A 114,373-nucleotide genomic window follows, 5' to 3' on the forward strand; every position below is an offset into this window, starting at 1 on the left:
GGATTTTCATAATGCATTTTTTTTTTTTTTTGGTGCATTGTGCTCTGCATTCTGATTCGCTAAAAACTCACTCCCGCTTCTTGTATCAAAACATGCTACGAATTGTGCTATCATTTTGTCGTCTCGTGCAGTTATGTTTACGTACATCGCTTAGCAACCATGGTGCGAATGGCCACTGAACTTAAGCGAGTAGCTGAGGAATGGGACCCTTTGATGAGCCGTTCATTACAGTTCTCCAACGTAATCGATGGTGGCATGTCGGTGTACAAGGATCTTTTTGCAAAGAAGAAAAAAGAGCGACAACAGCTGCCTATCACTATGTTCTTCTCCCGAACAAACACACCTGCACCGCGGGCTTCAGAAGAAGAGAACACTGCAGAGCGCAGTCAGGATGCAGCGGCCCAGTCTGAAGAGCAGTGAAACGGCCTACACGTGAGTCACTGTATTTGTATACATGTAATAGTTGCTAATTGTAAAAAAAAAAAAAAAAAAATCTATTTCGCGGATTTCACTTATCGCGGGTCATTTTCGGAACGTAACCCCCGCGATAAACGAGGGATTACTGTAAACCACTGACAGTGTTGCCAGCAAAGCACCGCCACACATCACACCTCCTCCTCCATGCTTCACAGTGAGAACCACACATGTAGAGATCATCCGTTCACCTACTCTGCATCTCACAAAGACACAGCTGTTGCAACCAAAAATCTCAAATTTGGACTCATCAGACAAAAGGACAGATTTCCACCAGTCTAATGTCCATTGCTCGTGTTCCTTGGCCCAAGCAAGTCTCTTCTTCTTATTTGTGTCCTTTAGTAGTGGTTTCGTTGCAGCAATTCGACCATGAAGGCCTGATTCACACAGTCTCGTCTGAACAGTTGATGTTGAGATGTGTCTGTTACATGAACTCTGTGAAGCATTTATTTGGGCTGCAATTTCTGAGGCTGGTAACTCTAATGAACTTATCCTCTGCAGTAGAGTTAACTCTGGGCCTTCCTTTCCTGTGGCGGTCCTCAGCAGAGGTGTCATCAAGGCAAAGGGTGGCTACATTGAAGAATCTCAAATATAACATTTATTTTGATTTGTTTAACACTTTTTTTGTTTACTACATGATTCCGTATGTGTTATTTCATAGTTTTGATGTCTTCACTATTATTCTACAATTTAGAAAATAGTAAAAAAATAAAGAAAAACCCCGGAATGAGTAGGTGTGTACTGTACTGGTACTGTACTTTCATACGGTACTATAAGGATGGTTAACATTTTGAGATGATGTGAAATGCAACAGCAATGATATTAAAAATAAAGTCATTGTTTTTTTCATAATATTGACATTGTGTTATATAATTGAATATGATGTATGTGATGATGTATATGAGATGTCATATAAATTCTGTGGGCTTTTTGGTAGCAGAGCCAGTCAAATAAGGGTGCAGGCTGGTGTTTCTAAGTCGTAATATTTCATTGTCTGCATTCTACGATAAATCCATATTATCCCTTTGAAGAATATACAGAGGATCAATGGATATTTTCAGAGTACAGAATCTGTCAAATGAAAGACCATGAATCACAATCCTTTGGACCAGTAAATCCCCCCACACGCAAACGCACACACACACACACACACACACACGCAAACACACACACACACACACACACACACACACACACACACACACACACACACACACGCAAACACACACACACACACACACACACACACACACACACACACACACACACACACACACACACACACACACACACACACACACACACACACACACACAGACACACACACAGACAGACAGACAGACAGACAGACAGACAGAGATATCAATAACATCACTCCTAAATGGCGGTGTCTTGACAGTCTTGTCTTTTTACCTGTTCTACCCTCTTCCACTCTTCCTTCCGTCTTCCACTCCTTCCTTCTTATGCAGATTGTCTCTGAGTCAGGGGCTCTGCCTGGATCTACCAGGGGCTCTGGACTGGATCTACCAGGGGCTCTACCTGGATCTACCAGGGGCTCTGCCTGGATCTACCAGTGGCTCTGCCTGGATCTACCAGGGGCTCTGGACTGGATCCACCAGGGGCTCTGGACTGGATCCACCAGGGGCTCTGGACTGGATCTACCAGGGGCTCTGCCTGGATCTACCAGGGGCTCTGCCTGGATCCACCAGGGGCTCTGCCTGGATCCACCAGGGGCTCTTGCCTGGATCTACCAGGGGCTCTGCCTGGATCCACCAAGGGCTCTTGCCTGGATCCACCAGGGGCTCTGCCTGGATATACCAGGGGCTCTAGGGGCTCTTGCCTGGATCCACCAGGGGCTCTAGGGGCTCTTGCCTGGATCCACCAGGGGCTCTAGGGGCTCTTGCCTGGATCCACCAGGGGCTCTAGGGGCTCTTGCCTGGATCTACCAGGGGCTCTGACTGGATCCACCAGGGGCTCTTGCCTGGATCCACCAGGGGCTCTGCCTGGATCTACCAGGGGCTCTGCCTGGATCTACCAGGGGCTCTGCCTGGATCTACCAGGGGCTCTTGCCTGGATCCACCAGGGGCTCTGCCTGGATCCACCAGGGGCTCTGCCTGGATCCACCAGGGGCTCTGCCTGGATCCACCAGGGGCTCTGCCTGGATCCACCAGGGGCTCTTGCCTGGATCTACCAGGGGCTCTGGAGTAATAGTGACCAGTAGCATGATAAATAGATACTAATGGTAATCAATAATCAATGAACAGCAGCGTAGTGGTAGTAATGAATCAAATCAATAGTCATTATAGCAGCAGCGTAGCTGTGAGAGGTAGCAGTAGTTGTGAGTAATTTAACAGTGACTAATGCCGTTTGGAAAGCCACCACACCAATCCTTCCTGCCACCCACGTGTTGAGGGTTTGGAGGAGGGCAGAAGCGTGGGGGCCAGCAGTAGAAGCCCTGTAGATCACACTGTTTGCTCACTCAGACACTCAGCAGTCATGGTCCTGATTACGAAGGGGATTATCCACATTTGCTGTTGAGGAAATGCTACTGACCACAATGGAAACACCCACTGAGTTTATTTTAGTAAGAGGTGTCTTTGCAAATGTATGCTAATTCAATTGAGATAAGGGTCAACAGAAATGCAAATCATTCCATGATAGCAAAGAGATAACTATTTTTTTTAGAAAGTCCTGTTGGTGGAATTAGCTACCATGACCTGATGCAAAATGATATGAACCACTTATTGTTATGAAGGTTTTTCCAGTGATGTTTTCAGAACCCCTTCTGCATACATTAAAGACCCTTACACTGTAGTCATCAGACCACTTTTCTTCTGGGGACAAAAGCGTGGCAGTAGAATCTCTAGATTAGTGACTATCTTAGAAGAACCTGATCTGAACTGAATCACATACCATAAATGTTTTGTCATTTTTTTTTTCTTTAGCATTTTATTGAGATATTCAACTCAACAACACTACTGTAGTTAAATAAATACATGTATACAATTAAATGTAGAAATATAAAAGGCAATTAAATAACAACAATTCAACAACAATTAAAAATAAATAATTTCAAATGTAATTTAAATAGCAATTTCTATAATATATACCCTTAGGGCCTCCCGAGTGGGCAGCGGTCTAAGGCACTGCATCTCAGTGCTAGAGGCGTCACTACAGGCACCCTGGTTCGATTCCAGGCTGTATCACAACCGTCTGTGATTGGGAGTCCACATTTGGCGGAGCACAATTAGCTCGGTGTCGTCTGGGTTAGGGGAGGGTTTGGCCGGGGTAGGCCGTCATTGTAAATAAGAGTTTGTTCTAAACTGACTTGCCTAGTTAAATAAAGTTTCATAATAAATAATAAATACAGACAACAATTCAAGTATAATTAACTAAAACATAATGATAAATATATTAATAAAATAGAAATAAATAATGAATTCAGAAACAATTAGAAATTACATTGACTTCTCAATATGAGACATTTGACCGATGTAGCGGCACATTCACAATGCTTAAATACACTGAATCATACTGTATGTCAGAATTCCTTCAGATAGTAGAATATACATATATTATATATATATATATATATATCTATATATATATATATATATATATCTATATATAGTGTGGGTTGGTTTATGTGCTGTGGATGGTAGTTCAACATTCGCATCATAGAAATTTACTGTCATGGTAACACCATGGCAACACATTTGTTATACAATAAACCCCAAGTATATATAAATAAACTGCTACAGTTTAGATAGATTGGTATAATTTCTCTAGCCTGGTTCCAGATCTGCTTGTGCTCTTGCCTACATCATACTGTCATGGAAGCCAATGTTTTACATGGCAAGAAGTAGCATGAGGGCACAAACAGACTGGTACCCAGGCTATAATTCCTAATCTTTGACAGAAGAGCAAAGAAAAGAAATAATGCATTGGCTTTAACACGAAACAACACAATGCTTTAACCTCAGTCAACGTCAGTAGATGAAACGGCCCTGACTCCTATCAGGTAACCTTCCATTATCCTCTTCTTCTGCATGGATTTAGCTGTCCACTCCCTCCAACTGTATGAACCTTTCACTCACACTGAGGCTACGCCCAAAATGGCACCCTATTCCCTATATAGTGCACTACTTTAGACCAGAGCCCTATTCCCTATATAGTGCACTACTTTAGACCAGAGCCCTATTCCCTATATAGTGCACTACTTTAGACCAGAGCCCTATTACCTATATAGTGCACTACTTTAGACCAGGGCCCTATTCCCTATATAGTGCACTACTTTAGACCAGAGCCCTATTCCCTATATAGTGCACTACTTTAGACCAGAGCCCTATTCCCTATATAGTGCACTACTTTAGACCAGAGCCCTATTCCCTATATAGTGCACTACTTTAGACCAGAGCCCTATTCCCTATATAGTGCACTCGTAGTTAAAGTATAGGGCAAAGGGTGGCATTTGGGACGTAGCATTCCTCTCTATCGTCAGCCATTGTTATCTGTCTCACAAGGCGAACACGCCAAAAAAGTTCTTCCCATCACCATTCTCCAGTTGGGGCAGAAGCCTGGTCTCGATGTCTGTCCGGAGCATATCTCCCTTCTCCAGGCTGAACACTGCTCCCATGTACACGGCATTATACCACATTCCTTCGCTCTCCTCGCTGTTGGAAGACTTCTTACACACGGTGCGTACAGAGCTGAGCAGCGTCTGGTACTTCTTGCTGTCATTGTTGCCGTAGCTTGGGGACCAGCGCTTGACCATGTTACTCAGGTGAACCATCTTCTGGTTGTTAGGGTGCTTGGGGTCTGCCTTGCAGCTGACGTGAAAAGATACCTGGCTATAGACAAAGTATAGGCCCTGCTGGGGGATCACAATCTCGTTGTTGTTGAGTTTAAGACTCCCCTGTGAGAATCCCTGGCCTACGTCTTCTGTCCACTCCACTGTGGTCTTGTATTTTCCACTGCAGTTGTATTCACCTGGGAGAAAAGAGAGAGAGAGAGAGAGGTTAACATGGGAAATAAATACATGCATGTAACACTTGTATGTGATTTCCGTTGGGGTTCTTTGTACTTTTAATTTGTTTTTAATTGGTACAAATCATTTTAACCCCCAAAAATAAATAAAATCAGAGTGGTTGGACATGAATATAATTGCCTGTAGATATTGCAGGAGCACCACCACACACCATCTCTATTGAGGCAAGCTGTAAATGAGCAGGTTCAAAAAGAGATGAAAGGTTTTTGTCTTGACTTACACCGTGTGTCAAACGGGCTTGATTCAGCTTCTAATCCCATTTCAAAGTCAAGGGTCAAGTGTGCATTTCAATTTGCATAGACCACATTTACATTGCATATATCCGGATTATTCACCAGACGAGTTCATTCCAGTTCTACAGTGCTGTTAAAAATGACTCTAATAGCGCATCCTGTCAGGTAACCTTCCCTCATCCAAATAGCACCCTATTCCTTACATATAGGCTCTGGTCAAACTAGTGCACTATATAGGGAATAGGGTTCCATAGGGCTCTGGTCAAACTAGTGCACTATATAGGGAATAGGGTTCCATAGGGCTCTGGTCAAACTAGTGCACTATATAGGGAATAGGGTGCCATAGGGCCCTGGTCAAACTAGTGCACTATATAGGGAATAGGGTTCCATAGGGCTCTGGTCAAACTAGTGCACTATATAGGGAATAGGGTTCCACTTTGGAAGCAGACATTGTATACATTACTGTAAAATGTTATTTTACCTTCTAAATGAATGGCAGTCTTTCTGTTTCCAGAGAGTTGTCTCAATGTATGCTGAAGTTCTGAAGAGGGAAGAAGACAGAGATTTAGAAAACTGACATACACTTCTGAGGATGAATTCTCTCACGTTAAACTCCATATAATGCCGTACTGCTGCGAGAGTCTCTGAGGATGAATTCTCTCACGTTAAACTCTATATAATTCCATACTGCTGCGAGAGTCTCTGAGGATGAATTCTCTCACGTTAAACTCCATATAATTCCGTACTGCTGCGAGAGTTTATCTTACACATTTAGGTTTTTGTCTCAAATGGCATTCTATATTCCCTATATAGTGGACTACTTTTGACCAGGGCCGATAGGGCTCCCGTCATAAGTAGTGCACTGTAACAGGAAGAGGATGCTATTTTAGAATACTTCCTTTGTCAAGGGAGCAGCAGTATATATTCAATATTATAACACCATTACTACCAGCAGTATATATTCAATATTATAACACCCTTACTAGCAGCAGTATATATTCAATATTATAACACCATTACTAGCAGCAGTAGAAGGAGCAGCAGTATATATTCAATATTATAACACCATTACTAGCAGCAGTAGAAGGAGTAGCAGTATATATTTCATATTATAACACCATTACTACCATCAGTATATATTCAATATTATAACACCATTACTACCAGCAGTAGAACACACAGAACCTGACAGAAGAAAAGGAAACCAACTCACCACCAACTTCCTCGACGTGATCTTGTTTCTGAGTTAGAGGAAAAGAGACATGGAGAAAAATCCAAAAGTTAGTCCTGTGATCGGTTTCACATTGACGCTACACCGGAGATATACAGAGATTTACAGAGATTCATGGTGATAGATATATATATATATATATATATATATATATATATATATATATATATATATATATACATCACTCTGCTGCAATCACCTTCCATCGTATATATATATATATATATACACATAGATATGTAGACATATAGATATGTAGATAAATAGATATGTAGATATATAGACTATATAGATATATAGATATAAAGTGATATACAGAAGGTAAGTAAAAGTACATGTAAATTTACAGAGATATACAGTAGTTTCAATCAGGATCTAAGTTCAACTTCAAAGTTTATTTATCAAATTGCTGATGGAACACACTTGATATCAGCTCATCAAAAAATAACCCAGTTCCCTTATCGATTTAACTAGCCATTATGCCACTAATAATTAATGATAAGATAAAATTGCCTGTATGTTCTTACCTTGGCGGGCCAGGTAATGAAAAGCGCAGCTGAGACACACAGTGCAAGGGCCAGCAGGGCACCACACAGCCTCCGCCGGTGTGTGGACTTGTCCCGTACCAGGGTCACGGTCGTTGTTGGGTACACAGGGCCACTCTCCACGTCTACCATCACTCTGCTGCAATCACCTTCCATCGTATAGTTGAAAGCTTCCGTCAAAGTCCTTAGTATCCAAGAGAAGCCTGGAGATCCAATGTCAATCAAGCTCTTTGCGATAGGTACACAAGTTTGTAAACTTAGAATAACTTCAGTAGCTAAACTCCCACGGTGGTATTAGAGGTTGACTGTGTTTTGAAGGTAGTAGGTAGTGACAGGCCTGCTGATTGATTGACTAATACTCCCAGTGCTGCTGTTATATACATCTAGCTGCCAAGGGAAACTCCAGTGATGTCACTCAGTGGAGGCTAGCAAGGGAACAGAATTATGGAGGAGGAGGAGGAGGCATGGGTAATGGCTGGAGGGACCTGTGTTTTTTTCACAATTGAGAAAGGTATTGAAACCCACACACAGGAAGATGAGCTGCTGTATGCAACAGTTGATGGATACCCTAATAAACAAAATTAAATGAAACACCTGACCACTTACACACACACACACACACACACACACAGACACAGACACAGACACAGACACAGACACAGACACACAGACACACAGACACACAGACACACAGACACACAGACACACAGACACACAGACACACACACACACACACACACACACACACACACACACACACACACACACACACACACACACACACACACACACACACACACACACACACACACACACACACACACACACACACACACACACACCCCTGTCTCACTCTCTCCCTCTCTCTCACTTCATCTTTACTCTGTTCCTTAATCAACTTTACTTTCGTCTCTACGGGATTTTTTGTTGTTGTTGAGTTTCTTTCTTTCTTGGCCTTTAAATGTTCTGCTTTTCACTCAACTTATTTGCTATATATCGACGTGTTTTCTACTTTTGCATGTCCATTAGTATCATCACTGGTGGCTGGTTTGAAGGACAGAGGAGTCTATTGGGCGACAAGACGACGTTGTGGTATAATTTTACTTCCCGTAAAGGGGATAGCAGTTAGTATGATGCTGTTTTTTATCTGAAGGATAAAAGTAAATGTTGTGCATTTATGTTCATGGTAAAGCGACATCATCACTGCTATGCTAAAGCACACTTGTACGTTAAAGTTACATTGGCACTATACATTCTCACAAACAAACATCCTCATTTGCCAAATATGGGCCCAAAGAGATGTGTCATGGCTGCTATCTGTAATGGTATAACTGACACTTCTTTCCTTCCATCTCTTTAAAATAGGCCAAGCATACAGGGAGGGAGGGGGGGCCAAGCATACAGGGAGGGAGGGGGGGCCAAGCATACAGGGAGGGAGGGGGGGAGTACCCCATCTTCCCCCCCCCCTCTCTAATTCCTTCCATCTCTTTAAAATAGGCCAAGCATACAGGGAGGGAGGGGGGGAGTACCCCATCTCCCCCCCCCTCTCTAAATATTTCAGCCTCTTATTTTCCCAAAGTTAATTTCCCCATTGCATTAATGCAAACGTATGCAATGCGTTGAGAGATACTTATTGTTAATGTAATAGTGCAACAATGTGTTATGTGTACCTTTGTATAGGGGAAACATAAGTAATAAAAAGTATTAAGAAATGTAGCTTTACTATGATAAAACACAATCGTTGACCATTCAGTAGGATGTACGGAGTCCATATTTGGTCGGCAGGTAGCCTAGTGGTTAGAGCGTTGGGCCAGTAACCAGCAGGTAGCCTAGTGGTTAGAGCGTTGGGCCAGTAACCAGCAGGTAGCCTAGTAGTTAGAGCGTTGGGCTAGTAACCCAAAAAGGTTGCTGGATCGAATCCCCGAGATGACAAGGTAAAAATGTGTGGTTCTGCCCCTGAACAAAGCAGTTAACCCACTGTTCCCCGGTAGGCCGCCATTATAAATAAGAATTTTTTCCTAACTGACTAGTTAAATAAAGGTAAAATAAACATACATAAAAAAAGTGGTGGAAAAAGTACTCAACTGTCTTGAGTAAAAATACAAATTAAAAGTAAATACTATACATCACATTCCAAATCAGAAGACACCATTTTCTTTATTTTTTAAACGTATGGACAGCAAGGGGCACACTCCAACACTCAGACATCATTTACAAATGCAGTGTTTTATGTTCAGTGAGTCCAACATATCAGAGGCAGTAGGGATGACAACGCATTATATTGATAGATGTGTGAATTGCACCATATTGCTGTCCTGCCTGAGCATTCTAAATGTAACGAGTACTTCTGAGCGTTACGGAAAATGCATGGTGTAAAAAGTACAGATTTTCTTTAGGAATGTAGTGGAGTAAACGTACAAGTTGTCAAAAATATAAATAGTAAATCAAAGAAGCCCCACCCCCCCAAAAAAGTACTTCAAAGTATTTTATACTTAGTTACTTTATACCACTGCATATCATTTGAGCGGCACGCACCACAAGCAAAATCATTGTAATTTCACTTTGCCTGTAAGAACCATGAGCACGGCGGGCACAGTCTGACTAGGCTTCGTTGTTTCGCAATCTCTTACGCGTAGCCTTCTATCAGCCTACCGAAGGGTGTACCTTTGCAGAAACCTGCATGTCCGGTAGCTCGCGGGCTGTCAATTAGTAGCTTGCAACTAGATACTGAGAAATATTCTGTAGGCCTAATATTGCATCATTAAATCTATGAAATAATTTTTCTCCCCAAACTGTTAACAAGCATTCAACACCATTCTGCATTTTTGCCATATATTTTCCGAAGATTAATCGGTTAAATCATATTGTTAAAAAATATTTTCATTCAGTTACAAAAGTAACAGTCCTGGCTGTTCCTTATATGAGAGCGTAACGTAGCCGCTTCGCTTCGCAACGCAGCCAAGCTGTGTCTGTATGTGTCTCTGTGCAAAAATAAAAACGACAGGATATTTGTACCTCGATAAAACAGCTCTGCTTTGCTCGGTAAGTACTATCGGCCAAATAAGGCATTTCTACTCTCATTTTATCAAAAATGTATGCTGCTGAGTCAAGTTAATAATAAGTAAATAAAAACGTTGACACAAATGTTTGCGATGAAGGGGCACGGTCAAGTAGTGCGCTTGCTGAGACTACACTTTTGTTATTCCTCATACTTTTCATGATTAGTCTGTTTCTTCATGATTTGTTGTCAAATATGCAGAAACTTTTTTATAGTCGCCTAGTCCTGTAACTGCAGTCTACAGATTTGTCCAAATCCAAAACGTTTTTCTTTTCTTCTCATATCTTAAAAAGACAAGATTCTCAAGGCAACAGTCAAATGATTTTTGTTCAAACTGTGTGATTTTTAAGAACCAAAACGCAAATACATTATGCATGCAGACAGTGCTGTTCTTTGTTTCCATTAACCAAGGCCTACACAATAACAACATATGCAGGCTGTAGCCTATATGAGTAGCTTGCAAAAAAAGGTTTTAGTATGAAGTAACTCTTATGAAAGACAAGGTTGAAGACCTCTGCCCAAACTTCAAATATAACCCATATTACCAGAGCTACATTTTATTATTTTAATTGCAGAGTTTGGGCTGTAATTTATGGATATATATCAATCAATCAATCAAGTTTATTTTATATAACCCTTCGTACATCAGCTAATATCTCGAAGTGCTGTACAGAAACCCAGCCTAAAACCCCAAACAGCAAGCAATGCAGGTGTAGAAGCACGGTAGCTAGGAAAAACTCCCTAGAAAGGCCAAAACCTAGGAAGAAACCTAGAGAGGAACCAGGCTATGAGGGGTGGCCAGTCCTCTTCTGGCTGTGCCGGGTGGAGATTATAACAGGACATGGCCAAGATGTTCAAAATGTTCATAAATGACAAGCATGGTCAAATAATAATCAGGAATAAATGTCAGTTGGCTTTTCATATACACTGCTCAAAAAAATAAAGGGAACACTTAAACAACACAATGCAACTCCAAGTCAATCACACTTCTGTGAAATCAAACTGTCCACTTAGGAAGCAACACTGACATTTGTGGCCTGCTGGAGGTCATTTTGCAGGGCGCTGGCAGTGCACCTCCTTGCACAAAGGCGGAGGTAGCGGTCCTGCTGCTGGGTTGTTGCCCTCCTACGGCCTCCTCCACGTCTCCTGATGTACTGGCCTGTCTCCTGGTAGCGCCTCCATGCTCTGGACACTACGCTGACAGACACAGCAAACCTTTTTGCCACAGTTCGCATTGATGTGCCATCCTGGATGAACTGCACTACCTGAGCCACTTGTGTGGGTTGTAGACTCCGTCTCATGCTACCACTAGAGTGAGAGCACCGCCAGCATTCAAAAGTGTATATAGTGTATATATATAGCAGTGTATATATATAGCTTTCCCCCCCAAAAATGCTAATTTCATAATGATAATTATAAATTAATAAATTAATACGTATGCAATGTTGTTTTTATATGAACATAATCTGTGACCAAATTGAAATGCAAAACTCCAGTTGACAGTTCTAGTTCAATGTCCTACCAGATAACACTGCCATACTGAGAAAGAAAATTGTTAAAAGATAAATAAAATTCACATTTGTAATTGTACTACTTTACTGTGATTGCATTATTTGTGACAAAAAAAAAAAAAAAAAACTTAGTTTGCAATTTAATAATGCTTTTTCCTTAACCTACAAGTACACAATTTAAATTCTTATTGGGTAAAACAATATTATTCCTTCCATTTTCAATGATGTTTCTTCATTGTTGTCATGCGTTTATCCTGGCCACATTCTTAACAGTTTGGCCTGTCAATCGATCACTGTAGGTGGGGTTTTAAGGGAATGGGGCACGATGTTTATGAGTCAGAGGTTTGGTAGGGTTTCAGACCTGTCTATTTGTTATTGGGGGTGTGATTTTCAAGGAAGGGAGTAGATTAGTAATCTAGTCATCAAAACATGTTTTCTATATAATTTATTGTGGCAAAGGTAAGACAGATTGTTGTGTTCTGTTCATAAATATTGATTCCGCCTGTTAAGAAACGGTTCAGAATTGCAGGAAAACTTAATATCTTAATTAATGATGTTACATATAGAGAGGGAGGTTATGTCACGTTGCTTTGTAGATAAATCAAACAGAATACAGCTCTCTTCTCACAGACAGAGAGGTCCATCCTACATTTTTTATACAGACTACAATGACGAGTCTTAAAATTGTCCCCGGTGATAAAACGTACAGCTGAATGGTCGACTGTGTCCAAGGGTTTTAAAACAGAGGTTGCCGCGTGTACGGTAACAACATCACCAAAATCCAATACAGGGAGAAGTGTTGTTTGAACAATCTTTCTCCTATTTTTAATACTAATGTGTGATTTATTTCGATATGAAAATACAATCTTGGATCTTAACTTTCTTAGTCAGATTTTTATATGCGTTACGAAGGACTTCCAGTTTACGACGGACAACTTTCATCAATCCAGACACCTAGGTACTTATATTGAGAAACAAGCTTCATTTGGGCTCCATTTATAAAACGCAAATATGCAGGTCCTCAGGGTCAACATTTCGTGACCTAGAGAACAGCATGGGCTTGGTTTTACTTGTACAAAACATTCATTTAAGATCTGTAAGGGATTTCTGAATTGAATCAAAGTTATGCTGAAGTCCACGAATGGCCTTCTGCACTGAGGTGGTACAGGAATACAAAACTGTATCATCTGCATCGACATGAATGGTACAAGTATTAACAGTGTTTCCTATGTCATTAATATACAAGGTGAACAATAATGGACCCAAAATCAAACCCTGAGGAACACCTTTTTAAATCTCAAGAAATTCAGATTTAACCCCATCTATCAAGATGGCCTGAGTTCTGTCGCTAAGATAATTCTAAAACCCATAAACAGGCTGTATATCCCAGGCCTACTCTTGATAATTTCTTCAGCAAAACAGAATGATCAACAGTGCATAATGCCTTTGACAGGTCAATGAATAAGGCAGCACATTAACCAAGGATTCAAGAATCTTAGCTAAACAAGGTAGTCTTTCTTAACTGACTTGCCTAGTTAAATAAATAAAAATTGAAATGCAATCCAGGTGACTTTATCATGAAACTGGTTGAGAGAATGCCAAGAGTGTGCAAAGCTGTCATCAAGCTGTTATCGCCCCGATAGTTGTCAAGATCATTTGTATCCCCACCCTTATGGAGTGGTAGCACATATGTAGATGTCCATGCTTTTGGAATAATTCCTGATAACAATGTTATAATTAATAACAAAAATTTGGGCTACGGAGCCAGCAATAAGGGGTGCTGCACACGTAAGCAGACCAGGCTCCAAATGATCAGCCCCTGTGGAATTTTTATTTTAGCAAAGCATCCAGGACTTCTTTATCTGTGAATTTCCAAAAAAGGAAACTCCTGCCTAGCATGTTCAGTATCGTTCAACAGAGTTTCACCGTCTACATACAAACTACTTTTTTTTCTCTCCAAGAGCTGCCTTTGAAATACATTCAAATATCAAGCCCGCAGAGATATAATGGTGATTAAATGCATTAATGATATCCATTTTGTCAGTAATAGGACCAGAATCTAAATGAATGTCTTGGGGGTAGAGAAGAGGAGACGTAACCCTTCACTGATGTAACAGCTTTACCGACATGTAGCTGGGTTCCCTGTACATTCACATATATCAATGGACGAACATATATTTTTTAACACATTCACTCAGTCTGTGTGGATGTTACCGATTCACCAATAATATCCCTAAGTGGAGTTAGTGTCTGACTAGCCTCTGAAGCCCAGATTTCTCACACGAGGCGAGGTTGGGAAGTAGGTGATGTCATGAACATTAGTTAACAACTCCAGAGCCACGTGGGAGTATATTTGTATCCAGTGTACTGTACGACATGTTGACATTCCAGGGATTTGCCTGAACGGCTATTTATAGCGCTTCCTTAGTATCAGCGGCAGGATATTTGAATAGATTAATACTAATAATGAAAGGGACAACATTATGTCACACACATTATGGAAACAAATAACAAACAAACATCCCATATAAATCCCAGAACTACAATCTAAACAGAAACTAATATTCATTTACATGAGTCATTCATTCAACGGGCTAAATAAAATGAGACTGTTTGATCACATCAACAACCAAAAGAAGCTGATAGACCACACAAAGTGAACAATTTAGTAAACAGACACTCAACAGATAAGTATTTATTAAAGTATGGGCTGTGTGGATCAACAGAGTTAAGAGCCCTAGAAAACACATTAAAGCTTTGTAATTACAGCACTTCCTGTCAAGGTGCAATACACCTGATGATGACTGATCCAGCATGAGTAATAAGATGATACACAAACAAACCACACACACACACACACACACACACACACACACACACACACACACACACACACACACACACACACACACACACACACACACACACACACACACACACACACACACACACACACACACACCGCTCAAACTGTAGATCCATTGGCTAGTGTCATGGTATCGTGGAATTGCTTTGTGTCATCATAATTTCCACCATTTCTACTTGGACATCTACAAATGGCACCCAATGCACTATAAACACAGTATCAGTCAAAAGATTGGACACACCTACTCATTCAAGGGTTTTTCTTTATTTTTACTATTTTCTACATTGTAGAATAATAGTGAAGACATCAAAACAATGAAATAACACATATGGAATCATGTAGTAACCCCCCAAAAAAGTGAAATAAATCAAAATATATGTTATATTTGATATACTTCAGAGTAGCCACCGTTTGCCTTGATGACAGTTGCACACTCTTGGCATTCTCTCAACCAGCTTTGTGATAAAGTCACCCGGATTGCGTTTCAATTTTTATTTAATTAACTAGGCAAGTCAGTTAAGAACAAATTCTTATTTACAATGAAAGCCTACCGGGGAACAGTGGGTTAACTTCCTTGTTCAGGGGCAGAACGACAGATTTTTACCTTGTCAGCTCACAGCTCACAGATTTCACAACACACTGTGTGCCTTCAGGCCCCTACTCCACCACTACCACATATCTACTGTACTAAATCCATGTGAATGTATAGTTACCTGATGAGAAATAGAGTTACATGTAGTCATGGCTCTGTGTAGTACTGTTCTGGACTTGGGGACTGTGAAGAGACCTCTTGTGGCATGTCTTGTGGGGTATGCATGGGTGTCCGGGCTGTGTGCCAGTAGTTTAGACAGACAGCTCGGTGCATTCAACATGTCAATACCTCTTTAACAAGGTGTGCCTTGTTAAAAGTTAATTTGTGGAATTCCTTTCCTTCTTAATGCGTTTGAGCCAGTTGTGTCAGTTGTGTTGTGACAAGGTAGGGGTGGTATACAGAAGATAGCCCTATTTGGTGAAAGACCAAGTCCATATTATGGCAAGAACAGCTCAAATAAGCAAAGAGAAACAACAGTCCATCATTTCTTTAAGACATGAAGGTCATTCAATTCGAAAAATGTCAACAACATTGAACGTTTCTTCAAGTGCAGTCGCAAAAACCATCAAGCGCTATGATGAAACTGGCTCTCATGAGGACCGCCACAGGAAAGGAAGACCCAGAGTTACCTCTGCTGAAGAGGATCAGTTCATTAGAGTTACCAATCTCAGAAATTGCAGCCCAAATAAATGCTTCACAGAGTTCAAGTAACAGACACATCTCAATATCAACTGTTCAGAGAAGACTGCATGAATCAGGCCTTCGTGGTCTAATTGCTGCAAAGATACCACTACTAAAGGACACAAAAAATAAGAAGAGACTTGTTTGGGCCAAGAAACACGAGCAAAGGACATTATATTTTTGCTTGCAACCGCCGTGTCTTTGTGAGATGCAGAGTAGGTGAACGGATGATCTCCGTATGTGTGGTTCCCACTGTGACGCATGGAGAAGGAGGTGTGATGTGTGGGGGTCCTTTGCTAGTGACACTGTCTGTGATTTATTTAGAATTCAAGGCACACTTAACCACACTAAACCAGGACTATCATTTGTTTTTCAACAGGACAATGACCCAACACACCTCCAGGCTGTGTAAGGGATATTTGACAAAGAAGGAGAGTGATGGAGTGCTGCATCAGATGACCTGGCCTCCACAATCACCCGACCTCAACCCAATTGAGATGGTTTGGGATGAGTTGGACTGTAGAGTGAAGGAAGAGCAGCTAACAAGTGCTCAGCATATGTGGGAACGCCTTCAAAAATGTTGAAAAAGCATTCCAGGTGAAGCTGGTTGAGAGAATGCCAAGAGTGTGCAAAGCTGTAATCAAGGCAAAGGGTGGCTACTTTGAAGAATCTGAAATATAAAATATATTTAGATTTGTTGAACACCTTTTTTGGTTACTACATGATTCCATATGTGTTATTTCATAGTTTTGATGTCTTCACTATTATTCTACAATGTAGAAAATAGTAAAAATAAAGAAAAACCTTTGAATGAGTTGGTGTGTCCAAACTTTTGATTGGTACTGTATATAGGAGCTTAATGTGATAATACTGCAGCAAAAGGATTTGAACATTTAGTTTGTAATGTTGCTTGATCTGTGGTTAGACAGTTAGCTGGATGCTACATGAAAAGTACCATAATGTTAATATAATATGTTAGTGTGGGTTTTCAGTGAATTTATGTAAATCACAAAGCTCACCTGCGTTTACTGCAGCTCAGGACAATTATCAGCCACAAGATCCTACATCTGTAAAGCCACAAGATCCTACATCTGTAAAGCCACAAGATCCTACATCTGTAAAGCCACAAGATCCTACATCTGTAAAGACACAAGATCCTACATCTGTAAAGCCACAAGATCCTACATCTGTAAAGCCACAAGATCCTACATCTGTAAAGCCACAAGATCCTACATCTGTAAAGCCACAAGATCCTACATCTGTAAAGCCACAAGATCCTACATCTGTAAAGCCACAAGATCCTACATCCGTAAAGCCACAAGATCCTACATCTGTAAAGCCACAAGATCCTACATCCGTAAAGCCACAAGATCCTACATCCGTAAAGCCACAAGATCCTACATCCGTAAAGCCACAAGATCCTACATCTGTAAAGCCACAAGATCCTACATCTGTAAAGCCACAAGATCCTACATCCGTAAAGCCACAAGATCCTACATCCGTAAAGCCACAAGATCCTACATCCGTAAAGCCACAAGATCCTACATCCGTAAAGCCACAAGATCCTACATCTGTAAAGCCACAAGATCCTACATCTGTAAAGCCACAAGATCCTACATCTGTAAAGCCACAAGATCCTACATCTGTAAAGCCACAAGATCCTACATCTGTAAAGCCACAAGATCCTACATCTGTAAAGCCACAAGATCCTACATCTGTAAAGCCACAAGATCCTACATCTGTAAAGCCACAAGATCCTACATCTGTAAAGCCACAAGATCCTACATCTGTAAAGCCACAAGATCCTACATCTGTAAAGCCACAAGATCCTACATCTGTAAAGCCACAAGATCCTACATCTGTAAAGCCACAAGATCCTACATCTGTAAAGCCACAAGATCCTACATCTGTAAAGCCACAAGATCCTACATCTGTAAAGCCACAAGATCCTACATCTGTAAAGCCACAAGATCCTACATCTGTAAAGCCACAAGATCCTACATCTGTAAAGCCACAAGATCCTACATCTGTAAAGCCACAAGATCCTACATCCGTAAAGCCACAAGATCCTACATCCGTAAAGCCACAAGATCCTACATCTGTAAAGCCACAAGATCCTACATCTGTAAAGCCACAAGATCCTACATCTGTAAAGCCACAAGATCCTACATCTGTAAAGCCACAAGATCCTACATCTGTAAAGCCACAAGATCCTACATCTGTAAAGCCACAAGATCCTACATCTGTAAAGCCACAAGATCCTACATCTGTAAAGCCACAAGATCCTACATCTGTAAAGCCACAAGATCCTACATCTGTAAAGCCACAAGATCCTACATCTGTAAAGCCACAAGATCCTACATCTGTAAAGCCACAAGATCCTACATCTGTAAAGCCACAAGATCCTACATCTGTAAAGCCACAAGATCCTACATCTGTAAAGCCACAAGATCCTACATCTGTAAAGCCACAAGATCCTACATCCGTAAAGCCACAAGATCCTACATCCGTAAAGCCACAAGATCCTACATCTGTAAAGCCACAAGATCCTACATCTGTAAAGCCACAAGATCCTACATCTGTAAAGCCACAAGATCCTACATCCGTAAAGGGCGTAGGAGGCAGTTTTTGGATGCAACCATTGTGCGTCACCTGGCATCTCATTCCCGAGACAGTGACTGTTATTTTTTTTTGGGGGGGGGGGGGGAGAGTATCAGTCTCTTCATCTACCTTTTTGAAAGAGCTATTTGACATATTGGAGAATTATTATAATAATTTTTTTCACTTTCATTATGAATAGTTGAAGTAGTTTCTCACATTTAGTTGACTATCGTAACATATTTTCCTACTCGTGTGTCAACAGAATTATCAGTTGATGAGAAAAGGACTAACAAACACCTTCCCACGTCTTGCTCTATGTCACGTTGTTCTCTCTCTATCCTCTCCCACCATAGCTTGTTTATCCGTGGGTGAAGGGGCGCTGTCATTCACACAGCACAACGCTTAGTAGTGCACAGACGTTGGCCCCCTTTACACATTCCACTTCTACAATTGATGTACAACGCATTTGGCACAACAGTTGTGATACAACAGAAAGTTTTTCTGCAAAAAAAAAAAAAAATTATATAAGGGTTGTGGAGACACCACACAACACACTGGTTGTAAAGGGTTGTGGAGACACCACACAACACACTGGTTGTAAAGGGTTGTGGAGACACCACACAACACACTGGTTGTAAAGGGTTGTGGAGACACCACACTGGTTGTAAAGGGTTGTGGAGACACCACACTGGTTGTAAAGGGTTGTGGAGACACCACACTGGTTGTAAAGGGTTGTGGAGACACCACACTGGTTGTAAAGGGTTGTGGAGACACCACACTGGTTGTAAAGGGTTGTGGAGTCACCACACTGGTTGTAAAGGGTTGTGGAGACACCACACTGGTTGTAAAGGGTTGTGGAGACACCACACTGGTTGTAAAGGGTTGTGGAGTCACCACACTGGTTGTAAAGGGTTGTGGAGACACCACACTGGTTGTAAAGGGTTGTGGAGACACCACACAACACACTGGTTGTAAAGGGTTGTGGAGACACCACACTGGTTGTAAAGGGTTGTGGAGACACCACACTGGTTGTAAAGGGTTGTGGAGACACCACACAACACACTGGTTGTAAAGGGTTGTGGAGTCACCACACTGGTTGTAAAGGGTTGTGGAGACACCACACTGGTTGTAAAGGGTTGTGGAGACACCACACTGGTTGTAAAGGGTTGTGGAGACACCACACTGGTTGTAAAGGGTTGTGGAGACACCACACTGGTTGTAAAGGGTTGTGGAGACACCACACTGGTTGTAAAGGGTTGTGGAGACACCACACTGGTTGTAAAGGGTTGTGGAGACACCACACTGGTTGTAAATGGTTGTGGAGACACCACACTGGTTGTAAAGGGTTGTGGAGACACCACACTGGTTGTAAAGGGTTGTGGAGACACCACACTGGTTGTAAAGGGTTGTGGAGACACCACACTGGTTGTAAAGGGTTGTGGAGACACCACACTGGTTGTAAAGGGTTGTGGAGACACCACACTGGTTGTAAAGGGTTGTGGAGACACCACACTGGTTGTAAAGGGTTGTGGAGACACCACACTGGTTGTAAAGGGTTGTGGAGACACCACACTGGTTGTAAAGGGTTGTGGAGACACCACACTGGTTGTAAAGGGTTGTGGAGACACCACACTGGTTGTAAAGGGTTGTGGAGACACCACACTGGTTGTAAAGGGTTGTGGAGACACCACACTGGTTGTAAAGGGTTATGGAGACACCACACACCACACTGGTTGTAAAGGGTTGTGGAGACACCACACACCACACTGGTTGTAAAGGGTTGTGGAGACACCACACACCACACTGGTTGTAAAGGGTTGTGGAGACACCACACTGGTTGTAAAGGGTTGTGGAGACACCACACAACACACTGGTTGTAAAGGGTTGTGGAGACAACACACACCACACTGGGTGTAAAGGGTTGTGGAGACACCACACAACACACTGGTTGTAAAGGGTTGTGGAGACAACACACACCACACTGGGTGTAAAGGGTTGTGGAGACAACACACACCACACTGGGTGTAAAGGGTTGTGGAGACACCACACTGGGTGTAAAGGGTTGTGGAGACACCACACTGGGTGTAAAGGGTTGTGGAGACACCACACAACACACTGGTTGTAAAGGGTTGTGGAGACACCACACTGGTTGTAAAGGGTTGTGGAGACACCACACAACACACTGGTTGTAAAGGGTTGTGGAGACACCACACTGGGTGTAAAGGGTTGTGGAGACACCACACAACACACTGGTTGTAAAGGGTTGTGGAGACAACACACTATTATTCCACAAAAACTGTGTGTAATGTGTTGTAATGTGTTGTAGGCCTACATTAGTTGTAGTAAAGGGCCTGTGAGGGGCCAAATCTAGTACAGACGCACGGTGTAGATTCATTTCCAGTTCAGTGGAATGTAGTAATGCATCATTGCACTGTGTGGTATCACTACATACAGACCACATCAAGGCCACCACTGGAACACTGCGGAGGTGTTTACACACTGAGGAGGTGAGCTTCACCAGAAAGGTAAAAACAGGGGGCTGAAAGTGGGTCATTTCTATGTGACTGATTTGATGACAGGAAAAGGAGAGTGAGAGAGAGAGACAGAGCGACAGAGCGAGTGAGAGAGCCAGAGCGAGTGAGAGAGACAGAGCGAGTGAGAGAGATAGAGTGAGAGCGAGAGACAGAGACAGAGCGAGAGACAGAGCGAGAGACAGAGCGAGAGACAGAGCGAGAGACAGAGCGAGAGACAGAGCGAGAGACAGAGCGAGAGAGAGAGCGAGAGAGAGAGCGAGAGACAGAGCGAGAGACAGAGCGAGAGACAGAGCGAGAGACAGAGCGAGAGACAGAGCGACAGACAGACAGACAGACAGACAGACAGACAGACAGACAGATTCACATAAGCACCAGGGGAAGTCCCATCTTTTTACCTATTAGCTTTGATTCAATTTCAACTTGAACCATCAGAGCTTTTTTGTGTGTGGTATTATTCAATCTCTACTTAAAAGTTGGTCTAAAAATCATGTACTGTACATAACGGTCAGCTGCTTATAGCCTCAACACTGATAACATTGATAGCAAAAAAATGTTTTATACAGAAACATTACCATTTCATATGAAACAGTCAAATATGATATTAAAGGTACTTCCAATGACCGAAGATTTTTTTTTTGTCAATATCACGTGAAAGTCACTTTATTAGCTGAAAAATTACCATGAAGGAGAGTTGACCTTAAGACAGGGAAGTAAAACATAAAACCGCATTAAAACCAAAAGGGGAAATTGAAAGATGGAAGGCCATTCTAGACAATAAGATATTTGGACATCAAACAACACTGTTTCTGTGAAATCTTGAGAAGAAGGAACAGTCGCTATTGCGGAGTATTGGCATTTCCTTTTATCCCCCCATTTCTATTGGTCTTGTGCTTCGATCACACGGACAGCGTCATTACATTTTGGTACACAAGAATTACATTAATTTCCAATGAAACGCTGGGTTTTCCTTGCAGTACTGCGTGGCAGAGGCAGTTGCGGTGCGTTCTGGGTGATGTATAAATTGGATTTATCCAACATACGCTTCAAACTGTATGCGTAGACGGCTTGACAGAAATGGTAGCAGAAGGTGAATGTTACATTTCTGTTGCACACATATCCAGATAATGCTGCGTACTATTTTGTTCAATGACGCTATCGGTGTAATCAAGGCGTTAGTATTGGTTTGAGAATGATGCAATAAGCCCTTTCCTGCCCTGAAGCTCAGTATCATAGGAAAAATATATGACTGTGTATTATTCAGAAAGAGTAGAAAGAAAATACGTGGGAGAGAAAGGAGGACGTGAGAAAGATTAGAAGAAGTGAGAGGAAGGTGGTCACAGGTGTAAAGGTATGACCATTAAAGGTGAACTGGCAGCTAAAGAGAGAGGAGGTTAAAGGGACATTCAGGGCTCTGACTAAGTGAAACTCTGTGTCTTCCTCTCCTTCCTGGCTTTTGTAACCATTACGCTACTGGTGTTGGTGTTGGGGGAAGGTGTGACTGGCAAATACTGATCCACTTGTGGTTTAAAGTTAGGTTAGGTCATTCAATCTCCCTCTGAGATACTGTATCGCGTAGCACCAGTTGCACCTGTAAATTCATCAAATTAAATGTAGTTTAAATTACAAAAAATATAATGGTAATAGACATAGTCAAACAGTTGAAAGGCCTAAATGTTGAAAATGCCATTGATGGAAGTGAGATAGAATAGAACCACCTTGTTGTCAATGACCCACAACTTCTCTACATTTAGCCCCACCTTGTGGTCATGTCTGGTATTTCAACAAATTATTTAACCTTCATTTAAACCAGGCAAGTCAGTTAAGAACAAATTCTTATTTACAACGACGGCCTCCTGTCAGAAGGAGGAGGAAGGGAAGCGCTACTAAGGTACACAATAGTAAATGTTGGTAGATAGAAGCTGCTCTTTGGTAAAAGGGGGTGAATTGGTCATCAAAAAGAAAGGAGGACCAAGGCACTATTCATATAATGAATTAAAATGCCTTTATTAGTATGGCATGTTCAATAGAAACGAAGTATTAAAAAATCTGACAAGTGCCATACTAATAAAGGTATTTTTAATTAATTATATGACGAGGGCCTTGGTTTTTCTTTCCTTTTTGACGGCCTACTGTCATTCTAAACGTGTGTAACATGTCCAAACAAGTGTACCATGTCCAAACAAGTGTACCATGTCCAAACAAGTTTACCATGTCCAAACAAGTTTACCATGTCCAAACAAGTGTACCATGTCCAAACAAGTGTACCATGTCCAAACAAGTGTACCATGTCCAAACAAGTGTACCATGTCCAAACAAGTTTACCATGTCCAAACAAGTTTACCATGTCCAAACAAGTGTACCATGTCCAAACAAGTGTACCATGTCCAAACAAGTTTACCATGTCCAAACAAGTGTACCATGTCCAAACAAGTGTACCATGTCCAAACAAGTGTACCATGTCCAAACAAGTGTACCATGTCCAAACAAGTGTACCATGTCCAAACAAGTGTACCATGTCCAAACAAGTGTACCATGTCCAAACAAGTTTACCATGTCCAAACAAGTTTACCATGTCCAAACAAGTGTACCATGTCCAAACAAGTGTACCATGTCCAAACAAGTTTACCATGTCCAAACAAGTGTACCATGTCCAAACAAGTTTACCATGTCCAAACAAGTGTACCATGTCCAAACAAGTTCAGCTCAAGGAGATTTATGCTGTAGGTGTATATGCTGTAGGTGAATATGCTGTAGGTGAATATGCTGTAGGTGAATATGCTGTAGGTGAATATGCTGTAGGTGTATATGCTGTTAGTGAATATGCTGTAGGTGAATATGCTGTAGGTGAATATGCTGTAGGTGAATATGCTGTAGGTGAATATGCTGTAGGTGAATATGCTGTAGGTGAATATGCTGTAGGTGAATATGCTGTAGGTGTATATGCTGTAGGTGAATATGCTGTAGGTAAATATGCTGTAGGTAAATATGCTGTAGGTGAATATGCTGTAGGTGAATATGCTGTAGGTGTATATGCTGTAGGTGAATATGCTGTAGGTAAATATGCTGTAGGTGAATATGCTGTAGGTGAATATGCTGTAGGTGAATATGCTGTAGGTGAATATGCTGTAGGTGAATATGCTGTAGGTAAATATGCTGTAGGTGAATATGCTGTAGGTGAATATGCTGTAGGTGAATATGCTGTAGGTGAATATGCTGTAGGTGAATATGCTGTAGGTGAATATGCTGTAGGTGAATATGCTGTAGGTGAGTATGCTGTAGGTGTATATTCTGTAGGTGAATATGGGTGTATTTGCTCTATTTAAGTTATTTGACCTTAACTTTGATTCTTACATTTGTGGATATGTTGATGTTAGCTCACATCTTAATATAGCCTGGTGCTTTTCTGTTTCACCTAACTATTGCAATTCTGTGAATTCCAAAAATTGGAAACAACTGACTTAATGTTTTTGTTTTGTATGTGTAATTATAATAATTTTCTAGATAGACAGTTATAATTCATTTTCTATGTAGTCGTCATCTGAATTAGGCCCAATTGTGAGTTGATGACACTCACCACGTTTCCCATACAACCATTTTATGCGGATGAATTACCCGACGCATTAAAAAAGTCAAGACACGGTTGACGGAAACATGAAATGCCAACAGGCAATTTGTTCTTTCATGGTGGGTTCTTTTTTGTGTCGTTAAAATTAATTATGCAAGAAATGCCTGTGGAAATAACCATCATATCGAAGTAAACTTGGAGCCACGCGATATGGTTGTGTGGTCCTCCAACTACGACATGGAAAAAGAATGCAGTTTTTTCTAGGCTACAGATTAAATATATTGTGATAAACTTCACAGGGTGGTGAATGTGCAAGGTTTTGAGGTTGATGCTCCTTTTCAATAAATATCGAGGGTCTTATTCTGGTGCCATGATGATCGATGCTTTTATCGCTCTTATCCATAATAATCTCATATAGACTAGCCTACCCGCAATATATCTACGAGCTGTTGGCTACAGCGCATGTGCCAAGACCAGAGTGCGCACATTTGCTATATAATGCAACGCAACAGTTTTGAAAATGCGATGGAAACCTATTGAACTTGTATTTTTCATTCGGTACATGGGAATTTAATGGCAAAATAAATGTTTTTGAGCACTACTGCCTCATCACGCACAAGTACTTAAGTAAAAATACTTGAAAGTACTACTTAAGTAGTTTTTTGGGGGGGTATCTGTACTTTACTATTTATATTTTTGACAACTTCTACTTCACCACATTCCTAAAGAAAAGTATGTACTTTTTAATCCGTACATTTTCCCAATCAATACCGTGGTGTCTGACTGTTGGAGCGTGCCCCTTGCTATCCTTAAATTATTTATTTTTTTAATAATAAAATGGTTCCGTCTGGTTTGCTTAATATAAGGAATTTGAAATGATTTATACTTTTACTTTAACTTTTGATACCTATGAATATTTAAAACCAAATACTTTGAGACTTTGAATCAAGTAGAATTTTACTGGTTAACTTTCACTTTTACTTGAGTCATTTTCTAAGGTATCTTTACTTTTACTCAAGTATGAGAATTGGATACTTTTGGATACTTTTTTTTACTTTTTCCACCACTGGTAAAAAGTCAGTTTGATGGAAACGCATCGCTGGTGGGAAAATGCACATATCGTTTTTTTATTTTTTATTATTGCCGATTTTAGAATATTCGCATGAAAATCTGTTGCAAATTGGATGGAAACCTCGCTACTAACACACACGTTTGCATATTCACTAGAGTTTATGAGTCAAGCTAATCATTGAGTGAGTGTATCCCAAGTAGCCCTTTAGGGTCCCGGTCAAAAGTAGTGCACTATATAGGGCATAGGGTGCCATTTGGGACAGTATAGCCTACACTCACCCAGAGTTGGAACATCCTAATTTAAAAATGTAAAAGATTCACCTCTTCACTTCCTCCACATAGATAAAATATCAAATGTGTTAATTTATACATGGTGGGTAACGTTTTAGCATGCAATGCTAACATTTCACTTCCTCCTTAGTGAATATGCAAACGTGTGTGTTAGTAGGGCTACTTGGGATACACTCACTCAACGATTAGCTTGACTCATAAACTCTTCCGCTGTATTGAGTGGGTTTGAATGACATGGGCCAAGGGGCTATCTGACACCAGAAATAGCATCTGCGTCAAAGCCTAAAGGAACAACCATGTCGTGGGTGGCTGCTCATCTGCAAGAAGTCATATTATGATGTCATCTCCCAAAGTCAGGCAGTTGTTGGCTTGTTACGATAAGGCTTATCAACTATGTCACCTTATCTCACCACATAATGAAAATTATTTTGGTCTCAAATTGACAATCCTTTAGCTTATGCTAAATGGATGCACTTGATTTCATAATTTGTGGAAAGTTAAACACAACTGTGTATTATGTATATTTTAGTGGGCACACAATAACCCCTTAGCCTACAGCCTATCGGGAGGAGGTCAGAGACCTGGCCGGGTGGTGCCAGAATAACAACCTATCCCTCAACGTAACCAAGACTAAGGAGATGATTTTGGACTACAGGAAAAGGAGGACAGAGCACGCCCCCATTCTCATCGACGGGGCTGTAGTGGAGCAGGTTGAGAGCTTCAAGTTCCACCTCACCAACAAACTAGAATGGTCCAAACACACCAAGACAGTCGTGAAGAGGGCACGACAAAGGCTATTCCCCCCCAGGAAACTAAAAAGATTTGGCATGGGTCCTGAGATCCTCAAAAGGTTCTACAGCTGCAACATCGAGAGCATCCTGACTGGTTGCATCACTGCCTGGTACGGCAATTGCTCGGCCTCCGACCACAAAGCACTACAGAGGGTAGTGCATACGGCCCAGTACATCACTGGGGCTGCCTGCCATCCAGGACCTCTACACCAGGCGGTGTCAGAGGAAGGCCCTAAAAATGGTCAAAGACCCCAGCCACCCCAGTCTAAGACTGTTCTCTCTACTACCGCATGGCAAGCGGTACCGGAGTGCCAAGTCTAAGACAAAAAGGCTTCTCAACAGTTTTTACCCCCAAGCCATAAGACTCCTGAACAGGTAATCAAATGGCTACCCGGCTATTTGCATTGTGTTCCCCCCCCCCAACCCTCCTTTTACACTGCTGCTACTCTCTGTTTATCATATATGCATAGTCACTTTAACTATAGATTCATGTACATACTACCTCAATTTGGCCGACCAACCAGTGCTCCCGCACATTGGCTAACCGGGCTCTCTGCATTGTGTCCCACCGACCACCAGCCAACCCCTCTTTTACGCTACTGCTACTCTCTGTTCATCATATATGCATAGTCACTTTAACCATATCTACATGTACATACTACCTCAATCAGCCTGACTAACCGGTGTCTGTATATAGCCTTGCTACTTTTATAGCCTCGCTACTGTATTAGCCTGTCTTTTTTACGGTTGTTTTATTTCTTTATTTCTTTTCTTCACCTAATACCTTTTTTGCATTATTGGTTTGAGCCTTTAAGTAAGCATTTCACTGTAAGGTCTACACCTGTTGTATTCGGCGCACGTCACAAATGAACTTTGATTTGATTTGATTAGAATAATAGCAGTCTTCTTTCTTGCAGAGATCACTGACGACAGAGATAGAGGACAGGTTGCGCGTATTAAAGGGCTCTGGGCGCGTTCATGAGCCACCTTGGCGCGTTCATGAGCCTCCTTGGCGCGTTCATGAGCCTCCTTGGCGCGTCCATGAGCCTCCTTGGCGCGTTCATGAGCCTCCTTGGCTTTCCTAGCAACCAAATCGAAATGTCCAGCGAGAGCCCGGACACGTTCACCGTAGGGCGATGTATAAATGCACAGATTATACTTCAGGCTCACCGTGGCTGTTTTACACGCACTGATAAAATGTGCAATATTGGCATTTAAAGTTTTTATTTTATGTCACTGTTTTATTTAATTGAGTTTTTATAAAATTGAAAGTTTGGTAGGCTACGCTTTCATAAAGGTCCGTGTTTTTGTTGTTGTATAATGGTATTGTGTTACCGGGGAGTGACAACTCCACAAAGATAGTATTGATACAATATTACCACTACATGGCCGGACCTTTTGATACTGTAGCTAGTTACTGTTGCTCATTGATAACATAGTTAAGTGACTGTCAAATCAGTGGCCAATGTTGTTATATCTCGAGAGACGAGGTTACTAGCTAACTTTGCTAACAGTGCTATTGTTTTGCAGAAATCCCTAGCTGGCTAGCCTAGCTGCACGTTAGCGAGCAATAAATCACACATGCGGGAGCACTGATTTTATACTACGAGAGCCGACTTTTAAGGAATATGGAAACCACTGTTGATGTTAACCACATTTTCCCTGAAAGGATTACAGTTTTGGATCAAAACCTAATTGCAGTTACAAAATCGCTGGGGAGGTAACGTTATTCTATTCGTTTTCTGCAGCCAGAACAGCTTTTAATTTGGAACATCCACCGATGATATGCAAATCGGATGTGTTCGAAGTTAAATTTACGATCTCTGGTTACATGTGATGTCCGTTTACAACATGATTGCGGAGAGCTTCTGCCAAACGTAGTTGTGCATGACTTCTGTGTATTGACAATCATTCAATCGCTTCCTCGGGTTTGCAAAAATGCAAAGCGACAGTTCTTATTTAAAGCTGACAGAAAGAAAAGTCTATATGTAACCTACATTATATTCTTAAGTGTCGACTATTTTGGATAGAAGATCACTGAGAAGTTTGAAACACTAGGCTAACACATTAGATCAATACACGAATAGGCCTAAAATACACACAAGATCAATAGATATTTTGCTGTTAGTGTGACATGAATCAAACCTCCCATCTCCTCTCTTCACCTTTTATCCTCTTTTTAATTTTTTAAATTTTGTTATTTTATTCTTTATGTAGGTCAGATCCTCAATCTCTAATTGCAGCAGTAATTGATGAACTTGGAAGAGCCTCAGCCAAGGTGTGCGTGCGTGCTATAGCCTATATTTGTGTTGTCGTAGGCCCTAGTTTCATTCTATTGTCTTTCCTCAGGCCCAATACTTGACAGCCCCAATCACGAGTGCATCAAAGCTGCAGACCAACAAGCACCATCTCTACCTGCTGAAAGCAATGGGTACCGCTACCTACCTACCTACCTACCTACCTACCTACCTACCTACCTACCTACCTACCTACCTACCTACCTACCTACCTACCCACCCACCTAACTACCTACCTAACTACCTAACTAACTAACTACCTACCTAACTAATCATCATAGAACATGCACGCACAGCTCCTGTTTTCTATCCTTTTTTCTAGAACATAGAAATAGTATTACTAGAATGGGAAAAGCCTCTTAACTCCTCACTCCCCATCACAGATTAGAACATATAATCCTCTACTATTGAGGACATTTTGACCAGCATATAAAACAGAATGAGACACAAGAACATGCATGCACATCAAACCTCTTCAAGAATGAATGTTTGTTCATTATCATAGAGTAGCAAAAGCTTTTCAAGGCCACCTTGACATTTCCACTACTGTCATATCTTTCTTTCTTTCTTTCTTTCTTTCTTTCTTTCTTTCTTTCTTTCTTTCTTTCTTTCTTTCTTTCTTTCTTTCTTTCTTTCTTTCTTTCTTTCTTTCTTTCTTTCTTGTTGCTGTAATGAGTTGTGAGGTCACAAAGGAGGCACAGTGTTAGTGGATTGACAAGTTAAGAAACGGTTTGGTGCGGAAAGCAACACTTTACTAGTTCTGGTTTCTCTCAGTGGAATTCACTCAAATGGGAAAACAAATCATTTTGTGATTTCAACCCTCCTCTTGCTTCCAATGTAGCAGCTTGAATGTCTCGCTCCCCTCTCTCTCTCTCTTTCTCCCACACATACACACAGAGGAAGGGGACTTGCAGTGGGGTTTCTGAAGGTTGGCTATAAGAAGTTATTTCTGCTTGTGAGTCCCACTTTCTTTACTTGTGTTTTCCCACCATGTATTTGATGCAACATATGCGAAAGTTTGTTCCTATTAATGCAAAAGTGTGTTCCCTCTGCAACATTTCAGTAGTAAAAGTTTACCAGTCATGTTACCAGGGTTAGAGGTTCCAAGCCTGTTCTAATTACCAGTCATATTACCAGGGTTAGAGGTCCCAAGCCTGTTCTAATTACCAGTCATATTACCAGGGTTAGAGGTTCCAAGCCTGTTCTATTCATTCTATTCACCAGTCATATTACCAGGATTACAGGTTCCAAGCCTTTTCTATTCATTCTATTTACCAGTCATATTACCAGGGTTAGAGGTTCCAAACCTGTTCTATTCATTCTATTTACCAGTCATATTACCAGGGTTACAGGTTCCAAGCCTGTTCTATTCATTCTATTTACCAGTCATATTACCAGGGTTACAGGTTCCAAGCCTGTTCTATTCATTCTATTTACCAGTCATATTACCAGGGTTACAGGTTCCAAGCCTGTTCTATTCATTCTATTTACCAGTCATATTACCAGGGTTACAGGTTCCAAGCCTGTTCTATTTACCAGTCATATTACCAGGGTTACAGGTTCCAAGCCTGTTCTATTCATTCTATTTACCAGTCATATTACCAGGGTTACAGGTTCCAAGCCTGTTCTATTCATTCTATTTACCAGTCATATTACCAGGGTTACAGGTTCCAAGCCTGTTCTATTCATTCTATTTACCAGTCATATTACCAAGGTTAGAGGTTCCAAGCCTGTTCTAATTACCAGTCATATTACCAGGGTTAGAGGTTCCAAGCCTGTTCTATTTACCAGTCATATTACCAGGGTTAGAGGTTCCAAGCCTGTTCTAATTACCAGTCATATTACCAGGGTTAGAGGTTCCAAGCCTGTTCTATTCATTCTATTTACCAGTCATATTACCAGGGTTAGAGGTTCCAAGCCTGTTCTATTCATTCTATTCACCAGTCATATTACCAGGATTACAGGTTCCAAGCCTTTTCTATTCATTCTATTTACCAGTCATATTACCAGGGTTAGAGGTTCCAAACCTGTTCTATTCATTCTATTTACCAGTCATATTACCAGGGTTACAGGTTCCAAGCCTGTTCTATTCATTCTATTTACCAGTCATATTACCAGGGTTACAGGTTCCAAGCCTGTTCTATTCATTCTATTTACCAGTCATATTACCAGGGTTAGAGGTTCCAAGCCTGTTCTATTTACCAGTCATATTACCAGGGTTAGAGGTTCCAAGCCTGTTCTATTCATTCTATTTACCAGTCATATTACCAGGGTTACAGGTTCCAAGCCTGTTCTATTCATTCTATTTACCAGTCATATTACCAGGGTTAGAGGTTCCAAGCCTGTTCTATTTACCAGTCATATTACCAGGGTTACAGGTTCCAAGCCTGTTCTATTCATTCTATTTACCAGTCATATTACCAGGGTTACAGGTTCCAAGCCTGTTCTATTCATTCTAATTACCAGTCATATTACCAGGGTTAGAGGTTCCAAGCCTGTTCTATTCATTCTATTTACCAGTCATATTACCAGGGTTACAGGTTCCAAGCCTGTTCTATTCATTCTATTTACCAGTCATATTACCAGGGTTACAGGTTCCAAGCCTGTTCTATTCATTCTATTTACCAGTCATATTACCAGGGTTACAGGTTCCAAGCCTGTTCTATTTACCAGTCATATTACCAGGGTTAGAGGTTCCAAGCCTGTTCTATTCATTCTATTTACCAGTCATATTACCAGGGTTACAGGTTCCAAGCCTGTTCTATTCATTCTATTTACCAGTCATATTACCAGGGTTAGAGGTTCCAAGCCTGTTCTATTTACCAGTCATATTACCAGGGTTAGAGGTTCCAAGCCTGTTCTATTCATTCTATTTACCAGTCATATTACCAGGGTTACAGGTTCCAAGCCTGTTCTATTCATTCTATTTACCAGTCATATTACCAGGGTTAGAGGTTCCAAGCCTGTTCTATTTACCAGTCATATTACCAGGGTTAGAGGTTCCAAGCCTGTTCTATTCATTCTAATTACCAGTCATATTACCAGGGTTAGAGGTTCCAAGCCTGTTCTATTCATTCTATTTACCAGTCATATTACCAGGGTTACAGGTTCCAAGCCTGTTCTATTCATTCTAATTACCAGTCATATTACCAGGGTTAGAGGTTCCAAGCCTGTTCTATTCATTCTATTTACCAGTCATATTACCAGGGTTACAGGTTCCAAGCCTGTTCTATTCATTCTATTTACCAGTCATATTACCAGGGTTAGAGGTTCCAAGCCTGTTCTATTCATTCTATTTACCAGTCATATTACCAGGGTTACAGGTTCCAAGCCTGTTCTATTCATTCTATTTACCAGTCATATTACCAGGGTTACAGGTTCCAAGCCTGTTCTATTTACCAGTCATATTACCAGGGTTACAGGTTCCAAGCCTGTTCTATTTACCAGTCATATTACCAGGGTTACAGGTTCCAAGCCTGTTCTATTCATTCTATTTACCAGTCACATTACCAGGGTTACAGGTTCCAAGCCTGTTCTATTCATTCTATTCACCAGTCATATTACCAGGGTTACAGGTTCCAAGCCTGTTCTATTCATTCTATTCACCAGTCATATTACCAGGGTTACAGGTTCCAAGCCTGTTCTATTTACCAGTCATATTACCAGGGTTACAGGTTCCAAGCCTGTTCTATTCATTCTATTTACCAGTCATATTACCAGGGTTAGAGGTTCCAAGCCTGTTCTATTCATTCTATTTACCAGTCATATTACCAGGGTTAGAGGTTCCAAGCCTGTTCTATTTACCAGTCATATTACCAGGGTTACAGGTTCCAAGCCTGTTTTATTTACCAGTCATATTACCAGGGTTAGAGGTTCCAAGCCTGTTCTATTCATTCTATTTACCAGTCATATTACCAGGGTTACAGGTTCCAAGCCTGTTCTATTCATTCTATTTACCAGTCATATTACCAGGGTTACAGGTTCCAAGCCTGTTCTATTCATTCTATTTACCAGTCATATTACCAGGGTTACAGGTTCCAAGCCTGTTCTATTCATTCTATTTACCAGTCATATTACCAGGGTTAGAGGTTCCAAGCCTGTTCTATTTACCAGTCATATTACCAGGGTTAGAGGTTCCAAGCCTGTTCTATTTACCAGTCATATTACCAGGGTTACAGGTTCCAAGCCTGTTCTATTCATTCTATTCACCAGTCACATTACCAGGGTTACAGGTTCCAAGCCTGTTCTATTCATTCTATTCACCAGTCATATTACCAGGGTTACAGGTTCCAAGCCTGTTCTATTCATTCTATTTACCAGTCATATTACCAGGGTTACAGGTTCCAAGCCTGTTCTATTCATTCTATTTACCAGTCATATTACCAGGGTTAGAGGTTCCAAGCCTGTTCTATTTACCAGTCATATTACCAGGGTTAGAGGTTCCAAGCCTGTTCTATTTACCAGTCATATTACCAGGGTTACAGGTTCCAAGCCTGTTCTATTTACCAGTCACATTACCAGGGTTACAGGTTCCAAGCCTGTTCTATTCATTCTATTTACCAGTCATATTACCAGGGTTACAGGTTCCAAGCCTGTTCTATTCATTCTATTTACCAGTCATATTACCAGGGTTAGAGGTTCCAAGCCTGTTCTATTCATTCTATTTACCAGTCATATTACCAGGGTTAGAGGTTCCAAGCCTGTTCTATTCATTCTATTTCTATGTGCTGTTGCATTCTTATTTATTTTTAAACGGTTATGGCAGTTATATTATTTTCACGATGATGCTCATCCATAACCTAGGTTACATGCTTATACGGGAATTGTGCCAGCCCTATTCAAATGTACTAGTTTCCCTCACTTTGATTACTCGTAATTGCTCCTGAGGGGATTAATCAAGTTGAATTAAATTCAATTGAGAATTGACTTGAATGTATTGTAATGTCTCCCTAGGACCAGCGAGGGGCGCATGTTGAGACGGAGCCTCTGTGTGTTCTGGATTTCTTTGTGACAGAGCACCTTCAGAGGCACGGCTACGGACTGGAGCTGTTTAGCTTCATGCTGCAGGTGAGACCAAGCCTTTACCTGGGATGGATGCAGGGTTGGAGTTTACCTGGGTCGGATTCAGGGTTGGGGTTTACCTGGGTCGGATTCAGGGTTGGGGTTTACCTGGGTCAGATGCAGGGTTGGAGTTTACCTGGGACAGATGCAGGGCTAGGGTTTACCTGGGACAGATGCAGGGCTGGGGTTTACCTGGGACAGATGCAGGGTTGGAGTTTACCTGGGACAGATGCAGGGCTAGGGTTTACCTGGGACAGATGCAGGGTTGGAGTTTACCTGGGACAGATGCAGGGCTGGGGTTTACCTGGGACAGATGCAGGGTTAGAGTTTACCTGGGACAGATGCAGGGCTAGGGTTTACCTGGGACAGATGCAGGGCTGGGGTTTACCTGGGACAGATGCAGGGCTGGGGTTTACCTGGGACAGATGCAGGGCTGGGGTTTACCTGGGACAGATGCAGGGCTGGGGTTTACCTGGGACAGATGCAGGGCTGGGGTTTACCTGGGACAGATGCAGGGCTGGGGTTTACCTGGGACAGATGCAGGGTTGGGGTTTACCTGGGACAGATGCAGGGCTGGGGTTTACCTGGGACAGATGCAGGGCTGGGGTTTACCTGGGACAGATGCAGGGTTGGGGTTTACCTGGGACAGATGCAGGGTTGGGGTTTACCTGGGACAGATGCAGGGCTGGGGTTTACCTGGGACAGATGCAGGGCTAGGGTTTACCCAAATCTAGCGATTTCACGTGACTGAGAATACAGATATGTATCTGTTGGTCACAGAATGTAGAGGCGTTGATCAGAAAACCAGTCGGTATCTAGTGTGACCACTATTTGTCTCATGCAGCGTGACACATTTCCTTCGGATAGAGTTGATCAGGCTGTAGATTGTGGTCTGGAATGTAGTCCCACTCCTCTTCAATGGCTGTGTGAAGTTGCTGGATATTGGTGGGAACTGGAACATGCTGTCGTACATGTCGATCCAGAGCATCCCAAACATGCTCAATGGGTGACATGTCTGGTGAGTATGCAGGCCTTGGAAGAACTGGGACATTTTCAGCTTCCAGGAATTGTGTTCAGATCCTTTCGACATGGGGCCGTGCATTATCATGCTGAAACATGAGGTGATGGCGGTGGATGAATGGCACAACGATGGGCCTCAGGATCTCGTCACGGTATCTCTGTGCATTCAAATTGCCATCGATAAAATGCAATTGTGTTCGTTGTCTGTAGCTTATGCCTGCCCATACCATAACCCCACCGCCACCATGGGGCACTCTGTTCACAACGTTGACATCAGCAAACCGCTCGCCCACACAACGCCATTCACATGGTCTGCGGTAGGCCGGTTGGACCTACTGCCAAATTCTCTAAAATGACGTTGGAGGCGGCTTATGGTAGAAAAATGTACATTCAATTCTCTGGCAACAGCTCTGGTGGACATTCCTGCAGTTCGCATGCCAATTGCACGCTCCCTCAACTTGAGACGTGGCATTGTGTTGTGTAACAAAACTGCACATTTTAAAGTTACTTTTTATTGTCATCAGCACAAGGTGCACCTGTGTAATGATCATGCTGTTTAATCAGCTTCTTGATATGCAACACCTGTCAGGTGGATGGATTATATTGGCAGAGGACAAAGGCTCACTAACAGGGATATAAACAAATTTGTGCACAAAGTTTGAGAGAAATAAGCTTTTTGTGCGTATGGAAAATTTCTCAGATCTTTTATTTCAGCTCATCACTTTAATTATTATTTTTTTTTTTTAACCTTTTATTTAACTAGGCAAGTCAGTTAAGAACAAATTCTTATTTTCAATGACAGCCTGCCTGCCGGGGAACAACTGCCTTGTTCAGGGGCAGAACGACAGATTTTTACCTTGTCAGCTCGGGGATTTGATCTTGCAACCTTCCGGTTACTAGTCCAACGCTCTAACCACTAGGCTACCTGCCTCCCCACTTTACATGTTGCGTTTATTTCTTTGTTCAGTGTATTTAGATTTTTAAAATTCAAATCACTTCCTGAATTGAGTGACTTCAATTAGAATTGACACCAACCCTGGACAGAAGGAATGACCACTATAGCCTGGTTACAGCTGGGGTGTATTCACTAGGAACCAAAGGGAAGCAAACGGGACGAAACGGGAATGGACCTACCTGAATTTGTCCTATAAGAAACTCTCCTTTTCATTGCAAAACAAACATTTTTAGCGAAACGTTTTGTTACGGTTTGCACTAATGAATACACCTCAACTCTCACCATTGTTGAGTACCATATTCTTGATTTTTGACCAGGCTATGAAAAGTAGAACGCACGGACTGAAATGTGACGGTGGCTGACGGTAGAGTCGTTGGAATAGAAATGACATTGTTAGAAATTACAGGGTGTTGCCAAGAGGCTGTTCTTCAAATGTCTGTTTGCTTGTTGAGACGTGTCGTAATTGCTATGTTTTACCTCCATCTCTTCCCCTCCATGTTCAGAACAAAAAGGTGGATCCAGTGCTGATGGCTTACGACAGGCCCTCCCCTAAGTTCCTCTCTTTTCTGGAGAAGCATTACTGTCTGAAGAACAGTGTACCTCAGGTATGATTTGATGTCTCTCCTGTGATTGTGCCACCAGTGCTTTGTATTCCTCAACGCTGTATCTTCACTCTGGTAAATTATTATACAGGCCTGACAGTACAGCCTAAGATAATGCAAATAGATACTAACTGTTTCAGATTGAGATAAGACAGGAGGTGAAGAGGGGGGGTATTGGCTAAATATAGAAAATACTTAAGAGAGGCTAGGCCCTACGGTTAATGATTCTGGTAAACAGACTAGCTACATGACCTGGATGTCATTATCATGGGCGCGGTCATCTATCATCTACCTGGGGCGGATTATTCATTATTAATATGTTTTTCAGTTTCCTCTCTCTCCCCTCCTCTCTCTCCCTTCCCTGTCCACTTGTCTCCCCTCCCCTTCTCTCTCTCTCTCTCCCTTTCCTTGTCCACTTGTCTCCCCTCTCCCCTTCTCTCTCCCTTTCCATGTCCACTTGTCTCCCCTCTCCCCTTCTCTCTCTCTCTCTCCCTTTCCCTGTCCACTTGTCTCCCCTCTCCCCTTCTCTCTCCCTTTCCCTGTCCACTTGTCTCCTCTCCCCTTCTCTCTCCCCTCTCCCCTTCCCTGTCCACTTGTCTCCCCTCTCCCCTTCTCTCTCCCTTTCACTGTCCACTTGTCTCCCCTCCTCTCTCCCTTTCCCTGTCCACTTGTCTCCCCTCCTCTTCTCTCTCCCCTCTCCCCTTCTCTCTCCCTTTCCCTGTCCACTTGTCTCCCCTCCTCTCTCCCTTTCCCTGTCCACTTGTCTCCCCTCCTCTTCTCTCTCCCCTCTCCCCTTCTCTCTCCCTTTCCCTGTCCACTTGTCTCCCCTCCTCTCTCCCTTCCCTATTCACTTGTCTCCTCTCCTCTTCTCTCTCCCCTCTCCCCTTCTCTCTCTCTCCCTTCCCTGTTCACTTGTCTCCCCTCCTCTTCTCTCTTCCTCTCCCCTTCTCTCTCCCTTCCCTGTCCACTTGTCTCCCCTCCCCTTCTCTCTCTCTCCCTTTCCTTATCCACTTGTCTCCCCTCTCCTTTCTCTCTCCCCTCTCCCCTTCTCTCTCTCTCCCTTCCCTGTTCACTTGTCTCCCCTCCTCTTCTCTCTTCCTCTCCCCTTCTCTCTCCCTTCCCTGTCCACTTGTCTCCCCTCTCCCTTCTCTCTCCCCTCTCCCCTTCTCTCTCCCTTTCACTGTCCACTTGTCTCCCCTCCTCTTCTCTCTCCCCTCTCCCCTCTCCCCTTCTCTCTCCCTTTCCCTGTCCACTTGTCTCCTCTCCCCTTCTCTCTCCCCTCTCCCCTTCCCTGTCCACTTGTCTCCTCTCCCCTTCTCTCTCCCCTCTCCCCTTCCCTGTCCACTTGTCTCCTCTCCCCTTCTCTCTCCCCTCTCTCTCCCTGTCCACTTGTCTCCCCTCCTCTTCTCTCTCCCCTCTCCCCTTCTCTCTCCCTTCCCTGTTCACTTGTCTCCTCTTCTCTCTCTCCCATTCCCTGTCCACTTGTCTCCTCTCCCCTTCTCTCTCCCCTCTCCCCTTCTCTCTCCCTTTCCCTGTCCACTTGTCTCCCCTCCTCTTCTCTCTCCCCTCTCGGCTTCTCTCTCCCTTTCCCTGTCCACTTGTCTCCTCTCCCTTCTCTCCCCCCTCTCCCCTTCTCTCTCCCTTTCCCTGTCCACTTGTCTCCCCTCCTCTTCTCTCTCCCCTCTCCCCTTCTCTCTCCCTTTCCCTGTCCACTTGTCTCCTCTCCCCTTCTCTCTCCCCTCTCCCCTTCTCTCTCCCTTCCCCGTTCACTTGTCTCCTCTCCTCTTCTCGCTCTCCCATTCCCTGTCCACTTGTCTCCTCTCCCCTTCTCTCTTCCCTCTCCCCTTCTCTCTCCCATTCCCTGTTCACTTGTCTCCTCTCCTCTTCTCTCTCTCCCATTCCCTGTCCACTTGTCTCCTCTCCTCTCCCCTCTCCCCTTCTCTCTCCCTTCCCCGTTCACTTGTCTCCTCTCCTCTTCTCGCTCTCCCATTCCCTGTTCACTTGTCTCCTCTCCTCTTCCCTCTCCCCTTCTCTCCCATTCCCTGTTCACTTGTCTCCTCTCCTCTTCTCTCTCTCCCTTCCCTGTCCACTTGTCTCCCCTCTTCTCTCTCTCTCTCCCTTCCCTGTCCACTTGTCTCCCCTCTTCTCTCTCCCCTCTCCCCTTCTCTCTCCCTTTCCCTGTCCACTTGTCTCCCCTCCTCTTCTCTCTCCCCTCTCCCCTTCTCTCTCCCTTCCCTGTCCACTTGTCTCCTCTCCTCTAGGTCAATAACTTTGTGGTGTTTGCTGGTTTCTTCACCAACAGATCAGGTAATATTCCATGTCTGCGCCAGGCTATGTCTTCATTCATTCTGTGTTATTTTGGATGAGTAGTGTTGTGCAACTGGCTTGCGTCCCAAATGGCTCCCTTTCCCCTAATGTGGTTCACTACTGTTGATCAGAGCCCTATGAGTCCTGGTTAACAGTAGTACACTAAGTTGGGACTAGAGTGTCAGTCGGGACGCATCCAGTTGCGCAACACTACTCATCCAAAATAACAGCAGTACTCTGGTGTAGTCAGTGTTGACTTCCTGCCTGTGGTGGTGTGGTGACTGGTAATAGAAACAGGGTTTGTGCTTAGCGTGGGCGTCCACACCCTCACAGATGTCTGCTTGTGTCACGCCTAATACAGACTGGGCTGTCTCTCTGTATCCTTGCTAAAAACAGACACACTCTAATGTTTGCAACAGTTTTTTATATTTTTATTTAGATAAGCTAGATGTTACGGCATCCTGTCAACGCATGTGTTAAACCACTCAACGGTGTCGTACTAAAACCCAAATCTGTAGCGGCCATCTTAGTTGTGATAAAACTGTCTGTGGAGGCCCATTGCCGAGACTTGCGTGTAGCAGACATGTCGTACACTGTGTTCAGTCTCCAGAAGCATGTCTGTCTGTACGCTCTAGTATGAGATAGTAGTATGAGATAGTAGTATTAGTAGTAGTATGAGATAGTAGTAGTAGTATGAGACGAGCTACAGTGCTGCTTTTCTGAAGTAATACATTGTAAAAAAAATGTTTTTGTTAAATGAACAAAAGTAGGCTACAAAAAAATGATCCCAATTTCCCCATTTGCACCCTCCAGTATATTGGACATTTTTGGAGAGTCACTAACCCTGGAAAGTGCTGTTCTGTGAAGTGCACTACTTCAGAGTTGACTTGTTCTTATTACATTATTCCGCCGGCTTTTGTTTCACCAAACTTTCCCAGGCTGGCCTCCCTCTCCTCTGCCGGATCAGAGAACGTACGGCTTTTTGTAAGAAACTCTCTGTCTCTGTTACTCTTCCTCTTTCCTCGCATCCACTCTCCGCTTTCTTTCTCGTTTAGCTGCTCTATCCCTTCATTGATGTCAGGGCCCTCTTCCTCGTTCTCTCTCTCTCTCTCTCTTTCTCTCTCTGTCTCTGTCTCTCTCTGTCTCTGAGAGAGAGAAAGAGAAAGAGGAGGAGAAACAGGGGCCCTGACATCAACAAAGGGATCTCGGTCTCTCCTTTCTCTCTCTCTCTCTCTCTTTCTTTCTCTCTCTCTCTCTCTCTCTCTCTCTCTCTCTCTCTCTCTCTCCTGTCTGTGTCTGTGTTTGTTTGCTTTGCTTTTCTGTATCACTACCCTGCTTCTCTCCCAGCTGGGTCCATTATATGACACAATGTATCTGACAGATATACTGTAGATATATGATCATATACTGGAGCTAGTCTCCCAGGTACCAGGCTGCTATGGTTACCCTGAGATCAGATAGATACACTGCCCCTAACAATGTCCCTGGCTGCCTTCCCCACACCACTGATAGTAATAGACCTGTTTGTAGTCCCACCCACTACCAGAGCCACATACACACATACAGTGCCTTGCAAAAGTATTCACCCCCTTGGCATTTTTCCTATTTTGTTGCATTACAACCTGTAATTTAAATGGATGTTTATTTGGATTTCATATAATGGACATACACAAAATAGTCCAAATTGGTGAAGTGAAAAAATAAATAAAACTTGATTCAAAAAATTCTATAAAATAAAAACACAAAAGTGGTGCGTGCATATGTATTCACCCCCTTTGCTATGAAGCCCCTAAATAAGATCTGGTGCAACCAATTGACTTCAGAAGTCACATAATTAGTCAAATAAAGTCCACCTGTGTGCAATCTAAGTGTCACATGATCTGTCACATGATCTCAGTATATATATAGTTGAAGTCAGAGGTTTACGTACGCCTTAGCCAAATACATTTAAACTCAGCTTTGAACAATTCCTGACATTTAATCCTAGTAAAAATTCCCTGTCTTAGGCCAGTTAGGATCACCACTTTATTTTAAGAATGTGAAATGTCAGAATAATAGTAGAGACAGTTAGCCCCATGCCTCACTGTCCATTTGGAAGAGCTTTAACTTCCTGACCGATTCTTGAGATGTTGCTTCAATATATCCACATAATTGTCCTGCTTCATGATGCCATCTATTTTGTGAAGTGCACCAGTCTCTTCTGCAGCAAAGCACCCCCACAACATGATGCTGCCACTCCCGTGCTACACGGTTGGGATGGTGTTCTTCGGCTTGCAAGGCTCCCCCTTTTGCCTCCAAACATAACAATGGTCATTATGGCCAAACAGTTATATTTTTGTTTCATCAGACCAGAGGACATTTCTCCAAAAAGTACAATCTTTGTCCCCATGTGCAGTTGCAAACCATAGTCTGGCTTTTTTATGGTGATTTTGTAGCAGTGGCTTCTTCCTTGCTGAGCGGCCTTTCAGGTTATGTCGATGTAGGACTCGTTTTACTGTGGATACAGATACATTTGTACCTGTTTCCTCCAGCATCTTCATAAGCTCTTTTGCTGTTGTTCTGGGATTGATTTGCACTTTCATTTCTAGGAGACAGAACACGTCTCCTTCCTGAGTGGTATGACGGCTGCGTGGTCCCATGGTGTTTAAACTGGCTTACTATTGTTTGTACAGATGAAAGTGGTACCTTCAGGTGTTTGCTCCCAAGGATGAACTAGACTTGTGGAGGTCTACTATTTTTTTTCTGAGGTCTTGGCTTATTTCTTTTGATTTTCTCATGATGTCAAGCAAAGAGGCACTGAGTTTGAAGGTAGGCCTTGAAATACATGCACAGGTATGAGGGTATTGTATATAGATTCTCTTTTTTCTACCATGTTATTGACTTGTCTATTGTTTACTCCATGTGTAACTCTGTGTTGTTGTCTGTTCACACTGCTATGCTTTATCTTGGCCAGGTCGCAGTTGCAAATGAGAACTTGTTCTCAACTAGCCTACCTGGTTAAATAAAGGTGAAATAAAAAATAAATAAAAAAGGTACACCTCCAATTGACTCAAATTATGTCAATTAGCCAATCAGAAGCTTCTAAAGCCATGACATAATTTTCTGGAATTTACCAAGCTGTTTAAAGGCACAGTCAACTTAATGTATGTAAACTTCTGACCCACTGGAATTGTGATACAGTGAATTATAAGTGAAATAATCTGTTTGTAAACAATTGTTGGAAAAATTACTTGTGTCATGCACAAAGTAGATGTCCTAACCGACTTGCCAAAACTATAGTTTGTTATCAAGACATTTGTGGAGTGGTTGAAAAACAAGTTTTAATGACTCCAACCTAAATGTATGTAAACTTCCGTCTTCAACTGTACACCTGTTCTGAAAGGCCCCAGAGTCTGCAACACCACCAAGCAAGGGGCACCACTAAGCAAGGGACGCCACCAAGCAAGCGGCACCATGAAGACCAAGGAGCTTTCCAAACAGGTCAGGGACAAAGTTGTGGAGAAGTACAGATCAGGGTTGGGTTATAAAAAGATATCAGAAACTTTGAACATCCCACAGAGCACCATTAAATCCATAATTAAAAAATGGAAAGAATATGGCACCACAGCAAACCTGACAAGAGAGGACCACCCACCAAAACTCACGGACCAGGCAAGGAGGGCATTAATCAGAGAGGCAACAAAGAGACCAAAGATAACCCTGAAGGAGCTGCAAAGTGTTAAGGCTGCGAAGGTTCAACTGAGATAGGAACAATAGCACACCTGAACTTGGTTAAAATAATTGTTTAATTCAAAAGTTAATAAATGGCAAATGCAATTTCCGTATATACGGGTTCAATGTATCATCACGCAGGATAAGACAGAGAAGTGGCCAACACCCCACTCCCTTTCCCTTTTATACTTCAACAGAGAACTGACCAACACCCCACTCCCTTTCCCTTTTATACTCCAACAGAGATAGTTTCTGTTTCTGAACAGGCCTGGTAGAGTAGAGGCTCAGCATGGTTTAAACTTACTGGCCTATCGCTGCTGTTGGTGCTTAAGCTAGTCCCAGACCCTTAGCGCATTTTGGTGTCCCGGCGCTGTTGCTGTGTAGATTACGCTCCCTCACCCCAGAGACTGAGGTCAGGCAGCTCTGCAACATTGTCTGAGCTATTTGCACCTGTATACAAAAGCACACTGTTCTCGCTCAAGGCTAACTACAGCTTCCCAGCACACTTATCTGAGGCTAACTGTTACTTCCAGCACACACACACAGACACCCAGGCTCCCAGGCCAACAGTTGCTAATATTCAATCACATGTGTTATAGTATTGGGTTATAGTGCATAACTCATAACCTCACAGATGTTCTTCGTGTGTATAGTTTACCTGTTATTGTCTATTGTACACCATAGTCAGCAGTCTCCTGATTCACCCCCCTCCCTCTACACCCCTCCTGTGCCTCTCTAAGATTAGCTTAGTTTCGGTCACACAGAACAGAGCCCTTCTTGCCACACACACACACACACACATTATTGTTCATATCTTAGGCCTTGTACATTGTTGCATACACACACATATTTCAGGCTGTGGCCTCATGGTTAGGCTATGAGAACTGTTACTCCTGAGAACAAAGACAAATGTCAGGCCTACATGAATCAGTAGTTTAAACTTTAATTAATGCAAAATCCTTCTAGTTTATAGTTATTTTAGTACGCTAAGCTTTGCAAAACCCCACAAAAGCTCCACAGTGGAGATTGGAGTATCTGTCCATAGGATCACTTTAAGCTGTACACTCCACAGAGTTGGGCTTCACGGAAGAGTGGCCAGAAAAAGGCCATTGCTTAATAAAAAAATATGCAAACACGTTTGGTGTTCGCCAAAAAAGCACGTGGGAGACTCCCCAAACATATGGAAGAAGGTACTCCGGTTAAATGAGACAAACATTTAGCTTTTTGCCCATCAAGGAAAACGCTATGTCTGGCTCAAACCCAACACCTCTTATCACCCCAAGAACATCATCTCCACAGTGAAGCATGGTGGTGGCAGCATCATGCTGTGGGGATGTTTTTCATTGGCAGGGACTGGGAAACTGGCCAGAATTGAAGGAATGATGGATGGCGCTAAATACAGGGAAACACTTGGAAACCTGTTTCAGTCTTCAAGAGATTTGAGACTGGGACGGAGGTTCACCTTCCAGCAGGACAATGACCCTAAGCATACTGCTAAAGCAACACTCGAGTGGTTTAAGGGGAAACATTTAAATGTCTTGGAATGGCCTAGTCAAAGCCCAGAACTCAATCCAATTGAGAATCTGTGGTATGACTTAAAGATAGCTGTACACCAGCGGAACCCATCCAACTTGAAGGAGCTGGAGCAGTTTTGCCTTGAAGAATGGGCAAAAATCCCAGTGGCTACATGTGCCAAGCTTTTAGAGACATACCCCAAGAGAGTTGTAGCTGTTATTGCTGCAAAAGGTGTCTCTACAAAGTATTGAGTTTGACTTTGGAAAGGTGGGGGGGGGGGAATAGTTATGCACGCTCAAGTTTTCAGTTTTTTTGTCTTATTTCTTGTTTGTTTCTTCAAAGTGGTAGGAATGTTGTGTAAATCAAATGATACAACCCCCCCCAAAATCAATTTTAATTCCAGGTTGTAAGGCAACAAAATAGAAAAAATGCCAAATGGGGTGAATACTTTTGCAAGCCACTGTATGAGACAAGTAGAGATATGTTTGTATAGATGGCTCTTGAAAATAAAGGAGAGCCGCACACTAGGAGCTCAGATGCAAAAATATTTAATTTACCAACGTTTCGACAGGCAAGCTGTCTTCAGGGTATAATCACAAACACTGCGGGATGACTCGTTTATATACTGTCAAAAAAAGACACACAGGTGTCTGTAATCATGGCCAAGAGTGGCCTAATATCATTGGTTAATTTCTCAAATATTAAAATGGCATAGAAAGAGCAACATACAATAAATACAAATGGATAACATACGATCATAGACTCACTAAAGACCACACAAGCCTACAAACAACCACAATGGCAAAGTCACAACAATCACAACAATCACAAGAATGGCTTCAGATCAAAGTCCACGTTAAGACCGAAGGGAGCAAGGGTCTTTAAATTAAATATCCAAGCAGTCATATGACCCTTTCTCAGGGTCATATGACATCTACGTATAGTGAATGTGTTTTCTCAGGATCACATGACATCTACATATAGTGAATGTGTTTTCTCAGGATCATGTGACATCTACGTATAGTGAATGTGTTTTCTCAGGGTCATGTGACATCTACGTATAGTGAATGTGTTTTCTCAGGGTCATGTGACATCTACGTATAGTGAATGTGTTTTCTCAGGGTCATGTGACATCTACGTATAGGGAATGTGTTTTCTCAGGGTCATGTGACATCTACGTATAGTGAATGTGTTTTCTCAGGGTCACGTGACATCTACGTATAGTGAATGTGTTTTCTCAGGGTCACGTGACATCTACGTATAGTGAATGTGTTTTCTCAGGGTCATGTGACATCTACGTATAGTGAATGTGTTTTCTCAGGGTCATGTGACATCTACGTATAGTGAATGTGTTTTCTCAGGATCATGTGACATCTACGTATAGTGAATGTGTTTTTTCAGGGTCATGTGACGTCTACGTATAGTGAATGTGTTTTCTCAGGGTCACATGACATCTACGTGTAGTGAATGTGTTTTCTCAGGATCACATGACATCTACGTATAGTGAATGTGTTTTCTCAGGGTCACATGACATCTACGTATAGTGAATGTGCAGTACGTTGCAGTGTTTGCTTGTATGAAGGTTACACGGCATGTTTAGGTCCTCTCACGTTGTACCCAGGCCTGCCATAGGGTTGCCATTGGGTTGCCATAGAGTTGCCATTGGGTTGCCATAGGCCTGCCATTGGGCTGCCATAGGCCTGCCATTGGGCTGCCATTGGGTTGCCATAGGCCTGCCATAGGGTTGCCATAGGCCTGCCATAGGCCTGCCATTGGGTTGCCATAGGCCTGTCGTAGGGCTGCCACAGGGTTGCCATAGGCCTGCCATAGGGTTGCCATAGGCCTGCCATAGGGTTGCCATAGGGCTGCCATAGGGTTGCCATAGGGTTGCCATAGGGCTGCCATAGGGCTGCCATAGGGTTGCCATAGGCCTGCCATAGGGTTGCCATAGGGGTGCCATAGGGGTGCCATTGGGTTGCCATAGGGCTGCCATAGGGTTGCCATAGGCCTGCCATAGGGTTGCCATAGGGGTGCCATAGGGTTGCCATAGGCCTGCCATAGGGTTGCCATAGGCCTGCCATTGGGTTGCCATAGGCCTGCCATTGGGTTGCCATATGGTTGCCATTGGCCTGCCATAGGGTTGCCATAGGCCTGCCATAGGGTTGCCATAGGGGTGCCATTGGGTTGCCATTGGGTTGCCATAGGGGTGCCATTGGGTTGTCATAGGCCTGCCATTGGGTTGCCATAGGCCTGCCATTGGGCTGCCATAGGGTTGCCATAGGCCTGCCATAGGGTTGCCATAGGGTTGCCATAGGCCTGCCATAGGGTTGCCATAGGGTTGCCATAGGCCTGCCATAGGGTTGCCATAGGCCTGCCATTGGGTTGCCATAGGCCTGTCGTAGGGCTCCCACAGGGTTGCCATAGGGTTGCCATAGGCCTGCCATAGGCCTGCCATAGGGTTGCCATAGGGTTGCCATTGGGTTGCCATAGGGTTGCCATTGGGTTGCTATAGGCCTGCCATTGGGCTGCCATTGGGTTCCCATAGGCCTGCCATAGGGTTGCCATAGGCCTGCCATAAACCTGCCATTGGGTTGCCATAGGCCTGTCGTAGGGCTGCCACAGGGTTGCCATAGGCCTGCCATAGGGTTGCCATAGGCCTGCCATAGGGTTGCCATAGGGCTGCCATAGGGTTGCCATAGGGTTGCCATACGCCTGCCATTGGGCTGCCATTGGGTTCCCATAGGCCTGCCATAGGGTTGCCATAGGCCTGCCATAAACCTGCCATTGGGTTGCCATAGGCCTGTCGTAGGGCTGCCACAGGGTTGCCACAGGGTTGCCATAGGCCTGCCATAGGGCTGCCATAGGCCTGCCATAGGGTTGCCATAGGCCTGCCATAGGGTTGCCATAGGGTTGCCATACGCCTGCCATTGGGCTGCCATTGGGTTGCCATTGGCCTGCCATAGGGTTGCCATAGGGTTGCCATAGGGTTGTCATAGGGTTGTCATAGGGTTGCCATAGGGTTGCCATAGGCCTGCCATTGGCCTGCCATTGGGTTGCCATTGGCCTGCCATAGGGTTGCCATAGGGTTGCCATAGGCCTGCCATAGGGTTGCCATTGGGTTGCCATAGAGTTGCCATTGGGTTGCCATAGGCCTGCCATTGGGCTGCCATAGGCCTGCCATTGGGCTGCCATTGGGTTGCCATAGGCCTGCCATAGGGTTGCCATAGGCCTGCCATAGGCCTGCCATTGGGTTGCCATAGGCCTGTCGTAGGGCTGCCACAGGGTTGCCATAGGCCTGCCATAGGGTTGCCATAGGCCTGCCATAGGCCTGCCATAGGGCTGCCATAGAGCTGCCATAGGGCTGCCATAGGGCTGCCATAGGGCTGCCATAGGGTTGCCATAGGCCTGCCATAGGGTTGCCATAGGGGTGCCATAGGGGTGCCATAGGGTTGCCATACGCCTGCCATTGGGCTGCCATTGGGTTGCCATTGGCCTGCCATAGGGTTGCCATAGGGTTGCCATAGGGTTGTCATAGGGTTGCCATAGGGTTGCCATAGGCCTGCCATTGGCCTGCCATTGGGTTGCCATTGGCCTGCCATAGGGTTGCCATAGGGTTGCCATAGGGTTGCCATAGGCCTGCCATAGGGTTGCCATTGGGTTGCCATAGGCCTGCCATTGGGTTGCCATAGGCCTGCCATAGGCCTGCCATAGGGTTGCCATAGGCCTGCCATAGGGTTGCCATAGGGTTGCCATTGGGTTGCCATAGGCCTGCCATAGGCCTGCCATAGGGTTGCCATAGGCCTGCCATAGGGTTGCCATAGGCCTGCCATAGGCCTGCCATAGGCCTGCCATAGGGTTGCCATAGGGCTGCCATAGGGTAGCCATAGGGCTGCCATAGGGTTGCCATAGGGTTGCCATAGGGTTGCCATAGGGTTGCCATAGGGTTGCCATAGGGCTGCCATAGGGCTGCCATAGGGTTGCCATAGGCCTGCCATAGGGCTGCCATAGGGCTGCCATAGGGTTGCCATAGGGTTGCCATAGGGTTGCCATAGGCCTGCCATAGGCCTGCCATAGTGTTGCCATAGGCCTGCCATTGGGTTGCCATAGGCCTGTCGTAGGGCTGCCACAGGGTTGCCATAGGCCTGCCGTAGGGTTGCCATAGGCCTGCCATAGGGTTGCCATAGGGTTGCCATAGGGTTGCCATAGGCCTGCCATAGGGTTGCCATAGGGCTGCCATAGGGTTGCCATAGGCCTGCCATAGGGTTGCCATAGGGCTGCCATAGGGTTGCCATAGGGTTGCCGTAGGCCTGCCATTGGCTCGCCATAGGGTTGCCATAGGCCTGCCATTGGGTTGCCATAGGCCTGCCATTGGGTTGCCATAGGTCTGCCATTGGCTTGCCATAGGGTTGCTATAGGCCTGTCATAGGGTTGCTATAGGCCTGCCATAGGGTTGCCATGGGGTTAACATAGGCCTGCCATAGGGTTAACATAGGGTTAACATAGGGTTGCCATAGGCCTGCCATAGGGTTGCCATGGGGTTAACATAGGCCTGCCATAGGGTTAACATAGGGATAACATAAGGTTAACATAGGCCTGCCATAATGTTTTCCCCCCGTGCTGACTGTATCCTCTTCCACAGCGGCCCAGTTGAGAAAGGTTCCCCCCAAAAAGCTGGACGGAGAGATCAAGCCCTACTCACTACCATAGAGAGGGGGTGAGCCACCGTAACAGCGAGGGGGTGAGCCATCGTAACAGAGAGGGGGTGAGCCACCGTAACAGAGAGGGGGTGAGCCACCGTAACAGAGAGGGGGTGAGCCACCGTAACAGAGAGGGGGTGAGCCACCGTAACAGAGAGGGGGTGAGCCACCGTAACAGAGAGGGGGTGAGCCACCGTAACAGAGAGGGGGTGAGCCACCGTAACAGAGAGGGGGTGAGCCACCGTAACAGAGAGGGGGTGAGCCACCGTAACAGAGAGGGGGTGAGCCACCGTAACAGAGAGGGGGTGAGCCACCATTTCAACTTGGACAGAACACGTGGAGGATAACTCCTAATGGGCCAGTTTCCCGGACCCAGATTAAGGCTAGTCCTGGATTAAACACATTTAATGGAGATTCTTAGCCCAGGACTAGGCTTAATCTGTCCCGGGAAACCAGCCCAGTACAGCTGGAATACGTCAGATTTACATAATTTAGTTGTACTAGAAAGCCCAGTCAAGACATTGTATGACAGCTCGATGAGGATACATCATATTGTCCCTGGGACTAAACATTGTTCATTGTAGGGATATTTCCCCACGTCATTGTGAACAGAGTCCTGTAGGACAGTAGTCATTCGGCTGCGTTTGTGTGGCGCCTCTCTATGACAGGCCTATCTATCTATTCTGCCTCGTTACTGGAGGTCAGTTTAGTCTGAAAGACACTGAGCCATTCACTAGGATAAGCATTCAGGAGCAGCTTGGTGAACAGTAGGACGTTGAAAAATCTAACATAGGACTTCTGTGTCCAGTCTAGTCAAATGTAACATAGGACTTCTGTGTCCAGTCTAGTCAAATGTAACATAGGACCTCTGTGTCCAGTCTAGTCAAATGTAACATAGGACTTCTGTGTCCAGTCTAGTCAAATGTAACATAGGACTTCTGTGTCCAGTCTAGTCAAATGAAACATAGGACTTGTCTCCCCCCTCTCCTCTCCCTCATGGCATTGTCTCCCCCCTCTCCTCTCCCTCATGGTATTGTCTCCCCCCTCTCCTCTCCCTCATGGTATTGTCTCTCCCCTCTCCTCTCCCTCATGGTATTGTCTCTCCCCTCTCCTCTCCCTCATGGTATTGTCTCCTCTCTCCCTCATGGTATTGTCTCCCCTCTCCCTCATGGTATTGTCTCTCCTCTCCCTCATGGTATTGTCTCCCCTCTCCCTCATGGTATTGTCTCCTCTCTCCCTCATGGTATTGTCTCCCCTCTCCCTCATGGTATTGTCTCCCCTCTCCCTCATGGTATTGTCTCTCCTCTCCCTCATGGTATTGTCTCCCCCCTCTTCTCTCCCTCATGGTATTGTCTCCCCCCTCTCCTCTCCCTCATGGTATTGTCTCCCCCCTCTTCTCTCCCTCATGGTATTGTCTCCCCCCTCTCCTCTCCCTCATGGTATTGTCTCCCCCCTCTCCTCTATCATATGTTATTGTCTCCCCCCTCTCCTCTCCCTCATGGTATTGTCTCCCCCCTCCCCTCTCCCTCATGGTATTGTCTCCTCTCTCCCTCATGGTATTGTCTCTCCCCTCTCCTCTCCCTCATGGTATTGTCTCCTCTCTCCCTCATGGTATTGTCTCCCCTCTCCCTCATGGTATTGTCTCCCCTCTCCCTCATGGTATTGTCTCCCCCCTCTCCTCTCCCTCATGGTATTGTCTCCTCTCTCCCTCATGGTATTGTCTCCCCCCTCTCCTCTCCCTCATGGTATTGTCTCCCCTCTTCTCTCCCTCATGGTATTGTCTCTCCCCTCTCCCTCATGGTATTGTCTCCCCCCTCTCCTCTCCCTCATGGTATTGTCTCCTCTCTCCCTCATGGTATTGTCTCCTCTCTCCCTCATGGTATTGTCTCCCCTCTCCCTCATGGTATTGTCTCCCCTCTCCCTCATGGTATTGTCTCCTCTCTCCCTCATGGTATTGTCTCCCCCCTCTCCTCTCCCTCATGGTATTGTCTCCTCTCTCCCTCATGGTATTGTCTCCCCCCTCTCCTCTCCCTCATGGTATTGTCTCCCCTCTCCCTCATGGTATTGTCTCCCCCCTCTCCTCTCCCTCATGGTATTGTCTCCTCTCTCCCTCATGGTATTGTCTCCCCCCTCTCCTCTCCCTCATGGTATTGTCTCCTCTCTCCCTCATGGTATTGTCTCCCCCCTCTCCTCTCCCTCATGGTATTGTCTCCCCTCTCCCTCATGGTATTGTCTCCCCCCCTCCTCTCCCTCATGGTATTGTCTCCTCTCTCCCTCATGGTATTGTCTCCTCTCTCCCTCATGGTATTGTCTCCCCTCTCCCTCATGGTATTGTCTCCCCCCTCTCCTCTCCATCGTGGTATTGTCTCTCCTCTCCCTCATGGTATTGTCTCCCCTCTCCCTCATGGTATTGTCTCCCCCCTCTAATCTCCCTCATGGTATTGTCCTCCTCTCTCCCTCATGGTATTGTCTCCTCTCTCCCTCATGGTATTGTCTCCTCTCTCCCTCATGGTATTGTCTCCCCTCTCCCTCATGGTATTGTCTCCCCTCTCCCTCATGGTATTGTCTCCTCTCTCCCTCATGGTATTGTCTCCCCTCTCCCTCATGGTATTGTCTCTCCCCTCTCCCTCATGGTATTGTCTCCCCCCTCTCCTCTCCCTCATGGTGTTGTCCCCCCCTCTCCTCTCCCTCATGGTATTGTATCCTCTCTCCCTCATGGTATTATCTCTCCCCTCTCCCTCAATGGTATTGTCTCCCCCCTCTCCTCTCCCTCATGGTATTGTCTCCCCCCTCTTCTCTCCCTCATGGTATTGTCTCCCCCCTCTCCTCTCCCTCATGGTATTGTCTCCTCTCTCCCTCATGGTATTGTCTCCTCTCTCCCTCATGGTATTGTCTCCCCTCTCCCTCATGGTATTGTCTCCCCCCTCTCCTCTCCCTCATGGTATTGTCTCCCCTCTCCCTCATGGTATTGTCTCCCCCCTCTCCTCTCCCTCATGGTATTGTCTCCCCCCTCTACTCTCCCTCATGGTATTGTCTCCTCTCTCCCTCATGGTATTGTCTCCTCTCTCCCTCATGGTATTGTCTCCCCTCTCCCTCATGGTATTGTCTCACCTCTCCCTCATGGTATTGTCTCCTCTCTCCCTCATGGTATTGTCTCCCCTCTCCCTCATGGTATTGTCTCTCCCCTCTCCCTCATGGTATTGTCTCCCCCCTCTCCTCTCCCTCATGGTATTGTCTCCCCCCTCTTCTCTCCCTCATGGTATTGTCTCCCCCCTCTCCTCTCCCTCATGGTATTGTCTCCCCCCTCTTCTCTCCCTCATGGTATTGTCTCCCCCCTCTCCTCTCCCTCATGGTATTGTCTCCCCCCTCTCCTCTATCATATGGTATTGTCTCCCCCCTCTCCTCTCCCTCATGGTATTGTCTCCCCCCTCTCCTCTATCATATGGTATTGTCTCCCCCCTCTCCTCTCCCTCATGGTATTGTCTCCTCTCCCTCATGGTATTGTCTCCTCTCCCTCATGGTATTGTCTCCCCCCTCTCCTCTATCATATGGTATTGTCTCCCCCCTCTCCTCTCCCTCATGGTATTGTCTCCCCCCTCTCCTCTATCATATGGTATTGTCTCCCCCCTCTCCTCTCCCTCATGGTATTGTCGCCTCTCCCTCATGGTATTGTCTCCCCCCTCTTCTCTCCCTCATGGTATTGTCTCCCCCCTCTCCTCTCCCTCATGGTATTGTCTCTCTCCTCTCCCTCATGGTATTGTCCCCCCCCTCTCCTCTCCCTCATGGTATTGTCTCCCCCCTCTCCTCTCCCTCATGGTATTGTCTCCCCCCTCTCCTCTCCCTCATGGTATTGTCTCCCCCCTCTCCTCTCCCTCATGGTATTGTCTCCTCTCTCCCTCATGGTATTGTCTCCCCTCTCCCTCATGGTATTGTCTCCCATCTCCCTCATGGTATTGTCTCCCCTCTCCCTCATGGTATTGTCTCTCCCCTCTCCCTCATGGTATTGTCTCCCCCCTCTCCTCTCCCTCATGGTATTGTCTCCCCCCTCTCCTCTCCCTCATGGTATTGTCTCCCCCCTCTCCTCTCCCTCATGGTATTGTCTCTCCTCTCCCTCATGGTATTGTCTCCCCTCTCCCTCATGGTATTGTCTCCCCCCTCTCCTCTCCCTCATGGTATTGTCTCCCCCCTCTCCTCTCCCTCATGGTATTGTCTCCTCTCTCCCTCATGGTATTGTCTCCCCTCTCCCTCATGGTATTGTCTCTCCCCTCTCCCTCATGGTATTGTCTCCTCTCTCCCTCATGGTATTGTCTCCCCCCTCTCCTCTCCTTCATGGTGTTGTCTCCCCCCTCTCCTCTCCCTCATGGTGTTGTCTCCCCCCCTCTCCTCTATCTCATGGTATTGTCTCCCCCCTCTCCTCTATCTCATGGTATTGTCTCCCCCCTCTCCTCTCCCTCATGTTATTGTCTCCCCCCTCTCCTCTCCCTCATGGTGTTGTCCCCCCCTCTCCTCTCCCTCATGGTATTGTCTCCCCCCTCTCCTCTCCCTCATGGTATTGTCTCCCCCCTCTCCTCTCCCTCATGGTATTGTCTCCTCTCTCCCTCATGGTATTGTCTCCCCCCTCTCCTCTCCTTCATGGTGTTGTCTCCCCCCCTCTCCTCTATCTCATGGTATTGTCTCCCCCCTCTCCTCTCCCTCATGGTATTGTCTCCCACCTCTCCTCTCCCTCATGGTATTGTCTCCCCTCTCCCTCATGGTATTGTCTCCCCCCTCTCCTCTCCCTCATGGTATTGTCTCCCCCCTCTCCTCTCCCTCATGGTATTGTCTCTCTCCTCTCCCTCATGGTATTGTCTCCCCTCTCTCCTCTCCCTCATGGTATTGTCTCCCCCCTCTCCTCTCCCTCATGGTATTGTCTCTCTCCTCTCCCTCATGGTATTGTCTCTCCTCTCCCTCATGGTATTGTCTCCCCCCTCTCCTCTCCCTCGTGGTATTGTCTCCCCCCTCTCCTCTCCCTCATGGTATTGTCCTCCCCCCTCCAGCTGTGCGAGAGGAGCAGTGGGCTCTCCCCTGGCCTTTGTGTTGCCCCGTGGCTCCTCCCTTCTCTCCTCCGTTGTCGGTATCCTCCCCGTGCTCCCCAAGCAGGGCCCGCCAGTGCCCCAACCTCGGGGGCTACAGGGGCCCGGCCCCCAACCTCCCACTCATCGACAGCCTCAACTACAGGGTAAAACGCACCAGGTATGGTATTCCTGAAAAACTGTCAAAACTAAATGCCCAGATTTTACAGGAGGGATCCCTGACTCCCAGAATCAGGAGGGACTAAGTCATTTTGGAGGTTGTCAGCATTTATTTATTTTTTTACCCTAGGTACTAATACAACTTCCCTCCATGCAAACTATCTAAACTAATCCAGTTTTGTGGGAGAGTGTACAGCACAGCATTAAATCTGAGGGCCTGTCTGTATCTCTGCCAGGTGTGGAAGGCTTGGCCCGGGGGACACAGCAGTAAATCTGAGGGTCTGTCTGTATCTCTGCCAGGTTAAGAAAGCTTGGCTCTGAGGGCCTGTCTGTATCTCTGCCAGGTTAAGAAAGCTTGGCTCTGAGGGCCTGTCTGTATCTCTGCCAGGTTTGGAAGGCTTGGCCCTGGGGACACAGCATTCTGAGGGCCTGTCTGTATCTCTGCCAGGTTTAGAAGGCTTGGCCCTGGGGACACATCATTCTCAGGGCCTGTCTGTATCTCTGCCAGGTTTGGAAAGCTTGGCCCGAGGGGCACAGCATTCTGAGGGCCTGTCTGTATTTCTACCAGGTTTGGAAGGCTTGGCCCTGGGGACACAGCATTCTGAGGACCTGTCTGTATCTCTGCCAGGTTTGGAAGGCTTGGCCCGGGGGACACATCATTCTGAGGGCCTGTCTGTATCTCTGCCAGGTTAAGAAAGCCCTGGGGACACAGCATTCTGAGGGTCTGTCTGTATCTCTGCCATGTTAGGAAGGCTTGGCCCTGGGGACACAGCATTCTTCTCATTTAAGAGTATTGTTCGTACAAAGAGGCAGCCTCAGGGCACCAAATGCCACATTATTCACTTTGAAGTGGACTACTTTGACCAGGGTCCATAGGGCCCTGGTCAAAAGTAGTGCGCTATAGGGAATAGGGTGCCATTTGGGAGTGTACACAGCTCCTGGGTAAAGTGCTTTCTCTCTGATTCCAAGCGTCCTTCGCTCCTGCTCTCTCCCTCTCCCTCTCCCTCTCTCTCTGTCTCCCCCCCCCCCCCCCCTGTTGACACCACTGTTTCCTTCTTTAAATGAAGGCAGTGGTTTCTAGCCTGTTAGATAGCTCATGGTTGCATCCCAGTTCTCCACCCTGCTCTCTTAAGTGTACACTTCCCGTCATGGATTTAACGGTGAGGGAATGAACGCCCCCAGGCCTGCCCTAGGTGAACCAGGTTAGAGTTCATTGTATTGGTTTTGGAGCCGGGGCTGCCTCTCGGATTTGAACCAGGTTAGTGTTCATTGTATTGGTTTTGGAGCCGGGGCTGCCTCTCGGAGGTGAACCAGGTTAGTGTTCATTGTGTTGGTTTAGGAGCCGGGGCTGCCTCTCGGAGGTGAACCAGGTTAGTGTTCATTGTGTTGGTTTAGGAGCCGGGGCTGCCTCTCGGAGGTGAACCAGGTTAGTGTTCATTGTGTTGGTTTAGGAGCCGGGGCTGCCTCTCGGAGGTGAACCAGGTTAGTGTTCATTGTTTTGGAACCGGGGCTGCCTCTCGGAGGTGAACCAGGTTAGTGTTCATTGTTTTGGAACCGGGGCTGCCTCTCGGAGGTGAACCAGGTTAGTGTTCATTGTATTGGTTTAGGAGCCGGGGCTGCCTCCCGGAGGTGAACCAGGTTAGTGTTCATTGTATTGGTTTTGGAACCGGGGCTGCCTCCCGGAGGTGAACCAGGTTAGTGTTCATTGTATTGGTTTAGGAGCCGGGGCTGCCTCTCGGAGGTGAACCAGGTTAGTGTTCATTGTATTGGTTTTGGAGCCGGGGCTGCCTCTCGGAGGTGAACCAGGTTAGTGTTCATTGTATTGGTTTAGAAACCAGGGCTGCCTCTCGGAGGTGAACCAGGTTAGTGTTCATTGTATTGGTTTAGGAGCCGGGGCTGCCTCTCGGAGGTGAACAAGGTTAGTGTTCATTGTATTGGTTTAGGAGCCGGGGCTGCCTCTCGGAGGTGAACAAGGTTAGTGTTCATTGTGTTGGTTTAGGAGCTGGGGCTGCCTCTCGGAGGTGAACCAGGTTAGTGTTCATTGTATTGGTTTAGGAGCCGGGGCTGCCTCTCGGAGGTGAACCAGGTTAGTGTTCATTGTGTTGGTTTAGGAACCGGGGCTGCCTCTCGGAGGTGAACCAGGTTAGTGTTCATTGTGTTGGTTTAGGTTTTGGAGCCGGGGCTGCCTCTCGGAGGTGAACCAGGTTAGTGTTCATTGTGTTGGTTTAGGAGCCGGGGCTGCCTCTCGGAGGTGAACCAGGTTAGTGTTCATTGTGTTGGTTTAGGAGCCGGGGCTGCCTCTCGGAGGTAAACCAGGTTAGTGTTCATTGTGTTGGTTTAGGAGCCGGGGCTGCCTCTCGGAGGTGAACCAGGTTAGTGTTCATTGTATTGGTTTAGGAACCAGGGCTGCCTATCGGAGGTGAACCCGGTTAGTGTTCATTGTATTGGTTTAGGAGCCGGGGCTGCCTCTCGGAGGTGAACCAGGTTAGTGTTCATTGTATTGGTTTAGGAACCGGGGCTGCCTCCCGGAGGTGAACCAGGTTAGTGTTCATTGTGTTGGTTTAGGAGCCGGGGCTGCCTCTCGGAGGTGAACCAGGTTAGTGTTCATTGTATTGGTTTAGGAGCCGGGGCTGCCTCTCGGAGGTGAACCAGGTTAGTGTTCATTGTATTGGTTTAGGAGCCGGGGCTGCCTCTCGGAGGTGAACCAGGTTAGTGTTCATTGTGTTGGTTTAGGAGCCGGGGCTGCCTCTCGGAGGTGAACCAGGTTAGTGTTCATTGTGTTGGTTTTGGAGCCGGGGCTGCCTCTCGGAGGTGAACCAGGTTAGTGTTCATTGTGTTGGTTTAGGAGCCGGGGCTGCCTCTCGGAGGTGAACCAGGTTAGTGTTCATTGTGTTGGTTTAGGAGCCGGGGCTGCCTCTCGGAGGTGAACCAGGTTAGTGTTCATTGTATTGGTTTAGGAGCCGGGGCTGCCTCTCGGAGGTGAACAAGGTTAGTGTTCATTGTGTTGGTTTAGGAGCCGGGGCTGCCTCTCGGAGGTGAGCCGGTCAAATCAAATGTATTGGTCACATCTGCCGAAAGTGCAGACTTTATCGTGGAATGTCAACTTATGTGTCCTTTCCCAACAATGCAGATTTATAAAGGACCAAACATTTTGTAAATAGTAACATAATAATGAGTCTATATACGAGGAGTAGGGTTACAGAGTCAGTGTGCCGGGGTACGAGGTAGTTGAGGTACAGAGTCAGTGTGCCGGGGTACGAGGTAGTTGAGGTACAGAGTCAGTGTGCCGGGGTACGAGGTAGTTGAGGTACAGAGTCAGTGTGCCGGGGTACGAGGTAGTTGAGGTACAGAGTCAGTGTGCCGGGGTACGAGGTAGTTGAGGTACAGAGTCAGTGTGCCGGGGTACGAGGTAGTTGAGGTACAGAGTCAGTGTGCCGGGGTACGAGGTAGTTGAGGTACAGAGTCAGTGTGCCGGGGTACGAGGTAGTTGAGGTATAGAGTCAGTGTGCCGGGGTACGAGGTAGTTGAGGTACAGAGTCAGTGTGCCGGGGTACGAGGTAGTTGAGGTACAGAGTCAGTGTGCCGGGGTACGAGGTAGTTGAGGTACAGAGTCAGTGTGCCGGGGTACGAGGTAGTTGAGGTACAGAGTCAGTGTGCCGGGGTACGAGGTAGTTGAGGTACAGAGTCAGTGTGCCGTGGTACGAGGTAGTTGAGGTACAGAGTCAGTGTGTCGGGGTACGGGGTAGTTGAGGTACAGAGTCAGTGTGCCGGGGTACGAGGTAGTTGAGGTACAGAGTCAGTGTGTCGGGGTACGAGGTAGTTGAGGTACAGAGTCAGTGTGCCGGGGTACGAGGTAGTTGAGGTACAGAGTCAGTGTGCCGGGGTACGAGGTAGTTGAGGTACAGAGTCAGTGTGTCGGGGTACGAGGTAGTTGAGGTACAGAGTCAGTGTGCCGGGGTACGAGGTAGTTGAGGTACAGAGTCAGTGTGTCGGGGTACGAGGTAGTTGAGGTAACATGTACATGTAGGTTTGAGGTAAAGGTGACTAGGCCATCAGGATAAATAGTAGAGTAGCAGCAGCATATGTAAAGAGAGAGAGAGAGAATGTGTGTGTGTGTGTGTGTGTGTGTGTGTGTGTGTGTGTGTGTGTGTGTTGCACTGTCAGTGTAGTATTTGTGAGTGTGTGGGTACGGTCCAGTGAGTGTGCCTCGTTTTGGCAGATGGGCGAAGTCGTCTCAAAGCGAAGTGACGTAGGTGAGGCACGTGTAGTAATGAGTAAGATTCTGTGTTTTCACATGCAAAAAAAGTATCGCTTTTGATTTAAAAAAAAATCTAACGTATATTTTATGGAAAATAGCTTTTGTCTGTTTCTGGATGATGCACCATGTTACCTTGTTGACAACATGACCGAGCAGCGCAGATTACTGTTCGATTGGAGAAAGGGCGCTCCTCCCTCACCGCTTGTTGCCCGTTCAAGTCACAGGTCATAGACTGGTGCACTTAATCAAACTCCCTCAAAGGTGGGAAGTTCCCCACGCCCAATGTTTACACCAATCCAAGGCTTTTGGATGCGATACGGGAAGTGTTTAAGTGTACACTTAGGGAGCAGGGTGTGGACAGTCAGGAGGTAACCTAGCTGTCACCCGTCGGTCAAGGCCAGGGAGTTTAGTGTTACATCAATGATTAATCTACTTACGAAACGGAGAAGAACAAAACATAACAAACATGGCTCTCTATGTGGGTTAGAACTTGTTCAAACTTTCCTAGTGTGCCGGTCGTCCCGTTGAGGGAATTTTATTTTACCTGACGTTTCCTAGAGGAAAGCAGTAAAACAAGTGAGATTGCTTTCTGTTCCCTTGGTAACCCCGTTTTAGAGCTTATTTTGACCAATAGTTTTACCTTTTAACTACAATGTTCTTTCATAGGTACTCTCATTAAGTGTATGAGGCCACTAAAATAATATTTGGATGACTTTTGGAGGCATATTCATTCATGTTTATTAACATGAAGTTCGCAATAATGTAAAAAAAACAAAAAAACTTTTCACTTTGTCATAACAACATGATGCGTCAAAAAAGAAACAATGCTTAGAATTTTATAATGAGCCAGAGAAAGCTTTTTCATAATCCCCTACTTCAGTGGTTCTCAAACTTGGGGTTGGGACCCCGTGTGGGGTCCCCTTGAGAACATCTGTAATCTTAGGAAAAACTTTGGGAACCCCTGCCCTACTTGTACAACTCTCACATTAGTCTTCGGGTCTTTCTGTTGGCGTTGCCTTCACTGTATATCACAATGTTTTTTTGCTTTCAGTTATTGTTTGTATTGTAATGACCTGACTAGATCATAAAAGAACAACTGTCCAGACAGAGATTGAGTTTACGAATGGACGGTTTATTAAACCAACTTTACACAGGCTACTGTTTGGCCGTAGCCCACGCCAAATAAATGAAAGATAACCCACAAGCCAATCGTGACCTTCTCTTGTGAAGCCCAGACGTAAGAGAGAGAACAAAGGCAAAACCTGGTCTTAACTTCCAATGCTCCATCCCCCTGCCCAACCCCCCTCCACGCCACTCCGCCAACCACCAGGATGCCCGGCATCAGAACATTCCAGGCATTCCCGTGATTGGCAGATAGCAGGTTGACTGACATGTCGGACCCCGCGAACACTACCACCTACTAGCCTAACACATAACACACAGCTGTCTGTGCGGGTCGCTACACAGCCCCCCCACCACAAAGTCCCTCGTCCCCGAGGGAACAAACAAAGTCTCTGAAGCGACCCGGAGGTCTCCTTTGCCTGCGTGGCCGTGATGGTCGCAGAGTGCCCCTCTGGGAACCAGGGGATGAAGGCAGGGATATGGGGGACAAGGAAGCGGGAACGGGTAATACAGTCCGTGGCTCTGGGGAACCACGCGGTGACACAGGGGGGGAGACAGGGGGAGTGGGCTGTCTGGAGCCTTGTCTGCGGCACCTGGGAGTGGGTGCCTGGAGAATGGCATTGCCAGAGAGGGGAATTGTGGGGGTTCCTGGGGTTTGGGGAGAAGAGGCCCCTCTGTATGGGGCTAACCTGTCCCGGTGCAGTGCCACCTTTCTCCCCCTGGGAGGAAGCTGCACCCGGTAAACAACCTCCCCTACCCTCTCCAGGGCACTGCAGGGTCCCACCAAGTGACTGTCCAACTTGGGGCATCTGCCTTTTTTCCTTAGCGGGCTGTAGACCCAGACCAGCTCCCCAGCCACAAAGTGCCTTCCCCGGGTGTGCACGTCATAGTTCCTCTTCTGCCTCACACCTGCATTCACCAGCTGCTCTCTGGCGAAGGTGTGGGCTGTCTCCAGGCGGTCCTGGAGTCTCCGGGCATACTCCGGCCCCGGGGGAACATGAGGGCTATCCAGGGGCCGACCAAACGCCATCTCCGCAGGGGTGCGGATCTCTCTCCCCAGCATGAGGAGGGCAGGCGTGCAGGAGGTGGAGTCTTGGACAGCGGAGCGGCATGCCATGAGGACCATAGGCAGGTGCTTGTCCCAGTCACGCTGGTGTTTGGAAGAGACGATGGCCAGCTGCTGTCCAAGCGTTTTATTGAAGCGCTCTACAAGGCCATCACTTTGAGGATGGAGAGGAGTAGTGCGGGTCTTGTGCATACCCAGCCTCTCACACATGGTGGCGAACACACGGGACTCAAAGTTTCTGCCCTGGTCGCTGTGGATGGACTCTGCAGCTCCAAACCTGCTGAACATCCCCGCTGTCAGGGCGTCGACGATGGTCTCTGCCTCCTGGTCAGGCAGAGCATAGGCCTCGGGCCATTTTGTGAAATAGTCCATGGCCGTGAGCACCCAGCGGTTTCCACTGTCTGTGGTGGGGAACGGCCCAACTACATCCACTCCCACCCTCTCCATGGGAGCCCCCACTGGGAACTGTTGGAGCTCAGCATGAGAGCGGCCTGGGGGGCCCTTTCTCGCTGTGCAGTTGTCACAGCGGCGACAAAAGTCCTCCACATCCCTCTTGTGCTGCCCCCAGTAGAAGCCCTGACGGAGACGGCGCAGTGTTTTTGTGACCCCAAAGTGTCCAGTCCCCACCCCGCCATGAGTACTCTGGAGCACAGCCTCCCGCAATGCTTTTGGGACCACCACCTGCCACCTCTCCTCTCCCGTAGCTGACTCCTTCCATGCCCGCTGTAGCACGCCATCAGCCAGCCGCAGTCTCTCAAACTTTGACCACAACCCTTTGGTCGCGAGTGAGAGCGCTGTCACCTCTTCCCATGGTGGCCTCACCTGCGCCTCTACCCACTGTAGCACTGGCTGTAGGTCTGTGTCCCGTCCCTGCTGCTGCCGCCATTCAGCCATGTCGACAGTCTGCAGCTCACAGCAGACAGGCCCGCTCGCCCGACACACTGTGGCACAGACCCCCTCTGCACACAGCTCTCTCTCCCGTCCCTCTCTCCGTTCGCAGTGGCGGCAGCCGTCTGCAGTACAGGGCCCACGGGACATGGCGTTGGAGTGGCGTGCCCCTGCCCTGTGCACCACTGTGAAGTCATACGGCTGAAGCTCCTCCAACCAGCGTGCCACCTGCCCCTCTGGCTCTCTGAAAGACATGAGCCACTGGAGAGCAGAGTGGTCAGTCCTTACAGTAAAGGGCAGACCACCCAGGTAGTACTTGAAGTGTTTGACGGAAGCCACAACAGCCAAGAGCTCCCGCCGGGTGACACAGTAGCGGCGCTCATGTTTGTCAAATGTTTTGCTGAAGTACGCCACCACTCTCTCCCCCGCTGGCCCCACCTGGGCCAGCACCCCACCCATGCCCACATTGCTCGCGTCTGTGTCCAGGATAAAGGGCAAGATGAGGTCAGGGGGGGCGAGCACGGGGGCCTCGATCAGTGCACGTTTGAGGGTGTTGAACGCCTCCTCACACTCCACTGTCCAAGTGAAAGCTTTGTCCTTCGGCAGCAGGCGGTTCATTGGAGCAGCAACGCTTGAGAAGCCCCGTACAAACCTCCTGTAGTACGAGGCCAGGCCCAGGAAGCTCTTCAGCTGACGCTGGTCGGTGGGGGTGGGCCAGTCTCTGACAGCCCCTACCTTGTCCTCCATGGTGCTGATCCCCTCCTTCCCCACTCGGTGGCCCAAGAAGGACACCTCTCTCCTCATGAAGTGGCACTTCTCAGGGTGGAGCTTCAGACCTGCGGCAGCCACCCTCTCCAGCACACGCCGTAGCGCCCCCAGGGCTGACTGGAAGGAGCTGCCATGGGCCAGGATGTCATCGAGGTATACCAGACACTGCTGTCTGGGGATGCCATCCAGCACCCTGTCCATCAAACGCTCAAAAGTAGCTGGAGCGTTGCACAGGCCAAAGCACAGGACCTTGAACTGCCAGTGTCCTCTGTTAGTGGAGAATGCAGTTTTGGCTCTGGCCTCTGGGGAGAGGGGCACCTGCCAGTAGCCACTGCGGAGGTCTAGTGAGGAGAACCAGGAGGAACCAGGTCCAGCGACTCATCGATACGTGGTATGGGGTATGAGTCCTTCCTGGTTACCTCATTCAGCCGCCTGTAGTCCGCACAGAACCTCAGCTTGCCCCCCTTCTTCGGAACCATGACGACTGGCGCCGCCCAGGGGCTGTCTGAGGGCTCAATGAAGTCTGCCCGCTGCATCTCCAACACAGCCTTGTCTGCCGCCTCCTGGCGTGCCAGCGGGATACGGCGGGGACGCATCTTGATGGGCCGAGCATCACCTATGTCCATCTCATGCTGCACCAGATGAGTCTGACCCACCTCTTCCTCACTCAGCGCAAAGCTGTCTCTGAATTCAAACAGCAACTGCCACAACCGTTCCTGCTGCTCGGGGTCAAGACCAACACAGTTCCTCCCCCATATCTCCCTCACTGCAGACAGTGTCCTCTCCTCTCCCATCTGGGGTAGCTGGGCTGGGGGGGCGCGGCCTGGGCTCACAGAGGGCTGTGTCATGGAGGTAGCTGGGGGAATGTAACACACCGCAGTAGGTGACAGGGGGGCTGGGGAAAAGTCACACACAGCTGTGGGGGAGGGGGGGCAGCCATGAGTCTCTGCTGCTTTGACTGTTGGAGTAAAGGGTTTGTTGGGTTGAGTGAATGTGACATTAGGGGGGGCCATGGTGACTTCCGGCCCTCCCTGGAAGCTGTGTGCCCCTATTTAGGTCTAACTGGCAGCCTGTGCTCCTAAGAAAGTCCAACCCCAGAATACAAGGGTCCTGCACAGCCGCCACCCACACAGGATGACGCACAGTCCTGCCCCCTACTGTCAGAGTCATTATTCCCTTCCCTTTCATGGGTGCCAGCTCACCTGTGACTGTGCGGAGCTGCACAGTTGTAGGCTCACACTGAGTCCAACCTGGCACAATATCTGGCCTCACCAGGGTTACTGTGGACCCAGTGTCCACCAGGGCGGAGTAGGGCACACCCTCCACAGTGACAGGGACATGACAAAAGTCCCCAACACAGGTCCGGCCCACCACAACAACAGGCTCCATCCGCTTGCTCTCCTCTGCTTCTGGGGGAAGTGGAGCCTTGCTTCCCCGTCTGCTTCTGGGGGAAGTGGAGCCTTGCTTCCCCGTCTGCTTCTGGGGGAAGTGGAGCCTTGCTTCCCCGTCTGTGCCGGTGGGCTCCTCCTGAAGATGATGGTGGTTGGGATAGAAAGCCAGGGGTCCGCACTACCCGGTCTATGCGGACCCCGAGCCGTTTCCCTGAGCTCTGGGGGACATGGGGCAATTTCGGCGCAGATGGCCTGGCTGGCCACAACCCCAGCAGACCCTGGGACCAGGGTGTGTGTTTTGTGCCGCCTGTAGCGACACAGCACGAATGAGTTCTGTCATTTCAGCCACCCATGCAGGCTTTTCCGGCTCCGGGCTGCTCTGCCCCCCAGCTCGCACAGAGGGTGTGTCTCCCTGCACCCCCACCAAAGCCCCAGCTGAAGTCCCAGCCCACACCAGCTCCCTCTCCAAAGCCATCTCCAAGGCTATCTGCAATGACTCAGGATGAGCCAGCTGGGTCTGTATGCGCAGCTTTGTAGGAGAGAGCGCCTGTATGAACTGGTCCCGTGCTAGCTCGCTCTGCACGGAGGGGGGCATGTGAGCATATGCCCGCCGAGAGAGGCTCTCAATGTCATTAGCTAACACCCGTAGAGGCTCTCCAGGCTGCCTGCGTCTATTACTCAGTTCGGAGCGCAGTAGCCCGGGCTGTACACACTGTCCATAGCGCCTCCTCAGTGCTCCCACTAAAGCACCATAATCATGTCTGTCCTCGGGGCTAATCAATATCAAACAGGACAGAGCTTCATCCGTGAGGCATAAAGCCAACTGCAGTGCCCTTTCTTCATCCGACCACCCCCTAAAATGAGCTAACAGTTCAAACTGAGCATGAAAAGCTTCCCAATCCGCCTTACCGGAATACTTCGGGGTCTTAACAGATACGGACGCAGCCGGGAACTGGGCGCCGCCATGTTTGTTTACATCCTGAGCCCCAGATTCCTCGTCCCGCCGCGTCGACGTCACCACTTCGGCCCGCCCACCAGAATCCGCGCGAAACACAGTCGACGAGGCGCTCATGCCCGCTTCAGCCGCCATCACTCTAGCGTCCTCCCTCAAGCGGCCTCTGCGCTCCGACGCCCTGGCGATCTCCTCAGCCAGAACCTCCGACGTCCATTCACACGTATCTCCTTGGCCATAATCGTCCCCTACCTCCACCTTCACTTTCGGATTCCCTCGAAGCATTTCCAACCCCCGTTCTCCCCTACGGTAGCTAGCCACAGAAGTCAGCTAGCTAGCTGGCTAACTTTTATCAACGTTTTTACTTCTGACACCAATGTAATGACCTGACTAGATCATAAAAGAACAACTGTCCAGACAGAGATTGAGTTTACGAATGGACGGTTTATTAAACCAACTTTACACAGGCTACTGTTTGGCCGTAGCCCACGCCAAATAAATGAAAGATAACCCACAAGCCAATCGTGACCTTCTCTTGTGAAGCCCAGACGTAAGAGAGAGAACAAAGGCAAAACCTGGTCTTAACTTCCAATGCTCCATCCCCCTGCCCAACCCCCCTCCACGCCACTCCGCCAACCACCAGGATGCCCGGCATCAGAACATTCCAGGCATTCCCGTGATTGGCAGATAGCAGGTTGACTGACATGTCGGACCCCGCGAACACAACCACCTACTAGCCTAACACATAACACACAGCTGTCTGTGCGGGTCGCTACAGTATGATTTGTCAAGTTTTGCCATTGTTTGCTAATTCTGTTTTAATTTAGTGTTTCTCTTCTGTTGAATTCTCTTACTGTTTACTTTTTTCCTTTTGCACACACTTGTCTTTTTCCCCTTTCTGTACTTTCCTACGTTCTGTCTCCATCGCTCCCTATTCCTGTTCCCTCCCTCTTTCTTCCACGATCTCTCGTTTTCTCTGTCCTGCTCTTGTTTGTCCTCTATCTCCCATTCCCTTGCTCTTCCTATCCTCTCTTACCTTCCCTGCTCCATCGCCGTGGTAGCCAACAAGGCCTAGTTGCCAGGGGAAACCTCTACAGTCGCTACATCAACACCCGGGGCTTTGGGCTGTTGTTGGAGACCCAGCAGAACACCTTCAAACTGCCAGGTAACCAGATCTGATTGGCTATGGGACATGTGTAGTACACTGTAACAACACACCACTAAGGACTATGGATGTCTCCCAAATGTCACCCTGTTCGCTATAGGGCACTACTTTAGACCAATCAATCAAATGTATTTATAAAGCCCTTCTTTACATCAGCCGATGTCACAAAGTGCTGTACAGAAACCCAGCCTAAAACCCCAAACGGCAAGCAATGCAGATGCAGAGCACGGTGGCTAGGAAAAACTCCCTAGAAAGGCCAAAACCTAGGAAGAAACCTAGAGAGGAACCAGGCTCTGAGACCAGAGCCCTATGGGCCTTTTTGAGCATATTCCCTATTTAGTGCACTACTTTAGACCAAGCCATGGTCAAAAGTAGTGCACTACATAGGGAATAGGATGCTATTTAGTACGTAGACCACAGTACCCAGTGTGCCCAGGAATGTACTGTGTTGTCTTGTGACTGACCTCTGACCTGTTAGTGCTGTGTACCTCCTCAGGTTTGACACCAGTATTGAGAGAGACTGACACAGGGGGACAGACAGACCCACTGGGACACACAGACAGGTTGGCCAAGATGTAATTTCCCCTCACATAGACATACTCAGGATATATTTGACAGACTGTATATCTAAAATGCATGTAGGGGATTGGAAAGGTATTGAGTAGTAGGTGGCTACAATTGAAAGCAAGAAAAATAAGCTTGAATTACAGTGGATTTGTGTTTCGACTGAACTACATTTCCTTCTCTGCAGCACACAAACGAGTTCTCTTCTTTCTTCACACTCTCCGTATCTCTCTCACTCATCCTCTCATCATATGCCTCCTCTCTCCATCCCTCCTTGTCCCTGTCCAGGTCCCTTCCACCTCTGTCCCTATCCAGGAAGGAGTCGCTCTGCTCCCAGACCACCATGATGACCACCAGAGAACCAGACAGACAGGCTGAGATGGAGACCAGGGTGCTGGAGAAGGGGCTCCGTATGGGGGTAGGGGGAGAGCCCTGGCCTGGGAGGGCTGGAGAGAAAGGAGGTGGGCTCCTGGAGGTGGTTGAGAAGGACAGGGGGAGAGGGGGGGGGGGAGCTGCTGTAACAGCTCAGTGGGTCAGGCAGAAGCAGGAATATAGGAACACCAGACCCTGGTGACACACATGGAACACAGACGGACTGACAAGAAGCAGGAGATAGAAGACGGGCTGACTGATAGACAGATGAATAAGAAGCAGGAGATGGAAGACTGACTGACAGACTGATGGATAGATACGAATCAGGAGATGGAAGACTGACTGATGGATAGATATGAATCAGGAGATGGAAGACAGACTGACAGACTGATGGATAGATACGAATCAGGAGATGGAAGACTGACTGATGGATAGATATGATTCAGGAGATGGAAGACAGATGGATGGATAAGAAGCAGGAGACTGACTGACATACTGACAGACGGATAGATACGAATCAGGAGATGGAAGACTGACTGATGGATAGATATGAATCAGGAGATGGAAGACAGACAGACAGACTGATGGATAGATACGAATCAGGAGATGGAAGACTGACAGATGGATGGATAAGAAGCAGGAGACTGACTGACATACTGACAGACGGATAGATACGAAGCAGGAGATGGAAGTCTTACTGACTGACAGACGGATGGATAAGAAGCACGAAGTAGAGAGGAGAAAGAGACTGACTGACTGACTTAATAGAGATTTACAGAAATGGACTGTGAGCTAGAGGAGAGATAGACGGGAAGACAGCCACAGATGGGTACGGACGATGAGAGTAGAGAGAGAAGGGAAGACAGCCACAGATGGGTACGGACGATGAGAATATAGAGAGAAGGGAAGACAGCCACAGATGGATACGGACGATGAGAATAGAGAGAGAAGGGAAGACAGCCACAGATGGATACGGACGATGAGAATATAGAGAGAGAAGGGAAGACAGCCACAGATGGATACGGACGATGAGAATGTAGAGAGAAGGGAAGACAGCCACAGATGGATACGGACGATGAGAATATAGAGAGAAGGGAAGAAAGCCACAGATGGATACGGACGATGAGAATATAGAGAGAAGGGAAGAAAGCCACAGATGGATACGGACGATGAGAATATAGAGAGAAGGGAAGACAGCCACAGATGGATACGGACGATGAGAATATAGAGAGAAGGGAAGACAGCCACAGATGGATACGGACGATGAGAATATAGAGAGAAGGGAAGACAGCCACAGATGGATACGGACGATGAGAATAGAGAGAGAAGGGAAGACAGCCACAGATGGATACGGACGATGAGAATATAGAGAGAAGGGAAGACAGCCACAGATGGATACGGACGATGAGAATAGAGAGAGAAGGGAAGACAGCCACAGATGGATACGGACGATGAGAATATAGAGAGAAGGGAAGAAAGCCACAGATGGATACGGACGATGAGAATATAGAGAGAAGGGAAGACAGCCACAGATGGATACGGACGATGAGAATATAGAGAGAAGGGAAGAAAGCCACAGATGGATACGGACGATGAGAATATAGAGAGAAGGGAAGACAGCCACAGATGGATACGGACGATGAGAATAGAGAGAGAAGGGAAGACAGCCACAGATGGATACGGACGATGAGAATATAGAGAGAAGGGAAGACAGCCACAGATGGATACGGACGATGAGAATATAGAGAGAAGGGAAGACAGCCACAGATGGATATGGACGATGAGAATATAGAGAGAAGGGAAGACAGCCACAGATGGATACGGACGATGAGAATATAGAGAGAGAAGGGAAGACAGCCACAGATGGATACGGACGATGAGAATATAGAGAGAGAAGGGAAGAAAGCCACAGATGGATACGGACGATGAGAATATAGAGAGAGAAGGGAAGAAAGCCATAGCTAATCCTCACCCACTTCCCTTCGTCCCTCTCACCTGATCACTGATAAGTGGTGCTATGTTTGCTAGACAGAACAAGTGAGGGCTTTGGTTGGTATGCAACAATAGTCAGCCAGATGTCACAGGATACGTTCCAAATGGCAGTCTATTCCCTATGGGACTTGGTCAAAAGTAGTGCACTATATAGGGAATAGGGTGCCATTTTGGGTCAAAAGTAGTGCACTACGTAGGGAATAGGGTGCCATTTGGGGCACAAACACAGTCTGAGGGTGTAAAATGGTGGGTTACAGTACAATGAACAGAATGTAGCAGTGAATACTGAATACTGTTCAGTAGGTTGATGATGGTAATGAGAGACCTACTAAATCTGTCATATGTCCCAGCAGCTATTCACTTGAAGCAAAAGGCAATGGAGCCGTGCTGGATATTCCATCAGACTTGAGTTGAAATATTTTATGCACATTTTATTTATTTTCTTGTCTTTTTTAATCTCAAGGAAATGCTTTATGCTGTGAATGTTAAGATGTTTTGTATGTAGAAATGAATGGCCGACACTGATAACAGAAAGACTTGTCCCTAATGCTGTTGGGATAGCATTACTTGTTATGTCTGTGTTATTTACCCATGTATTGATAATAGATTACATTTGATTATCTAAATGTTGATATAGTGCTATGTGTTTCCCTCATGTCCCCTCTACACCCTTGAACCTCCTGCACTGCCCTCTACTGGCTAAGTCCGGTACTGCAGTATCACTAGTAGTCAACAGGCAGTCAGTGGGTTGTGTTCATTCGGCACCAAAACTGAAGACAATTTAGTTAAATGTGGTGGAACAACTTGGATTTGTCCAATAAGAAATGGACATTTTTGTTTTTTTCCAAAAACGTTTTGCTATTGTGTGCCCTAATCAACACAACCCTGCTTCCAGACACACAGATATCATCCCCCAAAACATTGGTGTCCTGATTACATGTTAAACATTCACTACTAATGCCGCGTTTACCTTTAGTCGGAACTAGGAAACTCTGACATTTCCGACTTGCTAACTGGTTGTAGTTACACACGTGCCGTATTCAACCAGTTAGCAAGTCGTACATTTCAGAGTTTCCTAGGTTCGTCTAGGCCTCCCGGGTGGCGCAGTGGTCTAGGGCACTGCATCGCAGTGCTAGCTGCGCCACCAGAGTCTCTGGGTTCGCGCCCAGGCTGGGCTGGGTTCGAGCCCAGGCTCTGTCGCAGCCGGCAGCAACCGGGAGGTCCGTGGGGCGACGCACAATTGGCATTGCGTCGTCCGGGTTAGGGAGGGTTTGGCCGGTAGGGATATCCTTGTCTCAGTATGTAAAATGTAATAAAATGTATGCACTCTACTGTAAGTCGCTCTGGATAAGAGCGTCTGCTAAATTACTAAAATGTAAAAAAATGTAAATGTCTTGCACGTGAATGCGACATTAGTACCATCAAGCTACAACGTCGGAAGCCCCACCTGCACTGAACAAAAAGAAACACAACACGTAAAGTGTTGGTCCCATGTTTCATGAGCTGAAATAAAAGATCCCGGAAAAGTACCATACACACAAAAAGCTTATTTCTCTCATATTTTCTACACAAACCTTGCGCTGGGGACAATAAAAGGCCACTCTAAAATGTGCGGTTTTGTCACACAACACAATGCCACAGATGTCTCAAATTTGGAGGGAGTGTGCAATTGTCATGCTGACTGCAGAAATGTCCACCAGAGCTGTTGCCAGATAATTGAATGGAATTTCTCTACCATAAGCAGCTTCCAATGTCGTTTTAGAGAATTTGGCAGCACATCCAACTGGCCTCACAACCACAGACCACATGTAACCACGCCAGCCCAGGACCTCCACATCTGGCTTCTTCACCTGCGGGATCATCTGAGACCAGCCACCCGGACAGCTGATGAAACTGAGTATTTTTCTCTGTAATAAAGCTCTTTTGTGGGGGAAAATGTGTCCTGATTGGTTGGGCCTGGCTCCCAGTCACGTAAAATCCATAGATTTGAGCCGAATGAATTTATTTGAATTGGCTTTTTTTCCTCATATGAACTTTTAACTCAGTAAAATTGTTGTATTTTGTTGCATGTTGTGTTTATATGTTTGATCAGTATAGTTCTACAATTTATCTTTTTAAAATCTGATTTTAAACCCCAAAAATGAATCCCAGGTTTACGTAAATTACTTTCTAAATGTAATCCGTTACTATAGTTACCTGTACAAAATTGTAATCAGTAACGTAACTTTTGGATTACCCAAACTCAGTAACGTAATGATTACTTTCAGTAATGCTAGCCAGATCCCCATAGACTTCCATTCATTGCGCTGATGCGAGTTAGCATTGGCTCGCGAAACTACCTCAAACTTCCTTCATATTGGACACAGAGATATATAGTTTATTTCCTTAGCGTTACTCAGCAACCTCATAGTGTTTTAGACGGATAGCACTGAGATCCATCTATAGTGACCAACGACTACTGTCATATGTACATTTACGTGTTATTTTATTTATCTTTAAAATAGTTTGACAAAACTAGGTACAAAGAAATTATACACTTGAAAGAAATTACTATATTCTTTGTTTATCTGTTGGATTCTCTTTAGATTACTGTTTGAAAATATGTACAATGGAGCGTGAAGTGAAATGGGTTTCTCTCTCGGTTTTCATACACTGTTCAGAACACTGCAGTCACATAAGAACGGCATCAAACCAACACGGACTTTGTTTGCCAGAGGTCTGTAATGTAAGATGGCTTACTTGGAAACAATACCATTTTTGAATTATCTAGCGACAAATGATCTGTCTTGATATGTTATAATAAAACCATCCATCTGATCTGAGGGATTATTAAGGTGACATCTTTGAAAGAAATCCCTTTTTTCAAAAAAGAGTTCCTGGAGGCAATCTTTAAATAGGTTACTTCCTTGTACGGGCTACACTCCTCCACCAATGAGGACTGCTTTGGGTTTCTCAAAATGCGTTGTCCTTTTCAACTAGTGCAACATCTTGCTCAACTTGTTTTCCCTTTGTACACGCTGTTGGAATTCCATACGTGCTCATTGGACCGTGGGTGACCTATCGGCTTCTTAGCTGCTCTGCTACGAATGATGCCAACAAAAACAGGGATGTTCAATGATTACAAACGATGATATCGGCAGTTTCGCACTCACTAAGTCATGGAATAAACAGGTCCCTGTCTCGTAACCTATGTTGATCGATTGGCTCCTTCAATCCAAACCCCATGGCATTCCCTGCTGTCATTTCCCCAAGCTTCTTCACACCCTAAGCAGAACCTAACAGAACCCCCTGGGTCATGTTCATTAGGCACTGAAACAGAAAGGGACTACCTGGACTTGTCCAATAAGGAACTCTCATTTTCATTTTGCTTTGAAAAACATTAAAAAAAAAAAAAAAAAAGTTTTTCTGTTCCATGCCCAAATGAACACAACCCTGCTCATTAACTGGAATGACTAAACCCCAAACCGTCTTTAACTCTACATGATGTAACTGCATCTCCTGCAACAGTCCAACCCCATATCCACAACAGATAGGTCTCAGTTTTCCACCCTTTCCCAGTAAGCACTTACACACCCATCATAGATTTCAAAAGCACTGGATTGGAGTTCCCTTTCCACCATTGTTAAATCCATGTGAGATAGTGTACACTTTAGGAGAAGGGTGGAGAGTGGAGAATAGGGACGTATCCTTAGGTCTCCATTCAATTCGTATTGCAGAAATTCAACGCTACGGCGTGATTGAAATGTAAAGGTCATTTCAGATTGAGCCATCAAATTAACGTGAATGTAGTCTCCACGAACGCAGGCACATTTGTCTATACATTTCAATCGAGGCTATAGTGCTGAACTTCCACGAATACAGATTGAATGGAGCCCTAAGTCTCTAGTCAGCCTGGCCCAGCAGGGTGAGGTAGATGGTGGACTGGAGGAAGCGAGGGTAGCAGTCTGTATCCAGGAGGGAGTAGATGCGTTTCTGGGCGTGGGACAGGGAGGTGTGTGATGGGGCCTGTAGGAGCTGTGTGGTTAGATCTCTGGTCTTACTGTCCAAGTTCACCTGAAAGGGAGAGAGAGAGAGAGAGGCAGAGTGGGAAAGGGAGGGAGGGATAGAGAGGGGAGAAAGAGAGAGAGGCAGAGTGGGAAAGGGAGGGAGAGAGGGGAGAAAGAAAGAGCAAGAGCGGGAGAGGTATGGAGAGATGGAGGAGGAGAGACAGGGGGGCAGCGAGAGCGAAAGGCAAAGAGAGGGAGATGGAAGCAGAGAGAGGGGGGAGAGAGAGAGTGAAAGGCAGTGGGAAAGAGAGGGAGATGGAAGCAGAGAGAGAGATGGAAGCAGAGAGAGAGGGGGGGAGAGAGAGAGTGAAAGGCAGTGGGAAAGAGAGGGAGATGGAAGCAGAGAGAGAGGGGGGAGAGAGAGAGTGAAAGAGGGAGAGGACGGGGGATGGAGGGAGAGAGAGAGTGAAAGGCAGTGGGAAAGAGAGGGAGATGGAAGCAGAGAGAGAGGGGGGAGAGAGAGAGCGAAAGGCAGTGGGAAAGAGAGGGAGATGGAAGCAGAGAGAGAGGGGGGAGAGAGAGAGCGAAAGGCAGTGGGAAAGAGAGGGAGATGGAAGCAGAGAGAGAGGGGGGAGAGAGAGAGCGAAAGGCAGTGGGAAAGAGAGGGAGATGGAAGCAGAGAGAGAGCGAAAGGCAGTGGGAAAGAGAGGGAGATGGAAGCAGAGAGAGAGGGGGGAGAGAGAGAGTGAAAGAGGGAGAGGACGGGGGATGGAGGGAGAGAGAGTGAAAGAGGGAGAGGACAGGGGATGGGTGAATTAACTGGTTTAACAAACACACCATCGTGCAGGACGAAGAAGATTACAGAATGATAGATGGATAAAGAGAAGCCCATTTACAGATAGACCGAATGAAAGGCCGGCCAGCCCACAGCCCACAGATGGACAGATAGACCGATAAAAAGGCCGGCCAGCCCACAGATGGACAGATAGACCGATAGAAAGGCCGGCCAGCCCACAAATGGACAGATAGACCGATAAAAAGGCCGGCCAGACAGGTTATAGTATAGACACATTCTGTATACCTCTCGTGGCGCCCCCGCGTCAATATAGGTGGTAGTGATCGTCTTGGCCCGTCTGTGCAGGCTAAAGTTGTTGGACGAGTTTCTGTACTGCTCACAGGCCAGATAGAACTGCAGATTCTCCTCACTAAACTCTGAGCGCAGGAATGCTCCAAACACAGACACACCCGCTGGAGAGGGGGAGGGGGTGAGGAGAGGGAGGAGGAAGGGAGAGAGAGGGAGGGAGGAGTATTAGGGTTTATGAAAGTACATTTAGGACGTCACTAGAGGGGAAGACGAGGAAGGGGAGACAGATTGGATGTTCACATACACCATTGGCCAATACACTGACATGCAAACACACACCTATACAGCTTTATTTGTGACTTTTTGGAGTAAAAATCCTATTTTCCCAACTCTAACCTGCAAAAACCTTGACCCCAAAACCTGAACCCTTAAGCTTAAAATAGCATTTGAACAAATTCAGGACCTGAAAAAATCCTGACATTTTAAAACATTTCAAAAGTTATTGTGCACACACACACACACACACACACACACACACACACACACACACACACACACACACACACACACACACACACACACACACACACACACACACACACACACACACACACACACACACACAGAAATATACACAGACTGTAAAGTACTAATCAATCATAGGATTTTTCCCCCAGTATATTTTCATTATTGCTATCTTTAATCAGTCACACATCCACCCCCTCTATTATCTCCCTCTCTCCCTCTCTCTCTCTGCTTAGACAGTGGGTTGCAACATGTTTTGGTGCAGACTGAGTGGGGGTGGGGAAACGAAGGAGTACAGCAGATTGCTGACACAGTGGTTACAACATGTCATTGTTCACACACTGTGACTGGGATAGACAGCGCAACACATCAACACGTACGCGCGCACACACACACACACACACACACATACAGGTTTGTTTATACTATCCTTGTGGGGACCAAATAATTGATTCCCATTCAAAAATCTAACACCAACCGTAACCCTTAACATAGCCTCATCGCGAACCAGAAAAACGGGAAGCCTGGGGCAGTTCCATGGCAGAAATCAGCTAGCTAAAGATGGGTCAGCACCAGATGTAAATCAGTGACTCCAAGCAACACGCCAAACAATCAAATGCTTTGCTTGGGCGGAGCTCCGAAGGGGCTCACCAGTTTAGTGCTGTAGGAGCAACAGTCTACAATGCTGGCCATGTCAATATTTATTATTCTGGACGTAAGTGATATTTGGCTGTAAAGGCTAGCATGAGGGACAAGTAGCCAGCCACATTGAGTTATTTTTTGTTGTTGTTGAAAAGTCAGCTAACCTTGTAAGTTACCTACAGTAGGTATAACTAACTAACCTAGCTAGCTACTAGCTAGCTACTATTAGAAAGCCATTAAAAATAAATAAAAACAGCATATTATTGACCTAAAAGGTTTCCTGTGTTAGCCCAGTCGCTAGCTTATGCAGGGTCAGTGATACATAGACAGTTCCTGGTTGCTATGGGAGCTGCAATCATTTTGCTAGCAACATTGCTAAAATGAATTAAATAAAATTTACCTCAGAGAATGTTTCCTGTAATGCTCATCTCCTGTAGCCTAATTGTCATCTCTATATTTTGGATTTGCACAAAATGTGTTGTCAGCACTTAAAAGGCATGTACAAAATCTGGTATATTCTTTACCTTTATATACATTGTCTACTGGTATAATTTTAAATTGAGAACGTCAACATGTAAACAATGTGCGAGTTTAGCTATTCTCTGCTTCAGATGACAGATGCCCACAAGGCCAGTAATGGCATCATTCTGTAGTCCTATGGCTGCATTGGCGATGCATGCCATACGATAAGCTGCAACATGTATTCACAGAGCTGATATACTGAGAGAGAGACAAACAAATAAAACATATTAGAGATCTTACAACCGGACAACAAGGAAATGTTCATTTGAGAATAAATCACAGAAACACAGACAAATTACAGACAGAACCCCTTCCCCTCTTTATTGCAGAATAAGTGATATGTGATGAATCAACACTGACACTAGTTAATCACTGACACTAGTTAATCAACACTGACACTAGTTAACCACTGACACTAGTTAATCACTGACACTAGTTAATCACTGACACTAGTTAATCACAGACACTAGTTAATCCACACTGACACTAGTTAATCACTGACACTAGTTAATCAACACTGACACTAGTTAATCAACACCGACACTAGTTAAACACTGACAGTAGTTAATCACTGACACTAGTTAATCACTGACACTAGTTAATCAACACTGACACTAGTTAATCACTGACAGTAGTTAATCACTGACACTAGTTAATCACTGACACTAGTTAATCACTGACACTAGTTAATCACTGACAGTAGTTAATCACTGACACTAGTTAATCAACACTGACAGTAGTTAATCACTGACACTAGTTAATCAACACTGACACAAGTTAATCACTGACACTAGTTAATCAACACTGACAGTAGTTAATCACTGACACTAGTTAATCAACACTGACAGTAGTTAATCACTGACACTAGTTAATCAACACTGACAGTAGTTAATAACTGACACTAGTTAATCAACACTGACACTAGTTAATCACTGACACTAGTTAATCACTGACAGTAGTTAATCACTGACACTAGTTAATCAACACTGACAGTAGTTAATCACTGACACTAGTTCATCAACACTGACAGTAGTTAATCACTGACACTAGTTAATCTACACTGACACTAGTTAATCACTGACACTAGTTAATCAACACTGACACTAGTTAATCACTGACACTAGTTAATCAACACTGACACTAGTTAATCACTGACACTAGTTAATCAACACTGACACTAGTTAATCACAGACACTAGTTAATCCACACTGACACTAGTTAATCACTGACAGTAGTTAATCACTGAGACTAGTTAATCAACAATGACACTAGTTAACCACTGACACTAGTTAATCACTGACACTAGTTAATCCACACTGACACTAGTTAATCAACACTGACACTAGTTAATCCACACTGTCACTAATTAATTACTGACACTAGTTAATCACTGACAGTAGTTAATCACTGACACTAGTTAATCAACACTGACAGTAGTTCATCACTGACACTAGTTAATCAACACTGACAGTAGTTAATCACTGACACTAGTTAATCTACACTGACAGTAGTTAATCACTGACACTAGTTAATCTACACTGACACTAGTTAATCACTGACACTAGTTAATCAACACTGACACTAGTTAATCACTGACACTAGTTAATCAACACTGACACTAGTTAATCACTGACACTAGTTAATCAACACTGACACTAGTTAATCACAGACACTAGTTAATCCACACTGACACTAGTTAATCACTGACAGTAGTTAATCACTGAGACTAGTTAATCAACACTGACACTAGTTAACCACTGACACTAGTTAATCACTGACACTAGTTAATCCACACTGACACTAGTTAATCAACACTGACACTAGTTAATCAACACTGACACTAGTTAATCAACATTGACACTAGTTAAGCACTGACGCTAGTTAATCACTGACACTATTTAATCAACACTGACACTAGTTAATCTACACTGACACTAGTTAATCAATGACACTAGTTATTCACTGACACTAGTTAATCAACACTAACACTAGTTAACTCACTGACACTAGTTAATCACTGACACTAGTTAATCAACACTGACACTAGTTAATCAACACTAACACTAGTTAATCAACACTGACACTAGTTAATCACTGACACTAGTTAATCAACACTGACACTAGTTAATCACAGACACTAGTTAATCCACACTGACACTAGTTAATCACTGACACTAGTTAATCAACACTGACACTAGTTAATCAACACTGACACTAGTTAATCACTGACACTAGTTAATCAACACTGACACTAGTTAATCAACACTGACACTAGTTAATCACTGACGCTAGTTAATCACAGACACTAGTTAATCACTGACGCTAGTTAATCACAGACACTAGTTAATTCACACTGACACTAGTTAATCAACACTGACACTAGTTAATCACAGATACTAGTTAATCAACACTGACACTAGTTAATCAACACTGACACTAGTTAATCACAGACACTAGTTAATCAACACTGACACTAGTTAATCACAGATACTAGTTAATCAACACTGACACTAGTTAATCACAGATACTAGTTAATCAACACTGACACTAGTTAATCAACACTGACACTAGTTAATCAACACTGACACTAGTTAATCAACACTGACACTAGTTAATCACTGACACTAGTTAATCAACACTGACACTAGTTAATCAACACTGACACTAGTTAATCACTGACGCTAGTTAATCACTGACACTAGTTAATCACTGACACTAGTTAATCTACACTGACACTAGTTAATCAACACTGACACTAGTTAATCACTGACACTAGTTAATCACTGACACTAGTTAATCAACACTGACACTAGTTAATCACTGACACTAGTTAATCAACACTGACGCTAGTTAATCACAGACACTAGTTAATCAACACTGACACTAGTTAATCTACACTGACACTAGTTAATCATCACTGACACTAGTTCATCACTGACACTAGTTAATCTACACTGACACTAGTTAATCTACACTGACACTAGTTAATCAACACTGACACTAGTTAATCAACACTGACACTAGTTAATCTACACTGACACTAGTTAATCATCACTGACACTAGTTAATCTACACTGACACTAGTTAATCTACACTGACACTAGTTAATCAACACTGACACTAGTTAATCTACACTGACACTAGTTAATCATCACTGACACTAGTTAATCATCACTGACGCTAGTTAATCACTGACACTATTTAATCATCACTGACACTAGTTAATCATCACTGACACTAGTTAATCAACACTGACACTAGTTAATCAACACTGACACTAGTTAATCATCACTGACACTAGTTAATCAACACTGACACTAGTTAGTCAACACTGACACTAGTTAATCAACACTGACACTAGTTAATCAACACTGACACTAGTTAATCAACACTGACACTAGTTAATCAACACTGACACTAGTTAATCAACACTGACACTAGTTAATCATCACTGACACTAGTTAATCAACACTGACACTAGTTAGTCAACACTGACACTAGTTAATCAACACTGACACTAGTTAATCAACACTGACACTAGTTAATCAACACTGACACTAGTTAATCAACACTGACACTAGTTAATCATCACTGACACTAGTTAATCATCACTGACACTAGTTAATCATCACTGACACTAGTTAATCAACACTGACACTAGTTAATCATCACTGACACTAGTTAATCAACACTGACACTAGTTAATCTACACTGACACTAGTTAATCATCACTGACACTAGTTAATCATCACTGACACTAGTTAATCAACACTGACACTAGTTAATCAACACTGACACTAGTTAATCTACACTGACACTAGTTAATCATCACTGACGCTAGTTAATCACTGACACTATTTAATCAACACTGACACTAGTTAATCACAGATACTAGTTAATCAACACTGACACTAGTTAATCAACACTGACACTAGTTAATCACTGACACTAGTTAACCACTGACACTAGTTAATCACAGACACTAGTTAACCACTGACACTAGTTAATCCACACTGACACTAGTTAATCACAGACACTAGTTAATCACAGACACTAGTTAATCCACACTGACACTAGTTAATCAACACTGACACTAGTTAATCACTGACACTAGTTAATCACTGACACTAGTTAATCAACACTAACACTAGTTAATCAACACTGACACTAGTTAATCTACACTGACACTAGTTAATCACTGACACTAGTTAATCAACACTGACACTAGTTAATCAACACTGTCACTAGTTAATCAACACTGTCACTACTTAATTACTGACACTAGTTAACCACCGACACTAGTTAATCACTGACACTAGTTAATCAACACTGACACTAGTTAATCAACACTGACACTAGTTAATCAACACTAACACTAGTTAATCAACACTGTCACTACTTAATTACTGACACTAGTTAACCACCGACACTAGTTAATCACTGACACTAGTTAATCAACACTGACACTAGTTAATCACTGACACTAGTTAATCAACACTGTCACTAATTAATTACTGACACTAGTTAATCACTGACACTAGTTAATCAACACTGACACTAGTTAATCAACACTGACACTAGTTAATCACTGACACTAGTTAATCACTAACACTAGTTAATCAACACTGACACTAGTTAATCAACACTGACACTAGTTAACCACCGACACTAGTTAATCACTGACACTAGTTAATCAACACTGACACTAGTTAATCAACACTGACACTAGTTAAACACTGACACTAGTTAATCACTGACACTAGTTAATAACTGACACTAGTTAACCACTGACACTAGTTAATCAACACTGACACTAGTTAATCAACATTGGCACTAGTTAATCAATGACACTAGTTAATCACTGACACTGGTTAATCACTAACACTAGTTAATCAACACTGACACTTGTTAATCAACACTAGTTAATCACTGCCACTAGTTAATCACTGCCACTAGTTAATCACTGACACTAGTTAATCAACACTGACACTAGTTAATCAACACTGACACTAGTTAATCACTGACACTAGTTAATCACTGACACTAGTTAATCACTGCCACTAGTTAATCAACACTGCCACTAGTTAATCAACACTGACACTAGTTAATCAACACTGACACTAGTTAATCAACACTGACACTAGTTAATCACTGACACTAGTTAATCACTGCCACTAGTTAATCACTGACACTAGTTAATCAACACTGACACTAGTTAATCAACACTGACACTAGTTAACCACCGACACTAGTTAATCACTGACACTAGTTAATCAACACTGACACTAGTTAATCAACACTGACACTAGTTAATCATCACTGACACTAGTTAATCACTGACGCTAGTTAATCAACACTGACACTAGTTAATCTACACTGACACTAGTTAATCAACACTGACACTAGTTAATCTACACTGACACTAGTTAATCAACACTGACACTAGTTAATCTACATTGGCACTAGTTAATCACTGACACTAGTTAATCACTGACACTAGTTAATCAACACTGACACTAGTTAATCAACACTGACACTAGTTAATCTACACTGACACTAGTTAATCAACACTGACACTAGTTAATCACTGACACTAGTTAATCTACACTGACACTAGTTAATCAAAACTGACACTAGTTAATCTACACTGACACTAGTTAATCAACACTGACACTAGTTAATCAACACTGACACTAGTTAATCACTGACACTAGTTAATCTACACTGACACTAGTTAATCTACACTGACACTAGTTAATCAACACTGACACTAGTTAATCTACACTGACACTAGTTAATCTACACTGACACTAGTTAATCAACACTGACACTAGTTAATCAACACTGACACTAGTTAATCACTGACACTAGTTAATCAACACTGACACTTGTTAATCAACACTAGTTAATCACTGCCACTAGTTAATCTACACTGACACTAGTTAATCAACACTGACACTAGTTAATCTACACTGACACTAGTTATTCACTGACACTAGTTAATCAACACTGACACTTGTTAATCAACACTAGTTAATCACTGCCACTAGTTAATCACTGACACTAGTTAATCAACACTGACACTAGTTAATCAACACTGACACTAGTTAATCAACACTGACACTAGTTAACCACCGACACTAGGTAATCACTGACACTAGTTAATCAACACTGACACTAGTTAATGAACACTGACACTAGTTAATCATCACTGACACTAGTTAATCACTGACGCTAGTTAATCTACACTGACACTAGTTAATCAACACTGACACTAGTTAATCTACACTGACACTATTTAATCAACACTGACACTAGTTAATCACTGACACTAGTTAATCACTGACACTAGTTAATCAACACTGACACTAGTTAATCAACACTGACACTAGTTAATCTACACTGACACTAGTTAATCAACACTGACACTAGTTAATCACTGACACTAGTTAATCTACACTGACACTAGTTAATCAACACTGACACTAGTTAATCAACACTGACACTAGTTAATCAACACTGACACTAGTTAATCACTGACACTAGTTAATCTACACTGACACTAGTTAATCTACACTGACACTAGTTAATCAACACTGACACTAGTTAATCAACACTGACACTAGTTAATCACTGACACTAGTTAATCAACACTGACACTAGTTAATCAACACTGACACTAGTTAATCTACACTGACACTAGTTAATCTACACTGACACTAGTTAATCAACACTGACACTAGTTAATCAACACTGACACTAGTTAATCACTGACACTAGTTAATCAACACTGACACTTGTTAATCAACACTAGTTAATCACTGCCACTAGTTAATCTACACTGACACTAGTTAATCAACACTGACACTAGTTAATCTACACTGACACTAGTTATTCACTGACACTAGTTAATCAACACTGACACTTGTTAATCAACACTAGTTAATCACTGCCACTAGTTAATCACTGACACTAGTTAATCAACACTGACACTAGTTAATCAACACTGACACTAGTTAATCAACACTGACACTAGTTTACCACCGACACTAGGTAATCACTGACACTAGTTAATCAACACTGACACTAGTTAATCAACACTGACACTAGTTAATCTACACTGACACTAGTTAATCCACACTGACACTAGTTAATCACTGACACTAGTTAATCTACACTGACACTAGTTAATCTACACTGACACTAGTTAATCAACACTGACACTAGTTAATCAACACTGACACTAGTTAATCTACACTGACACTAGTTATTCACTGACACTAGTTAATCAACACTGACACTAGTTAATCAACACTGACACTAGTTAATCACTGACACTAGCTAATCAACACTGACACTAGTTAATCAACACTGACACTAGTTAATCAACACTGACACTAGTTAATCAACACTGACACTAGTTAATCTACACTGACACTAGTTAATCAACACTGACACTAGTTAATCAACACTGACACTAGTTAATCAACACTGACACTAGTTAATCACTGACACTAGTTAATCAACACTGACAGTAGTTAATCAACACTGACACTAGTTAATCAACACTGACACTAGTTAATCAACACTGACACTAGTTAATCAACACTGACACTAGTTAATCGCTGATACTAGTTAATCACTGACACTAGTTAATCAACACTGACACTAGTTAATCAACACTGAAACTAGATCATTTTGAATAATAGTTCAGCAAATAAATAAATTTTAAACACTTCACCTAAAATAATCAAAACTTCTAAAGACCATCAAGCCAAAGACCATCAAGGACAACAACCACCCGAGCCACTGCCTGTTTACCCCGCTAACCTCCAGAAGGCGAGGTCAGTACAGTACAGCATCAAAGCTGGGAACCGAGAGACTGAAAAATAGCTTCTATCTCAAGGCCAGCAAGATTGTTAAACTGCCATCAACAACACAGAGAGGCTGCTGCCTACACACAGACTTGAAATCATTGGCCACTCTAACAAATGGATCACTAGTCACTTTATTTATGCCACTTTAATAATGATGTTTACATATTTTGTATTACTCATCTCATATGTACAGTCGAAGTCGGAAGTTTACATACACTTAGGTTGGAGTCATCATTTTTCATCCACTTCACAAATTTCTTGTTAACAAACTATAGTTTAAGGAAAGTTGAGTAGGACATCTACTTTGTGCATGACACAAGTAATTTTTCCAACAATTGTTTACAGACAGATTATTTCACTTATAATTCACTGTATCACAATTCCAGTGAGTCAGAAGTTTACATACACTAAGTTGACTGAGCCTTTAAACATCTTGGAAAATTCCAGAAAATGATGTCATGGCTTTAGAAGCTTCTGATAGGCTAATTGACATAATTTGAGTCAATTCTGAGGTGTACCTGTGCATGTATTTCAAGGCCTAAACTTCTGACCCACTGGGAATGTGATGAAAGAAATAAAAGCTGAAATAAATCAATCTTTCTACTATTATTCTGACATTTCACATTCTTAAAATAAAATGGTGATCCTAACTGACCTAAGGCAGGGGATTTTTACTAGGATTAAATGTCAGGAATTGTGAAAAACTGAGTTTAAATGTATTTGGCTAAGGTGTATGTAAACTTCCGACTTCAACTGTATATGACATTTAATCCCTGGTAGTAGATATAAGTAGATGAAAGCATTCCAAGAAAGCTTTTAATTTCTTTAACAGTAGACTGATGATAGTATTTATACGTATGTATTTACGAGGCTATCATTTAGACTGTTTTTGTATTCTGTCTGATTGCTATGTGTGAGCCACATGCCTAGAAAGACATTTCCATTCCACAAGAATGGACAATACAGTTCATTGTCTGAAAGGAAAATTGGCTGAGTTTATACTTGTCTTTTGACCAACCAGATAAGCTCATTTGCCAATAATTGGGCAAAAGATCAGAAATGGCCTGCCTGTCTAAACCCAGCCATTGAGATGTAGGAATATAGCCTATTTGTCTACAGGCTCCATATAAATAATCATGGCCTCTAAACCTTCAAGCTGCATACTGGACCCTATTCCAACTAAACTACTTAAAGAGCTGCTTCATGTGTTTGGCCCTCCTATGTTGAACACCGGATGTGTACCAAACTCACTAAAAGTGGCAGTAATAAAGCCTCTCTTGAAATAGCCAAACCTTGACCCAGAAAATATAAAAAACTATCGGCCTATATCGAATCTTCCATTCCTCTCAATTTTTTTTGAAAAAGCTGTTGCGCAGCAACTCACTGCCTTCCTGAAGACAAACAATTTATACGAAAAGCTTCAGTCTGGTTTTAGACCCCATCATAGCACTGAGACTGCACTTGTGAAGGTGGTGAATTACCTTTAAATGGCGTCAGACCGAGGCTCTGCATCTGTCCTCGTGTTCCTAGACCTTAGTGCTGCCTTTGATACCATCGATCACCACATTCTTTTGGAGAGATTGGGAACCCAAATTGGTCTACACGGACAAGTTTTGGCCTGGTTTAGATCTTATCTGTCGGAAAGATATCAGTTTGTTTCTGTGAATGTTCTGTCCTCTGACAAATCAACTGTACATTTCGGTGTACCTCAAGGTTCCGTTTTAGGACCACTATTGTTTTCACTATATATTTTACCTCTTGGGGATGTCATTCGAAAACATAATGTTAACTTTCACTGCTATGCGGATGACACGCAGCTGTACATTTCTAAATAAATAAACCCAAATAAACCTCAGTTAGGGCTAAATACGGCTGCTAGAATCCTGACTAGAACTAAAAAATTTGATCATATTACTCCAGTGCTAGCCTCCCTACACTGGCTTCCTGTTAAGGCAAGGGCTGATTTCAAGGTTTTACTGCTAACCTACAAAGCATTACATTGGCTTGCTCCTACCTATCTTTCCGATTTGGTCCTGCCGTACATACCTACATGTACGCTACGGTCACAAGACGCAGGCCTCCTAATTGTCCCTAGAATTTCTAAGCAAACAGCTGGAGGCAGGGCTTTCTCCTATAGATCTCCATTTTTATGGAATGGTCTGCCTACCCATGTGAGAGACGCACACTCGGTCTCAACCTTTAAGTCTTTACTGAAGACTCATCTCTTCAGTGGGTCATATGATTGAGTGTAGTCTGGCCCAGGAATGTGAAGGTGAACGGAAAGGCTCTGGAGCAACGAATAGCCCTTGCTGTCTCTGCCTGGCCGGTTCTCCTCTCTCCACTGGGATTCTCTGCCTCTAACCCTATTACAGGGGCTGAGTCACTGGCTTACTGGTGCTCTTTCATGCCGTCCCTAAGAGGGGTGCGTCACTTGAGTGGGTTGAGTCACTGACGTGGTCTTCCTGTCTGGGTTGGCACCCCCCCTTGGGTTGTGCTGTGGTGGAGATCTTTGTGGGCTATACTCGGCCTTGTCTCAGGATGGTAAGTTGATGGTTGAAGATTTCCCTTTAGTGGTGTGGGGGCTGTGCTTTGCCAAAGTGGGTGGGGTTATATCCGTCCTGTTTGGCCCTGTCCGGGGGTATCATCGGATGGGGCCACAGTATCTCCTGACCCCTCCTGTCTCAGCCTCTGGTATTTATGCTGCAGTAGTTTATGTGTCGGGGGGCTAGGGTCAGTTTGTTATATCTGGAGTACTTCTCCTGTCTTATCCGGTGTCCTGTGTGAATTTAAGTATGCTCTCTCTAATTCTCTCTTTCTCTCTTTCTTTCTCTCTCTCGGAGGACCTGAGCCCTAGGACCATGCCTCAGGACTACCTGGCATGATGACTCCTTGCTGTCCCCAGTCCACCTGGCCGTGCTGCTGCTCCAGTTTCAACTGTTCTGCCTGCGGCTATGGAACCCTGACCTGTTCACCGGACGTGCTACCTGTCCCAGACCTGCTGTTTTCAAATCTCTAGAGACCGCAGGAGCGGTAGAGATACTCTTAATTATCGGCTATGAAAAGCCAACTGACATTTACTCCTGAGGTGCTGACTTGCTGCACCCTCAACAACTACTGTGATTATTATTATTTGACCATGCTGGTCATTTATTTGAACATCTTGGCCATCTTGGCAACATTTGAACATCTTGGCCATGTTCTGTTATAATCTCCACCCGGCACAGCCAGAAGAGGACTGGCCACCCCTCAGAGCCTGGTTCCTCTCTAGGTTTCTTCCTAGGTTCCTGCCTTTCTAGGGAGTTTTTCCTAGCCACCGTGCTTCTACATCTGCATTGCTTGCTGTTTGGGGTTTTAGGCTGGGTTTCTGTACAGCACTTTGAGATATCAGCTGATGTAAGAAGGGCTATATAAATACATTTGATTTGATATACAGTGCGTTCGGAAAGTATTCAGACCCCTTGACTTTTTCCACATTTTGTTACGTTACAGCCTTATACTAAAATGGATTCAATTGCTTTTTTTCCCTCATCACTCTACACACAACACCCCACAATGACAAAGAGAAAACAGGTTTTTAGAAATGTTGGCAAATTTATAAAAACAAATAAAAATGAATCAAATAAAAAATGAATCACATTTACATAAGTATTTATTGCCCTTTACTTAGTACTTTGTTGAAGCACATTTGGCAGTGATTACACCCTCAAGTTTATTACAGCATTGAGTCTTCTTGGGTATGACGCTATAAGCTTGGCAAACTTGTATTTGGGGAGTTTCTTCTATTCTTCTCTGCAGATCCTCTCAAGCTCTGTCAGGTTGGATGGGGAGCGTCGCTGCACAGCTTTTTTCAGGTCTCTCCAGAGACGGAAGTGTTGAAGTCCGGGCTCAGGCTGGTCCACAAGGACATTCAGAGACTTGTTCCGAAGCCACTCCTGCGTTGTCTTGGCTGTGTGCTTAGGGTCGTTGTTCTTCCTGTTGGAAGGTCAACCTTCACCCCAGTCTGAGGTCCTGAGCGCTCTGGAGCAGGTTTCATCAAGGATCTCTCTGTACTTTGCTCCGTTCATCTTTCCCTCGATCCTGACTCGTCTCCCAGTTCCTGTCGCTGAGAAACATCCCCCCCAGCATGATGCTGCCACCATCATGCTTCACCTTAGGGATGGTGCCAGGTTTCCTCCAGAAGTGATGCTTGGCATTCAGGCCAAATAGTTCAATCTTGGTTTCATCAGACCAGAGAATCGTGTTTCTCATGATCTGAGAGTCTTTAGGTGCCTTTTGGCAAACTCCAAGCGGGCTGTCATGTGCCTTTTACTGAGGAGTGGCTTCCGTCTGGCCACTCTACCATAAAGGCCTGATTGGTGGAGTGCTGCAGAGATGGTTGTCCTTCTGGAAGGTTCTCCCATCTCCATAGAGGAACTCTGGAGCTCTGTTAGAGTGACCATCGGGTTCTTGGTCACCTCCCTGACCAAGGCCCTTATCCCCCTGATTGCTCAGTTTGGCCAGGCGGCCAGCTCTAGGAAGAGTCTTGGTAGTTCCAAACTTCTTCCATTTAAGAATGATGGAGGCCACTGTGTTTGGGGACCTTCAATGCAGCAGACATGTTTTGGTACCCTTCCCCAGACCTGTGCCTTGACACAATCCTGTCTTGGAGCTCTACGGACTATTTATTCGACCTCATGACTTGGCTTTTGCTCTGAGACAGGTGTGTTTGCATTTGCAAATCATGTCCAATTAATTGAATTTACCACAGGTGGACTCCAATCAAGTTGTAGAAACATCAAAAAAATTATCAATGGAAACAGGATGCACCTGAGCTCAATTTTGAGTCTCATAGCAAAGGGTCTAAATACCTATGAAAAGTCGTAACCAAAAGTTGAGAATGACACAAATATTAATTTTCACAAAGTCTGCTGCCTCAGTTTGAATGATGGCAATTTGCATATACTCCAGAATGTTATGAAGAGTGATCAGATGAATTGCAATTAATTGCAAATGAACTGAATCCCCTAAAAAACATTTCCACTGCATTTCAGCTCTGCCACAAAAGGACCAGCTGACATCATGTCAGTGATTTTCTCGTTAACAAAGGTGTGAGTGTTGATGAGGACAAGGTTGGAGCTCACTCTGTCATGCTGATTGAGTTCGAATAACAGACTGGAAGCTTCAAAAGGAGGGTGGTGCTTGGAATCATTGTTCTTCCTCTGTCAACCATGGTTACCTGCAAGGAAACACGTGCCGTCATCATTGCTTTGCACAAAAAGGGCTTCACAGGCAAAGATATTGCTGCCAGTAAGATTGCACCTAAATCAACCATTTATCGGATCTTCAAGAACTTCAATGAGAGCGGTTTAATTGTTGTGAAGAAGGCTTCAGGGCGCCCAAAAAAGTCCAGCAAGCGCCAGGACCGTCTCCTAAAGTTGATTCAGCTGCGGGATCGGGGCACCACCAGTACAGAGCTTGCTCAGGAATGGCAGAAGGAAGGTGTGAGTGCATCTGTGAGGTGAAGACTTTTGGAGGATGGCCTGGTGTCAAGACTGGCAGCAAAGAAGCCACTTCTCTCCAGGAAAAACATCAGTGACAGACTGATATTCTGCAAAAGGTACAGGGATTGGACTGCTGAGGACTGGGGTAAAGTCATTTTCTCTGATGAATCCCCTTTCCGATTATTTGGGGCATCCGGAAAAAAGCTTGTACGGAGAAGACAAGGTGAGGGCTACCATCAGTCCTGTGTCATGCCAACAGTAAAGCATCCTGAGACCATTCATGTGTGGGGTTGCTTCTCAGCCAAGGGAGTGAGCTCACTCACAATTTTGCCTGAGAACACAGCCATGAATAAAGAATGGTACCAACACATCCTCCGAGAGCAAAATCTCCCAACCATCCAGGAACAGTTTGGTGACGAACAATGCCTTTTCCAGCATGATGGAGCACCTTGCCATAAGGCAAAAGTGATAACTAAGTGGCTCGGGAACAAAACATCAATATTTTGGGTCCATGGCCAGGAAACTCCCCAGACCTTAATCCCATTGGGAACTTGTGGTCAATCCTCAAGAGGCGGGTGGTCAAACAAAAACATACAAATTCTGACAAACCTCAAGCATTGATTATGCAAGAATGGGCTGCCATCAGTCAGGATGTGGCCCAGAAGTTAATTGACAGCATGCCAGGGCAGACTGCAGAGGTCTTGAAAAAGAAGGGTCAACACTGCAAATATTCAATATCAACTTCATGTAATTGTCAATAAAAGCCTTTGACACTTATGAAATGCTTGTAATTATACTTCAGCATTCCATAGTAACATTTGACAAAAAATATCTAAAGACACTGAAGCAGCAGACTTTGTGAAAATTAATATTTGTGTCATTCTCAAAACTTTTGGCCACGACTGTAAATAAGGTATCTGCTTAAATTTTTAATACATTTGTTAAAATTTCTAAAAACCTGTTTACACTCTTTTTTATTATGGGGTGTTGTGTGTAGATTAATGCAGGGGGAAAAAAAGTAATTTAATCAATTTTAGAATAAGGCGGTAACATAACAAAAGTTGGAAAAAGTCAAGGGGTCTGAATACTTTCCCAATGCACTGTTAGCATTAATGGTTCTCCAATGTTCCACATTCCAATAGGACTACACTAAAGTATGGTGTGTGTGTGTGTGTGTGTGGGGGGGGGGGGGCACATGTAGCCATGACAACCCAGTGTTTATCTTTAACTGACAACAAGACTGTTTCCCTTTCAAAGCTTTCCTGGAATGTAACTATCAAAAGGAAGGTTACTGAAAACACCTTCCTTTAGTTATTTTGATCCCGTACGACAGGGGTAACCCTGTTCCTGAAGCGCCCGCAGGTACAGCATGTACTAACTAGGTGCCCACACCTGAACAACTGAGCTCATTGATCAGTTCAGTGATTGACTCAATTCAACACACCTGGTCTTCCAGGTCAGTTAAATCAAGAACATGAAGTGCCTGCGGCTCTCCAGGACCAGGGTTACCTAAACCTGTTTTACAAGACAACAAACTGTCACAACAGCGGTGTGGTGGGATGGAATAATACGGGTGTTAGTAACAGGACAGGAGAAATTCTAGAAGGAATGAGGAAGTAAATAAGACATTACTGTATCTTCCTTGGTCACGGCTGTGCGTCCCCAAATGACACCCTGTTCCCTACATAGTGCACTACTTTTAACCAGAGTCAATGGTCAAAGTGGTGCACTATATAGGGAATAGGGTGCCATTTGGGATTCATGTAGGCACACCTATTATAAATGGTTCCAGGTTCCCACCCATGACCTTTGTCACGTAGAACAATCAATCTGAGAACTGGGACTGTATTCACGAAGCGTTGTCAGAGTAGGAGTGCTGACCTAGGATCAGTTTTGCCTTTTAGATCACAATGAATAAGATGACATGGACAAGAGGGACCTGTTCCTAGATCAGGCACTTATTCTCTGAGACGCTGTATGAATCAAGTGTAAGACAGAAAACAATGGAAGATTCAATGTTTCGCTTGTTAAATGTGATATGTAACTATTTAAAAAAAAATGTTTACTCTGCTACTTGAGTTCTATCTCTCCCTTTCGCTCTCACCCTGTCACTAAAGGAGCGCAGTTGTTGCTCGTTCAAACAACATTTTATTGGTCACATATTTAGCAGATGTTATTGCGGGTGTAGTGAAATGCTTGAGTTTCTAGCTCCAAAAGTGCAGTAGTATCTAACAATTCACAACAATACACAAATCTAAAAGTAAAATAATGGAATTAAGAAAAATATAAATATTAGATCAAGCAATGTCAGCACGGCATTGATTAAAATACAATAGAATAGAATACAGTATATACATATGAGATGAGTAAATCAGTATTTAAACATTATTAAAGTTTCTAGTGTTCCATCATTAAAGTGGCCAGTGATTCCAAGTCTATGTACATAGGACAGCAGCCTCTAAGGTGCAGGGTTGCGTAACCGGGTGGAAGCCAGTTATTGATGGCTATTTAACAGTCTGATGGCCTTGAGATAGAAGCTGTTTTTCAGTCTCTCGGTCCCAGCTTTGATGCACCTGTACTGACCTCGCCGTCTGGATGATAGCGGGGTGAACAGGCCATGGCTCGGGTGGTTGATGTCCTTGATGATCTTTTTGGCCTTTTTGGCCACGGTGATGCGTTGTGCAGACCGCACCACCCTCTGCAGAGCCCTGCGGTTGTGGATGGTGCAGTTGCCATACAAGGCGGTCATACAGCCCGACAGGATGCTCTCAATTATGCATCTGTAAAAGTTTGTGAGGGTTTTAGGGGCCAAGACTAATTATTATAGCCTCCTGAGGTTGAAGCGGAGCTGTTGCACCTTCTTCGCCACACTGTCTGTGTGGGTTGGACCATTTCAGATCGTCAGTGTTGAGTACGCCGAGGAACATGAAGATTTCCACCTTCTCCACTACTGTCCCCGTCGATGTGGATAGGGGGCGTGCTCTCTCTGCTGTTTCCTGAAGTCCACGATCAGCTCCTTTGTTTTGTTGACGTTGAGTGAGAGGTTATTTCCTGGCACCACTCTCCCAGGGCCCTCACCTCCTCCCTGTGGGTTGTGCCATCATTGTTGGTAATCAGGCCTACTACCGTTGTGTCGTCTACAAACTTGATGATTGAGTTGGAGGCGTGCGTGGCTACGCAGTCATGGGTGAACAGCGAGTACCAGAGGGGTCTGAGCAAGCGCCCTTGTGGGTCCCCAGTGTTGAGGATCAGCAAAGTGAAGATGTTGTTTCCGACCTTCACCACCTGGGGGCGGCCCGTCAGAAAGTCCAGGACCCAGTTGCACAGGGAGGGGTTGAGACTCAGGGCCCCGAGCTTAATGATGAGCTTGGAGGGTACTATGGTGTTGAATGCTGAGCTATAGTCAATGAACAGCATTCTTACATAGGTAGTCCTCTTGTACAGATGGGTGGCAAGCAAATTGAGTGGGTCTAGGGTGTCAGGTAAGGTAGAGATGATATGATATTTGATCGTTAACTAGCCTCTCAAAGCACTTCATGATGACAGAAGTGAGTGCTACGTGGCGATATTCATTTAGTTCAGTTGCCTTTGCATTCTTGGGAACAGGAACAATGGTGGCCATCTTGAAGCATGTGGGGACCACAGACTGGGATAGGGAGCGATTGAATATGTCCGTAAACACACCAGCCAGCTGGTCTGCGCATGTTCTGAGGACGCGGCTGGGATGTCGTCTGGGCCGGCAGCCTTGCGAGGGTTAACACTCTTAAATGTCTTACTCACGTCGGTCATGGAGAAGGAGACTGTCCTTGGTAGCAGGCCGCGCCGGTGGCACTGTGTTATCCTCAAAGTGGGAGAAGAATGTGTTTAACTTGTCCAAAGCAAGACGTCGGTGTCCGTGACGTGGCCGATTTTCCCTTTGTAGGTCGTGATTGTCTGTAGACCCTGCCACATACGTCTCGTGTCTGAGCCGTTGAATTGCGACTCCACTTTGTCATATCCTAGTCTGCGTGATCAAAACAATCTTGAAGCATGGATTCCGATTGGTCAGAACAGCGTTGACTAGACCTTAGCACAGGTACTTCCTGTTTGAATTTCGTCCTATAGGAAGAGAGGAGCAAAATGGAGTTGTGATCAGATTTGCTAAAGGGAGGGCGGGGGAGGGCCTTGTAGGCATTTCGAAAAGTTGAGTAGCAGTTGTCCAATGTTTTCCCAGCACGAGTACTACAGTCAATGTGTTGGTAGAACTTCGGTAGCGTTTTCCTTAAATTTGCTTTGTTAAAAGCCCCAGCTACAATAAATGCTGCCTCGGGATATGTGATTTCCAGTTTGCATAAAGTCCAGTGTAGTTCTTTGAGGGCCGCCGTGGTATCGGCTTGAGGGGGAATATACACGGCTTTGACTATAACCAAAGAGAATTCTCTTGGGAGGTAATACGTTGGCATTTGATTGTGAGGTATTCTAGGTTGGGGGAACAAAATGACTTGAGTTTCTGTATGTTATCACAATCACCCCATGAGTAGTTAATCTTGAACATACACCCCGCCATTCTTCTCCCAGGAGAGTTCTTTATTCTTGTCTGTGCGATGTACTGAGAATCCAGCTGACTGTATAGACATGGACAGTATATCCCGAGAGCCATGTTTCCGTGAAACAGAGTATGTTACAGTCCCTGATGTCTATCTGGAAGGAGATCCTCGCCCTGAGCTTGTTTACTTTATTATCCAAAGACTGAACCTTAGAGAGTAATATACTCAGAAGCAGTGGATGGTGTGCACGCCTCCTGATTCGGACTAGAAGTCCACTCCGAATACCTCTTCTCTGCTGGCGGTGTTTTAGAGCAGCCTCTGGAATAAGTTAAATTGCCCTGGGGGGTACGAACAAAGGATCCAATTTGGGAAAGTCGTATTCCTGGTCGTAATGCTGGTGAGTTACCGCCCCTCTGATATTCCCAAAAAATTCTGTCCTGCTAAGCACTCAAAATCTAACAAGTACTTTTGGGTGTCAGGGATAATGTAAGTACATATTTTTCTTTAAGAATGTAGTAAAGTAAAGATACCCCCCAAAAATACTTAAGTAGTACTTTCAAGTATTTTTATTTAACTAGGCAAGTCAGTTAAGAACTAATTCTTATTTACAATGAGAGCCTAGGCTAGGAACAGTGGGTTAACTGCCTTGTTCAGGGGCAGAATGAACGATTTTTAACTTTGTCAGCTCAGGGATTTGATCTAGCAACCTTTCGGTTACTGGCCCAACGCTCTAACCACTAGACTACCTGCTGGTTACTGGCCCAACACTCTAACCACTAGGCTACCTGCTGGTTACTGGCCCAACGCTCTAACCACTAGGCTACCTGCTGGTTACTGGCCCAACGCTCTAACCACTAGGCTACCTGCTGGTTACTGGCCCAACGCTCTAACCACTAGGCTACCTGCTGGTTACTGGCCCAACGCTCTAACCACTAGGCTACCTGCTGGTTACTGGCCCAACGCTCTAACCACTAGGCTACCTGCTGGTTACTGGCCCAACGCTCTAACCACTAGGCTACCTGCTGGTTACTGGCCCAACGCTCTAACCACTAGGCTACCTGCTGGTTACTGGCCCAACGCTCTAACCACTAGGCTACCTGCTGGTTACTGGCCCAACGCTCTAACCACTAGACTACCTGCTGGTTACTGGCCCAACGCTCTAACCACTAGGCTACCTGCTGGTTACTGGCCCAACGCTCTAACCACTAGGCTACCTGCTGGTTACTGGCCCAATGCTCTAACCACTAGGCTACCTGCTGGTTACTGGCCCAACACTCTAACCACTAGGCTACCTGCTGGTTACTGGCCCAACGCTCTAACCACTAGGCTACCTGCTGGTTACTGGCCCAACGCTCTAACCACTAGGCTACCTGCTGGTTACTGGCCCAACGCTCTAACCACTAGGCTACCTGCTGGTTACTGGCCCAACGCTCTAACCACTAGGCTACCTGCTGGTTACTGGCCCAACGCTCTAACCACTAGGCTACCTGCTGGTTACTGGCCCAACGCTCTAACCACTAGGCTACCTGCTGGTTACTGGCCCAACGCTCTAACCACTAGGCTACCTGCTGGTTACTGGCCCAACGCTCTAACCACTAGGCTACCTGCTGGTTACTGGCCCAACGCTCTAACCACTAGACTACCTGCTGGTTACTGGCCCAACGCTCTAACCACTAGGCTACCTGCTGGTTACTGGCCCAACGCTCTAACCACTAGGCTACCTGCTGGTTACTGGCCCAATGCTCTAACCACTAGGCTACCTGCTGGTTACTGGCCCAACGCTCTAACCACTAGGCTACCTGCTGGTTACTGGCCCAACGCTCTAACCACTAGGCTACCTGCTGGTTACTAGTCCAACGCTCTAACCACTAGACTACCTGCTGGTTACTGGCCCAACGCTCTAACCACTAGACTACCTGCTGGTTACTGGCCCAACGCTCTAACCACTAGACTACCTGCTGGTTACTGGCCCAACGCTCTAACCACTAGGCTACCTGCCTTTACGGTTACTGAGCCAACGCTCTAACCACTAGGCTACCTGCCTTTACGGTTACTGAGCCAACGCTCTAACCACTAGGCTACCTGCCTTTACGGTTACTGAGCCAACGCTCTAACCACTAGGCTACCTGCTGTTTACTGGCCCAACGCTCTAACCACTAGACTACCTGCTGGTTACTGGCCCAACGCTCTAACCACTAGACTACCTGCTGGTTACTGGCCCAACGCTCTAACCACTAGACTACCTGCTGGTTACTGGCCCAACGCTCTAACCACTAGACTACCTGCTGGTTACTGGCCCAACACTCTAACCACTAGACTACCTGCTGGTTACTGGCCCAACACTCTAAGCACTAGACTACCTGCTGGTTACTGGCCCAACGCTCTAACCACTAGGCTACCTGCTGGTTACTGGCCCAACGCTCTAACCACTAGGCTACCTGCTGGTTACTGGCCCAACGCTCTAACCACTAGACTACCTGCTGGTTACTGGCCCAACGCTCTAACCACTAGACTACCTGCTGGTTACTGGCCCAACGCTCTAACCACTAGGCTACCTGCTGGTTACTGGCCCAACGCTCTAACCACTAGGCTACCTGCTGGTTACTGGCCCAACGCTCTAACCACTAGGCTACCTGCTGGTTACTGGCCCAACGTTTTAACCACTAGGCTACCTGCCGCCCCATCTTAAAAGTAATTTACACCCCTGAGCAGATGCAACAATATGTTAGTTGACAACAACGCTGCTTTCCACTTTGCTTTTTAATGTACATCCACAAGCCATCCTTTAATTACACTAATGTTTTGTGTATCATACTGTCTGCAAACAGCTAGTTTGTCTTTTCTTAGCAAGTTGTGGCTAAAATAAATGTGTTAGCCGCAAATGCTAAATCGCTAGTTAGCTGGCTAGCTAATAAAATATACAGAGTCAGAGCAAAACGTAGCTAGCTAATACAGGCTGATACCAGTGCTGGTGTAGGCCTAAATCAGCCTGTTGTCTGTGCAACAGTATCTTCTAAATCAGAGAGGAACAAGCGAAGCATGAATATGTGAGCTACATAAAGAGAAAACTACAAATATAGGGTCCCACTCCCCTGGGAAACACTGACCAACACTTTGGTTCCTACCCTGTGTCAATAATGCCTCCATAGAGATTCTAATAGTATTTTAATTCCTAATTCTATGAATGCCTCCCTGGCTTTTTCATTCGTTGTCTTGTCATACAACACCGTATTCAAAAGGGCCACTATTACAATCCAACTATAGAATTAGAATAATCATTCCCATGATTCCAACAGTTCACCTAAGTGTTTTTTATCTAAATTGCAAGTCAAATTGCAATTGCAATATTTGGTTAATCATAAGGCCTAGATTCTATTGCCCATATCATGCAGCCCTACGTGGCCGTGTGGAAATGATCTCAAATGAGATCAACTTTTGTTTGTACTGTTCAATCAAACTTCAACCAATCAGAATGAGAAATCCTCATTGAAATCATTTTAGAAGGTATGTGTTTCCACCCTAGGGTCATGGGTCATGCACAACTCATACAGCAAAACAGATAACTTTTATTAGTTAAAAACATAAAATACTATCAAATACCGTCAAAAGAACAAATGTATTGTGATATTTTTCCCATATTTCCCAGCCCTACATTTGGAACACAATCTAGATCATTCGAGACAGTAATCTAAAACGGTCTTACTGTTTTCTATCACATCTATTCATAGTAACTAGTGGGGTCAGCTGAAGTGTGAACTAGTGCCGCACACAGAAACCAATGACGTACGCCGTAGACCATACGGCCCTGTGGCGCTGACATCACAACACGCTGCAAGACACTCGTGAGCTGAGGTTGAAAACAGGATCAGAGTACACTTCCCCCCCCCCCCCCCCTTTCCCCTGAGCCCTAGTCTCTTCTGGACAGACTATGTAGCATACATGATATCAGGACATCTGTCAACAGCCTGTGGGATGGAAACTCAACTCAAAGAGAGAGAGCATAGAAACAATACACTGCAATAATGACAAGATCAACATCCAACTCTAATTATAAACTGGCTGGTTCGAGCCCTGAATGCTGACAGCCGTGGTATATCAGAGAGTATACCACGGGTATGACAAAATGTTTATTTTTCCTGCTCTAATTACGTTGGAAACCAGTTTGTAATGTCAAAAAGGCACCTCTGGGGTTTGTGGTATATGGCCAATATACCACGGCTAAGGGCTGTGTCCAGGCGCGTTGCGTCGTACATAAGAACAGCCTTTAGCCTAGGTATATTGGCCATATACCACACCCCCTCGGGCCTTATTGCTTAATTACAGGTGCCCAGTTCACACTCCGGTGCAACAATTGTTCCGGTGGTTCTTTTAACGTCCCTGGTCAAAATCACGTTTTGGCAGGTGTGTGCATCTTTCAAATTTCTGAAGGAGACGTTTGTCTCATAGACTTGACCAAAATGTGCAGACAGGGGGTGGGGGGTGGCTGGAGCTACCACCCTGCTTCCTCTCCTCATTCTAGTATATTTTCTCATACCTCTCCCCCTCTAGAATCTAATCAAGTAGTTGGCACCAGATTTTCCTTCTGGGATGCCGAGATTACCTTTGCCCTAACCCTTCCATGTTTGTAGATCTGTACAGCGTAAGCATTATTTATATTTGTTTTAGTTTCCAGTTGAAAAACCTTTTGCGATGTTTTACAGCAATGAATATGGCCCTAGTCTACTGGTCAGGAGAGTGTCCTAGTCTACTGGTCAGGAAAGTGTCCTAGTCTACTGGTCAGGAGGGTGTCCTAGTCTACTGGTCAGAAGGATGCCCTAGTCTACTGGTCAGGAGGGTGTCCTAGTCTACTGGTCAGGAGGATGCCCTAGTCTACTGGTCAGGAGGATGCCCTAGTCTACCGGTCAGGAGGGTGTCCTAGTCTACCGGTCAGGAGAGTGTCCTAGTCTATTGGCCAGGAGGGTGTCCTAGTCTACTGGTCAGGAGGGTGTCCTAGTCTACTGGTCAGGAGGGTGTCCTAGTCTACCGGTCAGGAGGATGCCCTAGTCTACTGGTCAGGAGGGTGTCCTAGTCTACTGGTCAGGAGGATGTCCTAGTCTACTGGTCAGGAGAGTGTCCTAGTCTACTGGTCAGGAGGGTGTCCTAGTCTACCGGTCAGGAGGATGTCCTAGTCTACTGGTCAGGAGGGTGTCCTAGTCTACTGGTCAGTAGGATGTCCTAGTCTATTGGTCAGGAGGGTGTCCTAGTCTACTGGTCAGGAGGGTGTCCTAGTCTACTGGTCAGGAGGATGTCCTAGTCTACCGGTCAGGAGGGTGTCCTAGTCTACTGGTCAGGAGGGTGTCCTAGTCTACCGGTCAGGAGGGTGTCCTAGTCTACCGGTCAGGAGAGTGTCCTAGTCTATTGGCCAGGAGGGTGTCCTAGTCTACTGGTCAGGAGGGTGTCCTAGTCTACTGGTCAGGAGGATGTCCTAGTCTACTGGTCAGGAGGGTGTCCTAGTCTACCGGTCAGGAGGGTGTCCTAGTCTACTGGTCAGGAGGGTGTCCTAGTCTACCGGTCAGGAGGGTGTCCTAGTCTACCGGTCAGGAGAGTGCCCTAGTCTACTGGTCAGGAGGATGTCCTAGTCTACTGGTCAGGAGGGTGTCCTAGTCTACTGGTCAGGAGGATGTCCTAGTCTACTGGTCAGGAGGGTGTCCTAGTCTACTGGTCAGGAGGATGTCCTAGTCTACTGGTCAGGAGGGCGTCCTAGTCTACTGGTCAGGAGGGTGTCCTAGTCTACTGGTCAGGAGGGTGTCCTAGTCTACTGGTCAGGAGGGTGTCCTAGTCTACTGGTCAGGGGGTGTCCTAGTCTACTGGTCAGGAGGGTGTCCTAGTCTACTGGTCAGGAGGGTGTCCTAGTCTACTGGTCAGGAGGGTGTCCTAGTCTACTGGTCAGGAGGGTGTCCTAGTCTACTGGTCAGGAGGGTGTCCTAGTCTACTGGTCAGGAGGGCGTCCTAGTCTACTGGTCAGGAGGGCGTCCTAGTCTACTGGTCAGGAGGGCGTCCTAGTCTACTGGTCAGGAGGGTGTCCTAGTCTACTGGTCAGGAGGGTGTCCTAGTCTACTGGTCAGGAGGGTGTCCTAGTCTACTGGTCAGGAGGGTGTCCTAGTCTACTGGTCAGGGGGGTGTCCTAGTCTATTGGTCAGGGGGGTGTCCTAGTCTACTGGTCAGGAGGGTGTCCTAGTCTACTGGCCAGGAGGGTGTCCTAGTCTTCTGGTCAGGAGGGTGTCCTAGTCTACTTACTCCGACTGGCCAGGAGGTCGTCCAGCGATTCAGCCCACTTATCAAGTTCCACCCGACTGAACTTGGCGTTGCTGTGGCCCACCTGGCTCCACTGGTGCATCAACGGGAGGCGAGACCTCCGCTCTTTAGCACTGTTAGGGAGGAGAGGGGGGAGAGGAAGGGGGAGGGAGATACAGAGAGAGGAGGGGAAAGGAGAGAGACAGGAAGAGATAGTGGGAGAGGGAGTGAGGGAGGGAGATGGAGAGATAGGGAGACAGGAGGAGAGGGGGGAGAGGGAGAGACAGGGAGAGGGAGAGATAGGGAGAGAGAGAGGGAGAAATAGGGAGACAGGGGGGGAAAGGGAGAGGGAGAGAGACAGGGAGAGAGGGGGGAGAGAGGGAGACAAAGGGAGAGGGAGAGAGGAGACAGGCATCAGATTTCATGATAACACATGAAACTGTTTTGACTCAGTATCGTTACAACCTCAAGGGTGAATGAGGTCCGGATGGGTATCCCTTCAAACGGAACCTCTTAGGTTACGTCCCAAATGGCACCCTATTCCCTATGTAGTGCACTACTTTTGACCAGGGAAAGTACCTCATATTCCCTATTTAGTGCACTAATCTTTACCAGATCCCAAAGGGCTACATAGGGAATAGGGTGCCATTTAGACTACTTCCTCTTAGCAAGCTACCTTGTCCTCAGTCTATTCCCACAGTCTATTCCCACAGTCTATTCCCACAGTCTATTGTCCTCAGTCTATTCCCACAGTCTATTGTCCTCAGTCTATTCCCACAGTCTATTGTCCTCAGTCTATTCCCACAGTCTATTCCCACAGTCTATTCCCACAGTCTATTCCCACAGTCTATTGCCCACAGTCTATTGTCCTCATTCTATTGTCCACAGTCTATTGTCCTCATTCTATTGTCCACAGTCTATTGTCCTCATTCTATTGTCCTCATTCTATTGTCCACAGTCTATTGTCCTCATTCTATTGTCCACGGTCTATTGCCCTCATTATATTGTCTGCATTCTATTGTCCTCATTCTATTGTCCTCATTCTATTGTCCCCATTCGTTTGTCCTCATTCTATTGTCCACAGTCGATTGTCCTCATTCTATTGTCCTCATTCTATTGTCCACAGTCTATTGTCCTCATTCTATTGTCCTCATTCTATTGCCCACAGTCTATTGCCCACAGTCTATTGTCCACAGTCTATTGTCCACAGTCTATTGCCCAGTCTATTGCCCACAGTCTATTGCCCACAGTCTATTGCCCAGTCTATTGTCCACAGTCCATTGTCCAAAGTCTATTGCCCACAGTCTATTGCCCACAGTCTATTGTCCAGTCCATTGTCCACAGTCTTTTGCCCAGTCTATTGCCAGTCTATTGCCCACAGTCTATTGCCCAGTCTATTGCCAGTCTATTGCCCACAGTCTATTGCCCAGTCCATTGTCCAGTCCATTGTCCACAGTCTTTTGCACATGGTCTATTGCCCAGTCCAATGTCCACAGTCCATTGTCCACAGTCTATTGCCCAGTCCATTGTCCACAGTCCATTGTCCTCAGTCTATTGTCCACAGTCTATTGCCCACAGACTAATGTCCACAGTCTATTGTCCAGTCTATTGTCCAGTCTATTGTCCAGTCTATTGTCCACAGTCTATTGTCCAGTCTATTGTCCACAGTCTATTGTCCAGTCTATTGTCCACAGTCTATTGTCCAGTCTATTGTCCACAGTCTATTGTCCAGTCTATTGTTCACAGTCTATTGTCCAGTCTATTGTCCAGTCTATTGTCCAGTCTATTGTCCACAGTCTATTGTCCACAGTCTATTGTCCAGTCTATTGTCCACAGTCTATTGTCCACAGTCTATTGTCCACAGTCTATTGTCCAGTCTATTGTCCACAGTCTATTGTCCAGTCTATTGTCCACAGTCTAATGTCCAGTCTATTGTTCATAGTCTATTGTCCAGTCTATTGTCCACAGTCTATTGTCCAGTCTATTGTCCACAGTCTATTGTCCAGTCTATTGTCCACAGTCTATTGTCCAGTCTATTGTCCACAGTCTATTGTCCAGTCTATTGTCCACAGTCTATTGTCCAGTCTATTGTCCAGTCTATTGCCCACAGTCTATTGCCCAGTCTATTGTCCAGTCTATTGTCCACAGTCTATTGTCCAGTCTATTGTCCACAGTCTATTGTCCACAGTGGATGACCTCACCTGTCTTTCTGTTCTTTCTGTTCTGGGTTAAACAGGTTGGAATGTGATGAATGGGGACTCTGGAAATACAGACACAATTAGTTTGTTTCCAAATTGAAATGATTGGCATGTGTCACTCATACACAACACACACACGCACGCACGCATACACACACGCACGCACGCACGCACACACACACACACACACACATACACACACAGTAACACAATGACAGGAATAGTATGCATGACAATATTTTAAATCAAATTGAGAATATCTGAGGTAAATGTGTGCTGTTGCACATGATTATTTAATCCTTTGTCAACTTAGTGTGACCTTGACATCAACACAACCGCTTGCTCTATGAATAACACTGTGTCGGGTGAATCTCAAGGTTGGAATTACTACTGAGAGGAACCAGAAAGGGTGCATTTGTTTTTTAGCTCATACACTTCCCTGATTGGAGTAGAGATTTCACAATGTCCAAGGGAATGGTCTGAAATGTGCAAACTCTGCCCACCCAGTGACCCGGAAAGTTAGAACTAACGCACCTAGTCAAAACCCATCTAACACACACACACACACACACACACACACACACACACACACACACACACAGGCTATCCATTCCCATAAAGTCGCCTAAAACATCTAATACCCTAAACACTGCCAGAGACCACTCCTCTAGTGACCCTGACCTCCCACATCACTCTTTACCTGCGCAAACAGGCTCTTCAGGTGTAGTTTGGCTGCGGACAGCTTGGCTCTGGTGGGGGACCGTTGTTGTGACTTGAAGGGGCTGGAGCCAGAGGTTGAGTTCGAGGGAGAGTGCGGTGGCTGGTCGTCGCTGCCCACGCTCTCTGTGCTGCGGCCCGTAATTGCCGGCGCCAACTGCCCGTCACTATATGCTCTATATCCCTCGTTGAGGTTCACCACTCCGAGAAAACCCTTACTCTCTAGCTTCCCCAGTTCTGTGAAGTTCTCCACACTGACGCTGTGGTCCTTGCTCAGCTGCCCCCTCCCCGTCATCCTCCCATGGCTGGCTCCAGGCTCCACGATGATAGGGGTAGAAGGGAAAGAGGTGCTTCGCCCATCCAGTTCGTCGTCCTCCGGGTGGGGGTTGAAGGTACCTGAGTCCCCGTCCCGGCTGTGGTAGTTGTGGCCCTTCACAGATACTTTCCTCAGCGGCAGGAAATCCATTTCAAGTAGAGACCCCTCTGAGCTGTACCTACGCATGATGGCGGCGCCACTGGGTGGAGTTAGAGACACGGGAGGATGGAGGGACTGATGTGTAGGTGGAGTAGGAGACACGGGAGGATGGAGGGACTGATGTGCAGGTGGGGATAGAGACACGGGAGGATGGAGGGACTGATGTGTAGGTGGTGTTAGAGAAACGGGAGGATGGAGGGACTGATGTGTAGGTGGAGTTAGAGACACGGGAGGATGGAGGGACTGATGTGCAGGTGGAGTTAGAGACACGGGAGGATGGAGGGACTGATGTGCAGGTGGAGTTAGAGACACGGGAGGATGGAGGGACTGATGTGCAGGTGGGGTTAGAGACACGGGAGGATGGAGGGACTGATGTGTAGGTGGTGTTAGAGACACGGGAGGATGGAGGGACTGATGTGTAGGTGGAGTTAGAGACACGGGAGGATGGAGGGACTGATGTGCAGGTGGAGTTAGAGACACGGGAGGATGGAGGGACTGATGTGTAGGTGGAGTTAGAGACACGGGAGGATGGAGGGACTGATGTGCAGGTGGAGTTAGAGACACGGGAGGATGGAGGGACTGATGTGCAGGTGGAGTTAGAGACACGGGAGGATGGAGGGACTGATGTGTAGGTGGCGTTAGAGACACGGGAGGATGGAGGGACTGATGTGCAGGTGGAGAAAGAAAGGAAGAGTGAAAGGAAGCCAAGCGGGTTTGGGAAAGGGAGAATGGAAGAGAGAAATAGTCTGGAGGGAGGACCCCAACAAAGAACAGCCAATAAAAGGAAAACAGAGAGAGGGAGAATTGGACAAGATAAGAGTTGGACAATCACAGAAAATGGGTGAAATGGGTCAATTCATCCGGACTGCAGTGTGCTGTTCCATATCATTAGTACACTTTTACAGAGTGTAGCTGGTCGGACTCACGATCTACGGCCCAAATGGCACCCTATTCCCTACAAAGTGCACTACTTTTGACCAGGGCCCTATTCCCTACATAGTGCACTACTTTTGACCAGGGCCCTATTCCCTACATAGTGCACTACTTTTGACCAGGGCCCTATTCCCTACATAGTGCACTACTTTTGACCAGGGCCCTATTCCCTACATAGTGCACTACTTTTGACCAGGGCCCTATTCCCTACATAGTGCACTACTTTTGACCAGGGCCCTAATCCCTACATTGTGCACTACTTTTGACCAGGGCCCTATTCCCTACATAGTGCACTACTTTTGACCAGGGCCCTATTCCCTACATAGTGCACTACTTTTGACCAGGGCCCCATGTAGGGAATAGGGTGTCATTTGGGATGTAGATCATGAGTCCGACCAGCTGCAGTACGTATGAGAACAACTGCTATGTCCAATGCTGGTAAGTCCACTCTACATGCAATGTGGCTTAACGAGAAAGCTTTTTTTCTGATATTCATATGTGACATATTGAAACCACCTATTCGTTTTCTACTGACATGAGAGACATATTCACATCAATGTGTTGGCCCCTTGGCTGCAAAAATCTGATGAATTGTAGTCATGCCAGTCTACTGATTTAAATTCAGCAGATTTTTACTGATTCTACTGGTTTAAATTAAACAGATTTTTACTGATTCTACTGATTTGAATTAAACAGATTTTGACTGATTCTACTGATTTAAATTCAGCAGATTTTTACTGATTCTACTGATTTGAATTCCACAGATTTTTACTGATTCTACTGATTTTAGATATTGATTAGAGTGATATGGTCTTCCTGCAACTTGACCCACATCTAAATGACATATGACTGGTTTGAACAGCCACATGTATTCTCCATAGTATCATTTGACTGGTTTAAAGAGCCACATATATTCTCCATAGTATCATATGACTGGTGTGAAGAGCCACATATATTCTCCATAGTATCATATGACTGATACAAACAGCCACATGTATTCTCCATACTATCATGTTTACTTATGTTTTTAACTTGGTGTTTTAATTGTGTATTAAAGTAAGAACCACACAGTTCAGTGTTTATGCTGTGTATAAATCAAATCTTGAACTTGGGCTGTCTTAGAAGGCATTACATAACTGTTGAGACTACCGCTGAGAACTTTAAACAGAAGTATTATCTATATCCCTCAGGAGGGGAGTTGAATTCCTTGCAGTAAATCTAACAATAACAAAAAGAGCCGGGATAAAAAAAAATATTACCTCGATGTCCTGCGGTTACTCTGCCACCTGTACTTTCATGATTTTGGCTCCAAACAAAGAGTTCTCTGTCACGGGAAGTATATCCACTGATCGAACCATAATATATATATATATTATGTAAAGCCTCAATTCGATTAGGCTTGCTTTAGTTGAGAGTCTCACTTCTGACGTCAGAGCATTGCCTGTTGTATATTATTAACTAGGAACCAAACGAAAGCAAACGGAACGAAACGGGGAGAGACCTAGTTGAATTTGTCCGATATAAAGTGTTGTTTTAATGCAAAACGTTTTCGTTTGTAGTAAATGGTTCCCGTTGCTAAAACGCTTTGTGCTAATGATTACACCCGTTCCAAGACGCAGAGTCGCGGAGGCCGCCTCTCTCTCCACCAAAGTGCTCTCAATAATCAACAGAGTCCTGACGCTGCATGTGTTACTGAATATCTATGAATAATTAACAAACATACGGACGGACGAAACTAAATCACTAGCACCAAGAAAGTTTCTCTATCTCAAACTTCATTCAACCTGTTTTTTTTTGTTTGTTTTTTTATCTCACACTTGCATGAACCAGAAACGCCTATTGTCAGTGTTGCCACCCACAACTCCGTCTCAGCTTGCCGTCTTGTCCCTTGAAGATCTCTGTACAGTACAACATCATTCACATATTTTAGGTGTGTCCTGGAAAAACACTTCTGAACTCCCCGGGGAGTATGAATGGAATCACTGAAGGAAGGGAACTTTTCAGTAGCTGCCTGAGCTATTTTAATAATGTCATTGTCAGTGACGGAATGGAAGAATATTTAAAAAAAAGTTGTTTATATTGAATAACATTTTCAAATTAACTTTAAACTAACTCTTATTTTGATATTTGAACGCTATGTTTTATTATCTACATCTTTGGATTAAATGAAGGCCAACAAAGGACTATGCACATGGTGTGAAGCTATCTCTGAAGTGTACTCAACATAACTGCACTATACTGGATTACACTGTTCATCGCTCTGCATTTAGATAGAGTCATACTGATACTGTAAATACACTGTATATCAACCATATACCCACTGTGTATTATCCATATACCCACTGTGTATTATCCATATACCCACTGTGTATTATCCATATACCCACTGTTTATTATCCATATACCCACTGTGTATTATCCATATACCCACTGTTTATTATCCATATACCCACTGTGTATTATCCAAATACCCACTGTGTATTATCCATATACCCACTGTTTATTATCCATATACCCACTGTATATCAACCATATACCCACTGTATATTATCCATATACCCACTGTGTATTAACCATATACCCACTGTTTATTATCTATATACCCACTGTGTATTATCCATATACCCACTGTGTATTATCTATATACCCACTGTGTATTAACCATATGCCCACTGTGTATTATCCATATACCCACTGTGTATTATCCATATACCCACTGTGTATTATCCATATACCCATTGTGTATTAACCATATGCCCACTGTGTATTAACCATATACCCACTGTATATCAACCATGTACCCACTGTGTATTATCCATATACCCACTGTTTATTAACCATATACCCACTGTGTATTATCCATATACCCACTGTGTATTATCCATATACCCACTGTGTATCATCCATATACCCACTGTATATCAACCATATACCCACTGTATATCAACCATATACCCACTGTATATCAACCATATACCCACTGTATATCAACCATATACCCACTGTATATCAACCATATACCCACTGTATATTTGTATCTCCACTCATTCTCTTACAGCTCTATGCTCACTCTAACTAGTTGTATATGATGTATGTAAACTTTGTTTAAACTCCTTTGTCTGTATTCTGTCTCTAAATGGTGTCTATCACTAGCAGCACCATATCACCAAGTAACATTCTGAGGATGTGTAAATGTACTTGGGAAATTTTAAAGGTGATTCTGATCAAAAATATTGTAGCAATCCTCAGATATCATGGTCATCCCACTAGGTCTCAATTCTCTGCCTCAATCAGTATAGCTGTCTCTGAGTTCCCTTAACCCTAAATCAACCACTCCAACCCTAACCTTGTCCCCAGGCTTATTGGAGAGAGAGAGAGAGAGAGAGAGAGAGAGAGCGAGAGATAGAGAGAGAGAAAGAGCGAGAGAGAGAGAGAAAGAGCGAGAGAGAGAGAGAGAGAGAGAGAGAGAGTAGAAGTAATTTAGACAAAATCAAGATGATAATAATAACAATGATAATAATAATAATATACACATTTACAACTGTGTCTGTGTGTGTGTGTGTGGGGGGGGGGGGTTAGAGTCCGTCAGGGAATGTCTATAGGGGAAGCAGCAGGGAGGTGTGGGGGGGTTAGAGTCCGTCAGGGAATGTCTATAGGGGAGGCAGCAGGGAGGTGGGGGGGGGTAAGAGTCCATTAGGGAATGTCTATAGGGGGAGCAGCAGGGGGGGGGGGGTGAGAGTCCGTTAGGGAGTGTCTATAGGGGGAGCAGCAGGGAGGGGGGGGGGGGGGGTGAGAGTCCGTTAGGGAGTGTCTATAGGGGGAGCAGCAGGGAGGGGGGGGGGGGGGTGTAATAGTCCGTTAGGGAGTGTCTATAGGGGGAGCAGCAGGGGGGGGGGGGGTGAGAGTCCGTTAGGGAATGTCTATAGGGGGAGCAGCAGGGAGGGGGGGTAAGAGTCCGTTAGGGAATGTCTATAGGGGGAGCAGCAGGGAGGGGGGGGGTGAGAGTCCGTTAGGGAATGTCTATAGGGGGAGCAGCAGGGAGGGGGGGTAAGAGTCCGTTAGGGAATGTCTATATGGGGAGCAGCAGGGAGGGGGGGGGGTAAGAGTCCATTAGGGAATGTCTATAGGGGGAGCAGCAGGGAGGGGGGGGGTGAGAGTCCGTTAGGGAATGTCTATAGGGGGAGCAGCAGGGAGGGGGGGGGGGGGGGGGTAAGAGTCCGTTAGGGAATGTCTATAGGGGGAGCAGTAGGGAGGGGGGGGGGGTGAGAGTCCGTTAGGGAATGTCTATAGGGGGAGCAGCAGGGAGGGGGGGGGGGGTGAGAGTCCGTTAGGGAATGTCTATAGGGGGAGCAGCAGGGGGGGTAAGAGTCCGTTAGGGAATGTCTATAGGGGGAGCAGCAGGGGGGGGGGGGGGGGGGGGGGGTGTAATAGTCCATTAGGGAATGTCTATAGGGGGAGCAGCAGGGAGGGGGGGGGGGGGGTGAGAGTCCGTTAGGGAATGTCTATAGGGGTAGCAGCAGGGAGGGGGGGTAAGAGTCCGTTAGGGAATGTCAATAGGGGGAGCAGCAGGGAGGGGGGGGGGGGTGAGAGTCTGTTAGGGAATGTCTATAGGGGGAGCAGCAGGGAGGGGGGGTAAGAGTCCGTTAGGGAATGTCAATAGGGGGAGCAGCAGGGAGGGGGGGGGTGAGAGTCCGTTAGGGAATGTCTATATGGGGAGCAGCAGGGGGGGTGAGAGTCCGTTAGGGAATGTCTATAGGGGGAGCACTAGGGGGGGGGGGGGGGGGGGGGGGTGAGAGTCCGTTAGGGAATGTCTATATGGGGAGCAGCAGGGGGGGTGAGAGTCCGTCAGGGAATGTCTATAGGGGGAGCAGCAGGGAGGGGGGGGGTGAGAGTCCGTTAGGGAATGTCTATAGGGGGAGCAGCAGGGAGGGGGGGGGGGGGGTGAGAGTCCGTTAGGGAATGTCTATAGGGGGAGCAGCAGGGAGGGGGGGGGGGGGGGGTGAGAGTCCGTTAGGGAATGTCTATAGGGGGAGCAGCAGGGAGGGGGGGGGGGGGGTGAGAGTCCATTTGGGAATGTCTATAGGGGGAGCAGCGGGGAGGGGGGGGGGGGGGGTGAGAGTCCGTTAGGGAATGTCTATAGGGGGAGCAGCAGGGAGGGGGGGGGGGGGGGGTTGAGACAAGTGAATGAAACATTAAAAATGTAATAAAAAGAAAGAATACTTTATACATATTTACGCTGTAGCATTGATAAATGTCCACTGGGAGGGTCGGGAGGGTCCACTGGCTATTCGTCGGCCTTCTTGTCTAGGGGTAGAAGCAATGGGCCAGTCTGCTACGATGCTCTGAGTGAAGGATGCGGGGAGAACAGGCCATAGCTCGGGTGGCTGGGAGTCCCTGGTGATCTTCCTCTGTCTTCTGATAGTGTTTATTCAACAGTTTAGTGATCTCAGCCCTGACGCTCTTTATCCAAATGTTACCCAACACTAATTAGTGTTTCACTCAATAGAATAAAATGTCATTTAAATACTTAACGCACGTGTTCCCTCAGGGAATGATTTGATCGTTGTTGTGTTGTGTGTATCATCTGAGTTTCTGTGCAGCTAGCTGAGTAGAAGGAACCTCAGGCAGTAGCTATACTCCCTGAGAGTATTTTAACATCAACCGCAGGCAACACCACATACAGTGTGTTCACAGCATTTCAGAAGTCTATAATCATTGTACTTGTGGTTACATTTCCATATCAGACAGGCTCTTGACGTTATACACTGAGTGTACAAAACATTAGAAACACCTGCTCCTTCCATGACATAGACTGACCAGGTGTATCCAGGTGAACGCTATGATCCCTTATTGATGTCACTTGTTAAATCCACTTCAATCAGTGTAATGAAGGGGAGGAGACAGGTTAAAGAAGGCTTTTTAAGCCTGGTGACAATTGAGACATGGATTGTGTATGTGTGACGTTCAGGGGGTCAATGGGCAAGACAAAAGATGTATGTGGGTTAGGGTAGGGTAGTAGTAGTTGCCAGGCACACCGGTTTGAGTAATTCAAGAACTGCAACGCTGCTGGGTTTTTCATGCTCAACAGTTTCCCCTGTGTATCAACAATGGTCCACTGCCCAAAGTACTACCAGCCACCTGGATATAACTGCAGGAAGCATTGGAGTCAATATGGGCCAGCATCCCTGTGGAACACTTTTGTCACCTTGTAGAGTCCATTCCCCGGCGTATTGGATCTGTTCTGAGGGCAAAAGGAGGTGCAACTCAATATTGGACGGTGTTCCTAATGTTTTTGCACACACAGTGACATTTATGGAGATAGGGTGTCCTCTAGTGGTGGACTTGCCACTGTACACCCTGGAATTGCAACATCAGAAGGAGCCCTGTTGTGTATAAGCGCACACTCTGTACTACAGCTCTTGGAGGTCTGCATCATCCTGCTTGCCTTGTAATCATTGGTGGTTCAAGCCCCACTGTTTATTACAGTCTGTAAGGATAGTGTGTGTAGTAGCTAAAAGTATATCAAGATCATCATGTGAATTGAATCTAGCAAACTAACTAACCAGCTAGCTAAGTTAGTTATCTTCATCTGAGTGTTTTGCTTCATTAGCTTGTCAGCTAGCTAGCAATAGTTATCTTTATTAGCTTGTCAGCTAGCTAGCAGTAGTTATCTTTATTAGCTTGTCAGCTAGCTAGCAATAGTTATCTTTATTAGCTTGTCAGCAACCTAGCAATAGTTATCTTCATTAGCTTGTCAGCAACCTAGCAATAGTTATCTTTATTAGCTTGTCAGCTAGCTAGCAATAGTTATCTTTATTAGCTTGTCAGCTAGCTAGCAATAGTTATCTTCATTAGCTTGTCAGCTAGCTAGCAATAGTTATCTGTATTAGCTTGTCAGCTAGCTAGCAATAGTTATCTTCATTAGCTTGTCAGCAAGCTAGCAATAGTTATCTTTATTAGCTTGTCAGCTAGCTAGCAATAGTTATCTTTATTAGCTTGTCAGCTAGCTAGCAATAGTTATCTTCATTAGCTTGTCAGCTAGCTAGCAATAGTTATCTTCATTAGCTTGTCAGCTAGCTAGCATTAGCTAACAAGTGGCTTGCTAGTTCAAATGAAGCATAACTGACAAAGGTGTGACTATTATAAACTTTTATTCATCATAAACATTACAAATCAAAAGGACAAATTAACATCAAAAAAATTATGTAGGACACTATTTTTTATAGTAGTTGTACATTTTATCTTACTTGAAGAAAAAAAAACACCAATGATATTAGGCAAAGCTAAGCAAGTTAATAAAAATGACACTGAGAGCAAACTTATAGTGGCAACACGTCTGCAGTCAGTGACCCACTTCACATTTTGTTCAAGATTTTGCTAGCTGGGTAGGCATGTAACTATACACAAGTAAATTAGCTGAATTTCAAATTATAGGATGCATTAGTATTTGTCAATAACTTTCAGTCATGTTTATATCATAATATGTCTGATAAAGTTCAGAACATATAGGTTAAAGGTTAGTACATTTAGTTTATGTCTGTCACCATCTCTCCACCCCAGTGAAGATTGGGTTCTGCTCAGCAGGGCAGTCCCTGGTCTCCAGAGCCACCCGTAGTTTCTGCCAGAAGACCCCGGTGTACTCCCCAGCTCTGAGCCAGCTGAGGTAGGTCTGTCTCTTCAGCAGCCCCCTCATGCTGTGGTAGGGAGAGAGCTGCTGGTCTGCGATCTCCTCCAGAAACACTAGGATCAACACATTCTTCTGCTCGTCAAACAGACGGAAGCTGGAGAGGAAAGTAGAAAGTCTTTATGAAGTACAGTATATGTGTGTTTATGTGTACTGTGTTAGCAGTTGATGTTATTCTTCAATAACACAAACTCCAAAGCAAATCAGGGGGAGAAAAATAGGTTTATTTGAGAAGTACAAATCATAGATGTTATGTTGGGAGGTAGATATTCAGTCTCCCCTGTCCTCAGCTTTTCTCAACAGAACAAAGGGACAGGACGCCATTCGCCTGGGGTTTATCAATCAGATGTCCTTGCAGTACAACTGGGCCAATGGCCAAATAACAAGTATCCTGCTCCAGACTCAATGTACAGACTGTACACGTAGCACATCTAGCTCTGAGTTCAGGACTGACATTCCACAGTTTCTAAACAGCTGTTGAACTGAAACCCAACTCATATTTACAATTACCTATTGACCATTAGTACTCTAGTTTTCAGTCCTCCCATCCTCTGCATTGTGTATTTATCGTCAAAATATTCTTATAACTGTATAGGTAATTGAAGATTGTTAGACCTACCAGGCCACCTGTATCTCTCTGGAGCGCCACTCACTCTCCAGATAGTGACGGCTGATCACAGAGATGGTCTTGCGGCTCCCGTAAATGGCATCTGTGATGTTTTATATGATGGGTTTGCCTGGCTGGAAGTCCCGGTGGTGCAGACACAGCTTCCAGCCCTGCTGCCCCTCCAGCTCGGGCAGCAGCTCCCTCAGGACCCAGGGCTCATCGTGGGTGTTGTAGGAGACAAAGGCATCATACTGATTAGCTGCACGCCTGTTCCTCCGCTTGGTGTTGTAGAGAAATTCCAGGAAGAACTAGCAGGAATAGACAACTTGCCATCTCAGGAGATGGTAGATGAAGGACCCCAGTAGGGTGAGGAGGACGAGAGATGTGGTGGACAGGAAGAAGAAGAAGCCAACGTCTACTGAACACGGACGGGTGTCAAGGTCCAACAGTTTAGTGCCCCTCAGATTGTCTGGATAGCTGCAGTTATAGTCATGGGCTTCACCAACTTGTGTTTAGTTATTGTCCTCCACCCACTGGCTGAACCAAGCATTTCTACAGTCACATATGAAAGGGTTATTATTCATTTTCAAGGACGTTAAGACAGGGAGAGAATGTATCATTGTCTCATTGATCTCTCTAATCTGGTTTGCTTTCCAACAGCAGAAATGCAACTTGAGATAGATTGGCTAGTATGAGGAAATCCAAAGACTGAAGTTAGGATTTGGACAGATATATTCTGCTTATTTTTGGCATTGGAAGAAACAGCTCTGGAGCAAAGGGTTGAGAACACATTACTGTTGAATAAAAGCAATTCCTTGACTCATTGTAAGCTTTTAAAGTCTTCTTTTCTGCCAGAACTTAGTTTATTGCCTTGCAAATCCAAGATCTCTATTTTTTTTGCAAACCATTCTTGAAAGATTCACTCAAGGCCAGGATTTGTTTTGATTCCAATGCTTAGGACCTTTAAGGACTTCAAATCCTGGAAAACACAGCTTTCAAATTGAGGGATTTTGTTTTTGTGAAGGAAGAGTTGTGAAGAGTCCAGTAAGATTGGCAAAATCTGAGCAGTCTAGTTTATTGATTCTATTGAAGCTAAGATCCAGGACTTCCAGAGTGGGGAGATTCCTTGTGGCTTTTGGCACAGATGAAAGCATGTTGTGTCCCAATTCCAGATTTCGCAGCTGCTTCATTTGCCAGAATGAAGAATCAGACAGATCAATCATATTATTATATTGCATTCACAGATTTCTCAGCTGGGTGCAGGACCGCAGGAGTTCCTCAGAAACAAAACTGATGTTGTTATATCTAAATTGTAGTATTCTCAGTGTCGGTATGCGGCAGGCAATATCGGTGAGAACCTTTGAACAGGCCGACGTCTCTATTCCTAAATGAGAAACGTGTCAGAGATTCTAACAGGAAGTCGAAGCTCCGCAGCAACATGCTCATAACCTCCAGAGACATGTGGATTCCACTCATGTCAAGACTCGACACGTTCCTCAGAAAAGACCTGTCTGTCTGCCACATCCCATTGCGTGCTTCCATTATGGCCACAGTAGGCTAAGTTTATCTTCTGAAGGTTCGGGAAAAAACACTTCCTGTGACGACGGAGATGTCCAACGGATTCCCAGACACATCAAGCACTCTCAACCCTACGGACTTGTTTGATTCTTCCCTTGATTGAAAAAACTGGGTAAATCCATTCTTCCCAATGTACATCTTCTGAATAATGTGGTAATTGTATAATAGGCTGAAGCTTCTTTAGACTGTGCAGTTGGTTATGTTCTCTACGTGTAGTCCAGAGAGAGACTGAAAGGATGAC

The 114,373-nt window shown here is 45.3% G+C and overlaps 2 protein-coding genes and 2 pseudogenes across 2 annotated transcripts; 1 reads left to right on the plus strand and 3 right to left on the minus strand.

Annotated features, from left to right (window-relative positions):
* Positions 1–4,724: 4,724 nt before the first annotated feature.
* LOC129820283 (tumor necrosis factor-like) lies at positions 4,725–7,906 on the minus strand. Its single transcript, XM_055877345.1, has 4 exons — positions 7,513–7,906; positions 6,968–6,995; positions 6,236–6,295; positions 4,725–5,463 (listed from the first exon to the last, which is right to left on the minus strand). Exons 1-4 carry the CDS (start codon positions 7,684–7,686, stop codon positions 4,991–4,993), a joined length of 735 nt encoding a protein of 244 aa, XP_055733320.1. The 5' UTR covers positions 7,687–7,906; the 3' UTR covers positions 4,725–4,990.
* Positions 7,907–28,069: 20,163 nt separating this feature from the next.
* On the plus strand, positions 28,070–71,854 carry LOC129820350 (alpha-tubulin N-acetyltransferase 1-like; annotated as a pseudogene).
* Positions 71,855–72,410: 556 nt separating this feature from the next.
* Positions 72,411–106,135, minus strand: LOC129820284 (regulator of G-protein signaling 3-like). The gene is made up of 6 exons (XM_055877346.1): positions 105,523–106,135; positions 102,839–104,076; positions 102,142–102,200; positions 99,944–100,074; positions 74,093–74,259; positions 72,411–73,078 (listed from the first exon to the last, which is right to left on the minus strand). Exons 2-6 carry the CDS (start codon positions 103,355–103,357, stop codon positions 72,908–72,910), a joined length of 1,047 nt encoding a protein of 348 aa, XP_055733321.1. The 5' UTR covers positions 103,358–104,076; positions 105,523–106,135; the 3' UTR covers positions 72,411–72,907.
* A 5,668-nt stretch (positions 106,136–111,803) lies between these two features.
* Positions 111,804–114,096, minus strand: LOC129820351 (toll-like receptor 13; annotated as a pseudogene).
* Between the last annotated feature and the right edge of the window lie 277 nt (positions 114,097–114,373).

This window comes from Salvelinus fontinalis, chromosome 22 (genome assembly GCF_029448725.1).
Source record: "Salvelinus fontinalis isolate EN_2023a chromosome 22, ASM2944872v1, whole genome shotgun sequence".
Taxonomy (NCBI): Eukaryota; Metazoa; Chordata; class Actinopteri; order Salmoniformes; family Salmonidae; genus Salvelinus; species Salvelinus fontinalis.

Coding starts and splice junctions, on each gene's coding strand:
- LOC129820283 (XM_055877345.1), bottom strand. CDS start 7,686: ATGGAAGGTGATTGCAGCAGAGTGATGGTAGACGTGGAGAGTGGCCCT. Junction 6,296..6,967: donor TCACGTCGAGGAAGTTGGTG/GTGAGTTGGTTT, acceptor TTCCCTCTTCAG/AACTTCAGCATACATTGAGA. Junction 5,464..6,235: donor GACTGCCATTCATTTAGAAG/GTAAAATAACAT, acceptor CTTTTCTCCCAG/GTGAATACAACTGCAGTGGA.
- LOC129820284 (XM_055877346.1), bottom strand. CDS start 103,357: ATGCGTAGGTACAGCTCAGAGGGGTCTCTACTTGAAATGGATTTCCTG. Junction 74,260..99,943: donor CGACCTCCTGGCCAGTCGGA/GTAAGTAGACTA, acceptor CCCCCTCTCCAG/CGGGTGTGTCTGTGTTTGGA. Junction 73,079..74,092: donor ACGCGGGGGCGCCACGAGAG/GTATACAGAATG, acceptor TCTCCCTTTCAG/GTGAACTTGGACAGTAAGAC.